General features: G+C 43.2%; 5 protein-coding genes across 12 annotated transcripts; 2 read left to right on the top strand and 3 right to left on the bottom strand.

The window, feature by feature from the left end:
- The first annotated feature begins 2,962 nt into the window (after positions 1-2,962).
- On the top strand, positions 2,963-9,376 carry brca2 (BRCA2 DNA repair associated). Its single transcript, XM_080459993.1, has 17 exons — positions 2,963-4,120; positions 4,259-4,366; positions 4,450-4,516; positions 4,596-5,035; positions 5,124-5,314; positions 5,422-5,609; positions 5,702-5,872; positions 6,273-6,639; positions 6,732-6,887; positions 6,967-7,114; positions 7,187-7,299; positions 7,382-7,577; positions 7,661-7,827; positions 7,922-8,060; positions 8,145-8,401; positions 8,697-8,825; positions 8,906-9,376. The coding sequence occupies exons 1-17, from the start codon at positions 3,046-3,048 to the stop codon at positions 9,245-9,247; spliced, it is 4,254 nt and encodes a 1,417-aa protein (XP_080316119.1). The 5' UTR covers positions 2,963-3,045; the 3' UTR covers positions 9,248-9,376.
- A 1,020-nt stretch (positions 9,377-10,396) lies between these two features.
- n4bp2l2 (NEDD4 binding protein 2-like 2) lies at positions 10,397-13,799 on the top strand. 2 transcript variants are annotated; one of them, XM_080460486.1, is made up of 6 exons: positions 10,397-10,503; positions 11,645-12,591; positions 12,684-12,808; positions 12,949-13,037; positions 13,114-13,190; positions 13,275-13,799. In XM_080460486.1, the coding sequence occupies exons 2-6, from the start codon at positions 11,645-11,647 to the stop codon at positions 13,468-13,470; spliced, it is 1,434 nt and encodes a 477-aa protein (XP_080316612.1). In that variant the 5' UTR covers positions 10,397-10,503; the 3' UTR covers positions 13,471-13,799. The 2 variants fall into 2 exon arrangements, with proteins under 2 accessions (XP_080316612.1, XP_080316613.1); XM_080460487.1 differs by having other exon boundaries at positions 10,426-10,503; positions 11,660-12,591.
- Positions 13,800-14,955: 1,156 nt separating this feature from the next.
- mettl16 (methyltransferase 16, N6-methyladenosine) lies at positions 14,956-39,802 on the bottom strand. Of its 2 annotated transcripts, none has more exons than XM_080459098.1 (10): positions 39,752-39,802; positions 39,282-39,419; positions 28,555-28,742; positions 27,675-27,815; positions 26,524-26,639; positions 25,912-26,054; positions 23,383-23,452; positions 21,461-21,550; positions 15,876-16,037; positions 14,956-15,734 (listed from the first exon to the last, which is right to left on the bottom strand). In XM_080459098.1, exons 2-10 carry the CDS (start codon positions 39,407-39,409, stop codon positions 15,156-15,158), a joined length of 1,617 nt encoding a protein of 538 aa, XP_080315224.1. In that variant the 5' UTR covers positions 39,410-39,419; positions 39,752-39,802; the 3' UTR covers positions 14,956-15,155. The 2 variants fall into 2 exon arrangements, with proteins under 2 accessions (XP_080315224.1, XP_080315223.1); XM_080459097.1 differs by having other exon boundaries at positions 39,661-39,800.
- A 3,437-nt stretch (positions 39,803-43,239) lies between these two features.
- LOC308107234 (lissencephaly-1 homolog) lies at positions 43,240-75,953 on the bottom strand. Its single transcript, XM_080459455.1, has 11 exons — positions 75,792-75,953; positions 68,828-69,143; positions 56,049-56,133; positions 52,664-52,738; positions 52,042-52,248; positions 48,161-48,329; positions 46,907-47,009; positions 46,564-46,792; positions 45,431-45,532; positions 45,149-45,305; positions 43,240-44,377 (listed from the first exon to the last, which is right to left on the bottom strand). Exons 2-11 carry the CDS (start codon positions 68,857-68,859, stop codon positions 44,304-44,306), a joined length of 1,233 nt encoding a protein of 410 aa, XP_080315581.1. The 5' UTR covers positions 68,860-69,143; positions 75,792-75,953; the 3' UTR covers positions 43,240-44,303.
- A 1,173-nt stretch (positions 75,954-77,126) lies between these two features.
- cluha (clustered mitochondria (cluA/CLU1) homolog a) lies at positions 77,127-104,896 on the bottom strand. Of its 6 annotated transcripts, none has more exons than XM_080459460.1 (27): positions 104,637-104,896; positions 96,650-96,843; positions 96,356-96,527; positions 95,500-95,643; positions 94,025-94,152; positions 93,785-93,939; positions 93,165-93,290; positions 92,689-92,836; positions 92,519-92,611; positions 91,078-91,512; positions 90,033-90,292; positions 89,557-89,957; positions 88,308-88,409; positions 87,397-87,497; positions 86,623-86,775; positions 86,460-86,522; positions 86,142-86,386; positions 85,940-86,024; positions 84,595-84,748; positions 84,343-84,482; positions 84,149-84,229; positions 83,928-84,053; positions 82,797-82,918; positions 82,620-82,713; positions 82,404-82,538; positions 82,186-82,259; positions 77,127-80,568 (listed from the first exon to the last, which is right to left on the bottom strand). In XM_080459460.1, exons 1-27 carry the CDS (start codon positions 104,752-104,754, stop codon positions 80,442-80,444), a joined length of 4,176 nt encoding a protein of 1,391 aa, XP_080315586.1. In that variant the 5' UTR covers positions 104,755-104,896; the 3' UTR covers positions 77,127-80,441. The 6 variants fall into 6 exon arrangements, with proteins under 6 accessions (XP_080315586.1, XP_080315587.1, XP_080315582.1 ...); XM_080459461.1 differs by having other exon boundaries at positions 89,644-89,957; XM_080459456.1 differs by having other exon boundaries at positions 82,186-82,538.
- Between the last annotated feature and the right edge of the window lie 400 nt (positions 104,897-105,296).

Raw genomic sequence — 105,296 nt, 5'->3', positions numbered from 1 at the left:
GAATTCACACAGTTCAGAACAGGTGAGATTTATTCACAGGGCCATGTCACTTCGCCACCGAGAGCTCAAAAAGAACTTGACGTCGATTTACTGACTGGCATAGATTTTGATGACAGCTTCCCCTCGGATACCGACAGGCCCCCGGCATCGACCGGGACACCCGACAAAATCACAGCAAACAAAACAAAGTGTGGAGAATCGAATACTTCGAGGGAATCCCAAAATGTGTCAAATACCCTGCGAAAAGTTCATTTACGTGTTCAAGCTGGACCCTCGTCTTCAGTGCACCCGTCTGAAGGAAGTACCTCTGTTACTTCAACTAAACCACAAAACCTTCGCAGAGTTGAAAACACTGAAACGAGCAAGCTGGAGAGCAAAGCTCCTTCCATGCTTGGAGGAGTGACATTCAGGAGTGCTGGAGGAAATATTTTGACAGTCTCAAAAGCAGGTCTGAGCAAAGCAGGAGCGTTATTCGCCGATTTAGAGAAACTGACAGATCTAAAATCTGCAGACAGTCAAGTTGATTCTAAACACAATCGCAGCAGGGATTCTATTGGCGGCAAAGAAGATCTGAAAGTGACCCGTAAAGATGACCGCCATGTTGAGGAGAGAGTTCAGAGTGGCTTATCCAACATGGCAGAGGCTTTCCGTTCAGATAAAGATGCTCCTGAAAGTGTTGATAACAGCAAAGTGGTCACTCCAACATGTCAGAGTGGCTTCCACATGGCGAGTGGGAACTCCATCTCAATTTCAGCCAAATATATTCAACAGGCTCATGCTCTCTTCAAAGACTGTGACCTCGGGGAGCAGAACGGTACCATGTCGGTAAAAGAGGGTAAAGGCAGTGTACCTGTGGCTGAAAGTATTAACAGGAATAACTTGATGCTGGAATCCAGCACTTCTGATGAACACACCAGTGGAATCTCTCACTTTGGAAAGGTCAACCCCCACCTTCTACGTCACAAAAAGAGACCACATCCACACAACGAAGAAACGGGCGCTGCGAGTTATAACGGTTCACTGACTTCACAAAAAGCCGTGTCTCACCATGAAAAGCCGTCTTCCACTTCAAAGCCTTTTTCTTCCCCGTCATGCACAGCGTCAAAAGATATTGATTCCTCCGCCGTCAATGAATTCAGCAAGGTTGATGGATTCTGCACAGCCAGTGGAAAGAAAGTAACTGTGTCATCTGAATCAATGAAAAGGGCTGAACATCTATTGAATGAGGATCATGCACCCGAGGACACGCACAAAGAGAATGGTCAAAAAGAGAGCGCAAGGACGGCTGGACAGCTGGGTGGTGGAAAAGGAGTTGCCATTTCATCTACAGCTCTGAAGAAAGCGAAAGTGATGATGCGTGAATGTCATGAAGTCGATGACTCCAGTGAAAAACCACAACAATCCCAGACGCCCGTTCAAGGCCCACCACCAGCCAAGGGTGGTTTTGTTTCAGCGAGTGGGAAGCCCGTCACACTTTCGTCTGCGGCCATTCTGAAGGCCAAAGCTCTCTTCAGTGACATTGATGCTTCACCAAATCCAGACACAAAGAGTGGGGACTGTGAACAAGGCTGGAGTGAGAAAACTAAAGGAATCTACCCTGATTTGAAACCTCCAGTTGAAGAAAATGTCCAGGGCCCTCAGTGTCGGCTGTTAAAAGCAAAAACGGGTGATTCTGTTTCAGCAAAAGACTGTATGGACAGTACTAAGAGAATGCCTGTAAACACTGGGACAAATCAAGCCTATCTTAATGGGACTGGCCATAAAAAGAAAACCTTCTTGGATCTCAAACCAGATCAAAAAGTTTCTGAAGAGCCTGGAAATGGATGCATCAATGACCAAGTGAAGCTAAAAGCAAACCCCCAGAATGGCGGATTCCAGACAGCCAGTGGAAAAACAATTCCCGTTTCATCCGACGCGATGAAGAAAGCCCAAACTTTGTTGAGTGACTGTGGAGAAGTTGAGGGTGAAGTCGGTGCATCTGATTCACATTTCAAAGCTCAGCTTCCTGGTCCGTCATCCAGGAACGGTGGGTTTGAGGCGGCCAGCGGTAAACAAGTGGCAGTTTCTTCCGAGGCCTTGCGGAGAGCCAAAGCCCTCTTCAGTGACATCAGTTTGAGTGCAGATTTCCAAGCTGGTTCAGAAACGAGGACGAGGGACAAGGAGGAGGATGATGGTGGAAATACTGAGGCTGTGCATTGTGGTTTCACAACAGCAGGACAAAAAGTCCACGGGTCTAAAAAAAAACTGTTTAAAGCAAAACATTTAAAAGAATTTGAATCTGTTTCAACAAGTATAATCCTCAATCAGTCTGATATGGATGGCAGAAATGGAAGTGCCATTGAAGAGAGGAACCTTCCCAAACCAAAGGCAGATCAAAGAGACCTTGTAAATATTCCTAAAGACTGTGGAAACACAGGCTTTCAGGGCATAAACAAACATGAGAAACAAATTACAAACACTTCCCCTACACCGAGTAGAGGATTCCAGACGGCCAGCGGGGAAGACGTCTCCGTTCCATCTGAAGCTCTGAGGAAAGCAGAAACTCTGCTGGGTGAATATGAAGGAGTTGAGGATGAAAGCATGAGACTTCTGTCTCATTTCAAGGCTCCAGTTGCTGGTCCACCACCCAGAAACGATGGGTTCGTAGCAGCCAGCGGTAAACAAGTGGCAGTTTCTTCTGAGGCCCTGCAGAGAGCCAAAGCTCTCTTCAGTGACATCAGTTTGAGTGGCGAACTCCAAGCTGGTTCAGACGCAAGAACGAGTGACTGCAAGCAGGACGTGCATTGTGCTTTCAAAACGACACGAGGACAAAAAGTCCACGTGTCTCAGAAAAGTCTGTTGAAAGCAAAGCATCTTTTAAAAGAATGTGATGATTCTGTTCCAACAACAGTAAGAGAGGAGGCCGATGGTTTCACCAAAGATTTTGATAAGGACGGTAAAAATAGCATGAATGTAAGGCAGGAGGAAAATGGGCCATCTATAACTTCCAGTGGTAAGAAGAACAAACCTTCAGATCTTAAACCGGGTCACAGCACAGAGATAAACATGTCCAAAGAGCCTGGAAATGGATGCACTGAAGACGCCAACAAACAAGTGAAAGAAAAATCAAACACTTCAGCCACACAAAGTGACGGGTTCCAGACCGCGAGTGGAAACAAAGTCACCGTTTCTTCTGAAGCTCTAAGAAAAGCAAAAGCTCTGTTGAGTAAAGGTGAGGAAGATGAGAATGAAATAGTTCCAACCGCTCCACATTTCAAAGTTCCTCTTCCTGTTCCATCATCCAGAAACTGTGGATTCCTGGCAGCCAGCGGTAAAACAGTGTCCGTTTCTTCTGAGGCCCTGCAGAGAGCCAAAGCTGTCTTCAGTGACATCAGTGTGAGTGCCGATCTCCACGCTGGGTCAGATGGGAAAAGGAGTGATTACAAGCTGGACGGTGGTGAAAGTCCTAAAATGTTTAGTGGTTTCACAACAGCAGGGGGAGCAAAAGTCCAGGTGTCTCAGAAAACTGTGCTGAAAGCCAAACGTGTGTTGGAGGAATTAGACTCTTCTGCAATAGACCAACATGATCCGCTCAACTTCGATCTATCAGGAGAGAAACAACAGAATCACGTCACACCCGGTGATAAAAACTTGTCTACTAGTGAATGGACCAGTTTAGCAGGTAAATCTTTAAATTCAACACATAGAACCGACCATGCAGGTGAAGCTGCAGGAGGATCAAGTGCTTGTTTCGTGAAAGGCGAATCAAACAAAGAAACAATTAAGTGTCAAGACGGCATTACCCCGGCAAACGCCGTCAACCTCCATCTCGACTCCGGACAGGAAAAACCGAATGTGTTGAACTGTGACGTAAATCAGCCGAGCTGCAGCAAAGACGTCTCGCTGCTGAACTTCCAGTCGTGTCACCTGACGGGCTGCACGGGAACTCAGCAGGACTTTCTCGCGCAGGAGGCCATCGACTGCACAAAGGCCTTGCTGGAAGACGAAAGTCTCGCAGGCCAAAGTTTTTCACCCACTTCGGAGTTTACACCATTTCCAGGAAGCCCAAATCCCAGCAAAAGAGCTTCAAAGGGGGACGAAGGAAAAGGGAAAAGATCATTGCTACATGATGACCTTGCAGGTGAGAGTTACTGAAGTAGAATGTGTTGTTGTTGAAGCACCACTTGTATTAGAATATTTATATCTTAATGACTGGTTAAATTATTTAGTTTTATTTTGTTATTTTAAATGACTTACTTCCTCTATATTTGTTTCTTAGATAACGCCGCTCAGCCTCCACTGAAACGACGGCTACTGGAACAGTTTGATAAGACTGTCGGTGGTTCTAGAAGTTCAACTCTACAACCAATGAAAAGCTGTCCAAACGGTACGTCACTGACACTATGACACATCATCTACAAATACTATTCGGTCTCATTTGATTAATTAATGTTTCTCATTCTTTTGAAGTCCTGAAAGACAGAGGAGTTTTCACGTACACTGTCTCTCTTCATCCAAACGTCTCGAGGCCACACAGGCAAGCCACCAGAGAAGCTTTCAGGCGGCTGACTCGGGTCGCTGCTTCCATCTTGACGTGTCTTGTTTTCCCCCCGCAGGAGCGGTAAAAGCCTCGTGGAACACAAACCACAAAGCGCCAATCAATCGTCGACCTCGGGAGACGACAAATCGGCGCAGTCCAAGATGCCAGCGTTCGTTCCTCCTTTCATCAGAAATGCCCGGACTGACGCTTGTGGGAATGTCGCGGTCGAGGACAAAGCCAGAGCTCCCGCGTTTGTTCCTCCGTTTAAAAAACAAAGAGCCGATGTGCGAGAGAACTCCGAACTTCGACGGGAAGACAAGGGTGAAGAACTTCCTCCCCCCGCGAAGTCGTCAGACCGCAGAACGTTTGTGCCTCCCGCTCAGAGAACAGACCGTCCTGAAGGCGGCGCCGCAAGTGACGCTGTGATGAATAATCAAGAGGTTCCGGTGGCGAGTGGATCCGCCAGCTCTGACGCACAGTCTTCATGTGTAGATGAAAGACTTTGTACAAGTCAAGGTAAAGGGACCTTTCTGAAGTCGACTGAAGACAAACATCTAACTTTGCATTAGAGGAAGTAATTACCAGACTGTTTCTTTTCTGACAGATTTGAATCAGAACCTACAAAACGCTGAGCTGGCACGGGATATGCAAGATATGAGGATCAGGAAAAAGAAGCGCCAAACCGTACGGCCGCTCCCAGGAAGCTTGTTTCTAACCAAAACCTCAGGAGTGCCCAGGATCCCGTTAGAGGTTGCAGTGAACGGAAAAGCTCCGGCCAAATACACTCCGAGAGAGGCAAGGGAGCGACCTGCCACGCTGCGTTTTCTTCACTTGGCTCTCTTAAGTGTCGACTGTCTCGTGTAAACGACGCTTCTAACGTCTGTGTGGCCTTTACCTTCCAGCTCTACGGTTATGGAGTTCACTGGCACGTTTGTGAGATCACGAGTGCGACTGCGGAATCTTTTCGCTTCAATTTGCTGCAGTTCGTTAAAAGAGAGGCGTTGGTAGAGGGTGGAGGTGTCCAGCTGGGCGATGGAGGCTGGCTGATCCCCAGCGACGACGGGACTGCGGGGAAGGAGGAGTTCTTCAGGTATCGGAGAAATCACAATGAACTGATATTTGAAGCATCCGCTGGATCAATAGATCTTTAAGCTTCTCTTCTCCCCCTCCTCTTGTCTGCAGAGCGCTGTGCGACACCCCAGGTGTGGATCCAAAACTCCTCAGTGAGGCTTGGGCGTACAATCACTACCGATGGGTCGTGTGGAAGCAGGCCTCCATGGAGAAATCCTTCCCAGAAACCATGGGCAGTCGCTGCCTCACCCCAGAGCAGGTTCTCCTGCAGCTCAAGTACAGGTACATTATTGTGGAGGTCACCATAGACGTAGATCATTTCATCTGTTTATCACGCTCAGGTAAAATATAGAATTACCTCTGAACTGAATGTAAACTCTGTAAATATCTTTACAACTTTCTGACTGCTTTTTTTTTTTTTTATTTGATATTATTTAATTTGTTATACAAAATGGACTTTTTTTTCTATCATTTGTTTTAAAATAACAAACAATATTTACTTTCTGGATATATGAAACCGTATTCCACACCAGCACTACTCACACTGGAGTAGCTGGGACCAGAAACACATCTTCGCTTCAACCAACAGCTTTGAATACATTTACTACCAAAATAAAAGTCTTTAAAAGAATCAATTATTCACTAATGCGTGTTCTGCATCCTGGCCTGTCCGTTCTGATAGATACGATGTGGAGGTGGACCACAGTCGCAGGCCAGCTCTGAGGAAGATTCTGGAGAAGGACGACACAGCAGCTAAAACCCTGGTCCTCTGTGTTTCTGACATCGTGTCCCCGAGTCGCTCCCCCAACAGGAACAGTGACGCCAAAACTCCACAAGGTGCCGATGCCAAGGTCCAGCCTGCACCTGCCGTTGTCCGACTGACCGATGGCTGGTATTCCATCAACGCCCAGCTGGACGAACCTCTGACCGCCATGCTCCGGAGAGGTCGACTGGCCGTCGGCGGGAAGCTGATCGTCCACGGCGCTCAGCTGCTGGGGTCACAAGACGCTTGTCCACCTCTGGAGGCACCCGAGTCGGTCATGTTAAAGGTATTTTTTATTTATTTTTCCGAGTCCACAACTTGTCTTTAATCCAACAAGGTAACCAGATGACGGGTTCCCTTAAACACGCGTGTCTTCAGATTTGTGCAAACAGCTGCAGGCCGGTCCGCTGGGCTGTCAGACTGGGCTTCCACAAGGATCCACGGCCCTTCCTGCTCCCACTCTCCTGTTTGTTCAACAACGGGGGTCCAGTGGGTTGTGTTGACATCATTATGCTGAGGAGTTACCCCCTGCAGGTCAGTCCGTGATTGACAAATAATATCATGGCGTAGAACACCAGAAGGTTGATGTTTCTCGTCTTGGATCCCGTTCCAGTGGATGGAGAGGAAAGCGGACGGAGGTGTAGTGTTTCGTTCTGTCCGTGCAGAAGAAAAGGAGGCCAGACGATATAACGGCCACAAGCAGAAATCGATGGAGGCCCTGTTTGCCAAGATTCAAGCTGAGTTTGAACGGGAGGAGAAAGGTAGCGACCACGATTCCCGCAGGAGAACTCCAGACTTATCCTCTGCAGGGTTTGATTGGTTGTCCTCCTCAGGGAACGTCAAGCCTCAACGAAGCCGACGGCCAAGGAGCTATCAGGACCTTACGGCGCTGCAGGAGGGAGAGGAGCTGTATGAAGCAGTGGGAGACGACCCGGCATATCTCGAGGTTATTTGACTTTTTTTTACAGATTGTTGACATGATCGATCTCACGAGTTCTACAAGCGTCTTCAATGTTTCCATGCTGTAGGCTCATTTAAGTGAACAGCAGCTGGAGGCTCTTCATACGTACCGGCGTTCTCTAATGGAGAAGAAGCAGACTGACCTACAGGATCGATTCCGCCGCGCTCTGGAGGCAGAGGACACGGACATGAACTGTCCCAAACGAGACGTCGCACCGGTGTGGAGACTTTGCGTTGCCGACTCTCTGGATCAAACGAGTAAAGGTGTGTTGTTTTTATCTAATGTGATTTATATATGGTGAGTCCAACTTTCATACAAGTGCTTCTCTTCTTTTGTCTGTTTGTAGTTTATCAGTTGAATCTGTGGCGGCCGTCCTCGGATCTCCAGTCTTTATTAAAGGAGGGCCGTCGTTACAAAGTCTATAACCTCACCACTTCAGAGGGAAAGAAACGGAGCGGGATTGAAGACGTTCAGCTGACGGGGACAAAGAAAACTCAGTTTCAGGAGCTGCAGGTTTGTAGTTTCAGCCCGTTGCACGTGGAGACACGTACGTGTGGTGTTGTATCGTAGAGGGATTTTCTCACCTTTTGACTTTTTCCTAATTTAGGCCTCTCCTGATTGGTTATCGGCACGCTTCCAGACAAGAGTCTCTACGAGTTTTGTAAACCTTCAAATCCCAGACTACCAGCCGCTTTGTGGAGAAGTCGACGTTACAGGCTACGTCATCAGTGTCATAGACGAACATGGTGGAGGATTTTTTTCACTTTCTTTCATTATTTCCGTCATAACAACACTGGTTACTGAATAAGTCTTCATTATTTTGGATCCAGGTTCTTCTCCTGCTTTTTATTTGGTTGATGGGGAACGGAACTTTGTGAAGGTGCGCTGTTTCAGCAGCTTCTCTCAGTCGGGTCTGGAAGACGTGGTTAGACCGTGTGTCCTGCTGGCTTTGAGCAACCTGCAGCTGCGAGGCCAGTCCATGTGTCCCACGCCTGTTGTTTATGCCGGAGATCTGACCGTTTTCTCTACAAATCCCAAAGAAGTTCATCTCCAAGAATCCCTCGGCAAAATCAAAACCCAGGTCCAGGTACAGTGCTTAAACATTTTTAAGAAACACTGTTTAATTTTCCTGCCCAAATGTTTTATGTTTTGAAACGGCGGTTCCCAGCCAGGACTCGAGGGGACACATGAGGGACGCGACAGATCACACAGCATACTTTGGACTTGTGAAAATATGATTTCTGTTCAGATTATTTATCTATTTAGATTTAGAGAAAATGTAATGAAACCTTATTGGGTTTTTTCTTTCCGACCTTGTAATTGTTTCTAATAGTTTACTGGTTTTGTGTGAGTCATTTTCTTTTTTTCTTTTTTTTTTCCAGTGTCAAGCCAACTTCTTTCAAACGGCTGAGGACAAACTGTCCCACTTGATACAATCTGGAACACGGAGCTGCGTCCCTGCTGCTCTTCAACCACAAACCCCGACTCCGACAACAGACACAATGGCCAGAGTGAGCTTTCTGTGGATTCCTGCCATGTTCAATAGATGAACAGTCGTATTAAATTGAAAACTAAATATTGTTTTTAACAGGTTACATCACTCAAGCCCATCAGAAGTCTTGGATCTTTCACACCTGTCAACAGAAATCCTCCTGCAGCAACGTCGTCCTCCGAAAAAGACCCCAGAAGCTTGAAGAGAAAGCGAGCGTTGGACTATCTGTCTCACGTGCCGTCCCCACCGCCGCTCTCTAACCTGAGCTCGCTGGCTTCTCCATCCGTAAATAAGACTTTCAATCCTCCTCGGAGGTCCGGGACACCAAGCACTTTAAAAACTGGACCGACTCCCAGAGCCGCCGAGTCGCTCCAGGAGAAGGAGTGGGTGAAGGATGAAGAGCTGGCGATGATCGACACTCAGGCGCTGCATGTTGAATAAACACTGACCACTAAAGAGTATTTGGTGACGAGCACAAAACAAGAAGGGATGACTGAATGTTCGAACTGCACATAACACATCTTGTTTCTATTTTCATCAGCTGCAATAAAGTAGTGTAACTACAACAGTAAAATCATGTCACGTCTTTATACTGTACCATGTGCTTCTGTTTGACTTGGTGACCTTTTCAGCTTTATGTTAAATATCAGTTTCTAAAACCTGAGAAGTGACTGAGAGGCATGTGGAAATGTTCTCATACTGTATCTTAGTCTTTACAGGATAGAAAAGGCTAAATTAGTAGGTAGTGAAGATTTTTAAAACAAATGATGGGAATAACTTATCATTTCAGTAATGAAACTAACATTATTACTCAACATCCTCACTGCTCTCACCACTCTGTCTTTTTCCAAATGTGTCAAATTATCAAGCTGGTTCCTAAGAGTTTATATGTCACATCCACTTTCTTCATAGGAGCATGAAACCTTGAAACTGACCTCAGGTTTTCAAATACAGTGTGTTTTTTTCAGATAATTTAGCATACTTACCACAAGATATACTCGGGGGTAGTTATTTGCTTATGTTTGTACAAGTACAGAAAGGTGGAAGAAATGGTACCAATTATGTTTGTACATCTTATGCTCGGGTTTTGGAGAGCAGGCCATGTGCATATTCTGTTGCTTTGGGTATCCTGTCCATGGAGGATCACATGAAGATGTCAGGTCATTGGAACAACTTCTCAATATTCAATTCTCACAGTTGCTATTATTCATAATAACCACATGTTTTAAGTTTTCCTCTTTCACAGTATGAACAATTTCTGCCCTGTAATACCTCTCTAAGTGGCTTCTGAGATACATAAAGGTAGAAAACATAACGGAAATCTATTTGAGAACAAATACTGTTGAATTGCTCATATTCAACAACAAATGAATGTTCTGGTGTCAAAACATAAGTGAAAAGGAAATAGAATTGAAAGGAATATTCATGAAAGCACAAGTATCCAACACAGTACTTCCAAACAGACTCAAAAAGTATCTAAAAACCACATTTTAATGCGAGTATTTTCACCGGCCTGCTATTTGTAGTACTCCGCGCACCCGCTGGAGACGCTGTCATTTTTTTTGCCGTGCTGGCTGATGGAGCAGAAGAAGTGTGACGTCATTTCCGTAAACAAAGATACCGGAAATGTGGACATTGTGCACAGGTTTTACTTTTAATTTTTTTCTCTTTCCATCCATGCTCTTTGACGGTGAACGGTAAGTAGCCAAAAACACAACAGCGACTTTCACTCTTTATTGTTACTCTGAAGTTCGTCATTCACTCGCACTTCCGCCTTTATCAGGCGTGTTTGGGCTCCGGGGCTAACTGCTAAAGGTTGGATTTCTCTGTAAACTTCAATATGTCAACACAGTCAAAGAAGGAACAGAAACATCAGGATGAAAACCACTTTGACAACTACGTATTGATTCATTTGTCAATTTTATCTAGTAGTTCGCTGTCTCGAGCTCAAGCGCCTTATTTAACAAGCTGTTGAGGAGGATTAAGAGCTCTTATGATTCTTCATCTGATCAATTCATTGATGAAACAGTTTTAAAAATTACTTTTATATACAACAATGGCTCTGTCGTCGTTTAAGTTGGAATTTGTTATGTAATTATTGCATCTAAGGAAAGTAAATAACAATATATACCATATAGCAATAAACGACAAGCACCAAAGACTTTTATTGTTATTGCAAGTTCGGATATATGTGTACAAGATAGGTAATTCTTTTCTTTTTTACTTTTTGTTTATTCATTTATTGAATTTAATTTTTATATTTTAATTTCAGTACTATATCATTCAGGCTCAGTGTGAAGAACTGGGGACACGTGCACAAACGCTTGAGCAACATGTATAATCTGTGTTCTTGTTTTTACAAATAGAAAGTTCAATAACATAAAAAAAGATAGTTGCAATTTCAACTAAACGTGACAAATGGCTTCGTTTTAAAGAAAGATCTGAAGTCCTGCCTTCTGCCCTCTTTCCCTCTCCATCTGACGGCACTTCATTTTAGCTGCCAGTTACTTTCATTGTGAAACTACTATAATGTTTCCTGTGTACTTTGCCAGACGTTTTGGTTGCCAGTTGTATGTTTGACACCTTGTTTGGATATATTATGGTTATCAAAGGATATCCAAACATTTTATATATATATAACATTACAATGTAATAAAACGTTTGTTACATAGAACCATTTAAAAAAAAAAATATTACAGGAACTTTCAATAAAGCAACATTTACAGATGTCAGATTGCAATTTTGACTATATTCAGTCATGTGATTTCTCGACAGAGTGAAACACCCTGTTGTTGCTTGTTTGTTGTTTTCTGACTGTGTTGTTCTGTTGTGATGCAGATGTCTCATCCTCAGTCCTCCTCTATGACTCCGAATGCCACGGACAGTAAGCACCATGCGGAGTGCGGCAGTCCAGACAGAGGTGTGAGGGAGCGCGTGATAAAGGAGGTCGGCCTCACCAGCACCTCGTTCATCGGTCCGGCTTTCCCTCCACAAACAAACGCCGTGAAATTCGACATCGAAGACTCGCTGAGTGAATTCTACAAAGAGCTGAAGGAAATTGAATCTCCTGGCGGTGCTGCTCCGCGACGACGCGACGCAGGTCGTGTTCAGCCGCCTCCCAGGAAAGGTACTCAGGATGTACTTGAGGAGAAAAATGTCAAGACGAGAAGCTTTGATGAAGCCGATGGCTTCCAGAAACGTACGGAATGGAAACATCCGCGGCCACATTGGTATGAGAATGAGCCGTACCCACGAAGAAGACCATGTCCGGAGTTAAACTCTGGCTATGATGTTTCCGAGCAGAAGCAGTGGAGTTATGTCCAACCCGTGAAAGAACCTCCGAACGTGAGGCTTCCAAGACCGGAATTCCTTCGCCAAGCTCCGTCGCCTGCATTTCGAAATCCACAAAAGCCAGCAGCTCACATGGATCCTTCCTTTCATCGCCCAGGTTTAACCAGCCGTTCTCAGGACCCGTCGAACTTTCCTTCATTTCCTGGTTGTCCACCTCCGGATGTTTCCTGGGACTTTTATGGAGAGTCCCCTGGTTTCATGGACCGGCGGGGTCGCGGCTCTGATTCACACCCCGACAATACTTCTGTCGGCTGGAGTCGTCAGAGACGAGAAGATGAAGGTTACCACCACATCCAGAGATTTGATTCGCTGGATGACGTGTGGGAGAGGCGTCACCATCCCCAAACCCGTGGCCACGCTCACTCGTACCATTCTGCCCCCGTCCTGATCCTGATGAGGGGGTTACCCGGGTCTGGGAAATCCACCCGGGCCAGGTGTGTCTTCATTGTCACCGTCGGTTTGGTTCTTCACACGTTTTTCTTATTCGAACATGTTTTTAAAAAAAACAAAAACCTTTGTGTGCCAGGGAGCTGCTCTCCTCGGGACCCAGTGGCATCATACTGAGCACTGATGACTACTTTGCACACAGCGATGGATACCACTACGAGCCCGGCCTCCTCGGTGCCGCACATGAATGGAACCAACACAGAGGTAAAGCCGCTCAAAGCTTTTCATGTATGAAAACCATTTGGGGGCTTGATATTAAATTCAATTAACATTTTATTTCTATATTTTAAAGTGATTGTAAATAATTTTGTTTTAAAAGAAACCTCTTTTTTTTTTTTTCTCAGCTAAAGAAGCTCTGCACGACGGCCGCTCGCCCGTCATCATCGACAACACAAACCTCCAATCCTGGGAAATGAAGCCGTACGTCAAAATGGTAGGCGACGACGACGCCACCGCCTCTTTTTCATCCCTGTCTCTGATCCCGTTTTAACGTGAAACCTCTGGAACAGGCTTTGGAGAGAGGATACAGGGTGGACTTCTGCGAGCCTGAAACCAGCTGGAAGTTCGACGCGTACGAGTTGGAGAGGTGTGGCTTTGTATTCCGTTGTTTTACTTGTAGAATCACACGAGCGTCTCCAAACGTGAGTAAAAACACTGAGCTGATTTCCAGGAGGAACAAGCACGGCGTCCCTCAGGAGAAGATCCAACAGATGCTGGACCGCTTTTCCTCTCGCATCTCCGTGGACGCCGTCCTGAACTCGCGCGAGCCGCCGCACGTGCAGCAGCGACACCGAGCGGAACGGCCGCCGACCACCAGCAACAAACATGAGCCTGCAGGGATTTCACAGCCAAATACTTTGTCTTGAAGAACACGTTCTTTTGTACTGATGCAAATGTTTTCTAATATATTGTTTTATAGTACATTTGAGTAAAAATGTTTTTCACAAGGAACTCTGAGTACTTTGATACGTTTAGCGTATTTGATTAAAAAAGATGTTTTTGTAATAGCGATGGCCAAATGAAGCTTCATAAAGCTTCATGAACCACTTTCTTTATTTTCTGACTCCACTAGATGGCGCTCTTGGTTTTAAGATAGCGGCTGAAGGACCGGAGATGAAATGTGTTTTCAAACATTAGTTCAACAGGCAGCGCCATCTACTGGCTCAAGTAAATAAAGACTGGTTCATGAAGCTTCATTTGGCCATGACTGTTTTTTTTATCTCCTTTATGAGGAGAAGCCCACATTTCATTATGAGACACGTGGAGCCCTCCATCGGTTCAAAACCTCAACTGGTATGTTACCTAAAATAGAGTGTAAAAAATAGAAAAGGATATTTTAATCAAAAATTCCAGGAGGGAGGCAAATTGTCATTATCTTTTCCATCCATCCTCTAATCCTGAGCAGGGTCGCTGGAGCCAATCCCATTTTACAATATGAACCAGGCCTCAGGGCAAACACACACTCAGACACACACACTCGCTGCCAGCAAAGTGATCAATAACCTCCCAACATGTTTTGTACATGTTTTTGTTTTTGTACATTATGACTTTCAACCGAGAATCGAACCGAGGGTGCGAACCACTAACGGCTGAAATCAACTAATTTATGTATTTATTTGTTTTTGAAAACAAAAGTCAGGTTGAGGTTTTCTCATCTCATGCCAGATTAAATTACAAAGTCATTTGAAAGTTCGGTAACATTTGTCATTGAGATACTTGCAAAGTGAAAAACACAATTGATTGACCTTGAAATTTTAAATATAAAGTTTTTGTTTTGTTTTCTAAATGCTCTAAACATAATCTACTGAAGGCCTTTATGTTGAAGGCATGTGTGACTCGTTAGCAACTGATTCTATCAGAAATAAAACCGTTCCGCGATAAACCGCCGATACATTTCAGTCACGAGAGCAGAAGTCAAACACTCGAATGGAGAGTAGAGTTCACCTTCAATAGAATAAATATTTCAAGTTATTAGTCTTTGTCTTGAATTTTTCTCCCCTGAAATAAGAAACTTTGCACATTTCCATTGTTTTGCCAGTAAGACATAAGACATTGTAGTTTGGCATTTGGCTCCAGGCAGCAGATTGAAAATACCACATTTTCTATGTAGAAATACTATGAAGTAGTGATGGCTAGCTGAAGCTTCATGAACCAGTCTTTATTTTCTAAAGCCACTAGATGGCGCTGTCCGTTGAACAAGTGTTTGAAAACACATTTCATTGCCGGTCTTTCGGCCTCTAGCCTCAAACCAAGAGCGCCATCTGGTGGAGTCAGAAAATGAAGGCGCTTCATGAAGCTTCATTTGGCCAGCGCTCCTGTGAAGACTTGATACACAATGAGTCAAACAAAATGTGATTAAAAAAAAAAGTACATTTATTCCAACTATTCTGGCAGTTTTGGAGACACAATACCGACGTACACTTTTTAAAGACTAAAATGGAGTAAAAACTAATTCATTAGAATTAGTCAAAACTTTTCTATATGTGTCCTAAAAGAAAGACCTAAAAATAAAACTGTGGCGAGGAAGGAAAAGGTCCGTTGTTTAAATGATTCAGGTTTTGGTGACGAGCTTCAGAAGCGTGTTCTTCAGGTATATGCACAGCTGGTTCATCAGGTCTTTGTTCTGACCCTCCACCCAGTGCATCTCCACCACCACGTCGGCCTCCTCCAGCAGCACGTTCAGCAGACACTTGAACAAGAAGTGTTGGGTGGGGGTGGGGGTGGGGGTGGGTGACGGAGGCTCTTCTTTCTGCTGTGGTTCAGTACAGGTGGAAGCCTCCATGACCGCGTCTTCGCCCGCTGCTTCTTCCGATGCCTCCGTTTGTTCTCCTCCTTCACTCGGCTCGTTTGCAGATGCGCCTTTGGCCTCGGTGTTACGATCCTGGCTGTTGCCGTGTGATGTGGTGCCGGGCTTCTTTAGGGCGGGTGGAGGTGGAGGTGGAGGTGTGCCGGCAGCGGCGGGGGCGGCGTGAGAGCTGGTCCCAGCGCAGTGAGGGGCTCTGGGGAGCTCTCGCAGCTGACGTGTCTGCTCACGTCTCTTCGGCCGGCCGTGGATCCAGGTGTTCTCCACAGCTGTCAGGAAGAGGCTCCTCTGCTCTGGGTTTCTTCTCGGGACCTGTTTGTGCAGCACCTGAGAGACAAGAGGCACCAGCTCCTTTTAACTGTTTCACTTCTTTCCCTTCCTCAATAGAAGAAAGCAAGAACATCTCGGTTTCTCCTCGCCGCTGGAGCCAGACTGACTGAGTCTCTGCTACTCCGTCTTTAAACTCACCTTCAGGTCAGTGAGCGTCTTCTCCAGCAGGGCGGCGACACTGTCCACCGGACCGCTGCCGCCTGAAGCCTTGTCCCGGAGCTCCTTGACCCCTGCCTCGGGCACGGTGAACGACAGTGGCTTCCGGGTCTTCTCCAGTTTACGTTTCTTACTGGGAGGAGACTGAAACAGGGAAAGAGACACAAACAAGTGTAACCAGATAAAAGACAGAACTTTATTCATCAGTGTCTCATTCTTTAAAATTATCATCTAATTTTAATCAGAGGGACACAACCACAAACATCAAATACTGATTTTTACTCCTGCAAAATCCTCTTTGCAATGTGAGTGAAGTGATAAAAACTCCACACAGAACAGAGAGGAGTAATATTTTCAGTTCCTTTGTATTAACTGAAGGCTTTATGTCCTCTGGGTTTTACTCCCTCCTTTGTTTTTCTTCACTTGCTCCGTTTGCTGCTTGTTTGAGGTCACGAAGTTACAAATGGAAGGATTAACCGTTTTCAGAGACTCCAAAAGACTTAATTCTACAAGATCATCGCCAATGTGAGGACCACTGCTGCCGGCAGGGGGCAGTGCAGAACCACATCTAAATACATAATACAGTTTAAGATTTTTCAGGAGGAAACGCCTGTAGCTTTACAAACAAGCAAAAATAATAATAATAAAAATAAAAGTAACAACAATAACAATAATAATAATAATCCAAGTGAGGATGAGGAAATCAAAACATAATAAAATGAAAGATAAAATCTGATAACAAGGCATCAACAAGGCTGGTAAAACCATGGAAAGGAGGAAAAGAGTTAAAGACGTTTGCAAAGAAAAAAACCCTTTAGTCCTTTCTCGAAGTAGAATAGTTGAAAAAATGTTAAAAAAATAAATAAATAAATAAATCGAAGAACATAATGGCAAAATACTTTACGACGCCTTCAACGTTGTGGGAAACAAAAAGAAAACAATTCCCAGAGACCTCTCCACCCTGTGCAGAAGAAAAAACGTAAAACATGAACTCAACGTGCGAACTCCTGTGGTCATTCTGACTGTCACTTACAACCTGCATCAAAAGTAAAACTGACTTTGGAAAATGAAGAGATTACAAGTCGTGACGGTGACAAGAAACTGGTAGTTAAAGGGAGCCACTCAGGAAGACAAAGTCCAAACATGTCAACACCAACATCCAGATGTTTTCTCACATTTCTATTCCTCAGAAAGTTTCTTATTTGAATAGTTATGGAATCGTTGGGTTTATTATTATTGTTGTTTCTTCGTCTCACACGAACCACAACACTGGCATCAAGATGATGAACACCAAACGTCTCTGATCAGAAAGTCCACGTGATGAACCCACAGCGTGAGGACGAGGAAGTAACTTTTCTATTTAAGTAACTTATTTATCATTGATTCACTTTGTCCAGAAGAGAAAGAATTAAAATCTTTTATCAGATTTGACAAATAAAGCTCAAATTTCATCTCGTTCAAGTTTGTAAATATATGTTGTCAATGTATCTTATCTATTTCTTCTTTTTTTTTTGTTATGATGTACCTGACATGAGTTTCACGCCACTGCCTGTAACTCCTGGCCACAAGAGGGCGCTCAAAGCCCACGAACCTGCAGTGATTTCAACTCTTCCTTCTGTCTAATCCTGTCTAATGTCACACTGTAATGGCGCTGGAGGTCATTACTGATCCGTGTCCCGTTTCAGAGGCTGCATGTCCGCTGTGCGTCTGCTGCAGGCTGAGTGCGAGTGTGGAGATGGTGGGGGGTCTGCATCATCAGCAGCATCATCATCATCAGCAGCAGCAGCAGCAGCAGCAGCAGCAGCAGCAGCAGCAGTGTGTGGTGACGGAGCAGACAGCATGGCCGACTGACCTACAAACGGCAGAGGGAAGGAGCCGCCTGTGACCTTCACACTGCTGCGCTCCTCTGGGAGCAACTTTCCATCAAGACTTCAGTCAGACTCATTCGGAGCTCTGCCAGACGTTCCTGAACAAATCTTCTCTGCATTCTGCTGCTTTGTGCCAGAGAACCGCTTTTTAACCTTCATCAGCTGAGAATCTCTGGTGAAAATGAGGTTTCCTTGTAGATTCTTACTCAGAGGAGACGGAGACTTTTAATTAAAGAGCCGACAATAAGACACTACCTCGTCTGGCTGCTTGTTGAAGCTTCTTTCATTTCTTATTGTTTGTCCCAGACGTCTCTCCCGCCGTCTCCTCCTCCCTCCATAAGCCCCTCGGCTCATTGTACAGGAAAAGGAAATCAATAAAAACCATCAGGCCAGCCCTGTCTGTTTGTACCCTGCATCCTTGACACACATTTTATTAAACACCCACACCCACCCACCCACCCACCCACCCACCCACCCACCCACCCACCCACACACACACACACACACACACACACACACACACACACACACACACACACACACACACACACACACACACACACACACACACACACACACACACACTCCTCATGTACAATCTCATATACTGAATAGCATCCTTATGTGATCCTGCTCTTTCACTCTATTATTAATCCCACTTATCCACTCTCACCTCCCTGCTCTGTACCACACACACACCCCACATTGCCACGCACACACAGACACCCACACAATGACACACACCCACACATTGACACACACACACACACAGTGGGCGATTGACAACCTTGCAGTAAAAGCCTGCCCCCCTAAAAAACTAGACTGCATAAAAAACATTTGAGCTTCTAACAAGAGCTCTTCATTTCAGATATTATGTTCAATCATCATCTTGACATAATGAACACGAACACACACACACACACACACACACACACACACACACACACACACACACACACACACACACACACACACACACACACACACACACACACACACACACAAAATGGAAAAAACAAAAATGTTCCACCTTCAGGCAAACACTGTAAATCATATTATTATCAGCGACCCCCCCCCTTTCCTTCCAGCCGTCCCAGAAGCCCTGCCTGCCCTTTGCCCCCCCACCGCCCCCCGCCCCGCCACAGGTTAGATGTATGAGCAACAGCCAGCCTCAGGCCTCAGATCATGCCTCACAACAGCCTTTTTTCCCCCCATCTATGAATCATTTTATTGTTCCTGCTTCTGTTGTTTGTGTTTGTTTTTAAAACTGTAATAACATCCAAACTTAAGTCCATAACAGCTGATATGATGTGCTTCTTCATGATGGTACGGAGAGTTACGAGAACAGAAGGGTCACCTTGGATATTATCAATAGCTGTTGAATTCATCTCCCCAAAGGCCACACCTGCAGGACAACTGGAGACCCCAGCTACATCGATACACACAAAAACACTCCCTGTTGCTTCACATTCACTGCAACATGAACGTTTTGTCCAGAGGGAGGTCAAGAGAGGCTGAAGCCCGGGTGGTCAAACATTAATTTGAAAAAAAAAATGAAATGGAACATCCTGACGCAAGAGAGGAACCAAGTGACTTTATAGCGGTCTCCCAGTGAGAGTCAAACCCACCCAGGTACAATACGTTAGTGCGGTTCATCTGTGGAGGCGTTCGCACCCTGTGACACATCAAACAAGTCAGCAGTCAGTAGGCCTCTGCTTACAGATGAGCTCTGGTGCAGTTTGATTAAACTCGTATGGGAGTGTGACTGCAGTCCGGACCAAAGAACGGCAAACAGACATTTTGTCTTCACAGTTTATCATAACAGATGTTTCTACCTGAGAAGTTATTATTACTGCTTTGCTTTCTTGTACCTTTAAACAAGTTTCTTAGCTGGTAAAAATCCCACAATCTAAGAGCTGAATGTTTTTTGTTTTTTTAAATATCTTTTGATAAGAGAGCAGATCTAATTCCACCATCTTTGGTCTGGAGCAGGAAGCTGCACGAGTGTGAACACTGCCTTAGAAACCTTCACAGATCATCAGAGGATCCTCCACAGACTCCAGAGGAGATTATAGAACAGCGTTTTCTATGGCGATGCAGTCACTCCCAAACAATAACACTCAAGGGGAGGTAACAGTGATCCCTAAATCTCAGCTAACACTCCGGACAGGTCGCCATCACAGACCAAACGCACATTGACATGTAAGGTCAATTTAGTCACAGAGCGCTAACCACCAAAACACAAACTTCCTCACTTTTACATATTTGACCTACTGCAACATGAAGAGGGTGTTAAGTACAGTAACTGTGTCCCATCATTTCCACATGCAACAAAAAATATAATACTGACAAGTAATACAAAGTTTTTGAAAAATTGTTGAGTTTTGATTTATTCCTAAAAAATATTCTTCCAAAACAAGAAATGCTGAGCGGTTCAGCTCAGTTAATGATGCAGTTGCATATTTGAGTAATAACTGGCTACATCTGGTGAACCAGAAGAAGAACCAGATATAGCAGCGGGAGGAATTTGCTGGCTGGCTGGGTAACGAGGGGTTAAGTGGGTCAAATCTGCCTGCATGTCACATATGTTATATTCTATATGTAACATTAATGAGCACTACGCACACACAGAGAGAGAGAGAGAGAGAGAGAGAGAGAAATGCATGCAGGCAGAATCACGTAGTCAACCATACAGTAACACACACACACACACACACACACACACACACACACACACACACACACACACACACGCACACACACGCACACACACGCACACACACGCACACACACGCACACACGCACACACACACACAGAGAGAGAGAGAGAGAGAGAGAGAGAGAGAGAGAGAGAAATGCATGCAGGCAGAATCACGTAGTCAACCATACAGTAACACACACACACACACACACACACACACACACACACACACACACACACACACACACACACACACACACACACACACACACACACACACACACACACACACACACACACACACACACACACACACACACACACACACACACACACACACACACACACACACACACACACACACACACACACACACACACACACGCACACACACGCACACACGCACACACACACACACAGGAGGGGTCTGCCTGGTAATGATGGTGAGCAGCTCCCGAGTGTAAACGACAGTGGATGTGTGCGAATGTAGAGGAGGAGGGTAGAAAATGTAGGCCAATCATTCTGCTTTACTGGCTCTGTGCTGAAAAGACCAAAACAGTTTTCATCACAAAACCTCCACCTGTTTCTGTCTGAGTCAGACTGCAGCAGCGTTTTGTTTGTTCCCTTTCTGAGCGTGGGTGCGACATGTTGCCTGTTCTATTCATCTCTACGTCCATCCGTGTCCAGACAAGTCGGCAGGGCCGCGTGTGCACACGGACCTGCCCTGGAAACTGTTGCCTGGCTACTGCATGTTAGAAAATCACATAAACATCTCCCCAGAGGGTGTAGTAAGTGCACATAATGGAACGGAGAGAGGCGAGAGGATGGAGGGGAGCCACGCTGCTGCATTATTGAGGAGGAGCTTTTTAGGGAAACAGAAAAAGCCAAGTGGAGAGGAGACTCCACTGGTGCAGATATTTGGTCCTCAATGACAGCCAGTGCCAGATTATTTTACGCCGCTCCAACACTGAAAAATCAATGTGAAGCACAGGACTTACTGGCACGACCACGTCTTCATAAAAACTCCAGGCCAGCGCCCAGCGCATCGTCCGCCCCTGACAGAACTCTGTGTGGGTCACTTTAGGAACCTGAAAGAAAATAGCAAAACCAGTCAGCAAAGGTCTGAGGAGAAGCTTTGTGTACAGACATTTAGAGTGGGGAAATAAAAAGTTTAATTGCTTCAAGAAAACATCTTTGGCTCATCACTTTAAAGCGTTATTTTAGACTGTCTGTACATGTATAGTACAATTCATCTGGAGACTATGGTTGCATCGCCAAGAAAAACATTATTTTCCCCACCAATCTCCAATACAACATCAGGTAGTCAATGGAAACGAGCCTGAAGTGGTGAACTGTCTGGAGAAAATGAGCGGATTGGACATGTGCTGATGTGATGCACAAACTGGACATGATCAGTCTTTAGATTTACTGGGAAAAAAGTCAAATATCTGTAATGGTGGGTGAGAGAAAAAAACCTAGGCAGGGATCTAAGGTGTAAAAAGCCCATATTTGGTGTGAAACCAGTGTTTTAGCTGCCCATCAGGACTGCACCAATAAATACAAGGAGGTCACTTAGATACGGGTCAGAGGTCAAACATATAGACTACATTTAGGCACATTGTCTAAATTACTAATGCAAAGAGAAAAGAAGACGCGGTGTGGAGGAGTAATGAGAGATAAGAGCATTAGCATATTAACCACAGCAGGTTTCTTTTTGCAGACGCTCGTGGAAACGAGGCGTCAGTCTCCTTCCTGGACGCGTGCCAGAGCGGCACTCACTCTGATGACCAGCAGAGACTGTGGAAAACCTCTGGAGGAGGCTCGAGGGCTGGCAGGTGCTCCGGGCGGAGGGAGGGAAGGGGCTGGCAGAGCACCAGAGGCCCGCAGCAGTCAGCAGTCATGTGCTGGGTTATTAGTTAGGCTAATGACACTAATGCATGTTAGCTGCAGTGTCGTGTGACTCAGTCACGCACCGCTGACAGAAATCGGCTCATTCGTGGCTCGCTGGCGTTGCGGGACTAGAGGAAATGCAGCAGGTACACACATCAAGGTGTTTGATAAAAGCTTTAGCCACCTTCTTTTATCGAGGCATCAAAACAACGGGAGGAAGTCGTAAGATCACGCAAACAGTTTGCACTTTGGGTTTGTGTAGTTTTTGGTTGCGATCAGCAAAGAACAACCGTAAACACACAAGTAGGAGTATTCAAATGAAGAATTCAGCATTACTGCCACCAGCATGAAAAGAACTGATGTAGAGCACAAATTAAGTTTGATAACATGGAGATAGAAGGAAGGTAATATTGGAGCGTTATGGCAAAAAAATTCAAATGAACTCGGCTTGGAAGAAAAAAAAAATCATTGCAGACTGAGTGTGGAAAAAAACCAGATCGGAAGAAAATAAATATCCAATAGTAACATTTTCATGGATAAACGTGGTGGAGATCAGCTGAGGAAATCCCCCTCAGCACAATAACTACAGCGCGACTAAAGGAAGATCAGATGTGCACTTTCCTTTCAAATCTATTCAATACAGACACAATCATAAGAAATGCATTTGCTTTCAAGCGTTCTTGATGATGCGGCTCTTTCTGGTAAAAATGCCAGATCTGGCATATTTATTAAGACGCTCTGTGAATAACGCCTTTTAATTTGCCTTCAGGCCTCGACCAGTTTCCTCAAGCTTTGCTCTGCCAAAGTAAATTCACCAAATTCAGGCAAGTTGATGCCATCACTCACACTCTACATCCCTAAGAGGTAGAAAAGACCAGACTAGGGCTCCTGGGATCACAACACAGCCAGCCACTTAAACTGCACTTTTCATTCTATTGACTATATCCAGATTTGTAACACACAAAGAGTTTAGAAAAAGAAAAGAGGTTCTCAATATGCTTTGCTGTTCTGGCTCTCATTAGCTACTCACCCCTTGCTTCCTCAGTTCCTCTTTCAAAGGTGTCAGGCTGCACTTCTTGCCCAACATGCAGCTGTACCACCTGCGGAAAGAGGAAGCAACATCAACCAGCTGCGTGCGGATACGTGACGGGTAGAGGTGAAGGTAAGAACATCGTCCAGCAGGGCACGGTCTCACGGCGGAGGAAAGGCTATTTAGAAGTTGCGTCATGCAGCGAAGCCGGATCGATAATCTCTGCTGTGCTGCCTTTGGGTTGCGATCAATAGTCGGCAGAGATAAACACATCAGGGAATCGCTACGGTCAATTTCACCGACCTCTGAGAGAGAACGGGATCTTTTCTTTTCTCAAAGCTAATTATCTGATCTTTATTCAATCACCACAGCTTGAAAACATGCAGATCGTGATTTAAATGTGTGTGCAGAGTGTGTGATTCTTCACATTAAGTCAAAACAGGAGTTTGGATCAAAGTCTTTGCTCTGTGCTCTTCACTGTTCAGTTTCAGTCCTCTGGCCTTCCTGCTGCTGAAATCCAGCTGAGAGACGACGATCAAAACAAAAATTCACACCATCAAAAGTGCAATTACAGAAAATCCTGACTATTATCTCCTGGGACACATCCGGTTCCTGCCTGGTGAAGGTTGTTGAGTGTGAACAGAGTACTGCAGAAATGACTGTTAAACCGCTAAAATAAGTTATGTTTGCGTCTTTACTATTGGCTTGAAACCAATTAAAAGGAGAGCGAGCGAGACACTTTATAAATCCAGAGGTAAATCAAATTTATACAACAATTGTGGGGAGGGGGGGCTTTCTCTGAGAAAGTTGAATGTTTAGCATTTACATGAGTAGGCTCTCTCAAGGGTTCCTCCCACAGTCCAAAAACATTCATGTGAAACATTTTGATGACCCTAAACTGCCTTCAGGTGTGAATATGAGTGTGTGCAGATGTCCGTCTCTGTATCTAATGGGCTGATTATTGATAAAACAGCAACAGTAAAACCAATATAGTTCTGGCCACAAATGTAAATAGACTGTAATGTAAATGTAAATACGGTATGGCCTCAAAACAAATGTGTCAGAATTTGTCTAAATCTTTGTGAGGCATGAAGCTGCTCCTCCAAACTGTTCAACTGGTGACTGAGGGACAGAGAGAGGCAGAGACATGCAGTCGGGTTCGGGGCGTACAAGAATGCTTAAGGGGGTTAAAGGGGGCGGGGTGGCACGACATGTCAACCTCGTGAAATATTGATGAGCTCTAATATTCACAGATGTTCTCTGCTTTTCAACACAGCAGGGAGGAACACCCAGAAGAGACCACCCTACCCCCACCCCCCAAAAAAAAGCCTCCACCGGCATTTTTTTTTTCCCCCCAAAGAGTGTGAGCAGCTGCATCAGCTTCAATATTCAATCCTTCCTCTTCACATTTCTGGAGCGCAGGCATGTGATTACAATCTTATTACTGGAGATGGTAATTTTCACATCAATGGCTCCATGAATTAGGAGTATTACCTCATTTCTAACAGCAGTTAGGCTGCAGGTTGCAGTCATCTGACAGTAATTACTCTTTGGTGTAAAGAGGAGCGGGGTGATGCGGGGTGGCGAGGTGGGGTGTCTCCGAGGACCAATCGGAGAGGCTGGCAGTGTTTCCATGGACACCTGGAGGCTCCGGTGTCCCAGCATGCTTTTGGGGAGTGACAGTCGGCTGCGGTTGGTTTGGCTGGAGCCTCAAACCTGTTAAATGGGACGGTTTTCTCAGCTCGGTGCGTGAGTGCAACACGAGAGCAGGCAGGTGTTAACATCAGCCCTCTCAGGACGTTCGTCTTTCCACTGAAGCAAGCCCCCCCACCCACACACCCACACACCCACACACACACACACACACACACACACACACACACACACACACACACACACACACACACACACACACACACACACACACACACACACACACACACACACACACACACACACACACACACACACACACACACACACACACACACACACACACACACACACACACACACACACACACACACACACACACACACCTCTCTGCAGGAGGCTGAGCAGGTGCAGCTTGTTTAATCAGTTTTAATAGCAGTGCGACGCAGCTACCCCTGCCCGGGTCTCGCTCCACCGCCCCGCTGACAGCCCTTGTAACGGGGGAGGGTAAAGTGACGGCAGCCCCAGAGACCCCCACCCATTCAGCCACCCATCCACCCAAACACAGCTGTTCCCTGTGGGCTCCCGGATACAGCTCTGGGGTGAGCGGGTGCCAAAACCATTACAGCAACTGTGGCTGACAGCTCCATCAGTGTGCGGAGTGCAGCCAGCCATCTGCCCGGTTCACCTCTTGGTGTCTCGGCTCACTACTGCGCTCAGCAGCCGTTAAAACCTCACCAAGTCTCGACCGACCCACACAACTCTGCTGCATTCATCTTTAGTGAATGTGAAGCTGTAAAGGCCAGATTCAAATGTTCCTATTTAAATGACCTTGCAAAAAGAAAAACACTGAAGAAGTCCCGCCCGCCTCCTCACCGAAGGCGTTTCTTCAGCTGCAGGCTGTCATGGATGATCCTCTTGACAAACTCCAGCTCCCCGCCCTCTGCCATGATCTCCGTCACACCGCCTGTGTTCACGGAGCTGGGTGGAGGTCGCCGCGAGTTCCTGGAGTTTACCCCCTGAAGAGAGCACAAGACAGACGGATTAGGACCAAATCCTATTAGGAGCCGGTTCGTATGTAAACAAACAGTGTTTTAAGTTGGAGCTGCTCCGCCTCCTGATCGAATGCTGTGTTTACTCACAAGTCCTCCATGTTCAAAAGGTGTGTGGAATTTATGATGCATGTATGCAGTGCGTTACTTGGAAAGTTACCAGTTGGGTAAAGCAGACTTCTGAATAGGGAGTGTTAACATGACAACAAGAAAAAGTCAACAAGTTTACCCCCAAATAATGTACAGAAACACAACAAACAGCATCATCATCACCCAGAAAACCCAAATCATCATTAAATCAAACCAGTAAGAGCTTGAATATTCATTACATTTTAACAAGTGTTTCGGTTGCAGTAGATAAACTATGTCAGCTCGGCGAAGCACACCATTAGCTGAAACGCTTCGTGACAAATGTGACAAAAGGTGAAACATTTACTTTTGCTTCAAGCTGGTTGGCAAAGAAAGGCGGGTTGCACATGCAGAAGTCGTACACGATCTCGGTCTCTTCTTTCAAAGCGTCCATCAGGAGCGTCTTCTGAGGGACTTTGACAACTGGAGGACGGAGACATTGAAACAATGAGGCGAGAAGCGCTCGACTATTTACATTACTACAGATTTTTTTTAAATCATTGGTGTTTGGTGATTTCTTTGCACTGAATGACAGTGATATGGAGATTTTTCTATTGACTTGTACCTCAAAGTTTTGCATAATCCTGTATGTTTAATACAAAATATTGGCCGTTTGTGATTATTACATTTTTGTTTCATTTACTCATCACGTCCCCAGTAGTTAAAGTTAATCCACACTGGGAAAATGAACGATTTTGGAGCCAGTTTTAGTTGTTGATGTACAATTCTCTAATACGTCATCAATATCTGTGTGAAGGAAATGTTTTCATTACACTCAGGCAAACACATATTTCCAGCATTTATATTGTGCAAAAGATACTTGCGTTTGTTGACATCTTAGCGTCACGGAAACGTCTTGAGATTCCAGAGAAAGTCTGGCTGTTTTTCAGGTTAAATCGGGTCAAATGTTGATATTTTCACTGGAGATGCCACGACGCCATCTTTGATATCCCAGAAATCCATGGGGCAGGTTTCTAAAGATGACGTCAGTGAGCAAAACCAAAACACAGTTTGATGGCTCCAAATTCCGGTTTGTTTGTAAACATATCGACTTTGTTGTGATCGATTTGGGGAACTGCAGGTTGGAAATGAGTGTAAATGGTCTTGACTGTATTCATGTATTGGTTTATTCTCTGTGGAGAAGCATATTTTAAAGATTTCTTTTCTGCAAGAGTAACTTTAAAAGCCTCAGCCTATTAGAACCTGACAGTTTGGACCTGTAAAGCCGGACACAACCTAAATCATTTCGTTGGCCATAACTGGTCTAATGAAAATGCAGGACTCCTTATAAGAGAAATGTCACACATGATTATCAGAGAATAAACAATTTGCCTCAGGTCTTTACATCTTTCTACACCTTTTAAATGCTGAGACGGTGTGCAAACCGGCAGCTGCTGTTTAAACGCAGTCGATTAGTGATACTGGATAAACTGGTCAGGCTTAATGAAGCCCACAAACCTTTAACAAGGTCTGACAGCTTGTTCTGCTCCACATTTCTGGTGGCGTAGTCAAAGCAGATGTCATCAACCTCCGTGGCCAAGAAGTACCAGCCGTTCATCGTGGCTCCCAGCAGGGGGTAGATACAAGACGCCCCTGTGCCTGAGGAAACAAACATTCACATTAATTGAAGAATCACAGTGAAGTATTTACGCACCGTGATGACTGACTGACTGTGATTGGAAGATATGGAAATGTGCAGTGCTGTTGAAATTGAGTGAGTACACTAGAGGAAGGGGGTCGGGGAACGTGACACGGTGTGTTTTTTAAAGTATTATTTGAGATGAAGTGGCCATAATGGACATTAAACATCAGCTGCAGGAGCCATTATTAAATCATTCGCATCTAACAGAGACCAGAGCTGCATAATTCAGGCGGAACAGACGTTACTAACAGAAACGCTCTGCGGTGATCCATCAGGGAGGGGACAGCTTCAGTCTGGTACAGAAAAGGTTCAGGGTCACCAATAAGAGGCCTGACAAACACGCACACACACACACACACGTTCGCGCAGGCACGTACGCACACGCGCAGAAAATGAAAACAAGCAGTGACATGTGGACAGGGATTTCCTGTGATGAGCACTGGGAACACTGGGACTGACTGTGATCACGTGCTGGAAGCAACATCTGACATTTTCTGAGCCGCGCTGAGCTGCAGGCGGCCGCGTTACGATCAAACAACAGCAGTTGGATTAACATTGAAATATTGTTATTCATCAAGAGTGTAGCCATTTTTAAACGGTCTGCAGACACGTTCAAGCCCACTAAGTGTGTCTACAACATCAATCTCACTGTGGAAATGAGCACTTGCGCCAAAACAACATAAATCTCGGTGATACCGATGTCGATGCCTCTGCGTGGCTGCTTCTGGCCGTCGGTGAGGTCCTCCACCCAGTGGATGTAGTTGAGGCGGAGGGGGACGGTGGGGATGAGGCGCTCCAGGGGGATCTCGATTGTCAGACCAAAGTCCTCCTTCAGCAGGGTGCAGGTCAGTGCTCGCACCGCCTCGGGCTCTTTGAAGTTCACGCTGTGGGAAAGACAAATGAAGCCGAGTGAGAGATACATTTTACACCCTGCACTGGATCCAGCCTACACCACATTAAAGTGAAAATCCAGATTCTTCAAACCAGTAACAAATAAATACATCAAAGCAGACACGGCTATAGAGGTCCATTTATATCTTTATGTTTACATCTATAATGAACTAAAAGGTGCCCATAAATATTAAAAGCGAGACTGAAAGGAGAGCTGTCATCAAGTAATAATTATTCTCCAACCTTATGCATACATAAAGTTGAATTTAAAATCTCTTTCAAGACACGACCAAGTCCAGTCGATCTGATTCAGTTGATTCGAGGTTTGTTTAAGATGGGAGCTGCGGGGATGGAGCAGAAGAGGAAGATCTCAGTTTCATGAATTCCGGTCGGTGTAACAGTAGAGGAGGCAGCTGATGGGGTGAGACGGAGGCAGACGATGTGCTGTAGCGACCACTGAACCGAGCAGTCGAACAGACGAAAAGATGTGTTGAGATTCATCCCACTGTCCTGAATGTGATCAGAATTTTGTGAGACATTAGCAGATCATCTATTGCCAATAATGTGAGATCTGGTTTATATGTAATGCTGATCATACCAGGAGTCCTTGGCCGAGGCAGTGAGGAATCCGTATGAGAGATGTGAGAGAAACCAGACGTTTCTGTCAAATATTTGAAATCTAAGCAGATGTGGGATCCTGACGAGGTGCTCACAGTCAGACAAAATCGATATGCATGTGTGAGAAGATTCAGAGTTTTGTTTTGGTTTCTGTTGTGCCAGTCATCAGTCTGATGCCTGCACTGATGACTTGTGATTGTTATATAAATGCTATGAAAGCAACAAATGACTGTTCTGTCATTTGCTGCTTGCATTTTTGTACGGTGGCAAATTACTTATGTTCTAACAATGATAGTGTGTGTGTGTGTGTGTGTGTGTGTGTGTGTGTGTGTGTGTGTGTGTGTGTGTGTGTGTGTGTGTGTCACCTAATAAAAAAAAAATAAAAAAAGCAATGCTTCAGCAGGATGGTGACCAGGCCATAAAAATAAAAACTACGCTGTCCGGATGCTTTCAATCCATTGACTTGCTGATCCTCTTGTTTTAACCACTGCAGCCGCCGGACAGCAATTCATCAAGCAGCTCTTCATACAGCACTTAATTAACCTTATGGCCATCCAGCCACTGTACTGCCCCCGTCACGCCTCTTTATAACTCAATGAGAACAGGCATCAACACAGTGCACGGCCTCAAACATTTCTCTTTTCCTTCACTAGCACTGTCCAAACCTTGCTCAATGTTTAACTCTAAAAGTGAGCCTCAGCCCTCAAGGTACCTTGTGCACAGCACAGACACGTCGCACACAAACACACACAGAGCAGAGGGACAATGGGTAGACAATCAGCCCATCAATCCACAATCCTTCCCACTGATGACAAAGAGTTTTACGTTTTCAGCACGACTTGGACCACCCACTTTTTACCCCCCCGACATGTTTAATGATGTCAGCTGTCACATGAGCAGGCACAAGCGCTTCAGACAAAACGAGTGGGCGAGATCAGGATAATTAAAGCTGTGCAGAGTGCTTTCGCACCTCGGCAGATGCAATTAGACACATCCCGGTGATGGCAGCGTCTGGCGCCTCACAGGTTTGGTGGGAGCTTTTTAATGTAGAACAAAAAAACAGATGACTGACGGATAGACGGACCTGCAGCTCAAGAGTCTGACCGGTCAACCCTTTATTTTGTATTTCCAGTTACATAGAAACTGAAGACAATTTTCAGCTTCCCTTCACAACAAATCAAAGTGCATCCAAATGTCCATTTATTCAGCCGTACAGGCACGTGTGATGACCACAGAGCCCAACAGTTTCATTAAGTGAAAAACACTGTTGTATCATAATTGCTATAAATAGCTGAAACACTGCAGGGAACAGTAACACAGAGAGACAAGTGTGGAATTTATATTCCAAGTATTCAAAAGTCTATTGAAAGGGAGAAAGACTGCAGAGTTCATTCAATTATGGTAGTAATAAATGTATATTGCTATGTTTATTATCTTCATTTCCCTGAATGTCAATAGATTTACTATAACATTCATATGTGTGAGGACAACCTGATTTTAATTGTGTTGCTGAACAGAGCCATGGAAAAAAAGAAACCTTGACTTCATCAGGCTAATTACAAAGTGTGGCAGTAGAGCACACCACCGCCGGGTTCCCCCACAGAGGCACGGAGTTTCCCGAAGCGTTCTTTTATTAGAGTAAATCAAAACACCAAACTAAATCACCAGACTCACACACACGGCTCCTCTCGCAGGCTTTGCTCCAGTGTGTGTCTCCTGCCTGTCACTCCTGTGTCCGGGCAGAGAGGTGAGGCAGCACACCTGATCTCATCAGGGGATAGGGTGAGGCCACCTCCCTGCCACACAAGGTACTACCCTGAGATTGTGAACGGACACATTTAAGATCAGAGCGTTTGTGGAGGAACAAGTTAAACTGAATAAGGAGAAACTGGCATTTTCATCCAAACCTCATGTTCCAGTTTTCTTTTTCCCCAATTACAGATTGGCGTTACAGATTAAACCCGTCAACTACATTGCCATGAAATGACACATGATTTATGCAAGTATCCCTTTATGAATATTGTTTCTGAAAAAAACCCAAAAAACTAACGTTTTGTAACACACACATACTGCATTTCTCATGAAAACACTTCAGTGCATCAGGACTAAACATTGTACATGTGTTTCGTAGTAGAAACAGAAAAGCCACTTGTAAGAAAAGCAGCAGTGATCGGGGTTGGGGTTTGCATGTTCTCTCTGTACATTCGTGGGTTTCATCAGGCTTTCCAACTTCAGACCAAAAACATGCATTTGATTTGAAGTGGTGACTCAAAAGTGCACTGAGATGAGCGTGTGTGGCCGTCTGTATTGAATATATGATGGATCGGTGACCCTGGTACGGCTAGCTGGGATGGCGTCCTCCTAGAATTATTCTGACTCTGAATTAGATCGCCAGAGAGGTGACGACCGTGCAAGGCACTCAGTCCAGCCACGGGGAGCATTGTGGGGTTCAGCGTCTTGCTCAAGGACACTTGAGAATCAGATGGAGATGAGAATCAAACCGGTAACATTCTGATTGGAAGACGAGCCACTGCCGCCCCAAAGTGAACAGAAATGATTGGCTGGTTGGATCGATCAATGTGTGGCAGCAGACATTGACTGGCCTGCACCAGGGCCTGACCTCAACCCCATCAAACTCTTTTCATGATGAACTGGAATAGAGACAGCGACCCAGGACTTCTTGTCTACAAACATTTAGATCCTCTACAGAACAAATGGGCACTAATTCTCACAGAAACACTCCAAAGCACAGTGAACAGCCTTCCAAGAAGATATTGGAAACTGTAACATTTAAAGAAAGTTATTTTTGTTCCTAGCTTTTGAGCTTTCTGACAAGTTGTAAACATTAACCATCACACTTTAACAAAGTGATTTGAGCATAAAGTGCCCAAAAGCTTTTTTTGAAACCTGCTGAATATTTGTGCACTGAAGAACAGGAGGCGAAACAGTCTGTTCACTGGGCATCTCCATCCAGGAGTGATAACAAAGACAAACGACCCTCGATGAGAAGCAATTTACCTGCACCCTCCCACATCAATCTTAGCTCGCCGTCTCTGCACCTAATGAACATATAAGGTTAATGGTGCAGCTTCAACAGCTGTCCACCTCGTGCGGAAAAACCACCACCTGGCACCTCTGATGAACTACGACTCTGACGAGATTTACACTTTAAAAGACGCGCGGGCTTTCGTGAGGAATCAGACTAATGAGGGGAGGAATGCTACGTCAGCATATTTCTCCTAAAATGAAGGCGAGCCGCTCCGATCCCGGCAGCTCTCAGATATCCTGCCCTCTCCCTCGTTTCTCCTCAGAGGCATCATTAGATAAGGATCAATATTCAGAGGGGGAGGCTGCCCAGTCCAGCCCGCTATTTTTAGCCCCATCATATCTGTGCGTGTGTGTGTGTGTGTCTGTGTGTGTGAGAGATCACTCCCATCAGCAGCGCTGCGAATCCCACATCTCCATGGCAACCCCACCTCCTGAACAGATGAAGGGAGCACGCAAATCCGGCCACGCTGGAGCAATGGCTGACGCCAGGAGGAACGTGAGCGCGCCCGCCGTTTACGCCTCCGATGGTGCGTAGGTTCACCGCTGCGTGCGTACGCCCACCGACGGGTCTCGGCGAGGGACAAACCTTGAGCTGGGAAGTTACGAGGGAGGAAAAGACACGGGGCACTAAACCTAGACCGGGAAGGTGAAGGAAGTAGTTCAGCACGGTGAGACGGACCGGAGGTGTCAGTCGAGTCTGATGAGGTGAGGAGGTTTTAATGCTGAGGAGCAGCCAGAGAGAAGAAGAAGAAGAAGGAGGAGGAGGAGGAGAGTTTACAGCTCCTTCTCACTACATGATCAACATAAAAGCAAACATGCACTTTCAATCTCCGTCTGCATAGAGGTGACCTTCCTGGCATATCTACTCCTCTGCGAGTGTGCTGGGAAATATTTTTGCCAATTAGCAGTAAGTCCTCTCATCTCAGCTGTTTTTGTTTTGTTTTGTTTTGTTTTTTCAAACATGCCGAGTCTTCACAAGCCAGAGAAGCACCAAAAAACTCACTTAACAGAATATTTCTGAGCTCATTTGCCAATTCAGCAGATGTGCCGACACTGAAAAGACAGACAATTACGTTGGCGGAACGAACCAACAGGCAGGCTGAAATGTGGTCTACTTGTTTCAATCACGGTTTTAAATTAAATTCTTATCGCAGTCCTGCAAAGCTTGAATGCTCTTATAACGGCATTATTTTAGTTTTAAGGCTGCAGAAGCACAAATAACTGTACATTTCTGAACTTCAAAAACCTTTGAAATGTCAGTCCCTCAGTAGGTTTTTACCGAGAAGTTCATTGTCGAATTGGAAAATGTCATATTTTCAAATGACAAAATGCCAACCAAGTTTTTGCATTTTTAAAATCACAGTTCCTCTAAATCTCCATCAGATCTGTACCTCCCTCCCCATTCTCCAAAAACACCAACACAAGCAAACTGACATTCAGACTATTTTGATTTTCTTGGCCCACATTTCATTTCCATTAAAATCCTGCACATTTCCGCCACTGCTGCCTGTGGTCTGATTTCTGGTCTCCACTCGCCGCTATCAGTCCTCCGCACCAAGCGCTCTCTAAATGAGGGGACTCGTATCTCCCTGGAGGAGTGAGTGAGTGTCTCCCCGAGATTACCCTCATCCCCCCCAACTCCCTGCTTAAATACTTAAAAACCCACGAGATGAATTCATTGAAAAATACAAAACCACTCTAATCCCTCCGCTGACGGAGCGACGGGGGGAGACGAGCCAAAATTTCTGCAGACGTTTAACCAGAGTTGCAGCAACACAAAGCGTGAGACACAAAACCTGGATGTCCCTTCACGCCACCTGCAAACCTGTACCGGCTTCTCCTCTTTCCTGTTTCAGTCGGTTTTTAGACACTGTTGCAACAGTTGCAAACTATGCATAAAGCCCTTCAAATAAGGATTTTGAATTAAAGTAAAAAAGTATTCGATCTCTTTGTGACCTGTGGATCTAAACATCCATGAGGAGTTTGGGGACCTGAGAAGGCATAATGGAGAAAAGACGGCCATATTTGCTCCAATGCAGTGAGCGCCAATCAAACTGATCAAAGTGACAGTACAGCACTTTTTTCATATGATGTTTAAACATCTTGTTGTTGCTCCGAACCAACTCCTGACAGTTATGAGAGACATGACAATGTAATAAACAACAAAAGAATATTAAGATGATTAAGTGATCATTTAAAGATAAGCAGCGTCAGGAGTTACGTTGATCATAGACCTAGTAATAATCAATGTACAGATAAATAGGATAATGAAGACCAAATAAATGGATAACAATGAATTAAAATAAATAAATAAATACTATAAAATGAGAGCAAAAATGGGTTAATAATAGATGAAAAAACTTTATGAAAATAAGGTGAAATTAAAGTCCCCAGTCCAGGACATTTATTAAGGGATTAAAGGTATACTTCATCATATTGTAAAACCATACTGTGACAGTATGATAGGAAATATTTATATATCCTACTTAGATAATATTTAATTCATAAATTAGGATAAATGTCTGATTTTGGCCCATTTTAAACAATATAGATTTCATTCCCAAAAATCCCAACCATATATTAGATGTTTATTACGAAATGTTATTTTTAAAAAAAAGAAAGAAAATAAGACATGTAAACATCCTTTAGGGTAAAACTGTTATATTTCAATGTATTTCAATTAATGTTCTGTAAATAGTTGATTCATTATACAAAGGGTATTTATGACAGCAGAGTTGCAATCCTGTTTGACTGTCAGTGACCAACAGTTTTGCGTCTCCTCATGTTTCTGCTTTCTTATCGTCTAAATTTCTTTTCCATGCAGAGCGTCAAACCCAAACACGTCCAGCCCATTGTTGTCATCTGGGTTGCCTGTCAGAGACGCACTGACAGACGTGGAGACGCGACACAATGGTAATTAACAGCTGTCACAGACGGACTTCGCATCGCGATTTCACCGCCTGCCCACACACGCTAAAAAGTGATTGACTGGTCACCTCGCAATCACAGAGACCAGCCCACACCGAGATGTTCACCATCGCACGCAGATGTTCACACCTTCATCTGCAAAACACACAAAGCGTGACGACAAATCCTGATTTAGTCTTAGTCTTTTGAGTAACACGCCATTTAGATTTAGTCTTAGTTTAGTCATCTGAAACCTTTTTAGTCAGTCTGGTTTACTTGACTAAATATCATAATCGTTTTAGTCGAAAAAATCCACAGTGGACTTAGTCGACTTAGTCTTTCTCCAGAATATCCAGTCATTGGAAATAATCATCAGTCTGTTATGAAATGGTATTTAAGTTTCAATATGTGATACAGACACAGATTTAACTGTTGGATGACAAAACATGTATTTTTTTTTCTTAATGTCAAAAACATGAGCATGGTATTTTCACAAAAGGTGAAAACAAGCATGCCAATCCTCTGGAACACACACAGACACACACACACCTTCCTTCCACTGCAACATGTCCTAAGAAACTTCAAATACTATTTGAGTTGTGCATATACCAAAAATAAACTGGATACTATGTACAGATTTGTTTTATGCAACTTTAGATACGTTTTTCTGTTCTCGTGGTTCAAAGTATAAATAAATGCATTTACTTCTGGATCACCTTGTATCCAGGTACGCATGCACACACTTTCAGCGTCAGAGCAAACTTGTAAACATACTGGACAATCCTGTGATACATTCCACACAACTGTGATGACCTACGCCCAGTGCTGTGCTGGCTAAAAGAAAAAGACAAAACAGCAGCAGAAAATTCAACGTGCACATGCATGCACACACATACACACACAGGAGTTACAAGCAGATCAAACACGTTTCATACAGACATTCGCACTGAGATATGCACAGGAAGCTTTCTGGCACTGTTTGACCGGCCCACTGACCTACTTAATCTAAATTGATGGTTCGATTCAGTTTGATAACAACGTGAAGTCCCACTAATGCACACATACACACACACACACACACACACACACACACACACACATAGAAGCATACACCCACAGAGAGTGGAAATAAATACATGTGCAGTTGTGGGTTCATCAATCATGCGACTGCTGTTGCACCTCCTGCTGCTGCCAGCAGCTGAATGAGCAGGGCGCTTCACACTGAGACACGATCGGTGCTGAATGTGCTCCTGTGGGCCTCGCTGAGAGAAAACTGGTGTATCGCCGGAAATAAAAGTACGATGTGACCTAAAGCCTCTGGACAGCTGGACATTGTAGGTCTGCGCAAACACATTTTACTGTGCAACTTTGTTGATCTACGACATGCGCCACTGTGTTGATCAGCTCATATCTAGTTCAACTCGGCATTAAAATTCCACGGTAGAAGATAGATGGAAAAAGACCTATTTTGAGGAATCCTACCAGCTCTATGAACTTTCTGCAGGAGAGGCACCAACATTTTTAGAGTCAGATTTACAATCAAGCAAACAATAGAAAAGATTATATTGAACATTCAATTACCAGCTTCATACAGACCGACTGTGTTTTATGTCTCATGTCAGGATTTTTACTCACACAAAAGTAGAATTTTCATCAGCTCAGAGTAAATGACCGTATACATTGTATCTTTATGCATTCTTAATCTGTCATTATAGTTTAAAAGCGGCAGTTCACAATGCCCAGTTGTCTTTTAACTTTGTAAACACGGAGAAAAGGCAATTTAAGAAAAGACATGGACGACGTTATAGGAACATTTAAAATATAATCGCTTCAGTCTGTTTCATTGTAGTGATCCTATGGTCTTCCCTCATGCGGTACACAATAAAAAACAAATTGGTCTCAGCAAGAAAAAAACAAAACAGCGGCAGAATAAATGTAGCAACGCGTGCTCAGCAATGCCACCTACAGTCACTGTCTCACTTCCTGCTTTTTCAACGTGGTTTTATGCCAGACTAATTATTCTATAGACATACTATGGAAAGTGAGGACTAATAACAGTCTTTACAAACATTAAATTGACTTTAGAAAGTTCCAAACACACACTCCCCCCCACAGGCTCAATCCAGTTTGTGTGGGTTTGTGCAACCTGAGGTGAGACTCAGTTTCTGCTCAACTGTGACTAGAAAACATAATTGAAAGATTGGAAATATGCAGAAATTACACTTAAAGCACACTATATAAATATTAATGTCTATTTTGTTTTAGCATTATTTGTTTGGGGCTTTCAGTGATGACAGGCGAGTCCGAGACTCAGCGGCCCTGACGGCACATCCCTGAGTACCAACAAGTGAAATGTGGTTTTTCTCTCTGTAGATTTATTTATCAGGCAGGAAACATTCAACAGCATTACATTCATGGTCTGTACTTACTTCTTTTGGGATAAAACAGACAGATACTTCGAAAGAACAAACACACTTCCACATTGACAGTCACACATGTTTTAAATGAAATATATCACATAGATCCCAACCCTTTTCCCAACTGTAAATGTAACAATATTTGCAGACAATAAGTTCTTTCCCACCGCAAGCCGTCTTTTAAACAGAGGACTGTAAATGTACCACATGTCAAACTACCATGGAACATGTGCAATAACTCCCTACTCACTCACTGTTTTTACTTATTCTTTCTTATATACTGCACTTCCGCAACGGTATCAATAACTTATTTGATCTCAGGTACTTTTTAATTGTGTGTGTGTGTTTTTGTTGGTGACCCTGCATTTTCATTTTGTTCTGCAGTGAATCTCTCATGTAATTTGCCTGAATGACAATAAAGTAATTTGAATATAGGTATAAGACGCCATATTTCAACACCCATGCTTAAAAAGAATTCTTGCTTTATGTGAAAATTGTAGATGTTGTTCAGCCTTTATTCCGTATTGTTTTTGTTTGCTTGTTTCTGTACTTTTGGTATTTGAGGATGTTTATTAAATTATGTGTTTTAAAGGGGTCATAATATGTAAAATTACCTTTCTAATGCTTTTCCAACAGTAATAGTCGCCCTCATAGCTAGGATTAACGCTCCAGAAGTGAAGAAAGTCTGTCATCTCTCTCTCTGGCTTGTTTCAGTTTTTAAAAAGTGTGTTGCTCCGATGAGCCAATCAGAAATCAAACCCTAGATAGTGTCATCTGGGGTTTAGCCAATCCCATTCAAGGTAGGCCCTCCCTTTGACCCTCCCACAATTAGGCAGCCCTGCTCTGGCACATGGCGCCACGAGAGGAAGTACTTCCTCCTCTTCCCAAGATGGGCATGTGTGGGCGGAGTCAGTCCAGCTCACACAGACACAGCAGATTCTGAATGTAGCTCCTATGATCCAATATTCAAATGGCTGAAAGTCAAAGAAAAGCTGGATTTGGGACAATAAACTCTGAATACAACGTTTTTAGACCAACAGGACCATGTGAAAGTGTAGAAAAGCTATGTATATGACCTCTTTAATAAAGAAGACCCTAAATTATTTTCTTGTCCTCTGTGTGCCTTTGTAGCACTTGATAAGAGTGTGAGCTGTTTGTTCAATCAGGTCCACAGTGATATTTTAAGAAAGCAATCACAACATTGATGAGGTATCAGCAACAGCATGTGTATCACTCTGGACTCTGCCACAGAGAAGAAAGCTGGACTTTCTCCTTCCACTACATGAATGGACGCATGGATAATGTGTGTCTTCTCTCTCTGTACTATAGGACAATGTGCAGACTGTGTGAGCATAAACGGGAGGAATATTGTCCCCATTTGGCTTCAGGCAGTTGCGTCTTATTTCCATAACTTAATTGGACATTTTAAATCGAAAGCTGCGCCATAATGCACAAGCACTCATGTTTATTTTCCAGTAATCACAGGGCAGTAAAGAGTGCAGCAGTGTGGAGATAAACAGTGTTCTTCTCTCTGGTACTTACACGGCTCGCCCCGCCAGGCTGGTGTGCACATGCTTCTGGAAGTCCGGGTATTTGGAGGCAAGGTAAGCAAAGTCCGGAGGTTTGTCCTTGTACCGGTTGCGAGGATGCATGGACCTGTTAAGAGCCATGCTTCAAGCTCTGATCCCACAGAGAGACAACACAAGGAGATCAGTAACAGACAGCCTGCAGTTCTGACAGAGAACACACTCGATAGTAAACTGCTCCTAAACATTATCCACAGAAAACTTTCTGCTGTGTCTCGCAGCGCTGGTTGTGCACTTATCCCACAGAACTTACTAAAAGTGACTAACTTTATGTTTTGAATCGGTCCAAAAACAAACGAGCGGCTAGTTTGAAGCTAACTTACGCCTCTGCTTACCTTCACCTGCTGCTTTTTACACACAAACCCGCCGAATAGTCACAAAAAAGCACGTTGAGGGGAGAAAAAAAAAAGATCAACACAAACTCACGTTGTCCAAACGTCCCTACTGGACTCTGCAACTCACTTCCTGGATTCTCCTGACGTCACCAAGTCACGTCGTTACGTCTTGACGTCATTGAAACGGTTGTCAGGGAGACAGGAGATGAATTTGAAGGGAGTCAATAATAAAGATGGCTAAAACATAACATTATTGATTTAAAAGACATAACGTTAGAAGAAAACATGTGTGAAAAAAAAGAAACAGCAACATTATTTAAAAATAGAAAAAACAAGAATGTGTTTTAAAAACTGAAAATGAAAGTACTTAAAAAAATTAAAGGACGCAAAACAATCAAGAGATTCATATATATATATTTATTTATTTATTTTTATTTTTATTTATTTTTTATCCTGTCCTCACTTTTTATACCTTTGCTGAATCAGTGTTTTCTGGTGAATGAAATATGATTTAAAATATAAATATTCAATAACATTTTCACATCAGATTGATTTAATATGCTGATTATAAACATTTTCAATGCTGTTTGCCAAGTCTGGCTTACTGTATTCAGATTGTAAAGATCTTTTTATGATTAGTGGCCCACCCATGTTAATATTTCAATTCAACCTTTTACAAATTTGCTCAAATATACAGTACAACTAAACTCAGGTGGTAATTTAAAGAAATGTAGAAATTCTGTATATTTATCGGCTTAATTGTGATATTGTCAGCATTGAGGAAAAAGTTTTTGCAATATTATCAGGTAGAGCTACAAAATAAATTGGTAAAAGAATATATTTTCATAGCAAACATGTTAGGTCATCTTTATCAGCATGATAGTCTCAGTTAGACATTTCAGTTTAAATGCCAACTTCTGTTATATCATCCTGCCTCACTGCAATCTAAAAAAATCAACTAAGCTACAAGTTCTTTGTAGTTGATCTTTTTTTTTTTTCTCTCCCGGCATAGCAGCTGTAAACAGACAGGAGCCTCGGCTGTAGATTTTCTTCCTTTATTATATTGCAAACAGTAATGACATCCAGGTATATTGTTAACAGTTTGCTTGTGTGAAGAGTGAGACCACAGTGGCGAACACATCGCGAGCTCTGCTCTGGGAGTTTGTTGTGCTGTCTGAAGCCCTCAGACGTGGTTCAAAGGCAGAGGCCCGAGGAGGAACGACCCACAGGCGGTCAGCCGCCTGCTGGTCAGTCCCTTTATCCAGCAGAGCAGCACAGGGATTGCTTAGGACCTGCAGAAGGGGGATTTGCTGTGTAGCTGCTTTCATTTTTGTTTTTGTTATAAAATTACATGAGCACACATCATCCTGACCTTTGATTATTCTCCATCCTGGAGTCAAAGGCGACAGGGGAAGATGGTTTTCTTTAGGTTTTTACAGCCTGGTATGTCATAGTGTGATCCTGAGGAGACTTTTTTTTTTTTAAAGTTTGTCATGTCATGACCACAAATGAGGCTGATTTCTCAAAAGATAAACCAGATTATGCCAACAAACGTCTCCATATTTTTTTTTTTTTTGGCTTCAGCTCAAACATTGAACACACTGGCATCTTCTTCAGCCCCGCCAAATTCAAATACATCATCAGTCCACTTTCCCTGTGGAGGAGTCAGTTTATAGAAATAAAAGAAAATCTTTATAAAGAAGGGGCACATCAGTGATATTCCCTGATTGAGAGGGCTTTTCCTTTGGGATGTCAGTCTGCCACAATCCCAGAGCGTTTACAGGAGGAGGCTGTAAAACCTCCTTCAAATAGCATCACACACCACAAAACCAGCCTTTCTGCAGCCAGAGAACAGAGCTGTCTGAACGCACAGGGGCCCATTTCAACTGCTGGTAATCTGGAGGATGACTTTGCCTATTTCCCCGCCTTCTGTAGTTTTTCTGCTAATTGTTATAAGCCTGAATTGATTTCTGTAAACAGCTGACTTGGCTGTTTGTCTCTAAAACTGAGCGGCACCGTAACACCACTGCCATTTACAATTTTTACAAGCTTCATTCACTTCCTGTCCGATTTTGCAGTCACAGCATGTGACGTCTCACTCAGTTTCACTGGCAATATCCAATTATTTTAATATTCCCACATTTTTATTAATGTCATGACTTTCTGCAGATCTTTTAAGCATTCAGCATTACGGTACATTTTCTACACTGGTCATGTTTTTCCAAAACATCCAGTTCCTTTGACACTTTTTTTCCAAACCTGAACTTCAAAACCTTTCCAGTAAATTTCAATAAAGCAAATATAAAGACAAAATAAAGATCCAATAGCTTAGCGTGTAGTAAATACTCAAATACTTTAATGGGAAACTGATCATCTTTGCGGTGATATCCATGTTTTGGATCAATTTGAACCAAAACTAGTTAAGATACCATGAACATTTTCAGGTATAGTAGCATTTAATTGATGAAACGGTTGAGAAATAGTTCAGTTTTCTGCATTTTTGATGCACTTACAAGACATTTCATTTAACTTTGTATTATTCTCAAGCCGGGCCAACTGGTCGCCACCCGTTTACAGGAAGCGGCAGTTTTATACTTTAAAACTCTACGTATGAATCGATAGCAAAGTGACAAACCCATGGAGCTCTTCCATTTGCGTGTCGGGACAGCTCTGCCTCGGGCTACAGGTCTACATGCAGCAGTGCTACATCAACAGGTCACGTCAGGCTCACGGTGACCACGAACAAGAGCTTGAGCAGCAGATCACCACGTCCAGTACACACGGGAAGAGTTGGCAAAGAAGCGGAAGGTAAGAAGTTAAGCAGTGGAATTCTTTATTAGCCGAGAACTGCATTGGAATGAAAAGGCTAATCAGAAATTAGAGGTTTATGCATTTATCAACATCATTAATGTCACCTGTGATCGCCATCACACGACTTTAGTGAAAACAGGGATGTGCAAGATTAATGAATCATCTTAGCAACTCCGGCCCGGGGCAAGATGTTTCATTATGTATTGTCCTATAGGGGCAGTGGAACGGTCGTCCCTACAGCTCGGGCTGGTTCAGACTTCCCAGCCGCTCAAAGACAATTATATTCTTCCTACTTTACAGTTGCAGCTCCGCAAAGGCGACAAGCTGCCCGTTCTGAGGAAAAGTCACTCAGGAGACGCAGTGAAGGGCCCTGCGGGGGTTTGCCTGTAGAGATCCTCGCTCGGTACGGTTGACCTACATCTTTCTTTGCTTTCTAAAGAAACGCGGCACGGGAGCGAGCGAGCGCTTTCCAGACCAAACTGCTCCAACAGCTCCTCAGTGAGCGTCTTCTGCTGGGCTTTCCTCCCTCCCATCCACTCCATCATTTACAGTCATTAATAAAAAACAAACAAACTGCCAAATCTCTTATCCTGCTAAATTTACATCTATTTTCAGAGCAAATTTACTTTCGTCATTCTTTTTTTTTTGCTTTCGCTCAAAAAACCCCCATTTTTTCATCTATGCCGAGTCATAAAACTCAGAAGTTACAGATCTTTGCACATCCCAGATATTAAACCCAGGGGGCTCACTTTGACTCATCATGTCTTCTGGGGGGGGGGGGGGGGGGGTCTTTTTTCCGTGGGGGCATTTTCACACCGATCCAGAAGTGACCGAGGAGAGGGGAGGGGACAGAGGACTCATGCAGGGTCACGGATTCTCACCCTCGACAAGTGAGATGCACCAGACCGGTGTGAAAGGTCACCCCCGCACCGAGACGCAGGACGCCAACCCGTTCGCTACACCGGGCTTTCTTGCGAAACGCTTGTTCACAAATCCGTCAACAAAAATGAAATAATTTATCTAAAGCCACAGCTAGTGGTTCATGTGCCACCATGACAAGAGTACAAAGCAGTTTCCAAGCCCCCGAGGTCCAAATGACAACAGTTTCAAACATTTTGTATATACAAGCCATTAAAATATTACTTAGTTCCACATGAAAAAAAAAGAAAAAAAAGAATGGTATGCACACTTGAGAAGTGATGTTATAAAGCTACAGATTAATTCGATAACAAAGCCCCACAATCTCGTTTCCCTGCCTCGTCTCTCAAACGTTTGACCAAGCTAGGCACCAACAGACTACGACAGTGAAAGAGAAATAACAAAGAGAAAGAGAAAGAGAGAGAGAAAAGAGAATCCTAAATAAAAAAATAGACAAAAAATAAATCTTACACATAAAGACACTGTCATTTCTTAAATTATTGAGTTTTTAGTGCCCTACGGTTCAAACCCAGTCAGAAACATCTGCCTTCAGGTGGTAGGTAAGGCTGCGTGACAGACGCTCAGCCCCGAGTTAAACCTATGGTACTTCTAGACAACGTTATGTAAATTTACAGTATACAATTTTGGATTACCATGCAAGAATACTTTTTTTGTGTAACATTTAATAGCTTGATCTACATCCAGGAATAATTTACACAGAAGGACAAAAGTTATTGGACCAGAGAGCGCGATGGTTAAATAAACACGGTGGTGACTGTAGCCGGAGAAGATCAAGATGAGCAGTTGAGGTGAAGGGGGGGGGGGGGGGGGGGGTGAAGAGATGTGGGATCCAGAGAAGCGCCTGGGTAAAATGAAGGAGGGGTTGTGGGTGGTCTGATCCTCCCAGGTCCAAATCAGCGACACTCCCACACTTTTAATGTTTGATCTACGCTGCCGGTGGCCACGTAGGGAGCAGCCTTGTGGAAATCTGTGGGACAAAACAAAAGGCATCATCAGAACAGGGTTTTTATTGGGTTGAAGACGCACATTAGCAGAGAACAATGATGTTGTCTTGGCTCAATTGGGTATTGATATCGACTCATAGTTAATTGTTAAATTTACTCAACTCCAACATCATTGACCAGATTCATGTCAAACCACCTGTTGTGGAGGTCAAAACCAAATGTCCATAGCGTCACAATCAATAGCTGGAAATAAACAAGACATTCAGTGTTTTAATCTCACTGCTTGAAGCAATGACGGACCTGATAATAGCATTCAGAAAGTGGTGAACACCTTTTTCTTTCTCAATGATTTCAAACAAAGGTGCTTTGTCTCTTCCACACCGAGCCAGAATTCATCACATCAATAGCTCTCAGCGATCCTCTTTAGTTGAAGCAGGATTTAAGAGGACTGAGTTTCAAACAGCCTGCCAAGGAAAAGTTGGCTCAAGAGCTCCTCAGGAGAGTTCCCGAGCCTTGATCTGCAGGAAAGCCGCAGATACGAGGAGGGGGAGGCGGGAAAATCCTGCAGCGCTCGTCTACCGCGTAAAGCCCAGCTGCCAGCAACCCTCAGGACACTGGAGGAGAAGCTGGGCTCCATTACAATCACCCAGCCCTGCTCGGAAGCTCATATTTGTGAGCTGGGATCCACAGGCCAATGAGCAAATAGGCTTTCTGCAGAAACCATCGACAGGATGAAGGTTTTTCTGTTTGTCTGTTTTTGAATGAAAAGGACAGGGGCTGGGGAGGCTGCTTACCCAGAGAGGTAACAAAGTGTTCGTGGGCACACAGGGTTTTCATGCAACGCTTGTTCTTGTAGTCCCAGATCCTTAAGGTCTTGTCGTCTGCGCAGCTCACAATAAACTTGCCTGCAGGGTGGAAGAGAAGCCCACGTACCCAGTTGTCATGGCCGACCTATGACACACACAAAAAAAAACCAAAAAAAAAAAACAATGCTGACACTGACGACCCAACTCATCAGATTCAAGTTGAATGTTTTCACTCGGGATTTTGCGCGAATAACAAGAGGCGATTCTCACCAGTGTCATAAGGCACATGCCAATGCTGACATCCCACATCTTGATGGTTTTGTCTCTTGATCCGGACAACAGGAAAGGTCCAGGTTTGCCGCTCTTCTTAGTCTGTTCAGGGACACAGAGGGGAAAATTAATCAGTCTCGTATACATCGACGTATCTGGAACAACTTTGTGTAGCTGGCATTAAGGTTCAGGGAGCATTTGTGAGATGATCGCGGACTTTGAGGCTCCAGGTCGGCCCGATGTCAACCCCTCCTCAGCCCATTTTTATTTAAAGTAACGTGCATCTTTTACTTCAGTGTCTAAAAGGAGCTTTAGTGAAGGTCAGAGAGCTGCTGAGAGAGGAGTTTTATTACAATCAGTCAGGCTACAATTGGACACGCTGGAGATCACAAGGCACGAGGAGGCTGACTGGAGGCAATGTGGTGATTCTTCTGCAGCAGGAGCTTGTCGGTTCACACAGCTGTCGGTCTGAGCCGTGACGTCTGAGGTCCACTGACAGAACAACACACGCTGACAGGGAGGATGCGTCACATCATGTGTATAAAAACTGCTTTAATCACTGAATGAACTGAGTCTGTTCACCAATCAGATGTGCCGGGTCAGCTCGTTTTCAAATACCTGCATGTACTACCAATTAACAACGTAACGTAAAGCAGTTCAGTTAAGCTCTTCACATTAAACTAGCACCTCCAACCCTGATACATTCTCAAATCACTTGTGAGAATCATAAATCATAAATCATGGGTGTTTTTCATAAACAATGACGACTTGACAGATTTATAAAAAAAAAAAACAAATAAAAAAACACACAAAGAAAAACACCACCATCGTCCCTTCAGACCAGCACAGAGCATTGTTTGTGAAGATGAAGAAAATCCAGCTCATTTAAATCATACATTAGTCAACCTCCCGTCGGTTCACAGCTTTCTGAGCAACATAAAATTTTTGAAGGAACGAAAGCCAGGCTGAGTTTATTTTTTACCATTTGGCAGGAGCCAATGTCTTCAGCTATCACTCCGACTGATCTCATACTGATCCACTGTGTGTTATGTCTTAAAACACACGTGGCGCTGGCCTTGGGGCATTTGTCCCCATTAAAAAACAAAAAAAGTACACAATAATGAGCCCTTTACCTCAGAGCCTGTGGCATCTAGGATGGTGGGGTAGGAGCTCTCCGGCGCCCAGGCGATGCACTCCACCACGTGTTCGTGCTCCCTCAGCTCAGCCTTGCATTCTTTGTTGGCCACGACCCACACGCGAACCGTCTGGTCGTTGGAGCAGCTTGCAATCAGCGTGCCGTCCTGGTTGGGTCGAACCATGCGAACCCACTCCCTGTGGCCCGTGAAGGTCTTCACACAGTATCTGATGCACAAACGGAAAAGCATTAGGGTTATTGAGCCGTCAGTGAAAACATGGCGAGTCGGGCTTGCATACAAAATTTGTTTCAGGAGTGTTGACGTTTTTTTTCCTCCTTACCCGGTAGCAACTTCCCACATTTTTATGGTTTTGTCCCTCGAGCCAGAAACGATGTGATCTCCATTGGGCATGATGGCAACAGACGAGACATTGTGGTCATGTCCTAAACGGAAAACACAAAACAACATCTTCGTCAGAGCTGGAAGCTTCTGCAAGTCTATGTCTGAACCAAACAAAGTAATCAAAGCAAAACTATTCAACCTCTTCACAAGTGGTGAACATTTTAATCATTCGTTACTCTGTTTAACTACCAGCTGATTCAGCAACCCTTTTCACACATCTTTAGCATCCAACACACAACAGGAACACAAAATAAAAGTGATGGGTTTGGTCATAATTAGCCAATTAAATGACGAGCCAGGCAGCCAATTTGCTGGAGCTTATTTTTGTTCCATGGAGAATAAAAGATGCCTAATTACCTAAATGCTGGTCCATATTTAAGCTCCTAAACAGATGCAGACAACAGTAAGTATACTGTAAAAAGGCCAGCTTAACAGCCTGTGTGCCTCTGTGCACTTACACCACGAGGCTATAATAACGGCGGGGCGCTTATGGGGGATGGGGGGAAAGAAAAGTGCCATCTTCCGCTGAAGAGGATAATTAAACTGCTGTCCAAATCGGCACTAATCTACTTCACCAGTCGGCCTCATGTTGGTTTTAGAGGTGCGGGAAAAGGGTAGTGCATTAAAGAAAGGAGGAAAGGTTCAGCAGAATAATCGAAAGTAAAGAGACATAAAGAAGGATGTATTTGAAAAACTGAGAACAGAACCAAGCAAACGACTCGGTTCAATAAAGGCTTTCAGCCGCTCAGCGATCACTGCTCATCTGTGCGAGGATGTGTGCCAGCCACTCACGCCCACTTTGATGATAAAAAAATGACTGGCAATTGGTCAAAGCGTCAGCGTACGTATAAAATGGCTTTGTGTGGCTTCTCTAATTGATTTTCAGTCATGTCTGTTTCACATCCAGCCAGTAAAGGGCATATCATATGAAGATGAGAAGTGAATCATTTGTAAGGAGGGTCACCAATCACAGCCAGAGGGCACATGTAAACCACGCTGCCATTACTTAGTAGACATTTAGGGTGTGGGGAAAAAAAGCAAAAATCTTCAGTGATGACACTGCCAGAGGTTGAGTAAATTGACAGATAAAGAACATGATTCTAAAAAGAAAGAAAATGGGTTACTCAAGTCAAATCAGAAAGCCTAAATCAGAAAAGCTTTGCAAAAATTTGAAAAAAGGTTGTTATCTTACCGTGCATTGTCCTGATGCACTCGAAGCCCTGGAAATCCCACAGCTTGATAGTCATGTCAGCAGAGCAGGACGCCAGCAGCTTCCCGGTCTGGTCAAATGAGATGTCTTGCACAGAGTCTGTGTGGCCCTTCAGTGTGCGCTCAAAGTCTCCTGTCTCGTAGTCCCACACCTGAGGAGCAGAGCACGTCTCATTATGTCCAGAATTCAAACGTCACAGACACAACTGGGCAAGGTCGCAAAGAAGCCCTTCAGTTCTTCATTGAACATGTTGCATCACCCAACAGTGAGGAGGGAGAGTCGCTCCATCGTTTCATGTCAAGAATTCATAAAGAATGACTCAGCTCTACAGATATTACACACACTGCACTGACTCCAAAACATTGTACCATGCATTTGTCCGGATGCTGAATGTGGCTGCAATTAGCCCTGATAAACGCCAGAACAGTTTATTGTGCTGCATGTGGTGGAGCGAGTTGGGGGGGCTGACAGAATGTGGCATTAACAATGATTTTCTAGCCTGAAAAGCTGTTGCGTCTCCGGCTTTGAAAAAGACAGACGGTTTGTCACGGTGGGGATAAATTCTCCTTGGTACTCCTCCTCCTCAGAGGGGGGGTTGTTATGGGCAGACGGTGACAGAAGACCCTCACCCAGCCTTTTGCCTCCCCCACCCTTGTAGTTCTTCAGCTTTCTTCTTCCCCACATGAAGCTACAGATGGCCACAAGGAGCAAAGCGCAGAGGGGCTTTATTGGATTTTATGTAGCTGAGTCGTTGTAGTTAATAAATTTGAATGTGCACCAGATTTAACAATACACACATGAAACAGCATCACTTAGTGCACATAGAATCTAGTAGCAACCTGTAAATCAGTATCACCTGACTGATATCTCACAGCGACCGTTTTATTTTTTATTTAAAAAAAAAAAAAAACAACAACAGCATTTAATGAAGATTATACTTTGTGAAAATGCTAGACAAACTCTTTGGTTGCTGGATTTCTTTTAAAAAAACTAAGTAATGAGTAATCCGACACCCAAAGTCTCCCCACAATAATACACCTGACCGTCCTCATTTACATACTGTCCATCACAAATCTATTCTTTAATATTATTCAGTATTAAGACGACACTCAGAACAATGAAATTAAACAGACACAATGTCATATCTCAAATCCACTAGTTTAAATTAAGTAAGGAATATGGAATTATTTTCATGCACAAGGCCATAAACATACTTGAAATAGACCCGTCAGATACACTGTTTTTCTCTTTATTTGTGAGCTAGATGTTTCAACAAAAGAGAGAATTGGACGATATTTAAAAGGAGGAAAAAACATCTGTTTGAGTAACAGAAAGCTAAAAGAGTCAAAATGGAGTAAATGGCCCCCGGTTGAAAGATGAGAATTATGTGGACGATTCACAACGAGAAAAACTCGTCCCAGCTTCCTCGTTTCACCCCCACTGACTGCCAGCAACATCAAACAGAGTTACAGGGTTTCAGGAGGGGGGTGCAGCAACAGAAATTCCAGGGAGCAGGGTGATGCCTTTTCCCCAGCATCAGAAAGTGTCGGCTCATCCTCCGACACTTCTGAAACCCTGACCTCGAGAAGCTTGATGTAGTGACGCCCCAGGTTGATATCGCTGATCACTGATGCTTTATTGATACAACAAAGAGGCCCACTGTTAATAGCACATAGTTTGTGCAGTCAGCACAAAATCAAAGCAAATCAGCTGATCACACCACTGACAAAAAATATCTTTCACAGCACCATCAGACCATAAATTCAAAATCTGAGGATAAAAGTAAAAATGGCCAAAATAACTGCTCAAATGTAAACTCAAAATTGGGGGAGGGAGACACAAAACATGACGCCATACAGACACAGTTTGACAGCGAAGAATTTTTGTTCATATGCAAACAGAAAACACATTGACAGTTAAAATGCAGTGAAGGCTCCTTCCAAATGCTGATGAGATTGACAAGATTATAAAGGCAGGATTAGCATTGTAAATGTTACCTATAAATTTCTCAAGGGATTTCTGGAGTTTATCTCAAATGGTCACGAAACAGAAACTTAAAGGGGCCTTTGAAGTCACCAAACAATTGGCCATTATAAAAATAACTACTCAAGGTTTCTGCGCAAATACTCTGCATTACCTTGGACACAGCTTCAGATATGCCGGAAAGCCGATTTTAATACCTTTAATTAAAGAGACAGTTAGGTTTCCTACCATGTCCCAATGTAAAGATAACTATGACAGTTGGTGAAAGCTGACAGACTTCTCAGTCTGTGTGCCATTGTGAAGAACATGAGGTCTAGTTTTCGCTTAAAAATTTAACAGAGCTCTTCAGGAGGGGAAAGTAGGACAGGGGAGGGAGTTGGGGGAGGCCACCGGAAGATGAGGTGACCAGCTAAAGATGTGCAAGAAAAGAGGGCCGAATGTAAGATTTGGGGCTGGGCCTGGCTGCTCCAGAGGGATGAATAGTTGATGGAGGGTTGGCCCGGATGGGGCAGCAAACGCTTTAAGTGGCAGATAAATGAGAAAGTATGCTTGGCGGGCATGGGGGTGGGATACTGGGAAAGGAAGAGGATGCCAAAACAAAGCACGTAAATTCCTGCTGCATGGGTGTAGTTAAAAGAAGTGTCTCTCATTGTCTCATGAATAAAATATAGATGGCAAACAGCTCAGCAGAGTATTGACATTGTGCAGCAGAGCAAAGGTGAGACACTGCTGCAAAACCAGACCAGAGACAGGCAGCTTGGGCTTATATATGGAAACTAAGAATACATAGAGAACAAAGACAGAAATACTGGAGAGATAATTCAGGGTGTACTTAGGAGGCAGTGGGAGGCGGGGACAGTGCTGAAGGAAGTGAAGCATGATCAAGAAGAGGAGGAGCAACAATCAGAGTGAGCTGAGCTGCCACCATGCAAGCACCAAAATAAAGACCACTTTATCAATTTTAAACCTAAATCCTATTACCGTCACTTTGACTGGATGGAGCCAAAACAAAACAGGATAGTCTCCATCAGTCGATCTCTACAACCAGAAGATGAGTTCTTATAATTCTAATCTGCGCCTTTCTTTTTCAATACTTTCAATAGTATAACGGGTCGTCGTGTGGCCACTACTGTGTACAGGGATGAACATTTCTCATGAGTATGAACGTCTGCTTTTGTCCAAACATAAATTCTAAACATTAGCATACTCAGATATCACCTAAACAGAGAAGCAGCTGTGCCATCTGTGCGAGCAGCAAGTGGGAGACATATGAATAATGAGTTTTGTTAGAATGCTTCAAATGGAGTCCGTCACCAAAGTGACTGTTAAAGTACACAAATGGTCTTTTCTTTACGCATCCATCAGCAGGAAACAGCAGTCTTTCTACTACCAACATCTTTATTCCCACCAGTTCCACATCTAACATGAGGAATATCTCTACTTAAAACCCAGCCCTGCTACACGGGGCCACATCTGTGAACACAGCACTGTTACACACATTAATGTCTGATAATGTTTGAGTGCACACAATCATGGCAAATATGTCAAAGCACAACAGCTGCTTCCCAAATTAATCTGATTTGCTGTGGTAAAATATAGCAATGCATATATCAAGTATGGCTATGGAAAACAGAATTACACGACAGGTGTCATTTGGGAATGTAAAAACCTGAAACAAACATCACTGGGTGCACACATCACACTTCTTACATAACTTCACTATTCAGTGTTTTGGTACGCTTTACCATGATGACGATAATAAGTGAAATTATAAAGGAAGTTATTTGATAATCTAAACATCAATGTTAGTGTGGCCCAAGTTCACCCGCTTACAGCAGCCTCAAAGTCTCTCTAACAGATTCACTTTCTAAAGCACTGACCTTTATTGTTGCATCTTCCGAGGCAGACACCATTACACTGAAGACGGGATGGAAAATGACGCGGTTGACTGGACTGCGGTGGCCGCTCAGCGAGTACCTCTCTGGTGGACGTGGGATCCACTCTTTGGGGTCACGTTTCTGACTTACAGGCCCACCCAGGGTGATCTCCTCTTTAGCCTCGTTCAGCTTGGATTCCAGTTCCATAACCTGATGGAGCGGACAGATACACGTTAGGCAAATGTGCATTGCTACAACGCACCTGCTTGCAATGAGGGGTTCCTTATTGGGCTTTTTTTGATGAGGCCATATACATTTGATTCAGCTGTCTCAAATGAGGGACACTTCTAAAACATGCAAGACTGAGGCCTTTCGGGACCAGGGTTGGGCATCACTGACCTAGATAGTTATGAAATGTCTGTGTGTGTGTGTGGGGGGGGATAATATGGTTGTGCGAAAATGTTTTATTTATTTTATTTTATTGTGGAGCATTAGCAGCTGGGTTGATGTCTTCCTCAATAATCTCTTTTAAGAGTTAACACCAGAATCAGCAGTAATATCACGAACCATTCACAAGGCTGCAATCCCCACAAGCATCCACTGAGGGGGAAAAAAATCCACAAACCTTCTTTTGTAATCTGATGACTGAGGTCCACTTCTTCTCCAACAGGCCGGCATACTTCTTATCCAATTCTTCATTCTGAGTAGAAAGTTGGAGAGTTCAGGCAAAGACGCAAGAGGAAGCCAATTAAAGTGACGAGCTCAGCATAATCAGTGAGGCGAGGTGGGTGGGGGTCCAGCTGAGGGGGCATGTTTGGGTCTCTTGCTACAGTGCAAAAGAACAGGGAATTATTGACAGGCCGCTCACAGGCCAGTACTGACTGCCAAACACTGCCATCCTACTGTACAAAAAACACACACACACACACCAACACACACCCAAGTCCTAATGCTACTCACACATGCTAATCTCCTGCAGACAAGAAAGGCTTAGGCAGCTTATAGCCACACAGCCGGTACTGGAAGTTAACTTGTGGCTGTCCTGGCAGACCGAAGCCTGATTCCACCTGCGGGCTAATTCCTCGAGCTGGACGCCACGCTTTACGTAACCGACTTCACGACACAAACATGTTGTTTCTCACAGCCAAGAGGGGAAACAACACGATTCAGTGGCATGTTGTCTGTGTCCAGGAGAATCTATTGATTATTTAGATGAATAGTTAAACATACAATTATTTTCACAATTGGTTTGTGGATTACCAAGATGATTCAAAGACCGGACGGTGACCCCTACAAATTACTTGCTTTCGGCCTTCTGGCTACATAATCATACATTTACGAATGCCAGCTTATTTTTTTTCTTGATGAGGCAAGCAAGCATGTGTACAATGTATGTAGCAGTTTCTTGAACAGTACATCTGCATTTTTTGAAAGAGGCTTTTCAGGAAAATCCTTTTTATACAATCAGAATCTAGACTTATATGCAAGGCTGGACAAATTTTTTTTCGATTTAATCGATTTATCAAACTTGAAACTCAATAAGATTTTTATTTTGCAAATTCAGGACCCACTCTTGTTTACAAAATGGCTGTGTTAACAACAATATGCTGGAAATGGAATTCATTTTTGATTCAGGAAAGCTTCATATTCAAACACCAAAGTTTTGATAACAATCAGAAATGCCAGGCCCCTAGTTGGTGTTTGTAGCCCAACCACGATCTGCATGCATCCAGAAAACAGTACAATATAAACATTCACGCTTCTTTAGATGTCCTTTTAAATTATAGGCTCCCTCACTACCTGGTAGAAACATCTCCACTTAGCAAAATTACAACTTTGTTGTCGGAGCGCAGTTAAATTCAAGAGAAACACTCTGAATCCTCCATTGTTATTGTCTATTCACACACATGCAGAGCAGCTATTGACTGCAGCTGTCGAGCACATGTACAGTACTCTGTGTTTCAGAAAAGTTGTTTACACAGATTGACACAAGAGCTTTTCCAAAACATTGCACTCTTGAAGGAGTTTACAGTTTACACAGTTTGAAGATAGCGCTTGATGAAATTGGCTGTATTAATGGGGTTGGTGTTCTTTGATACTGACCAGATTTTACCCCATATCTACATTAAAGTTTACTCAGTACAGTGGGTCAACTTAAAAAGATGTGTCCTGACAACAGTGACAAGAGGACTGTTTGTGGACGAAGATCAACTCCACAATGAAAATTTTCAAATATTTGGTTAGCTGTGTAATAAAATTATTTGGTTAATCCGAATATTTGCTTAAATCTAGATTAAAACTGTGCATCCTTAGCTATCACCACAATTCTTTAACAAGAAAATTCCAGAGTGATCATTGTTTTTTGTTGAATGGGATTTATATGATTTACTGCAATTTGACTGAAAAGATCAAACCTACCTAAAGCAGCTTCAGCTGTGTTTTGTGTGGCCTTAATTTGTTCATTTTATCACAGTTCTAATGCCACCAAGTGTGGAAATCCAGGCCTGGAGGCTGCTACTAACTAGTAAAGCATCAAAAACCAATAGTGACAGACTGCCGCGGGTGTCAGTGAAGGAGAAAATTTGCGTTTGGCTCCAATTTCACAGCTACCTCCTCAGCTTCCACTGGAAACAAAGCAGACATCCTTGAGGTGTGGAGAGTTGCAGGCAGAGCCGATGACTATATTTAACACTTCTCAATGAGAGGCGGCGACTCTTCTGTTTGGTATGAGGTGTCAAAAAAAAAAATAGAAAGACAAAGACGTGTCGTAAGGCGCCACGGAGAAACCGAGGAGGTGGAAAACATAGAACGAGAGCGGGGGAACCCAGCTTAGACAAGTGTGCAGCCATCTAATCTGCCATCTGTCCAGACACAACACACACAGAAAGTGACAGCCGCCAGACTTCAGACGAGCCTGCCAACCTATTGGCAGGGTGTATCTACATACATGCATGTTTGTACTAAGGTATGTACATTTTATTCACAAAGCAGAGAAAAAAAAACTAGAGCATGACCTCTATTATTCATTCCGACTGACACACATTCTATCAGTGCATTAACCTTTAACTGCTACTAAAATAATCACAAAGGGCCAAAGTGAACAAAACTTAAATCGCGCTTGACAAAGACACATTGAGAGTCATAAAGAATATTTAATAACAGGGAAATGGTACACAAAACCCAATTGTTTGTTAAGCTTTGTCCTGCTGAGGTGTGTGTGTGAGAGCCAACATCCAACAGGGTGCACCGATCCCTCGGTGCCATTCATCCATTATTCAGGTTACTTCCAAAGGGTTGATGCACAAAGAGCAACCGAGAGAAGAACAAATGGGAGACGGGAGACGGAGGGGGCGGGGAGTCACGTGAAGGCAAGGTGAAAGAAAAGGTACTTCAAGAGGTAGAAGACAATTATTTGAAGTAATGTGGTTTTGCAGGACAATTGTCCTAAAATAATTTCAGGTGCTTTGTTTGGTGGAACGTATATTCATAAATCTGAAAAGAGCTGCCTCATTTTTACCAAAATTAACCAGAAGATTGACAAAAGTGCTCCTCATTGTACATGAATAAATACAGAGGCACATGGCCGAACAGGTATACTACGTTGCATTATGATGAAAGCCCACATAATTATCATTTAAAGAAAAAAAAAATACTACGAAAAAAGAAGGCTTCGTGTTTCAGCAGTACCTGAAACGCAACATTTACAGGTAGATGAAAGCGAGCTCTTAACATTCGTTATCAGGAGCATGAAGCGAAAACCCCCTCTAATCACACAGAGCATCTTAATAGGGTGCAGGTGTTCCTGGTCACATCCAAGAGCATGTTGACTAATGTGAGCAATAAAGGGGAAATCAGGGCATATTGTTAGCACAAATTGACTTGATTGGCTGTGTGTGTGTGTGTGTGTGTGTGTGTGTGTGTGTGTGTGTGTGTGTGTGTGTGTGTGTGTGTGTGTGTGTGTGTGTGTGTGTGTGTGTGTGTGTGTGTGTGTCCACTCTCAATCTACTCACATTATCTAATTCTGCCTCCTTCTTGAAAGTGGAATATGCTTCTTCATATCCATTGGAACGTAGATAATCAGCTATCGCTCGATTCCTGAAACAGAAAGAAAACCATAATTAGTTCTCCCGGATACCAGAGGAGATGGTGGTTAAACAGCCAACGGCATGGGTGACAGCTGTATTCAGCAGCGTAAAACAAAGATAGAAAATGAGCAGGTTCAGGGAAATGTGACAAAGATGTACATTTCACATTCACCGTTATCACAATCTGCAATAAAAATGCCTGTGAGCATTGCTGAAGGTAGATCTGCAAAGCGTCAGTCACACTCACACCGAGCTCTCCACCCAAATGGAGAACACATCTGTCTGGATTCTATAATGAGCTCTTGTTACTGTGGGCAAATAATGGGAATGGAGGACTCCCTGTGGTGTGGATATCGGGGAAATGAGAGCCAGTGTACATCCCTCCATTACTCTGAGGAAAAGAAAATCAAGAGCAAATGCTGTGAACTGTACAAGCTTCTGGCTACTGATACTCTACACCAGAGCATCTCCTTCTCAAGATTCAGTTCACAGACAAAAACAAGTGGATAGTGAAAGGCATAGAACCTTTTCAGAAAGCCGACACAAAGGTGGTGGGGGTGAGGGCAGCATAAGCAACAGTGATGCGCAACAGTCCTACTATCTCAAATATGTGAAAGGAGATGGCCAGATAGGATAGACAATAGACAGTCGGGCCCAGCTGAAAGCCAGGAGAAAAATGGCTACCTTCACTCTTCCTGGTTTTGTCTCCTGGGCTGTCACAAGGGAAACACACACACATTTTACGACTGCAGCCTCAGCAGCAGCACAATTTACTAAGACTTATTAATGAGGTTCAAGTCAAGTTACTCTCAACAGTGCAGCCTTCTATTCTTCATCTAATTAACTTCTATGAGGAGTGCAGGGGAAATGATTATTTCACTTTTTTCTATTCCAAACCATTACGTTAATGCAGATGCAGTTCATGGTCTCTGATATCTTTACTATCATCAGAGCGAGAGCAGTATATCCACTTAACACTACGTCTGGACACATCGCAGTGTTATTGCAAGCAATGTTTAGTGTAATGAATCTCAAACCACATCACTTTGCATATAAAATTGACACATTTTGATTTGGCTGCCATTTCTTTTTAATAACCCTCAATGTTAATGTGCAATGATAACGCACCATAAAAACAAGTCAAGTGAACACTAGGGCTCCTTTCGGGTCCATATTGAGAGCACATACATACCAATACCGGAAACATTATACTTGGCTTACAAAAAGACTCAAAACACTGACTAATTACCCAAAGTACACACAGACAAGACAATGAATTCATGAATACCTGATTAAAAACACAGCAAGAAAATAATTATCATGGCCGTCCTCTGTTTGTGCACACATTTGACGACAGGAGACACCAGACAAGCTGTCAGGGAGGCAGGGCTTTGAGGTGCCAACATGACAGGGCTGGGTGGGGGGGGGGTACAATCTGTCAGCCCAGCCTGTGCCCCCCGTGCCCTCTCGACCTGTGCTTCGCAGCGACACCATCTTCTCCCCCTGCCCACCTGAACTCCCATGATGGCAAGAACAGACCTTATTACAGCTCAAGGTTAGCAGGAGGTTATCTACTCCTCTGACAGCCTGCCGCACGTCTACAAGACTAGCGCAGAGGGCCGAGGCGTGCCAGCATGTCTGAAAACATGCACACATCAGTGAAGGCGAGAAAGAAGAAACGCTGCAATGTGGCATGGGTTTGTGTTGAAAAGCTGATGTACTTCCACCACACAACCATGGGAAGGTACTGGATATGAAAGAGACAATCAAGCTTCAGGTCAAACACCTCCTCTGACTATATTGAAACCACACGGTGGAGCAGTTTGTGTGGCGCTATAGATAATGATGGTGATGCATGGTTTGTATCTGCATCATCTGAGCACAAAGCACACACAACAAAAGTATGTGTACCAACAGCACAGCAACAAAGGAAAAACAACCAATACTAATATTTACAACATCAAGACAGTACTCACAGCCCCTGAAGTTCCTTCACTGTGAATGTGCCAAAATAAATAAACACACATTTACAACATAGAGTCCTGAAAGGCTGCAGGGGAAGAAAATTTAAAACATATAAAATAAATGGGGGGAAATAGGGAGAAGTGTACTTATGTCGACAAAAGAGCGCAAACCAGCAGGTTTCCATGGTTACTTGCAGCCGACAGCCAGATGACGTGATGAGGGAATGGTGATGAAAGAGGGCAGGGCGAATTCATGGACAGAGAGGACAGATCGAAAGAGAGAAAGAACAATAGAAAGCAAGGAAAGAACACATTCTCCACTCCTCTGAGACCAAATGAATTTCTCTGACTACATGATCAACACAGCACTAATCACTTTGTGGCATATCACTGCTTTCTCATGAGCTACGCGGTTAACAGGGCCAGCAGGACGGCCAGAGATGAAATGATGACCTCAACATTCAGAGAAGAACGGTGACTCAGTCATCCGGCATGTCGGACATCAATGTCATATCCTCCAACTCCCTGCTTCATTATCTTCTACATGCATCATAGAAATGAGCAACATTTACTGTCAAAGCCACTACAGCTTCACTGCAATCTATGCAAAGCAGTCAAAGGCTACCAGTATATTGGCCAAACATGTAGACATGTTTACAACCAAGATGACAAAAGTACAAACAATTGCTAATACAGGTTTGGTAAATAATATTTGAAGGCACACAAGACTGCAGTCATTCATTATGATGTCAGTAGAGGGGCAACATTTGATTAATCAAAAATACGATTTCAGCTTTCTTGGTGTAAATATGCTCAAATTCTTACCAAACAGTATGATAGCAACCTGAATGTGTTTGGGTCAGAAACTGTTTGTCGAGGCAAGCAAAACCCTCAGTGGCAATTTAGGTTAAGGAAACAAAGGAAGACTTTAAAATACCAAACAATCCTCAAACGATGAATACCCAATCAAAATGATGTTTGCAGCATGTAAAGAACTTGTAGCCAGAGGATTGGCAAAGATCCCCCAACATAAAGAGAATGAAATGCGATCATATAAGATAAATGAAATGGAAGGGCTGACATTCTCTCTGAACTTTATGTAGAGACAAATTCAGAAATAACATGTAATAAAGTAGCACAAAATATGCTCATAAAATTTGTGCATTATGTACACACATATGAAGATATGTACACGCAAGTGTGAATATATCAACTCTTGTTAATTTTCTATTAAGTATAACTTTATAACAAACAGAAGCAAGACTTCAGCCTGTCAACAAGGTGCTGTTGTGTAGCTGATACATGTGAATGAAAACCGAATGGAATTACTACCGCAACCACATCTCAACCCTGATGCAAAAAATCTAAACACCCATGCTTTTCTAAGACTCTCCTCAATGTTCTGGTTGTACTTAATCATCTTGTTTGATATCCGTGCGCAAGAAAGGACCATCAACTGACACTGAAGCAGCTCTGTCCCCTAGACTCAAGACGTAGAGAGGGTACGTTATGAATTATTACAGCCTTTTCAGAACAAAACAAACTGCATCTTGAGGCACTTGAAATAAACAATAGAAGAAAAGAATCCTCCATTAAAGCTTTAAGATGAGCAGTTAACGTTCATCAGACTGAGTCATAAAAGGAAGCAGACAAATGTTGCCTCAAGTCTTAATAGATTGAAAGAGAATGGACATATTGATCAATGTTCAATTATATATTATAAATATAATGCAAGAAATTACAGAGCAAGCTGCTGAAAATAAATGTGTTGCTCCTCAGATCCAATACTGAAATGCTTAGTAATTAGAGATTAGGGACTGGCAGAGCTCTGAAATTAATCAGCCAGCAAACACCCTCCTGTGAAGGCAGAGATTATGACACATGAACTAACAACAAACACACAGCCTTCCCATGTGCTGCAGTTGCTTGACCCATGCCACATACAAGCCTACATCAGACATGGAAAACTGGCGGCGTCCATCTGTCCTCTCTGCAGCCCACGAGACAACTTACAAAAAAGGTGATGCAACAAAGAAGGTCAATCATTCCTTCTACAACACGAAACCTTGTGTTAAATCAATTGCTCCGATTCTCAGACATCCTTAAATAACCCGTTACGTGTCGACCCTCTGGAAGAGATTATGACATTTTTGCAGCTCCCATCATGACCAAGGGTGTCCATTCATGGTCTACATGCACGACCTCTGCAAAGAAACACTTCTACACCAGACATGTATGGGCTGTTAAGTACAGATAAAAACTGCTCGTGAATGTTTAATAGACTGCAGCTCACGTCAGCAAACTCTCTTGGCACATAAATGATACAAGTTCCTATTACTTTGTGTAGGTATATCAAAGTCTGTTGGGGCAAGCAACATAAGAATGAGCCATAAACTCTTTGACAACAGCATGTACAACTATCCATCTCTTAATGAGGCTCAAAACATTCAACTTGACAATGACTCCTGTGAAAACATTAGGAGCGGTGAGTGATGTATGACAAGGCAACCACTTTCTAAGAAAGTGTGTCTGTATTGATATGCAAGCAACACAAAAACAAAACACTAGGGTCCCGCTGTCAAGCCAAGAAAAAATGCCTTGAAAGGAACAGTAAAAACAAAACAAAAACAACTTCAGATTTTATCTCGGCTTGGTGTATTTTCCAATGTGTTGACAAAATGTGGTGCCATCTTCATTTCAGGACTGAGTATAGTTTCGACACATTTAGTTTTACATTTAATTTTTTCACATTTGTAAATTAGGCAATACAATGCAAATGTGTCACTATTGGAATATTTTGTTGGCTCTTCCAACACCGATCGAAGCAAAGAAAGCTTTAAAACACACCAAAAGACTGCATGTGTCTGGGGTTGATCAAAGTGACTGAAGCAGCTGTATTAAAGCAGAAGATCTGTGACAACTTTAACCGATGAACTATTTCACCTGCTTGATTGACGAGATTGAAGAGAAACCCTGGGTATTCTTTATAAAGACATTAGATTAACCAGCTAGAGGCAACCATCCCAGACTACCTGGAGAATTAATCCACCACATCGTAAAGAAAAAGGCAGTGGTGTCTCACTTGGCTTTCAGAAGCCTCTTAAAAAGATTATTATAATGCAGATGGTTTCAATGTGAAGTTGGTAGGTGATGGAACTGCACTGCAGTGAGGATCAACCCTTAAGCCAAGAGAAATTTTGAAAAAGGTGCAAGTCCATCCAATTAGTATTCACCAAAAAAGAAAAGGCCACATTGCTCCAGTTTAAATGAACCCTGATGTATATGTAGTGCATAGGTCCACTTGTGAACACAGCCATGCACACGGTAGCTCTTGTTACACTTGCAATCATCGGACAGTGTGGGTTGCACGGTCAGTCACACACAAACCACATTACGCACAGCCCATCTGTATGGGGCCAGTCTCACAGAGTTTGGATGATGGCACAAACCTCTGCCTCCTCAGCAAGCAGGTAAAGCCATCTGCACTGAAGAGGACCACCGCAAGCGCTGGGAATAAGAAAACGAGGCCCGATGACAAACAACAAGGACAAGGGAGTGTTCATACTGTCACACACCTGACGGCGTGGACCGACGGGGGTGTGTGTCTGATCTCTCAAAAGTGACAGATCAATCACGCTCCAGTAACATCAGCTGATAAAAGACATGTCATCCAACACCACTACATGAAATATCTGATGAAGATGGACACATGCTGTCTAAACGTGTCAATGGTATGCTTCAAAAACCTACTTGTCTGAAAAACAAAAGCACACATGAGAAATTTGAGGCATGATGAACTTGACTCAGAACAAGTTAATTTCACCATTTTAGGATTTTGGTTGCTTGTGGGTGTGCGTCTCATACCGATTACTTTTGTTTTAGCCTACTGGCTTCAAACTGGCACTCTTAAGATACAGAAATGCCTTATTAGGTAAAGTTCTTTTCCAAGAATAATGGGCTGAAAAACCACCTCTCTCTCAAACATGAATAAACCAGGCTAAACCTGCACACACAACAACAGGGTAAGTAGAGTGAACATTATTTGTATCACAAGGTAAAGCAAGACTTTGGTAACTGAAGTGGCGCCAGTGATAGGATGTGATGGTCCCGAAAAATGGAGACGGCTTCGATGCTAGTCCATCGAAAGAGAAAATTTGGATCTGTACGTTGATTGACCCTCTGCAGATGCAATCACATTAAATACACTTGGTATCATTCAAAAGACTGGAGAACACACCATTGCAACAGAAATCTGTATGCTCTCAACAAAAGCCTGTATGCAACCCCCATCATCTTCAGGAGACACCTGTCACACCCAAACACGGAGGATATATGGCAGCTTTTTTAGGAAAAACTACAAACATTGCTCAAACCTGGGCAATTCAGATCAATTTATGAGGGGGAAAGAAAATACAGAGGCTATGGCCTTTAATTCATAAATCTGGTTGTCGACACTTCAAACTGACAAGGCAGTCACTATTTCAAGAAGGTATGTGAATAGGGGAAGTGATTCAATTATTTTTATTTTACTTTGCAACATCCAGCCGAGACAAGACAATGACAAAGACATCAGTGTAAGATGCTGAAACAACAGTAGAGACGATATTTACAAACCCTGTGTGTGCGTGTTTAAAATAACTGGAAGGGGTGGGAGAGGAAGAAATACTAAAAAGAAAAAAAAACAAAAAAATGTAATTGAATAAAAAAAAAAAAGATAATTGATGACAGAAAAAGAAAAAACTAAAATAAATTAACTGTGAAAGGTGAACACACAAATGTAATAAAATTGAATAATAAACAAAATACTATGTACTGTATAGCCCTGGCTTCCAGAGAGAAAGAGGGGCCCAACCGGGCAGGCATCGGAGGATGAGAGGGGCACAGGGCAAACTCCCCCCAGACCTCCCCCACTCCCTATTCCACCTTTTTATTCAAATTTGTTTTACTTTTTATATTTTTTATCAAAAATTTTAATTCATCTCCCTGTCTTTGTCCAGGCCTTCTTGCAAGCTCTGGGCTGCCACCACACCCAATCAGGAGAAGTGATTTAAGTGACAAATTTAAAAGGAGTTTGTACTCTTACAGGGGTATTTTAGTCATCTTTTATTGGTGGCAAATATGATACCCCAATAGAAACTAAACTAAACTTCAATCCAGGGGGTGTCAAATCCATTTTAGTTCAGGGTCACATAGAGCCTGGTTTGATCTCAGTTGGACCATGCCAGCAAATGAAAGCATATCAACTGATAAATACCAATAATATTTCATCTTTTCTTTTGGTTGTACTGCAAGAATATGAGTGGCAAGAAAACATCTACAAAATGTTATAATTTGATCTACTTATACAAAAACCTACTTGCTGTAATAAGATTTTTCTCAAAATAATCTGAAAGTGAACCTCCCACATTGACTCCCTTCTTATTTCACTCATTTGTGATTAAAAAATAAGTCAATGCACATTGGCATCATTCTTAAATCATAAAAACATATTTAACTTTTTAGCTACTGTAATTAAGGTTTTGACTTTACGGTTGAAAGTTGATGTGCTTCCTGTCATAAACCATTCCCAATACATCTGTTTGGCTTTTATCACTGCTATGTTTTTCCAAAACCATTACTCAACTTTACCCTAATAAAGGCTACTGAAATGGTTTACAATCAAGAATATGAGTTAATGGTATACCGCAATACTATCTCATGACTCGTGATTAAAGGTAAACTAAATAAATCAGTAGATTAACATGGCATCTGTTCTGGGACACTAACCAGTGACCTGTGCAGATGTTTGGTAACTCATACTCACAGCCCTCATTAAGTAACCTCCACATCTCTGAATGGCATTTAAATCTGTTATGTCATCACATACACTGTAGGGGCTTGATGGAGAACAACAAAAAATAAATTAAAAAAAATCACATGGACCGTCTTGTTGCCTGAGACATGGTGGAGGCCGAGGGGATTTTCTTTGTAAAGCAAAGAGGCAGTTCAAAAGGAGAGGGCCCATCTGCACACAGGCGCCTGCAGGTCTTTCAGGGGAGCAACTAGTTTGTGCGCTACATCTATTTTTACTCTATGCTGCCGGGGATAAGTCCCCTGACCCTGCAAAGAAACACAAATGTGCTTTTCATTCGCTAAAATGGGCGAAAACAGGGTTGTTGTGCAGAGGCTGCGCAATCACAGCATCTGACTGTGGTGCTGACAAGATAGCACCAGTCTGGGAGACAAAGATTATTTCTTATTTAAAAATATGCTGTTCCACATGGGGTAAATAAAACATTATGATCTGTGGCAAAGAGCAGGTCAGAAATTACTGGAAAGATTGAAGAGGGAGATTAATTGCATTGTCTTGATGACTTTTTATTTCAAGAAAGGGAGTAAATACAAACTTGAAGCCAAACACATTTCAATCCATCAGGGTTAGTGCAGCTTCAGTGCTTCTAACAGAAGAAGCTGGAAAATCCTGGAGAGGGAAAGAGGCTGCCTGAATGAAACGGCGACAAATGTGTTTGTTTGCTGCCTATTGGTAAACAAAAAAGAAAAAGGGGAACTCCCCAACCCCCCACCCAATGAAAAATTAGAATGAATGGGCAAGCAGTCACTTTTCTCATTCCCGCCTTTGTCTGGTTCAAAATAGGCTATGCACATTGCCAAAACGAAACTTTCAGTTTGGAAATGAGATCTTAGGGGAACTTCATGGCCGAATCAATGACCGTATGGCCTGAGGCAGGCGATGTCTCCTAACAGGTGGAATGCCACAGACGCTTCAATGTGACTCAAGTGGTCCCAACACAAGTTTCCTGTAAACGAAGGGGGCCAGAGACTTATGTAGTAACGGAGAAAAGGGGGCTCCAGGGGGGCAGAGTGGGAGGTCCTGGCAGCTTCCTCTGAATAGCAAATGGCATGAAAGATTAGCATTCCAATAGTTCGCTCCATACCAACAGACCCCTCCCTCAGCACTATTCGGAGAAAAACCCTGAAACACTACAAGGAATGGAGAGAGCGCCGTCATGTGAACACGGTTACATTTTGCAATGACTGCGCTGTGCAAGAGTGAAATTAACAAATAAACACATCACCTTAAATCTGTAGTGTTAATAAACTTATTTTTGGGGAATAAAACCAGCGAGCAGGCTAACGTAGTAGCAATGCAGCTATCCAAATATTTATGACAACATGTCCGCTGTTTGGACGTATTTTACGCTCAAAACACCGCAAAGCAACACAGAAACGTGGAGTGTTTGCAAAGCTGTTGTACAGCGAGGCGGTTGCTCTGCAGCCAGGGGTCACAGTTTTAAAATGCCAGCTCGCCGAGGAGAACAGCACTGACAGCGTCATCAAAACAATGAAAAGCAGCTCCTTCACTGTCAACAGGCCATTCAGACCTCGGTGATGCTGCCCCCTACTCCACGCAAAACTCAATGAAAATAGTCCCAATTGTTGGTGCTGATTTGCGAAAGAATTTCACAGGGATTAATAATGTGATTCTGAGGTTTTAAAGATACAAGTTTATTATGAGATGACGACGTCACACAGAAGCCCACATTGTCCAAATTGAACAAAAATAGTTTTTACTGCTTCCTTTTCTGACCTTACACTTACCTCAAGTTGCCTTTTGGGAGCATACATGCATACATTCATTCATTTCATACTTGCCTGTAGAGAGGAATTTATTACAGCCTCATATAAACTCAACAATGATAATAATAATATAAAAGCAAACAGCGCTCTGGCATCGGAATAGTATCGATATCGGCAGATATCCAAATTCTGTTATTGGGATGGGATCGGAAGTGAAAAAATATGGATCGGTGCATCCCTAGTCACTGCACATGAAGCGTTTAACACATTCTGCTGAGCTGTGGCTAAGTTGCGTGATCAGGAGTGAAACAAGAAAGATTAAAAAACCAAGCCTCGCTTGGTTGCGGTGTTAGCAGGTGAATCTCAAATTAATTTGACTCCTGGAATTCGGCAGTGCTTGTTATGACGGTGGACTATTGAAAGTTGTAGCTCAGAACAGTCCTCCCCTTCTCCTTCTTGTGTCCTTGTATCTCACATTTGGCTGCCTTAACTTTTTAATCTCATGCCTTAGGGGTTAATTACCAAGTGTTCCAACTCTGCAGTGCCAAGCTGAAGTTCGTCCCTCCCATCATCATTATCGCTCTTATTCTGTATGTGCTGCACAGCTCATGTGCAATGCATTTCTTTGTCTCAGTACCACTCTGGTGCCAGCGGAAGATACTTCTTTTGTTAGGCACATGGTTTTGTTGCTGAATCAAAAATACTGACTGAGTAAACAAAGCACATGCATACACCCTGAATCACTGCATGTTTTGCCCCTTGTGTCTTTTCTGGGGCAAAGGTGACTCTAAGCTTCTTCTGGGTCAGGTCAGGCAAATAATGAATTCTAACCATTTTAAAGGGGGGGGGGGGGGGGGGTCGAGGTGGAAAATCAATATATTTGTGTTTCAGGCCACATGGGAACTCAGGAAGTCCCAACTCGTCATTGATTAATGTTGAGGGAAGTCCAAAAAAAACAACCTTAATTTAAACTGAAGCCTGTAGTCAATGCACATCATTGTCCTAAAAGCATACAGACCGTCTAGTAACCCGATACAGGCCTATTTTAAAATTGGCTCTAGATTTTTAAAATTAAAAACCAAAACTGGGTACAGGAGAACACATAAGGCTCACAGGAAACAGCACACATCCAGCCTTTGATCAAGAGCTTTGATACGTATAATTCGGTCTCACGTTATCGGGCAGCTTTGAGAAACATGAGATTCAGATCAACACAACTGCAGCTCTGCAAATTAAGCCCTCGCACAGATGGACATCACAATAACACGGGCTTCCATAAGATGTCAACAAAAAATGGCAGCAAGCAGGAGATACAAAAAGACTGGATTATTAAGAGGCTGTAACATGTTCAGATGGCACTCAAAACATTTTTAATCACAGAAAACACAGCTTTTGGCTCTTAATAGTATGCTTTCAAGGTTTAGCCTTCGATAGCATCATATCCCTTGTAACATGTAAACAAGTCTATATAATACCAAGTTGTAATCGTGGTCAAGCAGCAGAAAATATATTGCTCTGGTCAATTTTGGAGTCAATATGTCCAACTTTTTCCAGTTCCTTATTTGTGATCACCTCTAATTTTCAAACAAAGGTCCATCGCCTTTTAAGTGTTGTACAGAGTACAGCGAGTATTAGGGATGCACATGCACACCCACATTTTTTCACTTCCGATCCGAACCAGACACCTGAATTGGGTATCTGCCGATACCGATACCATTCCGACACCAGAACTCTGTTTGCTTTTATACTATTATCATTATTGTTAATTTATGTAATAAACTCCTCTCTATAGGCAAGTATGAAATGTACGAATGTATGCATGTAAAGGCCACCTTACTGTACAACGGCTTTGCAAACATTGAACGTTGCTGTGTTGCTTTGTGGTGGTTTGAGCTTAAAATACGCCCAAACAGCAGACATGTTGTCATGAAAAGTTGAATAGCCTCACTGGCTGTAAACTCTGGAATGGATTTCTTGACTCTTAATCTGCGTCTTAGTGAGACCCGCTGCCGTTCAGGAAATCCATTCCACATTTTGCAGCCAGCGAGCAGAGCAGCTGGCAGGGTAACACTTGTGGAGTCATTTCAGCAGACAGTAAAGCACAGACGTTCATGGTTCGGAAATCTCCACAGGTTGGATCCGAAATTTCCGATCCGTGAATTCCGTTGGTATCTAAACCCGATACCGGATTGGATCGGCCCCATCCCTAATGGGTATTTTGATAACAATATCTGATGCATCCTAAAACTGCCTTGAACAGTTACATTTTTTTTTAATGGCCAATCAGCAAAATATCTGAAAAATTGATGATAAAAACAGTAGTCCTGAATTGAACGCAGGCCTTCGTTACTTGAGAAGCCCTGTTCCCAATCGACAAGCAGGAAGGTCAGTCTTCTGTATGATCTGCGGCCAAAATTGAATGTGTTTTCTATTTTTCAATGGTCTATTTTTTTTTTTAAACAGAAATAACAGTGGTCCTGTGGGACTAAATAGTTGACACATCTCCACCTAATCATACAATATTAGCCCCACTTCAGGATGTCAAATGTGACACCTTTCCTTTCACAACACCATCCGAACAGGGCTGCAGATTATTCATCATGTTTAAGCAACTTTAAGGCAAAACATACAGCAGTAATTAGATGAATCCACAGTGGATGTCAACCTGAAATATAGATATAGGCTATGTAAGCAAAGCAGTTACTGAAAACATGTTTTTAGCATTGTGTTGCTTGAGGTTGTTGCTTGGTTGGTAGAGCAGCCGTCTATTGATCGTAATGAGAGGTTCGATTCCCCATCTCCACATATCAAAGTGTTCTTGAGCAAGACACTGAACTCCAAATTACACAATGGATGGATTGAATAGACTGATGGATTCCATTGGTGTTAACGGGTTAAAAAGAACTACATAGGTGAAATCTATTTACCATTTGCTCTCACGAGTGGCTAAAGAAGTCACTTAGCCGGCCAAACACCTCTTCTACTAGACACCTGAAGCACCCAATACTTTGAATAGTTTCACAGGACTGTCAGCAGAATGCAGATCAACTGGACACCTGTGCAGGTGTATGAGACAGGAAAGGTAACTAGAAACTTTGAAATTCAATCTTTTATAATTCAATGCCAAAGCCACTTGCTCCCAAAAATGTGTTTACAACTTACAGTTCATCTCGTTGCCGTTGCGAGAGCACCATGGTGACGGGGCAGTGTGGGCAGGGCAGGGCCGGGAGGGATCAGGTGGTATAAGGTGATCTTGTGCAGCTGCTGCGCTCTCCTCAGTCAGGAGATGAGCTGTGCTGATCCACGCAACACGGGCGAAGACGACTTGTGTACTCCAATGGCAGGCGGTTGGTTTTGTCCAAACAGCGACTCGGACTGAGAGGAGGGGAACGCAGAAATCTTCCCCTCAACTGCCTGACTGCAGGGACAAGAAAGAGGAGCGCCTGCTGACCAGTCACCAGCCAAGTCTACACTGCATCTGGAGAGAAACAGAAAGTCAACATTAAGTATGCATGACAGGTAACATGAGGAGTGGGGAGGGAAAGGGATGGGTTTACAGTCTAGGGGAGTGATGGACCAAATGGTTATTCCTAATAAAAACCAGTGTGGCTCAGTATAAAACTTTTGAGGAATGAAATTAAAACACCTCTTTTAACAAACTGCTCTTCGCTTTGCTTTCTTTGGATCCACCCATGCTATCTGCCATCGCAATGCTGAGAAGTCATGTCACCCGTCTGGTTGGAGAGCTTTCAAAGAGGTCTGCTCTTGCAGCAAATGCCTCTCCCCCTGTACATACAAGAGCTGACCCACATTCTTCGAGCAACGTACTTCTCCCAGGTTGCCAACAGGAAAGAAAAACAGGACACGGCTGAGCAAGCGCCAGTAACGGCTGGGCTCTTGTCAAATTCCCCTGACCCCATCGTCTCGCTATGATATCAACCAGAGAGCTGACAGGCTCCACTTCTGGGAATTGAAGTCACGTCAGCCATTTGCCTCAATATAAAAATGTATCCTCATCGGTGTGATCATTTTTATCGGGGTGGATTATTGATATGTACAAGGATTTTTTCCCTACTTCTTTATTTGTACCCACAAGAATAAACATCTTGGTCGACTAGGACCAGACTGACTAAATCTGTGTCAGACCCATATACAAAGGCATAAAACAAGTCAAACTATCTCTTTCATAGGACTGCAACAGACCAACACAAATGCAGTAAAACATGCCTTCAGGAAGATGGACAAAAGACAGCACCAGGCAGGAAACTTCCTGCATGGTGCGGTGAAGAAACCAGTCATAGCTGGAAATGTCCCAGGAAGCTCTAATGATGTGGAAAATTCACACATCCCTCAATTCAGCTGATGAAGCAGCAGTGACATTACCATTGGGGATTTTTCCTTTTGCTTTTGTTTGCAGAAAATAAGCAGAGCAATACAGGGACCTTGAAGCCAAAGGATACAAGATCGACTTACATGGCACTCAGAGTTCAGTCTGCTGAATTCATCAAATATTTGTCCATAACGTGTGTGCTCTGGTCGATATATATGGTGTAAAAATGTCACATCAACTGTATAGCTGACACTTTGACTGTGTGGCCTCTATACTAAGCAACCCAGCCTCGCCCAGAACTAACCTCTGGACCCTGATGTCACCACCTGACAGCAGTCCAAATGTCTGCTTACCCCTGGCTGTGTGTATTACGGCATGCTGGAGGTTTCTGGCTGCCGCCCAAAAACTCTACTGTGATTCAGGGTCACAGCTCTACAACAACACAAGGCAAAGGCACCGAAGCTAAAATTGGCTCTTTATAAAACTCCACAACAATCTATCAAAAAAGCAAGCACCATCTACAGCTTTTATCTGTGAAAATTAGGTCACCTACTACAGGATATATTGACACTTCCCTGCATCTCAGCGGCAGCTGCCATCACTGTATGCATCCATTTATGTGAGAGACTCCCCACTCTGAGAATCTCATTTGTGGCTTCAGTATTGAGCAAAATGTTTGCACAATCACATAATCAAGCTAATTGGTTCAGCACAAAATTAAGTGTCTTGATGGGAAGGGATACAGGCTGCAGCCACGGTATAAACCCATCCACTGACGGTTAATACCGTTAATGTGTCTTCCTGCCAGTGAGTCTCCTGTCTTTGTATAGCAGCAGGAAAGGTTTAATACAAAGCCCCTTTAAAGTAATGGCACTGACGTTGAAAGACTATGCCAGATTTTGCCCTATTGCACAAGCAGTGGAAAAAGTCACATTTCTTTTGATTTGAGATGCGAACAGCTCAGATAAGTGCCACATCAGATTTGTGATAACCTATGCCAATTCCATCTTGACCTGTGCACAAAAGCTAGGCAGGGTCCAACAAATGTTTCAAAATTGTGCTCCAGTCTAAAGAATTTCCATTAGAAAAAACATACAACTGAAATAACAAAATGATGCTGGAAAAGAGTCTTAATTTTAGGTGGACATTCAAGGATAGGTGAAACGTATAACCTTAAAGGGACTGCAAACATCACAAAAAACATTAGTTCAAATGTAGCACATCAGAGTGATGGATGATGTTACACCACCAGCTATATAAAGAAGACATGACATGTGTGCGCCAATGTGTCAAGCAGTCACACTTGTGGTGAATGCAGAACGACGAGGAGCACCGGAACCTAAAGTACAGTCTGACAGCTGTGTCAAACAACATATCACCAAAACAGAATATGCGTGCTTATAAAGCTGACACTCATCCCCACACAGCCCGTTCTGACTCAGAGCTTCATGCAAGTGCCATTCCGTTAACATCTTCTTCAGATGCAAAGAATCTCAAGTAGCTGGAATCTGGAAGATTTTCATTTTCTGTTGGTTTCTTCACTTTCGAGCTGGGTTTGACAACATAGAGAGCACTATGAACCAGATGACATGAGAATCAAATGAAAAACATTGTGCATTAGTCAAGGTGGATCTCACATGTGATGCTACAGACCAGCTGAGCACAAACTGCACAAGAGATAAAGGTCTGGAAGAAAAAGTAACTTAACATGGACTGTATCGCTACTACCAACATGCCTCGTGTGGTTTTAAAGTTAACCCAACAAATTCCAATAATATTTTAATCAGTAAGCACCTAGCTATCCATAAACATGGATTATCACTGCAAAGCTGTCATGTGGCATATTTGCTGAGATGTTTGTGTTAATCAAAGCTGATGACAAGTTGCTTCAGTTTTGTGGCCTGACAAAAGGTGATAGCTACACAAACAGTAATTTGCATGCCAGCAGTACATCACCGAATTACACCTGCTGAAAACACATGCATAATTCATTAAGCTATGTAATCAAGTAGGGAAGGGAATAAACCTCTGTCGTCATCCTGCATTGAACCCTTCCTGATTGAACAGATAACTCCAGAAAGCATCACAATTTGAGATGTTGATCTGGACAAAGTGTGATTGAACAGTTCGTAAATAATCTCTAGATTCTGTGAAAGCTCATTCGCAGTAAAACTCTCAGACAGAAGTTATCCAAAGAGCTTTATCATTAACTGATGTTGAAACTGGGTGAACATCTGGCTCAGCAGCCATTACAACCTGCAAAGTGTTTATGCCACTTAGCTGGGCTGGCAACAAACCAAACTTAACAAATTATACAGCAAGCGGCATGAATGTGTTAGTTTATAACTGATAAATAAAACTGCATTAACACGAGCAGAGTAAACAAGAGGACAGGGAAAGCCCATCAATCTCTTCAGAGACGTTGGGAGACATGAAGATGCTTGTTCACCGCTGGTATACTTTAATCTCATCAGGGCTTTTCTTTCCCGCCAACAAGCTTACTGCAGCCCTAAATATAGACCAGAAACCTAAATATAGAGACTCAATTAGTTATTGTTGACATATTAGCAAATTGGAAATATCAAGCCTTTTCATTCCCTGGCAACCAAAATAGAGAAAGTTTTTTTTCACTGGCCTCTTGGCCTGGTTGGCAGCATGAACAGTCATACAGTACAAATTAGTAAATGATTCTCCACAAAAAGATGACCAGAAGACGCAGGTGGCAACACAGAGAAGAGACTAGTCGGCTGAGTGGGAGAGCAAGCTGTCGGGACGGTCAGCCTCTATGCTACTGTTGGCTGTGGAACAGAGCAAGAACCATAGTCGCTGCCCTTCGGCCAGCAACAAACAACCCGTCCCTCTCCTCATTGTCTGTTGACACTAAATAAAAAGGAGGTGGCATAGCTGTACAGTGAGGCTCCTTTTCCAAGAATCCCTCAACTGTATACAAAGCCAGTAAGAAGAGCCCATCAAATCTCAAGACTGATCAGCTAAAAGCAACCCTTGTAAATATCACTTTCTATCATGGTGATGCACAACTACCTTTCCTGTGCATTATTGCAGACAACATTAAATGGAGCCTTGCTATGAGAAAACAGGGATTCAAATGAGCTTGATGAAACTCTGGACTGACTACAGTTGACCTACCATGAAACGAGTTGATTAGATTTATCGAGTCATACAATCGCAAGACCACAAGAAGTTGTGTATTTTTATGGCAGCTGCACTTATCATAGTACTTAATGTGCTGTGTGTTCACTGAATGCTGACCTTTGAAACAGCCAACATCGTAGCCTCTCTAACGTTTGAAAAAGCTGAAAAACTAGCCTCATTATCACATTTCAAGTTTTAAGCACGTATTTATAAAAGACAATAGTTTGTTTCTTTAACTTTTACATGTCTTCCATTTATTCATCAGAGTTTCTTTTCAACAATGAGTATTTGAGTAATGCTTAATATTGTTATATAATAGTATGACGCGAGTTATGTCAGAGTCATGAATGTTATCAGTGCAATCGCAGACAAAGAAATGGCTCAGTTGGCTTTTTTTAAAATAGAAACTGAGTTTTCATTTAAATTATATTGTAACATATCTTTTACATAATTTAGAATCAAATCAATTTTATATAGTATTTGTGGAGTACTTCAAAGTTGAATTGCAATGTTCTTTTAATGCAGCAGAAAGGTTTTGAGGCGATTTGGGAGGATATTCTGTAGCACTAATGTTGACTTACAATCAAGGTGATCACCTCTAACCAAGACTTAGATTACAAGATATGGTCAAAATGTTGTACTTAGTGTATTGAATATCGTCATCCCTTACCACTAACGCTTAGCTCTCAATGCTAGCCATGCTAAGGAGTAAATACCATCACTCTTGCCTCATCAACTTCACCAACAGTTTACATTGATCATAAATTTATACACAGGAGGACATAATCGTGTGTTTGACCCTGCATGAAGGTAATCGGACCACAGGGCTTTTAATGTGTAAATATTACAGAAAGTTCTAGGATTGAGTTGACAAATTGTGCAACTTTTATTACTTGGTCATGTGGCACTTGATTCTGATGGCATTTATTTCCAGAGATTTCAAAAACAATGCTCCCATATCATCAAATTCCAGACTGTTTAAATACTAAGCAGCCTATATTACAAATAATGAAAATATTAACATAGGCTTAAAACTGACAAACCCTTTCATTATGCACAGTTATTTCACGGATGAATGACAATGTGGTTAATCATTCATCCGAGACTTTTACAGGATTACACCTTAGTCTAGTTAATAATATAAAGTTCAGGCACACTTCATGCCAAGGCTTACTGGTCATTGAAACAATGAGAGTGAAGTCTAGTAATAACTTAAGAATAACATATTGTTTGTCTAAAGAAAGCCATCCTTCATCCTGCTTTGAAAAACTCCAGAAGAGAAGATATAAGCGCTCTTGCGGGCTCTGTGCTTGAGGCAAGATATTATTTGAAAAATAATTCACAAAAAAGTCACAACTAAATTATAGCTATCAAAGTAGCCACAACTCCATTTTGCTCAATTAGATTAATTTCAACAAAGACAGAAACTCTTGTACCTCAGATAAAAGCCACGACAAGTATTTTTCTTGAGGTTCCGAAGTTGAAGAGGAATAAACAATGTCACCAATATTCAAGTGCACATGTTGATCGAGTGCAGTCTGGTCTGTGCAGGCGTGGCAGGGGAAAGTCAACCGGTTAACAATCCTGGTTCAGTAGGCTGCATTAGACCCGACACCAAGACAAGGCTGGGTCAAACATACGAGGCGCCATCATTAGAGTATATAATTAGAAAAAGAAAAACTAAGATAAATCCCTCGATCGCGATTATCCGCAAAACATATCAGACTCCGGGAATGTCGCCGAGAGGGACATCATTACAAACACTTCGTCTCCGACGTGCTCCACCCTGATTTTCAAACACACTGAGGCGTAGAGAGACAAGGAGGACGGATCAACAGCATCGTTAGAGCAAGCAACCGCAGCACATGCAAAACAATAAACGATGACGATTTCTTCAAGAACTTGAAGGGTAAAAAACTAAGTTGACGTTTTTCCAGGACATGCCAACACTTTATACAGCAAGCGACGGGAAACTGCAGCAAACCGTGTAAACAGTAACATGTTACACGTATTAACGAGACGATGTTACACCACTTTAAGCGTCGTGTGAACAAGACGTGCAGAAATAACGTCGTGGTTTTATTCTAAGCTTTCAAAACAAGGTTAGACAGCAGCGACACACGGTGCTAATTAACAGTCACCGGCAACAACACGGGTCAGACCTTGAACGAAGCTGTAAATCACGTCTATATGAGCAACTTCATAATAGACAGGGACAGGACTGGCTGTACAAACCGTGTTGATAAACCTGAAGGAAACCAGAGCGAGTGTTTTAACGAAGTTTCCTCCAGGTTATCGATAGCCAAAGTTAGCGAAGTTAGCTGGCCCGGCGGTGCTGTCAGAAAGTTAGCTCCACTTTAGCATTAGCTCTCCTCTCGAACAATAACAACACACGGGAAGCGACAGTGAACTTGTACCAAACCGAGCCACTGTAATGTCTGTGACAACACTTCTGAGCGGCCACGGTAATCTCCACTGACAGCCTACCTGCTGCTGCTGCTCCGCTCCAAGCGGCCTGGCCGCCATTTTGAGAGCAAAGGGAGGTGCACAAATTACAGCCACATCGTCATTTTTGCCCTCCTAAACGTTCCCCTCCGCTTCGACCCAGGTCGACGTTAAACGTGACGGAGAGGCTGAACTCACCGTATTGTTCGTGCCCGTGGATTTCCCGTAGCCGTCTCCGCACGCTGACACGACCTGACAGGGCGTGATGTGGAGGTGAAGTGAGCGTCTTCTCCGCTCCTGCTGCTGCCGCTGCTTGTTTCTTCTTCTCCGCCTCACTCCCCTTCAAGCGGGAACGCGCACGGAGCTCGCGTTCACGGGCTGCCGGGGGCGCGCACGCCGTTTGTCAGGAAAAAAAAAAAGTTTATTTCTTTAACTCTTACATGTCTTCCATTTAGTCATCAGAGTTTTTGAGCAACTTTTGTAATTCATTCGACACATTCATTTATCTAATAAGTTGTCTTGACAACTCGGAATGGGACAAATGGGAAAATATAACTTTCCCCATTTGATAACTTTCTATATTCCAAACTACACACATTAATATTTCCAAAATGATTGGAAGAATGTCTGTTATCAAACAGAAAACATCAGGTATTGAAAACATTTCTGAAATCACATTCCAAGGTTAGCTTTTTCATGAAATGTTAAAATGTCTTTTTTTTTCAGCATCTGATGTCATCTGTTTTCAAATTGAAATAAAATACGTGTTTATTATCATTAGTAACCATTGCATCGTGTTTTTATGTAATGCAATACACCAATGTTTTTTTAATATGGAGTTTGTGAGAACATGAATATTACTATTTAGACACCCCAAATATACAAACCATAAGTTGGGTGTCTTTCGTTTCAGATTTTTCATTTAAATCATTCTTCGATACACAAAGATTATATATTTAACTTATTTAAGAACCAAAACAAAACAGACTGTAAACTATAAATTCAACCTAATATGACAAAAGATTTTTCATGAAAAAGAAGTTTATTCATAAACTTCTCAATCAATGTTGGCTAAAGCCCGTCACATCTTAGCCAGTGCCATTTGTATTCCATGGCTCTTGTGCTTGTAATAACATCACTTTCAATTATTTCTGCTATCTGATGCTCAGTTCCGACTCTCAGTGTTGAGTTACATCAGGTACTCTTACTGGAAGTGTCTGGGGACACATTAGGAATAAATGTTAAATTAATTTCTTTGGATCCACAGTTACAGCAGAGGCCACAATGGACACTGTGGCAGGCCGGTTTGGGTTCACAAGCTATGTTTTAATGGAAAATCTGTGTCAATGATTGTTGTGTTGAGGTGGACTGCTATTAAAAACTTGTCATGCATGGTGATGGTGGGCTTGTTGTGTGGTCTGTCGCATTGTCCTGATCTGTGGCAGAGATCAAGTAAAGCGACATAACGCTTGATACCAGGTTGTCGTTACACTGAATTCAATAAACTGATAAAGACGACGGGATGTTGGAGTCAGGACAAGGCCCAAACATATCTTTTTGTTTTATTCCATTTATTTTGATATAAAAGCATATTCAGACCCCCCTCCCCAAAATAATTTGATTAATTAGTAAAGCGCAACACACATTTACCACACACTGTCAGGGGGAGCAGACTCGAACACTGGGTGTAAAGAAAACCTTTGTGCAGATTTAATCAGTGGGAAAACACAAAACCCCCTCAAACAATCATTAATGAACATCACACAGACAACGAAGCTGTTTGACCAGTGAGAGCAGTGAAAGGCTTCATATTCAAGGATAGATATAGGAATTTTTTTCTCAAAACACTGTTCATAGTTTAATTATCTGCATATGAAATATTCAATCTTTATAGTCTGTTTATACGTCACATCGGTAAACATTCATTCTCCAGACCTGCTGCTGTGCAGAACAAATAGAAAATGGTAGATTTTGCATCATGTTTGCTGTATATATATATATATATATTAACCAATGTCTCATAACAAAAAGATAAGTCCTGTGCAATTTTAACAGCTCAGCTATTCAAGAGTGACTCATCCCCACCAAACAAAACCTCTCCTTTCCTCAAAGCCCACCCTGACGGCCTCCAAGAAAGGCTATCGACTGCCTCTGTAATCCCATTTTCCAAAATATTACAGTACAGTCAATCACACAAACATCTCAGGTCTGATCTAGGCAGGGTCTTACGCTTTCCTTTGACAAGTCATATATACACTTGATAACCAATGATATAATGAAACAGTTCCCAATGTTTTTGCCAATTAACAATGTTTTTTTTCCCAGCTTTCTCGAGGCAATCTTGGTGCGCTACAAGTTTTATTTAAGTAGTAAATTATTCTAGTGAATCCTAAATAAGTCAAATTGATCATGACAACTGGAAAAGGAGCACTAGTGTTATTCTCTGTACATCCATTAATCCAAACTATTAAAACACCTCTGCTTCAGAAAACTTTCAATGTTTTACCTTTCAATAATGCTGCACCATGAAATTAACCCGACACTCATTTAATTATATCTTATGATCAGATTGTATTTGTGCACTGCAACATCTCAGACGTCTGCTGGCATTCGGGTCAGAGTTCGTCCTTCACAATAACATGTTATTGTGCCACCTGCTGGACACTGAGGGTAAGAAAATACACACACAAAAAAAAGTAAATAAGATGAAAGAAACCCAGAAAACAGAATCAGGAGGTATATTTCTCTTTTATAAATTGTAAAGTATTTTACCCATCATCACCATGGTTCCATTCAGAGCAGAAGTAATAGGCACGAACCACCACACTCTGCTTTCCACATCATGTTTCAGAGCACAATCGGGGAAAATTCACTGCAGTAACCTCATCTCCTGGTGTCAAGAGCTCGCTTTCTTCCAGGCGACTCACTTATTACCAGGTAAATCAGCCAGTACAGTAAAAAAAAAAAAAAGAATTCCACCTTGTGCTAGTAAAATCTGCATATTCTGAAACAATCAGCTCCAGCGGCATCTCTCTATTGCTTTGATCACGTACATCGACACACGGCAACAATTAAGTAACAGATTGCCATGGGAGGGATACATTGCATGTATACAAGTGCAAACAAATCTTTTTTTTTTGGTAGATCACACTGAAGCAGCCCTTCTCTTGTCCACTTTTGGTGGTGCTGTGGACGAGTCAGCACATCCAAACAGCTTGAGAAAAGTGCTCTAAAATAATTCGCGGCTCACTCCTCGCTGGTTTCTGTGACAGTTATTTGAAAAATTATGGAATAATAAGAAACATCAAAAACAAAACAAACAAAATAGATCTGTACTGCCGATGTTGAGCCTGTCTAACAGTGAGAAGAGGTCGACTTCATTCATAGGCAGATTTTGCAACAGTGGTAGCTGTGAATGTGTTAAGAGGCCAAAGCCATAGTTTTTTTTCTTTTATAAACAGATTTTTGAAATATAAAACATTTGGAAAGCTGACGTCCGCTATTCAAACTATGCAGCAGCAAAAGCAGCAGCAGCTCTGGCCATTGGATTTTTCTGTCGGACTACACAAAGACACACACGCACACACCAGCAACCATACAAACACACATGCACATATTTTCTTTCAGTGTGTAAAAATAGAAGATTGAACACAGCTAGAATATGGTAGATAAATCTACTGCTTAAAGGTGGAAGCTTTTTTTTTTCTCTCTAAACCTTTTCAAATCTGCTATTCCCATTTACATCAATCAAGTACCTGTCTGAATCCAATAGAGATTTATACATCTATTGTCACTTCTATACATTTTCTAAAAAACAGACATGGCTTAAATTAATTCATGATCAGCAGGCATAAAATACCTTCATAATTCTCCTGTGCAGTTTTACAAAAATCTGTTTTGTTTACCAAAAAGAAAAACCTACAAAAAGTAAAGAAAAAGGAAAATCAAGTTGAATGAGCATTTGAAAGCTCCTTGACGTGTCGCTGTGTTTGTTTGCTTGAGGAAAAGGAACCATAGTACACAGCGAGCGCCCGCCCGGGATGTTGCTGGTACAAATGATAGGGGGACTGAATTAATTGACCATCAGGAATGAGAGGAAAAGGGGGGGGGGGGGGGGGGGGGGGGGGATTGCTGCAAGGTGGCTCAAAGACGCCACACAGAAGGGAATTTACATTCTGAAGCCTCACTTGAAAACTCTTAAATGTACTGCCCGTGTTGTGGTCATAGTGCACAGAGAAAGCAGCCCTGAGTTCTAGTACAGGGTAGGTGCTGTAACATTTAAAGCACCATCGGGGGAGGGGGGGTGGGGGTGGGGGGGTGTGTTGGGTACCTGCCCGTAGGTCTTCAAGGCTCTTTAGGCAATGGTGGGGAAAACATGTGGTCTTGGGCTAACAGTGCTGTGGGAAGTCTAAGCGTGACTCTGTTGAGCTATGGTACAGTTGATAAGGCTCTGGTATACAATTTCATGGTCATTCTTGGTCTCCCTCCCCCGGCTGCCACCATGCTAATTGTATATCCAAGCAGCAAACGCCGTCAGCGGCTTGTTCGCCTGCTTCTCGGGCTGGGGATTTTTCAGATTGCACGTTACATTGATTCTATGACGTTGGTACTTCGTCCCATCGCTCTCCCTCACATTCTTCCTACCTCGGAGGATGATCCTTTTCTGTCCTACAGTTCAAACAGTTATTCTCTGGACTGCCCTGACCCCACCCTCCCCCTGTTTATTTCAATGCTGATTGAGACTGCTCGGCTCTCGGGTCACGCAGGCTCGATGACTTGGCTGTTGCGTCACGGCTGCCCTTTTCTCCCCCATCGCACTAAGGACGCTGTGCAGTGGGCAGTCCAACATTAATCGATGGGAATTTTGTCTTCCAGTTCCAGTGGACTGCCCTCCACGGGCTCCTCGCTCTTTCCCAGCTCCTGCAGCTGTTGCCTCCGCTGTACCTCCGCCTTCAGGTTCTCCAGATCCTTTTGGCTGGAAGGGAACAAACAGAAAGCTTTTATAGGGCTGAAATAATCAGCAGGTCACATGTTCTAGATACGAAACTATGGAGCTTTTTCGATCATCAAGGAAAAGCTGGATTTGGGGCAATAAACTTTGAATACAACGTTTTTGAACTAACGCGACCGCGTGAAAATGTTGAAAAGCTGGATAATATGACTCCAACAAATGTCGGTGGGAAATGGTCTTTGACACTATTTTGTTTACACTTCATAACAGCAGCTGTGTGAACACACGAGTTTGGATTATGGAAGGATGTGTCAAAACATTACGGAAGTGGTATTTTTTTTTTTTTAAAGAAAAAAGAAAAAAGAAGAAAAAAAAAACAGAAAAGTGCAAAAAAAACAGAAATTCAGTGAAGGAACAAAAGAAGAAATGCCAAAAACAAGTTAAAAAAGGCAAGTGAAGCCACGGTTCCACCGTACTTTCTGCGCCAGGACGTCGTGGGGTGGGACGGGTTTTCGCGTGGTCTGACTGAAAAAGTTGTGGATGGTACGGAAAGAAACCGCGACCACCAGCTATGATTTTCCGTCACCCCTTCGTTGAGGTACCGAGCCCCGAGGAACGGGTCTGTGAGTAGGAGCGACAACACTGCTGTCTGCAGATTGGTAGTGACGATCGCCACTCTCGTCTTGCCCGCAATATTCAAATATTTCATCGGCCGTAAACCCTCCTGCTGTCGTTTACATACGCCACTTTATGCTCACGGGATGTTGAGTTAACTGGGGTTATTGAAACGTCTGAGCTCGACACACTGCAGTGTTTCAACGAGGTGCAGACGCTCCTCTCAGTAACAGGAGGAGGAGATTCAGCAGGAGCTGGACGCTGCTGTTTACAATGAGAAAGTTTGTGCTGTGTCACAGTGAACGACTCGAATGGCCGCAGAGTTGCTGCTGGCCGTTTCAGTGTTCTTCGCTCGACGCGTCCCCGAGTCGTTAACAACCCCGCCTATATTTTAACCGTACTTTCTGTGGTGGGACCGCATGAGAGTTGGGCCTGGGTGCGCTTTGCCATACCATACCCTCCCCTGCTCCGCTCCGGCACCTACTGCGCGGTGGAATCACGGCTTAAGACTGAAATATGAGTGTGAGCCTTTATAGGAAAAACTGAGGGCCTGGTACTGCTGTTGGTGTTTGCTATGTTAAAACTGTTGCTGCAGAATGGGTAACCTTTTGTTGCATTCGTTCTGGTGGACTATATGTTTAAGTGAGAATATCAAATGAAAAATTGAAGACAGAAACGGACTAGACTGAATATGATAGGAAAGTAATGTAGTGTACAGTTTGCTCATTTGTTGTTGAGAAAAACGACGTAAAGCTTGAAGCTGCCAGAGATCAAGGATCCTTTTGGAGTGCCAGTTTAATATTCTCCATTCTCTAGTGTGCCATAAGCACCAATATCCATGTTTTAACTGCAATCAATAATAATTAAAACAGTTGTATATCTTCTTTTGGAATGAATGCCAACACTTTTACCACATTTAATCAGATAGTAACATCATTTCCCAAGAGAATAGATGGAAACCCACAACAAAAAGTTTTGAGCTCTGATCGTGAGCCTCATACGAGTCTGACAATTCTTTGACATTACCTGAGAGGTATAAAGATAATGCCATTTATGATGTTGAGCTGCTCCAGAACGCTGGCCATGTTGGGGGCCGTGAACTGAAAACCAGGAAAGAAAAAAAGAGAAACTTGCTTAAATTCTGTAAGCAAAGTGAAGGTATCCCCACTTCTCATCTTGGGCAAGCGCAGTTTCCTTTTAAGACACAAAGTTATGGCTAAATGTTTAGGCCTGAAGTCAGTCACCTTCAGAGGCATGATGCTGGCATTGGAGCCGTTCTTGTAGATCTCATTCATGGTTCTCTGAAGAGCTACAGCCTGCTGGGTGAGATACTTCAGATACTCTGAGCTCTCCTTTGTTTTCTCGTGAGCCTCTCCCATCTGAAAAGAGGAGAAGAAAAAGAAAATCCACATTTATAGGGGAAGCTTCTTTGTGTGATCGAGGCGCGTTGTCTCCTGTACCTGGTTCTTGTAAATGGTGTAACCCTCCTTCTCATGCTGCAGCGCTGAGCGGAACTCGGCCTTGCTCTCATAAACCCTAGCAACCAGATGATGGCTGGAGAGGGAGAAGCACAGTCATCAGTCACCACGTGGGTAATGTTCTTTTACCTGTGCATGTACAAGATGGACTCCTCTCACCTGAGAGCCACTTTGAGGGATCGGGGTCCGTGGTACTTTGAGTTGATAGACAAGGCGTTCTCCAAGAATCTGAGCGATAAATCGTACTCCATCACTCCGTGAAGCACCAGGCCAATGTTACTCTGTGAACACAAGAAGAAGAAACAGTCTTAAGTTCCTTGTTTTTCCCCGTGAAACATTTAGAATTCGCCAGAAGTGCTTGAGAAATGCACATGGCATAATCCAAAGCTTTTTCTCTTGCTGTAAAGTTCTAAAGATGGGTAGACTTTCTCCCTAGTCACCACACAGAGCACCACCTGATGTCCTTCATCTCGCCTCATGTTCATATCATCCATCCCGTTTTGCCCACCGCCTGCCCTCAGGCGTGAGTCTGCACAGCATCCGGGCGACCGCACAACAGAAAAATGCTATCAGATTATTTTTTTTTTTTAACTGCTCCACACTGTTACGCTCAACCTAAAACTGTCAATGCTCACTATGACAGAACACACACACACACACACACACACACACACACACACACACACACACACACACACACACACACACACACACACACACACACACACACACACACACACACACACACACACACACACACACACACACACACACACACACACACACACACACACACACACACACACACACACACACACACACACACACACACACACACACACACACAAAGCCAGGCGTGACAACAACATTTTCAAGCATGGGTTCTTTGTTATTCTTTCAGTTCTGCACTAATTCACAATCATTGGTGAACTTGACTTTTAATGATATGAGCCGTGGTTCTCCTGCAAGGTGAACAAGAGGCTCACGGGTTTCATCTGATAGGGCATGCTGCTTAAGGTCCATCTGACTCGTGCCCCTACATTACAGAATGGGTCGTCACCTCTTTAGGTCATCTTAATGTCCTCTTTATACTGAGCTCGATCTAAGGAAAGTTTTTTAATGATGCTAAGATATTGTTGGACGAATAATTTCATTCCTGTTTAAAGATTTTGATTTGATTTTCGTTGATATTCAGAAGTCTGACACAAAAACAGGCCAGTCAGGATGATTGATTCACAAAATTGCAGCTTGAGTTTGTTATTTTTTTGTCAATCCCATCACTACACTTACGTCTAGCAGCGCCATCTCCGGGTGATCCTCCCCGCACACCACCAACATGAGGTATCGTGCACGATAAAGCAGCTTCAGGGCAGTAGAAAGCTGCCCGTTGGCAAAGCAGTACAAAGCCAAGTGCATCTGAGAGGGAAAATGAATAAACAGGGAGGTTAAGAGGCTTCGGTCACCTTCAGTCAAAAACAAATGCACTTGACATGTTTGATTTCTTAACTCACATATTCTTGAATTGTGTTGGGATGCTCGATGCCCAGTACTCGCTCGCTCATCAGGACGGCTTTCTGCTGGTTGCTGAGAGCCTGCAGGTTAACACTTGGATGTCATTCCGGGCCATACAATGAATAAAATGCTCACCTAACAGAGTCTGAGTTGCCGAGCGTGTGTGTGTGTGTGTGTGTGTGTGTGTGTGTACCTCAGGGTGGTCTCCCATAATGTAATTAAGGCGTGCAAGCAGGCGCAGGCAGGCACAGATCTCCACATGCATGGCTCCATACACATTGTTGAAGAGGTTCAGGGCCTCATTGATCAGCTCACAGCCCTCCTTCAGAAACCCTGCACAGCGTCCAAATTCACAGACAATAGTTTTACACATTTACTATTGTGCTTACATACTCAAACATACTGAAATCAAACATTTCATGGCCCGTAGACTCATGAGTGTCACCTTGCTGCACTTTGGCCTGTCCGCTCTGGAAGAAGTGGAACGCGTCTGAAGCTTTGGGGTTGACGTGCTTCACCACGGGGAAAATGTTCAGGATGTCCTCCTCTGTGAAGGCAGGTTTGTGGCGGCTGTCGAAGTTGTACTCCTTTATCAAAATCTGAAAATAACACGAACATTATTGATATGAAAACTGGATGAAAAATAAAGGTTTTTATAAAAACTGAATATTTACGATTTGAATTCAAGAATCCATGCTTTTACAAAGGCTAAAGACAATTAGAATGAATGATGCATTTGACCTCTATCGGATGCAGAAATGGGAATTTGAAAATGAAAAAGGAAAATATGTGACTTACACTGAACACATTCAAGACAGATTTCATTGAATTGTATTTTTCTTTTCTATTACTAGTGTGCAATCTTTCCCATGCTGGATACAGTGTGAAACACCCAAGAAAAAACATCACATAAAATCGTCTATTAGATTGATAAGAGGTTTCCAAAAAATATTAAAGATATTCAATTTACAGACTGGTAGCTGGTATCTTGCCAGGAATAAAGGGAACCAAAGGCATACAGCTGCAACTGAAACAAACTGAGTACAATGGTTTTCCTAAACTGTAAAACATCAATTTGTTTTAAATTAGCTCAAAGTCAAAAAGTCGAAGCCTTTGATTCTTTATCATTTTTGGCTGTGAGGTCTGAAAATACATGGTTAATATGATTCCTCTTTTTTTCAAACTAAAGGTCATGTTTATTACAAATTTAAAATTCTTTAAAACATGGAAGTTTGTGAATGTTGTAAATATTCAATTTATTTTTTATTTTTTGGGTCATTTCAAGAAAAAAAGCAGTTTCTTCTGGATTACAAGGGGATATCTTTTGACTGAGGGTGACAAATATGAATTGTTATTAATGCCTCAGCAACCAGAATTTGGACAATGCTTCTGTACTTCATTTTATCTGTTGTTGAAGGTACATCACTGAATCTTGTTTATTCTGTTCATTAGAATTACTCAGTATATTTGTTATTCAATGGCAGACAAACAGCGTAAAAAAGCAATTTCTTAAAAGGGACAAATCTTATTTTTCCTTGGGGAAATAATAAAACAGGTGAAGTTATAGTAATGGTTCACAATCTAAATCCTGTTAGGGATGATAGGATGGGAATATAAAGGGTTAATCCTTTTTGGGTTATCTGACGAGGACCAGAAAAGGTCAGGGTCTTCGATTCCTGTCACGAGGCGGTACGGTTATTTTTAAAAACCAGAATCTGTTCATTAAATGTAGTAAAGCTTGTATCAGGTCCTCTGGTAAAGCGAGTGTTTATAAACTGTACTGCGTTTACCTGGATGCCAGTTTTGACAGAAATTTCTCTGAGCAGAGTGGTTTTCTGAAGGCCGTATTTCTCCACCACCTGGTCCGCGCTTTCACTGATTACAGAAGGAAAAATAAATAAATAAAAAAAATTCAGAATCCCACACTGCCACCCCCGGATCATCAAATGGCCTTAACGTCCGTGTCACAGGAACAGACTGAGCTCTCCTCACCACTGTATGGTGAAGCGATAGTAACTCTGGGCTTCCGAGGCGATATTCTTCCACAGCTCGCTGGGCGTCAGACTCGCCCACGCCGTGTTGTCGCCTCCGCCGGGGACCCTGTTGCGCCGCTTGCGGCTCTTACGACGAGACACGAGCTCGTCGGGAGGCAGGTGGGCGACGGCGTCGGGAAAGGAGCTCAGGAAGCAGTTGAGGAAGTGGCTCACGGCTGCGGAGAGGGCCGACAGCTCCACGCCCTGCGAAAAAACCCACAATCAGCCCTTTCCCTGAAGAGACGAGATAAAGTGCTGCAATCCAGCTCAAACCGACCTGCAGGTATGTCTTGAAGATGTGTTTTGCACATCTGGTGATCAGCTCACTGATTCCAATCCTCTAAGGGAGAGAGAATAAAAAAACAGTGTATCGGTATCACTGTCCACATGACGACTGTTGGCATGATGCAACTCATCAGATTTTTCAGGAGAGGACTCACATAGAAGTGCTCCAGCTGGGCTTTAGCAGGAGTCTTATCCACAAACTCCAGCACCGTGCCCAGGTAGCGAATGTTGATGCCTCTCTGGTGTAAGGCCTCCGTCAGCGTGGCTCCATCCATTGGCAGAGCGCTGTGGTCCAAACAGTCCTTAACCTGGTGGGGAAATGCCACAGTTCACAAAAGTACTGGTACTCTTTACTTGAATACAGATAATTCTGTCAAAAAAAAAAAAAAGATATATAATTTGTTTACTTCAGTAGAAGTGGTAAAAAAAATAAATAAAGGAGCGGTCGTGAAATTGTTCTAGTAACACAGTGGATACAGTCTGTCAGTGTGGATAAAGCATCTTAATCTTAAGATCATGATTCAACTTGTATTGGTTTTGACGTTTCCCATAACCTGGCTTTTTTCATCCAATACACTGAAATCTATCTGAAACTTTCATTTTGGAAGAGAAACACGAAGGTTTGCAATTCAGTCATTATCGATGTAACTAGATTACTCTTCAGTGGCTTTGATTTTATCACTGTAACTTTGCATCAACTAGGCTGGAAGAAGAAAGTAAGGGTGAGAAAGTAGGTTTGTTCAAATACGGGAAGGAAGAATCCTCCGGGAAGAGAAAGAATCAAGACGAGAAATCTAAAAAACAAGTGCAAATACTTGAAGTGTTACTTGCCGCATTTAAAAAGGACGCACTGTAAGACGCCTTTGTACACATGCGCATGCAGAGACACAGACCGTGAGGCTACGTGTGTGAGCTGCAGTAACACTGACCAACGAGGGGATCTGACAGGACACCAGGAAGGCCGCTGTGTCTTTGAGCAGCTGCTTCTGCTTCTGGACATCGTCTGCACTGTCGTCTGGGAAACGCACTCCTGGCACGACAGCACAATCACACACAGTCAGCTAACTGTAGAGTTGGATTTTGTGAAGATCAATCGAGTTGTTCAAAATACAAGCAAGAATGAAAAAGAAATCAGTTATTCACTGAAAGGCAAATATTTGCAATTCACAGATGTCGTCAGATGCATTTTGTGTTTCTCTCTCGTGTTCTAATAAAGAGGGCTCATCAGGTAACTGAAGGCAGCTGCCCTCTGCTTGGAGCCCAGAGGCAAGTTCTTCTGCAATCACGCAAAAAGCCATTAAAATATCTGGCAGCAAAATACGACTCCGAGAAAATGTGGAGAACTCAACTGTTTCATTTTCTGTACCTTTTCTATTTATTGACGTTTCATGTATGTGGCTGGGGGAAATGTCTGTTTTAAAAATGTCACAATATTATTCTCACACAAAGTACAACTTGAGCCTTTCTTCAAAGTGAATTAAAAATAGTTGCTGGAATGAATTCTTCCCCAATGACATTGGTTTATACAAGGCGTTCTTCTGTTCAGGTCTTTTGCAATCAGACCTCAAATCTTCACACATTCATCCTGCTGAAAAAATCCAGACAATCTTTTGTGCAGGATTGCATTTGCTAGTTATCATCTACTTTTTAACATATTTCACAGTACGTGTTGCCCGTTACTCGCTTCCAGCACGACAAGTTGTGAACTTGGAGAAAAGTTTTCCTTTAGGTCCTTACTGTTTTGTATTTGCCTGTTGAGGAGGACTTCAAGAACGGGTTCTCAACCGACTTGTCTGGTTAAATAAAGGTTTAGAGTTAATAAAACACTTTCCACACTCACCTGGAGAGTAGATGTCCGGGTTGAAGCGGATATCGAAAGACGTGTTGCTGATGGAACCGACCGCCTTGCAGGCATTCAGGACCACCTCACGACTTTTGGGATCTGTTTGTAATTTTAGTCACACATGAAGACACTTTAAAAAAATGTTTAAGTCACAACAACAACAACAATGACAGGGACATCAAATCAACACACTGGAAAAGGGATGAATTAAACCAAGTCAACACTGAGTGTGGGCATATGTTTTCTTTCAGTAGGAATAACCAAAATACTTCAGATCAGTGGGAGGCAAATACCCATTTCAAGTATTGGCTGAAAGTTGTACTCAATGAAACTAAATAAAATTAAAAGTAGAAATCGAAAATACTTTTATTTTATTAGCAAATGGACAAATGCTTAAATGGTTTGATTCACCATAATGTCTGAATGAACCTGCTCTCTTTAGTGGGATGTATAATCTGTATATTCCAATTTTATTTGGGATAACATGTAAAAATGATTTTCTGAAACTACTTCTGGAAAAACCTAAATGCAATGGAAAAGTTTTTTTGATATCTTGATGTAGTGCTGTGACCAATGTCCCAGGAATAACCTTCCCTCGCCACAGTAAGCTCTGGTAAAAGACTTTGTAATAGTATTGGCAATAAGAGCTTTGGTTTTACTTGTCAGGCAGAAAATCCCTCCCATCAGATTATTCTAGATAATGATAATACAGATTATTATAGACATTCCAAAATCTAATTCTACTAGCAGCACTGCAGACAGTTCAATCAGATCAGTTCTGAATTAGCTGGTGTGATGAGCACACTGGAGACTGTTTAGTACCCTGATGAACCACGACTACCAACAATGCGGATTTGACATGCAGGTTATTCATCCAGGATCAATGCAGCACCACACAAACCATTCAACACATGGTCATTCATGCATTGCAAAGCACACCGATTAAAAAGGATCATTTGGTTTATTGGGGTCAAATCTGGCTGCGGCGGGATCACAGGCTAGTTGGGTTGATTGGGGGCCAACACTCATCCCCATGGCAGACCGAGGACCGAACAGAGAGATGAAGTCAGGTGGAATGAAGCCATTAGAAAATTCATTCCATGTACGCTTCCTAAAAACAGGATCAAATCAGGAGTTTTGGATAAAAATGTCTTGAACCTGCTTGTTTCTAAACTCTAATCCACCAGAGTATCTCTCCCTGTACCGTCCCGGCCCTGCCTTTTGGGATCGTTTTTTTGGGACGTACCAATACCAGGTCCGTCCTCGGCGACTAAGGTCTCTGCCAGCTCTTTGGCCTGAGCTAATCCTGGCATACTTTCTTCAAGCTCCTTACCCTCCAGTGGGCTCTTGCACTCGCCATTCTGGGTGGCTGCGGGCTCTACAGGCCCATTCGTGGCGGGCTTTGTGGAGCTTTCGTCTCCGTCACTCGCCGTGTTGGAGACGGCAGACACGGCGGCGTCTGTCTGGCTCGCGCCGTCGGTGGAGGCGTTTGCTGCAGCGGAGGAGTCTGAAGGTGCAGCCTGTGTCGCGTCAGCGTTGCTCTGTGTGGATGCGTCCGTGATGGCGGGCGTGTCCGTCTTCTTACAGTCTTTGTTTGCTTTCTGCTGCATGAGCTGTAACGCTGCCATCTTCATGAAGAGAAGATATCTGTGGGATGAAAGAGAGAAACACATTTAGCTCTTTAGGGAGACGCGAATCCCCACAGTGCACACTTACACCTACCTGTGCTCAACAAAGGCCTCAATGAGCTCCTGGCGCAGACAAGCCAGGCGGTGGCGGTGCTGGAGGGGGAAGCCGTAGCGCTGACTCTCTGGAGGCAGCTCCTCGCCCTCCACTGGCAGGAAGTTGAGGTCAGGAGGGAAAGTGCGAAGGAGGTCCAGAATGTAGTGTCTGCCGTCGTTTCCGATGATGCCTTTGCACTCGACGGAGGAGCACAGCTCCACCGTCTCATTCTTCTCATTCAGCACGTTGTGACGCTGGACCTGAAAGTCACAGGAGAAGGAAATAAACTGTTAGAAGAGCAAACTGGATAAAATGACATCTATGAGTGGTTGACTTTACACAGCATCACTTTAATATAACTTTGTATGGCCTTAAATCTATGTGTACGCAATTATTCATTTCAAAAATCAATCCATTGTCAGTTATTTCTATACTCATAAAATAGAAACTGAACTACTTAACATTTGGATTTTGACAATTATAAAATAAATGTCATCTTTTGAAATATTTCATTGCATAAAACTGTACTAGAAATTAAATGCTGAAAACATGAAAATTATATATGCTGTTGTATTTCAAAATTTTATAGAGCAAATACAGACAAATATGCATAAGAGAGTTTAGTTTTAAAACGATAAGTAAATTAATAACTTAAGAGAATGAAAAACTGAATGTCTGGATGAAATGCAGTACAAGCACAAGTAAACACATGACTGACAAGTGTAACAGTTGATTAAAATGGTTACAAGTATTGTTTTCAGTAGAATTTATGATTATTATCATGCTTTGTTTCCTAAACCAGCTGCATGTCCCCAATTCAATAATAAGGCTGTGAAAGATGGAGCTTAAACTGTTCTTGCACCTCAAACTCAGTCAGAATCTATTTTACTAAATTATTGACATTTGTTTTTAGTTTAACAATAATGTAGTATTTCAACATGCTGCTGTTTGTATTCATATGCTGCGGTGACAAGGAATCGTGACAAACAGAATTTCAATGACAGATCTTATCGTAATGATTTCACCCAATAGTTATGCGACTGACCTTGAGTGGCCTGCTGGTTTTATCCAGCAGCTCCATATATTTGCTGTGAGACACGACGGTCTTTCCGAAGTCGATGGAGCCGTAGATGACGCTCTGCTCCTGTTCACGCTCCAGGATTCCCGGGATGATGGACTGGGCAGTGACGCGGTAGCCTCTGTAATCCACCACCACTGTTCCCAGAGTGTAGAGGCCCTCCACATCCACCGCCCCGTAAGCGCGCACCCCGTTCAAGTCATTGGTGGGTGCAGCGTGGGCGGCGGCATCACCACCCAGCTCACGGTAGTGATCCCGCACGTCGAAGCCCAGACTGAAGAAGATGTTGTTCCAGATGAACATCTGCATCCGCGTCTCCTCTCCAGGGTTGATGGCCATCACGTTGCCGTCAATCACCGCCATGGCGCCTCGAGTGGCAGCAGCTGCAAAGTCGCTGTGGACCTGCGGGAGGAGGAGCAGGATGAAGAGGAGGTGGTCGTTAGGAGGACTCCGACAAACAAATGACTGCAATCAACTACAGATCTGAGTGAATCAGAAAATCTCCAAACTGTAAATGTCACATCTGGAATGAACATAAATACATTTGCAAACATATTTTTCGAGAATCTCTTGTTTAATTTATGAAAATTAGGAGCAGCAATGCACACAACTCTTCCACTTTGTTTACCTGTATTATTGAGACTTTTGCTGTTTGATGATTTGAAAAAACGATTTATTAGGAGTGTTTCTACAATTGATGTTTGTAAGTCGGGACTGAGTGTGGTGTTTTTGGGTAATGGTGAGTGGAACATTAGCGCTGATGTAAACCAAAACAACTCAACTTAAGTTCTACTTAATCTATAAGAACAGAGAGATTTGAGCCTTTTCTTTAGGCTGTGATACAAGCATGACACCCTTTGTGTTTTGCAGCTTGTTCTCCACACATCAACTGGATGGAACTTTTTATTTTCTTGTGTGTTCTTTGACAGCTATTAAGTGATTCATCAGAAACCTGAAGTGCCCTCCCTTCCCTTCCCTTCCCTTCCCTTCTCGTTACTCCTACAGTTCAAATTAAGTGCAAACCCAAATCTGCCTCATTATGTCCTTAAAAACATTTTCTTATTTCATAATACATAGCTGCTCTGAAAGAATGAGGTCAACATCAAAATACACATGGGGGAGTTTTGGTGTCTTGGAGATGTCTGTCAAAAGGTACAAACTAAAGCTCGAGCAACAAGTACCCATCAATTCGAAATGAATGAGACTGCGTGCTTTCTGTGGAAAGGGAAAATCTCGCATTCAGAAACTGAGCAGAGGAAGTTCTGCCTTACACAAAGAGATCACATTGCCTGTCAGCAGGCGTGTGTGAGTCAGCCTCATCTGCTCTCCTCAGTGCATTGTTGGTAACAGATTCATTAACAGGAAGCAGACTTTATGTCGACAGAGGAGCAATAGACAGATGCCGTACCTTGAATATGGCTCTCTCCCTCAGCAGCCGCTCCGGCAAGTTCTTCCGGGGAAGTTCTCTGGTGGTCTGCAGCTCCTCGTTCCAATCTCTCGTCTGAAGATGCAAACATTAGATAAAAATGTCAACAATAATAAAAAAAAATTATATTTCTGTGCCTGCTGGATTCCCACCTGTCCAGGTATGTGCTCCTCGTAACCCAGGCGGGAGGTGTAGGCGTCCTCGGCTCGAACACAGTCCATGGCGTGATCCACCTGTGGAGCGGTCCAGCTGTACACCTGGAAAGGTGTGGCTATCCTCTCAAAGGGGTGTCTCTGGACTCTACAGCAAAAACAAAAACAAAGAGATATCATTGCATATCGTTCACTGCAGACAGTTCATCCATAGTTTAAACAACCAGAACGGCACAGTTCAGTTCTCATGTCTGACCTGTAGCACATTTGACACATCCAGGCTAGAGACAATAACAAGTTAGGTCTGTATACTTGAGACTTTCTATCCGAGGTGTTGTTGAACCAGATCTTAAGACAATTCAATGTTGATCAACATTATGTCATTAACATACAACAAAACGTCTTTCAAAATTTGAAAACTGGACAAACATGCATTTACAGTGACTAGAAATCCTGAAGCCAGGGCAAGTTTGAACCTTTTCTTTTGCAGGGCGGTGAAGTTCTTCTTGAAAGCGGGGCTGATCTGGCTCAGGAGCTCCACCAGAGAGTGGCTCAGGAAGCTGGGATTGGCTGGTTTGGGATTAAATGTGTAGGTAGTAGATCTGGAACAAAGAGTGAATATGATGAAGTCGACAAAAATGAAAGAAAACTTCAACAACTTTCAAAGAAATGATTTGGATTTGTGCGGCAGCTGCTGTAAAGTTCCTTAAAAACCTCCATCAACAAACCACAAAACAGGACAAAAGTTTTAAACGGCTGTGATCAAGTTGTTAAAATAAGAGAAGGATCACCGCAGCATATTTGCCAACTGTAAACTGTAATCCACTTACATCTCATTATTTGGGCTGCTAAGCTTTCAATAGCCTCTAAATTTAGGCTTCTGCTCACAAGGTGCTGCTCTTGTAACTTCAACAACACTTGAGGCTGTATCCATCTTTAAATAGTGAATGTGCATGGACGTCGAGTTTAAATGAAAACTACACAGTCATCCCACGGTGGAGCTTCTTTCTCTTAAAGATCTGCAAACACTCTGCCTAAAGTGAATGACAAACGTTAGAAGGTGATGGAGAAATACAAGACTGAAGCGCTGACTGACTGGTTGAGGTAGAAGCCGCGTGTGGAGGCAGTAATGCTGACGTGGCGCTCCTCCAAGGTCACAATGTAGAGATACATCAGGTCACCGTGCATCTTCCTGTTTCCAGGCGGTGGGTTCCAGTCACTCATGGTGAGGACCTTCAGGCACTGCATGGGCTGCTCAAACATGATGACAACATATTTAAGATATAACAACAGAAATTTGACATGCAACACATGTGATGAACCTTTCTCTTCTCACCTTCCAATCCTTGTTCTGTGGCTGGAGCGGCACTAGGGGGCGCTCTTTGCTGCCTGGCAGGATGTGCTCTGGGGGTGTGCAATCGATTTGCTCCAGCTCATTGCCCTTTTTCTTGCGTTTCCCACTGTCTGCAAGGAGCAAAGTTTAAGTTTGTATCTTCCGGTGTGACAAGTGTTAAAAGTTGAGCAGAAAGGTGCAGATGGCTGAACGTGGTCACGCAGGACACCGCTACTTCATTTACTTTTGCAAAGAGATAACATCAGTGAAAGTGCTCAAACACTTTTAGACGTGCCGATCCTTTAACTGATCAGAAGAAAATATAACAAGTTTGGTCAAAGCGCTTGAGCACTCTCAGGGAAACGAGGAAGAAACCAGGTCATGAAGGTTAGTAAAGATTAGAGGAGCTTGATCAAACTGATCTTTGAAATCAAAGTGGGGACAAAATGATTTGATTACAATGTTTGCTCAGATGTGCTCCAGACACATGAACTGGGTTGCCCTAACACTGTCAGCAATAAACTGTAATCACATTAATGCCTGCAGCAGCTCAGGGAAACATGCAGAGACAGGAAGAGAAATGTGCGTTTCAGTAACATTGCTGTGACTTAGAAATGGAAACTAAAACCAAAGCTGCTTGTAAGTGGATCCACTGAGTGAACCAGCATCACTTTGTGAGGGGAACCATGACCCGAACTGTGCCCTCTAAAGGAAAAGTACATCTTAAAAACCATGAAGAAAGAGAAAATATTGCTGATCACTGGTTTACCTACAGATGACTGTCATGTCTACCACTAGCTGCAGTTACGAGGACCGTAAGTAAAGTAGCATCACGTTAACATTTCTATCTAATCATATAAGCCATAACCAATCACACTTAAATTGGTTGGCTTGACTGAAATTCGGTCGGAAAACTTGGTATAACCGTTTTTGTGATCTGATCAATTATGGCACATCAGAGCATTTCCCACTGCTGGAGCTTGTGTGCACGTTTTCTGTGTTTGGCGAAGGATTGTAATGGCAAAGAACAATGGGTCAATGAAGTGGACAACAATGCCCCTAAAACATAGTCGAAATACTTCTGAGAAAGTCCCTGAGAAGCCTACAGTCTGGAACTAACAAATCCATCCTCAATGCTGGCTACTTCCTGGTAAAGCTGGATGTGGGATCATGCGTCACGAACCGCTGACGCCACAGTGCCAAGATTTATGGGACTGATTCAAGGGCTGCATTGGATGATAATAATAATGCTAATTATTTTATTCACTGTTAATAGGACAATCCGATATCTCAGCCATAAAGAATGCAATTATTGACGACGTAAAAGTTGAAACGTGGGAAATGTGGAAACGAAACTGTTTAAAACGAATGTTTTTTTACTACTTAAGTGGTTCATGTTTGTACAGATTGCAGGAAGTGACTAAAAACTCCACAATAAGAGAAATCTTTGTGTGTAGAAGGCAGCGAGGGTGTCATACCTCCAAGGTCTCCATCAGTGAAGATGCTGAGGAAGGACAGCGAGTTGCAGTCCACTCCGTTGTAAGAGTCTGAGGGGTCCAGACTTTTGAGCAAGTCTCTGATATGACGCACGTGGATGCGAGCTTCACGCACAGTGTATGGCTCTGCAGAAGAGACAACAAGTGAGGAGTTTGGCAAGAAGCAGCAGAGCATCACAGAGGAAGGGAAATGTGCTTCGGAAAGTTATATCTGCATTATGGTAAAACTAAACAAGCACATCTTTTGTTGTGACTGAAGTCGACCAGGTTTATCAGGTTGGACCAGTCGTCTGATTCAGCAATTTCATTTCACAACACTGATGAGGAGAAACAACACAGTGGATTCTTTGTAATGTGTGGAAAGTTACAGTCTGCACTTGTATGTACAACCTTAACTGAATGATTCATTTGTTTCTGGTGAGGATGAGGGAATATTGAGACGAAAGTGCATGTGATATGGTTTCCTGGCCAAGAAAAAATAAAACCAAACCCCTGATGATCACACTTTACAGCCGAGATTGCTTTGCTATCACACTTTTTGAAGGAAAAACATTAAAACTAAACGTATGCTCAAATGCTTTACTGCAACAATAATGGTATGTGCACGATGCATGAGAGACTATTGAGGTATGATTTTTACAAGCTGACAGCTGACGAGCAGCTTTTTAAATGTACAATGAACATTTCTGATCTGCTGCAAGTATACAGTCCTCATGTCGGTGATTCTGGTCCATATGGAGCTCTGTGGTGAAGCCTGATCGTAGAGCGAGTGCGTGTGTGTGTGAATAATGTATGAACCGTGTGATCGTGCTGAGCACAAACATAAAATGCCTCTGACCTTCCACTACTTTGAGCAGTGAACCCTCCTGCAGACCCTCGATGGACTTCAGCTCGGCAAAGTTGTCCAGCACGTTTCCGTCCAGCTGCAGAGAGAAGCAGGTGCGGTGGCAGGTGTCCTCGCGGTCCATCAACACCTGGTGGATCTCCTGCACCATCTCCTGCGGTGACACCTGACGAGCGACAGACAGCACAGCGGAGGATGTGACGCAGACATTGGCAGAGGGACCATCTGTGGTGCAAATGTGTTAAAGAAAGCCACGATATATAAAAGAAGCACTGCTTTTGTCTGTACCTGCAGGTCAAACGGCTCAGTCCCAGGTGCCTGGATCTTAACAGTGAAGCCTGTGTCCTGGATCACGATCACTTCCTGTTCGTTTGACTCTTCGCCCCCGTCTGCATCGCCATCCCGGTCCTGCTTTGACTCCGTCTCCTCCGTGTGATCATGAGTGCCGTCGCCGTTTACCATGGCTGTATCTGCACTGTGCCCTGAAATGGCAAAAATGAAGAGATCAGTGACTTACGTTTCGACACAATCGGGACAGACCGACCTGATTTGATGACATGATGAAATAAGATTTACACAACAAAAACACAATAAGCACGACCTCGACTAATGCTCTTCCTTACATACGAGTCAATCTGTTCCCTGACAGCTGGGTATGACCACTTGGTTCACAGGTTACAGATGGAAAATTGTTTCAGGTCTTGAACTCCTCTGCATAAAGTGCTTACTGAACACAGTATACCCATCTCTACTCTGGTGTGTTGCATATAGCCTCCGTGAAGCCCTCTGCATTGCTGATCAGTCTACGGGAGCCTTCCCAGCACAAACTTCAAGTATTTAGTCCTGTATTTGAAATTCAAGTTGTGAAATAATCTGGGTCAGACTCAAAGATGTTTTTGTGTCTTTATTCTGAGCAAGAGTGATGCATCATCACAGCGCTCCTAAACAGAGAGTCGAGTGCTGTTCCATACAGATACTGGGTGTGTGGTGGAGTTTATCAGCTCCACTCAACCTCTGCCATCCTCACGTCTGACAGACCTGTTGACCAGGGGTCTGTTGATAAAGAGCATCCTGTCGTAAACCAAACATTCTTTTACACTACATGAGTTACACTGCTGATAGGTTGTTCTTCAGCAGCAGAGGACAGGCTCCGTAAACTTCAGATACAGTCTGTACTGCGATTGCTTTCACACACCACACCCGAGTTCAACTGCCCTGCTGTCGCCCCTTCAGCTCTGCTCACAGTTTAGTTTGGTTTCCACATTGGTACGGCTGCATCACATTCAGACCGAAAACTCAACAACAATGACCTAAATATGGCCGGTTTGAAAACAGCCTCAATCTTTTGTTGGTCCAAGATTATGAACCTTTGACCTTCTGGTCACAAGCTCGCTTCTCTAATCACTCAACATTTAAAAACCTCTGAGAAAAGTTTGACCCGCTGGTTTGTCTTACTTTGCAACAGCAAATTGAGCAAACAAATACCTGTGAATCTTGTCTGTGACTTGGCTGGAGTACTGCAGACATCGGGGGCCACCCAACAATAACTACCAATGGGTGCAAAGCTCTCTTGAACAATTTCCCCCTGGGGTTAATAAAACATTATCTATTCAACTATGCTTTGTGATACATTGACTTTTCTAGTTATCATTAAAGGTTTTGGGAGTTCTGGTTACAAGAAGTATATGCAGGCTAAATCCTGTCAGATATGCTTTTTGATAGTGAGGAGGTTGAGATTATGGAGGAGAAATCACATAAAAACAGTGAGAACATGAAAACCAGCAAAGAAAAGCTTGAGCCTAGAATCAAACCTTTACAGTGAGGAGAACATGCTTTCCACTTTACCAAAGATCAAAGTTTAAGTATTTTGATGGTGCCCATTGGAATTAAAGTCTAAACACAATATTGAAATGTCCTTCCATCATGACCAAACATTTACAAATGACTAAACTGGATCGAGTCTTAATAACAACATCCCATCCTCAGTTTTTTCCAGGGTGTTTCCATACCTTTCAGTGCAGATCAAGGTGCTCATTCAGTTCATAAAATTATCTGATAAAGTAGACCAAATTCACTACAAAGTTAACGCCTACATAATCTGCTCAAAAATGTGCTCTTAGGAACAGGCCACGATGAAAAGGGAGTCTTTTTAGACCAAACCAAGAAAACTCGGGGCTGTTATTTCCACATCACACTCGTACTGACTTGAGCTAATCCCAACACCTCAGATGAGACATCTCTGCCCGTTCAGGTGGCCATTCCACTCATTGGTGCAGCGCAGGTACATTATAGTGGGTTCATCAAGCTTATCACCAACCCTGTAAACAATTCATCCTCAAACTCAGCAGTCAAGGTCGTTGGTCAAATCTGATCAACAGGGAAGAAGTAGTTTAGAGGTTCGGCACTGCAGAGCTCGGTTAACACCAGACTTCTTCTCTACTGGCTGTTGGGCAGCCGAGTCACAGACAAGCATTACAAACCTCCGGGTCTGGATGATCTGACCAAAAACTTCATGAAGTATTTATGATGGGTTGAACAGAGCCAGCGGAGCTCAGTTACAATGTCCCTGCCAAGATCCACACACACACTACTGCATGACAGCAAAATGATCTCCCTGTGATCAGTCATCAACTCTTGTTGCTCCAATGTGTTAAAAAAACAAACCAACAACAATATAACACTACTGGAGCGACAACGTAACACAAATTAATGTATCTGAAAATGTGACAATAAGTAACCAGATCATCCAGAAAGGAAGGGGCCAATATCCACAACTAATCTGCTGAAACAAACAGCATTGACAGAGCGGAGGTTAGTCAGCCAGAGAGGCCTTGAGGGATTGAAGAAGGGAATTATTAGTTACTTACAGTAACAATGCAGCAAATACCTGTAAGTTAGCTGTGAACTGATCAGCCCCTTCCCAGCTGCTGCTTTTAAAGACATCTGAGACTTGTAATTAACAACGTTTCACTACAATGTGCTGAAAATGGATAAGAGACACCTGATAACTACAGAAACTTCACACAATGTGGGGGAAAATGGCTGTGGGGACTAATGACAACTGTTTTCACCCACTGGGAGACAACTGGTGCTAACGCCTCGTGTCCTTGCTCAGCCTTCAAGGGCAACAGCCTCAGGGTTACAGAGGGAGGGAGGGAGGGAGGGAGGGCCCCCCATAGCTGGACCACGACCCCGGGTGAGAACCAAGGCACTGAAATAGTGGCAGAGGAGGAATAGGAGCAGAAAGCACGGGAGAGGCCACGCTCTGAATAACAAACACAACGGTGTCAGAGCCGGTCAGCAGTGTCGGGGAAGAACGAGTGCTCGGTGTCGAGTGTTTCTGAGCGACCGTCTTTGTTTTCAGGACTGGAGCAGAAATCTGTCAGAGCTCAACAAGTCTGAGCATCTAAATAGCTTATCTTTTCCAGTCAATTTTCCAAACAACTTGTCAATGCCAGAGTGCTTGATTTGCTAAGCCTCTTTAACATAGAATATTTTTTGTTCAATGTAACCTATAAGTTAGCGTCAGCCAAATTAGAAAAAAACAAAAACAAAACTCACAATGTCATCCCAAAGACAATCTTCCTCGTATTCCTGCCAAAAATCGATAAATTTCCCGTCTTGCCTCATCCTACAAGACGGTGTATAAAGTTACTGCAAGCTTAACACAACAATGGATAGTAGTCTTTGCTACCACAGAGAAATGTAGTGTACATGATAAAGCAGGTTTACAGCACTGAACCACGAGACCCAGTCTGGATGAGGAGAACTAATTTAACCACCAACTGAAAAGACGAGCAGAAATTCTAATTTCCTGGCCGAGGACAGACCAGTGATAAAGTGACTTAACTCTGGCGCAAGAAAGACATGACTTGTATGAAACGTTGCAGGTTGTAACTCTGTTTAGAGCTAAAAAAAAATATATACAATAATATATACATATTTTACAACTTTATGGTGTTTTAATGATAGGAAAAACAGAAAAAACTAAATCAACTAATCAAAAGGCAGTTCAAACCAATGTATTTCACTCTTCAGCACAAAAACAATCATGTAATCACATCAGTGCAGATAGTTACTCAAAGGTGAGATAAGTTAAAGTTTTCAGTTGGCGTTTCACTGGGAATGTGAAATAATCTGGACTTAGTTTGAAGCTCACAGCCTTCATTGAATCAGAAACGCAAGAGTACAAAGTGTCACAAGCTGAATAACGTGTTGCAAAACCAAACCATTTCGCTCCAGACCAGTGGAATGAAGTTCATTTGACAGTAAAGCGTTAAAAAGGGAGAGAAGAAAAGGTCTGACTACAGTTTAACAGGAGCGGTATCACGTTTCATGCTATTGTATGAAGATTTGAGAAACGGTTTCTACTAGTGTGTTTGGGTTTTCCTCACTGTTAGGAAAACGTCCGAGGATTCATCTTCACCACTTTTTAAAATGTGTTAAAGAAAAACAACTGAGAATTAAAAACATTTAGTCTTTTCAGGGATGTAAAGTGGCATAAAGGAAAGTTCGAAGATGAAAGCAAACATTGTACAAACATAAAATTTGCTTTACAAAACATCTGTCAGCCAAACATCTAGAAAATTCAAAAACTGCAAGAAAGCAGAGAAATGGAGCTTTGCATTCATATGCGAGTCATTAGCTCTTGGGACTTCTTCATTATGACGTCTAATCAAAGACAAGTGTGTCGCTGATTCGTAACATGAGAAAGTAATCTTGTAAGAGGGAGCAGAAGCATGTCTGCAGTCTGTAATGCCAAGAAGGCATTTTTTCTTCAATTGAAATTAACACAGAGTCCTATTCTCTTGATTCATTAAACTCATCTTTGAATCTTTAGCTTTTTTTTCCAATGGGGACAAAACAGCAAGCTCCAAAACCACTGACGCTAATGAGAGAAATCTAACACTACACACGCAAACAAGAACTCAAACTCATTAAGCAGCGAGGTAAACACTGGCCAGACAAACATTTGGACAGGCAGGAACTGTAAGCAAGGTCGTGGAAAAGAAACCAGGACACAAATCAGACACAATGAAACATGATATGACTCAGTGTTTCACTCTGAATAAATCTTACAGATCTCAGAGTGATTGTTCCCTCCACCTTCATCCTTAACTTGACTTCACAGTCAAAATGAGATTTTCTGCAGCCCATTACTCCAGCTCACTTCTCTGCACAGCTAATAAAGCTGGCGGCCCTTGACATGGGGACCATGGCTGCTGCCATAGCAACATGAACCAGCCAGACAACCCTGAAGACAACAAGCACAACACCACACAAGGCCCCTCTGTCACAGTGTATGCTGGACCACAAGGTAGCATCCTCTCGGACAGACAAGATCCTGACATGGAGTCTAGTGCTGAGACTCAGCACAAGCTCTGTCTTGATAGAACAAAATTTTTTGGATAACATACAAGTGTCACAGGTGCATAACATTGAAGACAATTGATTTATGATTTATCCGTGACATATTGCCCCTGCTATAAAAGAAAAGTCAATTATTGCCGGATTGTAGTTCATTGGATTGAACCATGCTCATCCTTTCTCAATTTTATATTGCTGCTAAACTATAAATCTCTTGCAACCCCAACAGCAACTTCAAAATGAATGTGTAGGGGCTTAGAGAACTTCTGTTATGAGTGGGAGATGTCTTAATAAATAAAACATATGAAATTGCATGCTTGTCACAAGCATGCAATATAGAAGAGCTTGACCGCTACATATGTCCAAATACCCACACAAAACAAGCTTATAGATTATTTTTCATTATCTCAAAGAGTTCAGGGCCCACGAGTACAAGAGAAGAGGACTGCAGTCTAACCTGGACTGCTCAGGAGCCAGATGAGGAAATGTGCCAGGGTGTCAGTGGTTCTCGGGATTAACTAACACACTCTTCACCCCACGGGAATAATAAGCTCCTTATAACCACTGACTGTGAATCTCGCCCTAACCTGCCTGCTCCACTATGTGCTTGTCATCTATCAACCCTTCGCTGACCAACGCTGAGGCTTTAGTACTATCACTAACATATAATTTCTGTCATGGATTAGTCACTTCATTAATTAAGTGCTTGGTTGCCTGTAAGGTCTTATTTTTTCTCAATTTCAAATTTATGAAGCTGAAATGCTACTTTATTAAAAGCAAACATTAGACCAGCTGATCAATTAAAACCAACTACAGGCAATACATTCCCTGACAATTCATATATCAGTTATATTGATACAAAAAAATAACAAGTTGCTTTTTCAGTGACTCATTTCAAACCGTGCAGCCCATACATTTCACATGCATCCATCTTCTATACTGCTTTATCCAGCTCAGGGTCGCTGGAGGACAATCCCAGTGATCTATGGGCGAGGGCAGGGTACACCTGGACAGCTCGCGATATATTTCAAAGTTATTACACAAATATTTCAAGCTCTTTTTTTACCCTTTTTAGTTTATAAGTCTTATTTCAAAACTCAAAATAGTTGAATAGATCTTGAGATATTAAGATTAGACAGCTTTCCTGGGTTGCTTTTCTTAACCAGAGGCTAGTAACCATTACAATTCAAGTCTTTCCAAAAGCCCAATACACACACACCGAAAGTCTACACTAAACAGATAACACAGCTCATTGAAAAAGAAGAACTGCAGGAATCACAAAGCATGGAATCAGAGATTTGCTGCATTATTTTGAAACAAAAAGTACTCAAAACACTAAAGCTACAGTTTACATGTTTAGCAGTGAAGGCTACAATCATAAAATGTTGCAGCCCAAAAGTGTTACATAAAGCGTGTCAGACGCGATGGAGTGGTTAGAAAAGAGAGAAAAACTAATTTTATTTAATAACTGGGTCAGTAAGCCTGCTGTCCTAACAGATGACTGTTGGATGAGGCCTTTGTTATAAGTTTTGAAATGACTGTAGTCCATGTGGTCTGGTAAAAATTGTTCCAACTAAAGGCATGGATTTGTAAGTACCAAGACAAATGGCCAGGGAAACACGCTAATTACACAGCCAGCAGGGGTCTTGAGCCATAAGCAGCCGAGGTTGAGTGTGTCAGAGTGAGGCGAGAGCCGCACAGGCGCTTCAAGGTCCCACATGTGACAGCCGGTGACGGGCTGCAGGCACCTCGGTGCTTCTACCAGTCAAACTTCACGGGCTGACAGCGTCTCATATCCGCCCTGTCAGACTGCCCTCCGCCGCTTCACTACCACAGGTTGTCACTCACCTGCTTTATGCGGCTGTTCATGTATTATTAGCGTAACCTTCTCTCTCACCGCGGTGCACACACAATCATCACTCCCCCCCCCCCCACTACAATAACCAGCTTCCGCTTCCTGGGTCGACATGGAACAGTCCACCTTGTGTTCATTAGAGGGGGGTGAAATGAAAAGAGAGAACGCGGCAGGGGGATAACATCGATCACGGAGCAGCTAACATCCATCCAAAAACGACTAATACATCCTTTAAATAGCCACATAACGCATTCATAGCACGTGGTTTTGTGCTACGTGTCCCATACACAACAGGTGTATGTATTGCGCCCCCCCCCCTTTGTCTGCGCAGACAGTGTAGGAATCCACTGAAGGTGACCTTCAGCAGACTCGTGTGACATGCTGTTACCGAACATGTGTGTCTGTCGGCGGCTGCTCATCAGCTGCCCCGGCTCTTATTTAACTCACAAAAGCATGAGCCACACAGCTGTGATAAAACGGCATGTTTCCGAGCATGTTTGTCAGGCTTTTGGGCTTCGGCGCCTAACGCAGACACTGCCCGGACGGACAAAATTAGCAGGCTCGCCGCCGGTGAGCTAGCTGCCAGCGGCTAACAACCGTTAGCACACCGGCTAACTTGTTTTGGTCGGTGTGCTAAGTGCTAAGCGAGGGGCTGAAGTCCATGCATGCGGCCGTGACCTGTGCATGCAGCGATGGGTGTGAGCCTGTGACGGCCTCGCACATTTGCACAGAACTAAACAGTTTATTAGCACATGGTTTTGCACCTATATAAACTTACAGAGGCTACCAAGGCGATGCTTTGAGGAGAGGAGGAGTCGGTAGCCCCCTCCCCCCCACCTTGGGGTTGAGGACTTTTAAGTCACATAACAAATGCATAGAAGTAAAGGTCTGCAGGCCAACCAAACCTTCTGGAAAACCACAGGACAGCTGTCGTCCTCTCCGGGAAGCAGCTGTGTGAAGTTTGCAGCATGCATTTGAGTTGTCATTCACCCAGTGTGTCTGTCTGCGTGTTGTGTTGCACACATGAAGCCGTCACTGTGCAGCACTGCTCACCGCAGCCGCAGGAGTCCTTCAGCCGCGCCTCTTTGCCGTCCTGAGTCCCTTCATCGGCAGCATCCACCGGGTTACAGCCAGGCACTGACGCCGGGATGTCATCTGTCTTGCTCACCATGGTCGGCAGTCAGTGTATGGTGACAGCAATCCGCCCCCCGCAGCTTTGCTTTGAATGTATGAGTCTGTTGACGGACGTGGGGGAAAGGAAAAAAGTGAAACACAACCAGGCACGGTTCTGCTTCTCCGGCTCACACGGGTTGGCTGGCTACATGCGAAGGGTACAGGCTTACAAAAACAAGTCTAGTGAGGAAGGACAGAATGGTACATAGTGGGGATCACACGTGGTTTGTCTCCTCCCCCTCTCTTGACCTCTTTGCCTTTGCGTTGCACTTCCCCTCCCACCGAGCGTGGCACTACGGAATGCCACGAGCGACAAAACACTCGGACTAAATCACTAAAAAAAACTGTTACCTCATTGATTCACTTTGAAATACCTGAGTTAATCACGTCAAGGCGTCTTCTGCCCTTAATTACGTCAGTGCTCATTGCCCAGGCAGCTCCTTGGTATAAATGGATAGAAATGACGCCTGTGCAACCGGCAGTTCATTTAAAAGTTTACTCCATTAATCCATTGAAGATTCACTTCAAACATGACAAATA

Source organism: Lipophrys pholis (assembly GCF_963383615.2).
Source record: "Lipophrys pholis genome assembly, chromosome: 3".
In the NCBI taxonomy this organism is placed as follows: domain Eukaryota; kingdom Metazoa; phylum Chordata; class Actinopteri; order Blenniiformes; family Blenniidae; genus Lipophrys; species Lipophrys pholis.
The sequence above is the reverse complement of the archived record's forward strand: the minus strand, read 5'-3'. Positions and strand labels throughout refer to the sequence as shown.

What these genes read in the sequence shown, in the direction of transcription:
- brca2 (XM_080459993.1), top strand. Translation starts at nt 3,046, where the DNA reads ATGTCCAAAGAGCCTGGAAATGGATGCACTGAAGACGCCAACAAACAA. An exon ending in TGAGGAGTTACCCCCTGCAG is followed by an intron (nt 6,888 to 6,966) that starts GTCAGTCCGTGA and finishes ATCCCGTTCCAG; the next exon opens with TGGATGGAGAGGAAAGCGGA. An exon ending in CTCAGTTTCAGGAGCTGCAG is followed by an intron (nt 7,828 to 7,921) that starts GTTTGTAGTTTC and finishes TTCCTAATTTAG; the next exon opens with GCCTCTCCTGATTGGTTATC.
- cluha (XM_080459456.1), bottom strand. Translation starts at nt 104,754, where the DNA reads ATGGTGAGCAAGACAGATGACATCCCGGCGTCAGTGCCTGGCTGTAAC. An exon ending in GGGAGAGAGCCATATTCAAG is followed by an intron (nt 91,513 to 92,518) that starts GTACGGCATCTG and finishes CTCCTCCCGCAG; the next exon opens with GTCCACAGCGACTTTGCAGC. An exon ending in CTGTCAAAACTGGCATCCAG is followed by an intron (nt 84,749 to 85,939) that starts GTAAACGCAGTA and finishes TGTTATTTTCAG; the next exon opens with ATTTTGATAAAGGAGTACAA.
- mettl16 (XM_080459098.1), bottom strand. Translation starts at nt 39,409, where the DNA reads ATGGCTCTTAACAGGTCCATGCATCCTCGCAACCGGTACAAGGACAAA. An exon ending in AGCCTGGCGGGGCGAGCCGT is followed by an intron (nt 28,743 to 39,281) that starts GTAAGTACCAGA and finishes TCTTTCCCACAG; the next exon opens with CGTGAACTTCAAAGAGCCCG. An exon ending in CCAACCAGCTTGAAGCAAAA is followed by an intron (nt 26,055 to 26,523) that starts GTAAATGTTTCA and finishes TGCTCTCTTCAG; the next exon opens with GGGGTAAACTCCAGGAACTC.
- n4bp2l2 (XM_080460486.1), top strand. Translation starts at nt 11,645, where the DNA reads ATGTCTCATCCTCAGTCCTCCTCTATGACTCCGAATGCCACGGACAGT. An exon ending in GGGAAATCCACCCGGGCCAG is followed by an intron (nt 12,592 to 12,683) that starts GTGTGTCTTCAT and finishes TTTGTGTGCCAG; the next exon opens with GGAGCTGCTCTCCTCGGGAC. An exon ending in GACGCGTACGAGTTGGAGAG is followed by an intron (nt 13,191 to 13,274) that starts GTGTGGCTTTGT and finishes GCTGATTTCCAG; the next exon opens with GAGGAACAAGCACGGCGTCC.
- LOC308107234 (XM_080459455.1), bottom strand. Translation starts at nt 68,859, where the DNA reads ATGGTGCTCTCGCAACGGCAACGAGATGAACT. An exon ending in GTGCATCAGGACAATGCACG is followed by an intron (nt 47,010 to 48,160) that starts GTAAGATAACAA and finishes TTTTCCGTTTAG; the next exon opens with GACATGACCACAATGTCTCG. An exon ending in ACACTTTGTTACCTCTCTGG is followed by an intron (nt 44,378 to 45,148) that starts GTAAGCAGCCTC and finishes TTTGTCCCACAG; the next exon opens with ATTTCCACAAGGCTGCTCCC.